The 144,179-nt window shown below is 36.3% G+C and overlaps 2 protein-coding genes and 1 pseudogene across 4 annotated transcripts; 2 read left to right on the top strand and 1 right to left on the bottom strand.

Annotated features, from left to right (window-relative positions):
* Nucleotides 1–7,525: 7,525 nt before the first annotated feature.
* MED23 (mediator complex subunit 23) lies at nucleotides 7,526–52,362 on the top strand. Of its 2 annotated transcripts, XM_079148162.1 has the most exons (30): nucleotides 7,526–7,705; nucleotides 12,091–12,122; nucleotides 12,274–12,361; nucleotides 14,456–14,580; nucleotides 15,390–15,501; nucleotides 17,742–17,840; nucleotides 18,787–18,888; nucleotides 19,263–19,332; nucleotides 20,555–20,667; nucleotides 22,351–22,446; nucleotides 23,001–23,018; nucleotides 28,138–28,338; nucleotides 30,130–30,273; nucleotides 31,914–32,059; nucleotides 33,656–33,901; nucleotides 34,867–35,009; nucleotides 36,308–36,482; nucleotides 37,150–37,313; nucleotides 39,880–40,004; nucleotides 42,061–42,266; nucleotides 42,356–42,536; nucleotides 43,330–43,500; nucleotides 43,921–44,137; nucleotides 44,940–45,176; nucleotides 46,229–46,394; nucleotides 47,070–47,142; nucleotides 48,066–48,280; nucleotides 49,068–49,188; nucleotides 49,892–50,023; nucleotides 51,503–52,362. In XM_079148162.1, the coding sequence occupies exons 1-30, from the start codon at nucleotides 7,658–7,660 to the stop codon at nucleotides 51,668–51,670; spliced, it is 4,134 nt and encodes a 1,377-aa protein (XP_079004288.1). In that variant the 5' UTR covers nucleotides 7,526–7,657; the 3' UTR covers nucleotides 51,671–52,362. The 2 variants fall into 2 exon arrangements, with proteins under 2 accessions (XP_079004288.1, XP_079004289.1); XM_079148163.1 differs by lacking the exon at nucleotides 23,001–23,018.
* A 1,930-nt stretch (nucleotides 52,363–54,292) lies between these two features.
* On the bottom strand, nucleotides 54,293–65,896 carry ARG1 (arginase 1). The gene is made up of 8 exons (XM_079148213.1): nucleotides 65,741–65,896; nucleotides 61,840–61,912; nucleotides 59,461–59,635; nucleotides 57,419–57,578; nucleotides 55,898–55,992; nucleotides 55,462–55,566; nucleotides 55,122–55,258; nucleotides 54,293–54,877 (listed from the first exon to the last, which is right to left on the bottom strand). Exons 1-8 carry the CDS (start codon nucleotides 65,795–65,797, stop codon nucleotides 54,708–54,710), a joined length of 972 nt encoding a protein of 323 aa, XP_079004339.1. The 5' UTR covers nucleotides 65,798–65,896; the 3' UTR covers nucleotides 54,293–54,707.
* Nucleotides 65,897–125,536: 59,640 nt separating this feature from the next.
* On the top strand, nucleotides 125,537–127,745 carry LOC306666503 (mesoderm-specific transcript homolog protein-like; annotated as a pseudogene). The gene has a single exon. The product of its transcript is annotated as a mesoderm-specific transcript homolog protein-like (transcript).
* Nucleotides 127,746–144,179: the final 16,434 nt, after the last annotated feature.

Genomic DNA, 144,179 nt, shown 5'->3' on the forward strand with positions numbered 1-144,179 from the left:
TGGAATTGCAACCTACTGAGTTGGGGATATCTTCTAGAAGAAGCAGGTTTGGGAGTGGAGGAGCCAGAGTTTGGATGATCAACCTCAGTTGAGGTAGAGATCATAAGGAGAACAGCCTCTGTGATGGATTTCTTTTTAAGAAAATTATCAATTTTAATGTTTAATTTCATTTTAAACCTGAAAAGTTAGATTTTGGTTAGCTTAATGCTCATCTACAACTTAAGTTTGCATTCATAATGAAGAAGATCAGGTTTTAAAGGTTGCAAAGTGATACTTAACATTTCATTCTCAATACCAGACTCACTTGTCATGGCTCCCATGATGCATCTCTCTGATTAACCAAACCACAAATAATGAGGAAGTCAGTAGATCTGCTATGTGTGTGCACGCATACACACATGTATTTTAATATAAGAAAGAAAGCCCACTGTTTAAAAAATGCATTAGATTTTTATAAATAAGTGAGAGAGGCCAAATAGAGCTATTTTTATTGTTTTGTTGTTGTTGTTGTTGTTGTTGTTTGTTTTTGTTTGTTATCCCAGTATTCTGTTCTCACTGAGGCAACTGCGATTCCCTTGCAGGAAAATATTGCAAAAGTAATTCTTACCTGGGAAAAACATAATTTCACTTATCAAAATGCATAAATATCAATTCATGTGTTGAGTGTAATCATGTCCCTGAAAAGTTTTAACAGAATCAGAATTCTAAGAGAAATCTTGTAATATGTGAGTCCCTGGGTTTGATCCCCAGAACCAAAACTAACAAAAACCTCAGGAGAAGTCATCTACATAACATCTTCTAAATACCAGGTATTAGAAAAATTCAGTAAATCTATGTGTCTTTGGATTTTGTTTTTACTAAGAAATTGATGCTTTCAGATATAAAATCACACAATCTGAAATATTGTCAACATTTTGTTAGTATACGATATTCTATTTGCCTAGAATTAAAGCATTTGTGGCAAAAGAAAAAAGAGAGACTTAGACTAAAGAAATTTAAATACGAACTTAAGGAAACAGAAAGTCAAAGGAGGACTTAGCGCTAGAGAATAACATGATAGATACCCTTGAAGATGTTTTCTTCTGGTTCCAGAGAATGGAATTAACTGGAATGAGAAGAGGTGAAGCTAAGAGACCAGGTTATCACAGTTCAGGTCAGAGGTGAACAATTAGATCAGGGTAGTGGAAACAAAATAAGTACTGAGCGCCGCTGAGCTCAGGAAGTGATTCTACACCCCCAGCAACTAGGACGAGTGTGGTGCCATTAGCCAAGATAGGGGCTGAGGATGTGAGCGTAGTATTCCAGAAAGGACTGGTTAGGGTTTGAGCCTAATCAGGTTGAACTGTTTTAGGGAACTTGCACTTGAAATCTTCAACATCAAAGTGAAATGAATATCTTCTAAGAAAGAAGTGAACTCAAAAAGTATTATCTTACAATAAACAGCATATAAATCAAATACTTTCTGCTATTCCGTTTAGGCAATCAAAATACTTTATACTGAGGTGTTACATTAGTCTTGGCATCATATTGGTTTTCTTAACTGATCTAGCAAATTATCACAAATTCAGTAACTTAAAACAACACAAATTTATTATTTTACAGCTCTGTTGATTACAAACACAATACAAATCTCACTGGGCTAAAATCAAGGTGTCAGCAAGACTGGACTCATTTTTGGAAGTTCCAGGACAGAATCTGTTTCATTGCCTTTTCTCACTATGGATGACACCCACATTTTTTAGTAATAGTTAACAAAATTGTTCACCCCATGGGTGAAGAAAAAGAGAGACAGGGAAGGGGCCAGGGTCTCTATGGCCTCTTCAAGGGCACATCCAATGACTTAACTTCCTTCCACTAGGTTCCACTTCCTAAAGGTTCCAACCGCCTCCATACAGTGCTTTATGGAGACCAGTACTTTTCAACACATGGGCCTTTAGGGGACACATTTAAACCATACTACTCCCTTATCCACTTTTCATGATTCCCTCACCCTCTAATATGACTAGGTCCATTATCAGGTGGTATAGAAGACTTACGATAAAAATTAAAAGGAGATAGAAAATCCTTATCATGGTTTTAATACTCATAAAAGAAATATAAATATTTTAGTGTATGGGAATGTCAAAGGGGAAATTATCCTGATAGTTGTGAAGCTGGGAAAGATCAATGGGGAGCCATTCTGAGTAACCCTATAAAGGAACATCATCTAACCAGTTCAGTGTTTGTGTATGTGGGAAAGAATGAAGATAAATGCAGGGGAGGTTGCAAAGTAATAAGCATTGTGTGAACTTGTAAAGAATTTAACTTTGACCAAAGAAGTACCCGATTTTTACCCTTGGTTTCTGGGAGGTAATCTCTAAACCTTAGGAACGTCATGCCTGATAGATGTGTTTTAGCTTGCCTGGAGCTTTGAGTCACCCCAGATAGTCCAACAGTGTGATTTGGTATATGTATTGATGGAGGTCATGAGTTATGAGATCAAACTATGGAGGGTGTGTAGACTGAGATCAGCTACACAGGCAGTAAATTATGCCTATGTGATGGATTCCCTGTAAAATCTTTGGGTACCAAATTTCAGGCATGCTTAACTGGTTGGCAATATTTCACAAGTGTGTGTGTGTAAAGTCACCAATATATTTCATAGGATATACCCATTACAAAAGGGGTATATCTATCCCTATTTCTATTTCTCTGAGGAACGCTGACTCATACCGTTGCCCTCCCTAAAACCACTAAACTCTTAGTCATTGGAAGTTTTATGATCTTAACCAATTGAGCTTTCATTTCATAACCCAACTTATTCTCTGTAGCTTCCTTTCAATCTCTGTATTGTTTCATTTCATTCATTCATTCGTTCATTCATTCCACATTTATTAAACTCCTACCACGTATGAGGCATTATACTAGAATTTTAAATAGAAAACATGGATACAGAAGATGACTAAGTTTCTCACATGTTGATGGGATATGCTAAATTATTCCCTACTCTCTACTCTCATCCCCCAATGGTCCCCTAGCTATTTCATCTTTATCCTCAGCATCCACAGGTTCCAGTTTCCTGTTAGCATTGCTTCATCCTATTCCTTTGAGAGACAGATCTATTCTCTCACCCTCAACTGTGATCCAGTGTATCTTCCAAATCAAGTGTTATTTTATTTTATTTATTTTTTCCTGTCATTCTTGGAGCTCACTCCATCCATTTACAAGCCCAAGCAATCATGTCATTAGCTGCTGACTCCAACTATTCATCCTGACTCTCAGGGCCCTCCCATTCTGAGTGGTGGGTACCCAGGCCTCAACCTCCAGGGTGAAACTGAACCAACTGCAACCAATATCTTAGTGTTATTGTTTAAACAGCTTTGATCATATTGAATCCTTAAAAGGATACTGGGAATCCCAGAGGACTGAAGACCACACTTTGAGAAATGTTATTTGAAAAAAGTTATCAAACTTAATAACCTCATACACATTTATGTAAGCTATATTGTCTTACATAAATAAGCATGTGTGTGTGTGAGTGTGTGTGTGTGTGTGTGTGTGTGTATGTGTTGCACTGGGGATTGAACCCAGGGGCACCCTACCACAGAACTACATCCCCAGATCTTTTTATTTTTTATTTTGAGACAGGGTTTCACTAAGCTGCCCAGTTGGACTTCAATTTGTGATCCTCCTGTCTCAGACTAAAGAGTCATTGGGATTACAGGTGTGTTCCCCACACCCAACTAAAAATAAACCTATTTGACTTAGAGATTTATACTTGTAGCATCTAATTGTTTCAATCACCAGAAAAGATATCTTTCTTAATTCTATTCTTTTAGCTCAAAGTACAGTTGGCCTTCCATATTCACAAGTTCCACATCCATTAACTCAACCAATTTTTGAAGAAAAAATCGCATCTGTAGTTGAATATGTACAGACTTTTTATTGTCATTGTTCTGTTAAAAAATACAGCAGAACAACTATTTACATACCATTTACAGTACACTAGGTATTGTAAGTAATTTCAGATGGTTTTAAATATAGGGGGAGTGTTCATGGGTTATATGTAAATATGAAGGCACATTATATAAGGAATGTGATTTATGGGTTTGGGTACCCCAGGGACACTGGGAGGCTAGTGTCTATATCATGGAGCAGCTCTAACGATGATTGGATAGAACAATCTTTCCACAGAAACATTGGGGTGCTCTCACTTTGTTCCACTCCTGCTAGTCACCTTTACCTCCTTTCTGCCTTTACCTTCTTTAACTTCTGACACAGTTTTTTGTTCCAGCACCACACCTCCACTTTGAACCCTCAATATTCCTCCAGCCTATGTGACATCTTTACTAGGTATATTCATTTATCAATCTCGTCACACTAGTTTCACTCACTGTTAGCACACTTCATTCTGCTTTTAGCTGCTCTGTGTAATTATTCCTCCAGATGAAGCCTTGGTTATTTTTTAAAACGCTAAGACAGTTGATTCATTCACTTATATCTCCAATAAGCCTTTTCTTTATGCTCTTTTTTCCTTTCTAGTGAAGACTGTAGTAGTTGAATAGTTTCTGCTAAGATATTATATGCCATTTTATAGAAATACCAGGGTAAAGATTTATAGGAATACTCAAATCAAGTGGCTATTAGTTATGGCATAAAAGAAGTAACAGAACCATCTCTTTCTTGTCACGAAGCATTGATTTAGAGGATCCATTTGGCAGATTTTTGAAGAGAACTGCTGTCTTCATTATTGTTGTTATTGCAAATGTGGTTTATTTCTTTATTCTTGTCCTTATTATTTTATTTTTAGTAATTTACATTTTTTAAAATAATTACAAACTGATAAGATGGAGTACTATGGAAAGAACGATTTTTCCCCTAAACTATTTTAGAATACTTTGCTAACCTGGTGTGCATCTTCTCTGAGTACTTCAATGTGTACATATTCTATCAATAAATGTCCCAGCTATTATAATAAAGTATGAAAAAGAACCAGCAAAAGACATATAAATTGCAAAAGAAGATGCAAAGCTTTTCCTTTTGCAGATGACCAGGATTGTATACATAGATGATTCTAAGGGATTTTCAAAAAACTACTAACACTAATAAATGTGAAATCATAAAGGCGTAGGATAAAGAGTCAATATAAAAAAATCAATTCTATTTCTAGATGCCAGCAAAAGACAATTGGAAAATAGAATTTTTAAATGCTCTTTGAAATAGCACAGAAATCCCATAAAATTTGTAGAAACAAATGTAACAAACTCGTACACTTTAGCAAGTCCAGTACACTGAAAACAAAATATTGCTAAAAAAAGATATAAATAAGTGGAAGGATCTATCATGTAATAGATTGAAAACACAACATGGCCAAGGTATCAATTATCCCCACAATTACTCTATTTAGTTCATTTATTCCAATAAAAATCTTAATTGTTTTTGACAAATTGATTCTGAAATTTATATGGAAATCCAAAGAACCTAGTATAGTCAAATAAGCATGAAAAAATAAAGTCCAAATAAAGTTGGACAATTTCCACTCTTTCAAGTCTTTCTAATCAGCTAGAGCATTGTATGACATTAGCATAAGAATTGAATAATAGAACAAAAGAAAATCAAGAATCCAAGGCCATTCAGTGGAGAAAAGGTTATTTCAACAAACATTGCAGGAATGAATGGATGAGAATTGAGGTATGATTCATCTTGTGGCAAATTCCTCTTTTCAAACCTGTGAAACCAGAAAACAAATTGTATGCCTCCAAAATGCAAGGGTGGGAATGATATAGGACAAGACATTACTATTCAGAAATGGAGTAATAGACAAGTAAAAAGGAGTCACACATGCTCCAAGCAAATCTGAAAGTTAGCATGGAAGACTGCTTGAGAATAATCCTCTTGATCTTGATATTCCTCTTCTGAGCCCATCAGGGCAGTGACCCTAGACTCTCAGTTCTGAACAGCTGTCACAATCCCCCTGGAGCACAGGAGTAGTTTTGCCTTCCTCTCACCATCCACAAAAATTAATTCAAATGGACGCTAAAACTATGAAGTTTCTTAAAAAAAAAAAAAAAAAAAAAAAAAAAAAAAAAAAAAAAAAACACTTAAGATAGACAAAGATTTTTCTTAGGCTGCTAAACCATAACCAGAAAACTCAAAAAACTAATGAACTCTACTCCATAAAAATTAATATTTTCTACTAAACACAGAAACCATTTTAAAAATGAGAAAGCAAGCTACGATAGGGAAAAATATTTACCATATATTTATCTTGTGAAAAACTTAGATATATAATGTATTAGAATTCTAATGAGTAAAAGTATTGGGAAACTGAATTATAATGGGCAAAAAATAAGTGGTCCAATCATGTAAATATTAAACCATGAAAAACTCATTAATGGTTATGTAAATTCAAAGTATGTATGGAATGGAATTTGCTGCAAAGGGGCATTAGGAACTTTCCAGGTGATATAAAATATTTTGTATCTTGACTGAGGTATTAGTTGAGCAAGTGTGAACTTTGTCAAAACGCATGGATCTATACATTGAAGTTTTATGCACTTCATTGCAAATAAAATATACATCAATAAAAAATAAGCATGGGGGAAGAAGATCTGAAAATAATCAATAGAGAAGTGAAACATAAGCAAGTATAATGTAAAATTAATTTCTATTTTGTTATGGAAATGATCACTTTACTGTTTTAATTATACAAGTCCTGTCCAATATTAAGATTTACTTGGAATTCATTGAAAATACACTAATTTGGACAACACAAAGAGGAAGCATGAAAATACACTAAGTAGTAATGACAACTGTTTTAGAACTAAAATCTGATAAAGGATAATCCACAGTAAGATTATCCGTTAAGCCTACAGAAAAGAACAATAGATTGTTAGGGTACTTGGATTTTAATAATTCTGGCTCTGTCAGTTTTCCAGCCCATCCCGACCACAACCAGTATTCAACAACTTGTAAATATGATTATTTTAGATGATTATAACTAAAAACAGTAGATATTATTATTCAATAATTCTAAACAAAAGTCAATAAAGATGCATTTATTCCTTTTTTTTTTTTTTTTTTTTTTTTTTTCAACATTCATTGAAAGCCGGCTAAGTGTCCATCACTGGGCTTAGGCACTGAGGTTACCGTAGTTGAGAAGACATGGTCTCCGTGGTCAAGAGAAGGGTGGTTTCAATTCCTCCAGAAGTTCGGCCACTCACAGACATCAGGTTGGTCCCAGCGGCAGCCCAGGTATTTTCGGTAGGCTGCAGCCCCGCGCCCGTTAAGGGTACTTCTTTCCTTCTACAAGTTAGCACCAAACAGAAAGCAACTCCCGCTGCAGCCGGGAGGTGGCGGCCCGCAGTTGACGAGACTCGGGATGACTTGGACTCGAGGCTCAGTCGAGGGGGCGCTCTAGTCCAGGTCGCGGGCCGCCCTTCTCCAAACGGAACCATCGGGTCTGGCCACTGATTTCTGGGGGTTTCGTAAAGGGCGCGCACCCGGACCTTCCCGGCTTCCGTGCCGGTTCCTGTTGCTGGGCTCTGGATAAAAGGAAGCGACGAGGGGGGAGAGCGGCGGCTTCCTCCCGGAGACTCCGCCCCCGTGCTGCTTCTTCCCGGAGTTCGGGCCTGCCCAGCACTTTGCCCGGCGTCCCGGGAAGACCGGGGCGGGGGCGATGGTACAGATGGAGGCACAACTGCAGAGCATTTTCGAGGAGGTGGTGGTGAGTGCAACTACCGGCAGTCCGGGACTATGGCTCAGGAGCGGGTGACACAGAAGCAGCCGATTAAGGAACTCGGCCTGGGCAACCTCCTCTCCCGCCTCCCCTTTGTTTTGACACCAAGTGTAATTGCCGGGAATTAGTGTGAGCACAAAAAAAGAGAGACCGGGACGAGTGCAAACTCCACGGGTCAGCTGTTGTACCTGGGGAGAGCAAAGTTGGGCTTAGACTGAGAAACCCGGTATCCCCAGGAGGCCAAAGAGTTAAGCAGGGTGCTAGTGTGACAGAGTAAGAGTTCATCCAGGTACTGTATGAGGTGGCTAGAGGATAAAATTAGGCTAGGTCACGTTGAAGGGTCTGGCCAAAATGGTGGGGGCTATCTGGAAAACCTTGGGGAAGAATAGTCCAAGTGAGCTATTGTGAGGAGTGTCTGGCTCTGTCCAGGTAAAAGCAAAAAAAGTGGGCGTGAGACTGGATGAAGGGGGATAGTAAAGACGGTGTCTTTTAGGTCTAATACTGAGAAATGTGTGGTGGAGGCTGGGATATGAGATAACAGAGTATAGGGATTGGGCACTACCGGGAATGTGGGCACAATTGGCTCATTGATCTTTCTGAGGTCCTGCACTAAGGAACACTGGCCGTTGGATTTCTTTACTCCAAAAAAGGGGGAATTGTGAGGCGTGTGGGTTGGTATGAGGAGTGTGGCCTCCAATAAACGGGAGATGATGGGTTTTAAACCTTGGAGGGTTGAGGGGGTCAGAGGATTGAGGAAGGGTCCATAGTGAGTGGGATCCCTTAAGTTGATGTGAACTGGGGAATGATGTCTTGCAATTTTAGGTTGTGAAGTGTCCCAGACTATGGGGTTAATCCTAGCAAGCAAAGGACTATCGGGGAGCTTAGGGACCATAGAGAACTGATCCAGACTAGAATGAACCAAAAAGAAGGTAGTGGACTTTAAAGGGGGGGGATAATAATAGAAGCTTTTAATTTGTGAAGAAGATCTCAACCCAATAAGGGGACTGGGCAGTTTGGTACTACTAAAAAGGAATGGGACAGTGAAACAGATCTAAATGTGCAAAAAAGGGGAGGTGTCTTCAGGGGATAGATAGGGACCCCTGAAACCCCCATAATGGCATGGTATTCTGTCGATAAGGAAAGAACTGCCCCACTGTCAACCATAAATGAAACCACATGGCTGTCCACCATCCCTGTAACCCTGGGCTCCTCAGATGTACCACTTGAGGTGGCAGGGACAATGGAATCTGGGCCCCTCATTCCAATAGCTCCTTGCAAGGGAGTTATGGATCAGGCAACTGTGCCTGGAGAGGGATGTTCTTCCCTGGGGACATTCCACTGTCCAGTGTCCCCATTGTCCATGCTTGGGACAAGGTTGGTTAGGGCAAAATTTTGCCCAGTGTCCAGTTTGCCCACAGGGCCTTGGGTGTATTTTGAAGGGTCCTGTGGGATCTTGAGCCATTGGAGTGTTTAAAGGTCAAGTCAGGGCATAAGCTGTAGGGGCTTTCTGGGGCTCTGAATTGTGGAGGCTAGGAGCTGATATTTAGCTTTAAGATGCCTCTTTTTCCTTTTTGGCTTCATCCTCCTTGTTGGTAAAAACCTTGAAAGCTGTATCTGGAAGTAACTGTTGAGGAAACTCAGGACCTCTCTAGCTGCCTGAGTTCCTTGTGGATGTCAGGTGCAGACACTGATAAAATTAAAATGTCAAAAGAGACTGTGACGGGGCTGTTGACATTCAAATTTGTGTATTTGGTGACTTCCTCCTTGAGTGAGGACTTGGGGCCAAAAACAAGGCAGAATTTTTTTCAGGTCCCTGGGCCATTTCCCTTACCTTTTCCCAGTTTACTTGAGTGTGGGAATTTTTTGACCATATGCTGTAATCTATAACTCCTGAGTCTTGAGGTTGGTATGTCCTATCAGGTTCAGTTGAGGGAACAGCAACATCTACTGCCTGGTAGATATCAGGGTTTTGGCCGTGTAAGAGATAGACATGATCTCTGGCAGCCTGCCAGATACAACCACACTCATCATTGGTCAGGGTGGCATTTAGTATATAATATACATCTGCCCAAGCGAGATGGTATACCTGAGTCAGACAGGTGATTTCCTTCTTAAAATTGGCAGGATTTTCAGAAAATGAGCCTAATTTGTCCTCTATTTGGGACATATCTGTCATAGAGAAGGGGATATGAACTCAGAGGGTCCCTTCAGCTCCTGCTACTTCCTGTAAGGGGAACATGTATTTTGCTGGGAGTGTCTTTGACCGAGTAAGGGGATGGGATGGCAGTGGGGAGGGAGAGTGTGAGGATTGTGAAGGAGAGCCTAATGGGGGAACCAGGGGACCTGATGTGGCCCCAATGAAGCTTTGGGGAGGAGAGCCCAAAGGGGAGAGGGAATCCTCAGGGGGGCTTTGGGAAAGAGAACCTGAAGGGAAGAGGGAGTCCTGCTGGTAGGGGGTGCTGTGGGGCCCTGGGGCCTGTAAGGAGGGGGATCATCAGCTATCTCTGGTGTTGTGAATGAGGAAAGAGATTGTAAATTTGTTGCTAGTAACTGTAACATAGTACAAGGCTAATATAGGGAGGGGTTTAAGTGGAGGAAGGTAAAAGTCTGTAGGTACGGGAGTTCCAACTACTTGCCATTTTAAATTAAATATTTTTCTAAAGCTTGTAGAACCTCTTTTTTGAGAGTTCCGTATTGGGACCATGTGTGTTGGCTATCCAGTTTGTATTGTGGCCAGATTTGAGTACTGAGCTTAATGAGGCATTTCATTTGAAGGTCAGTATTGGAAAAGAGGTGTTTAAGATTGGTGGAGAGAGGGCCCAAGGGGGTGTCTCTGGGAATTGATTGGGTAGTTCCCATCTTTGGAGAGGCTCGACAGAAATGACAACAAGAGAGCAAAGCGTCCTCTTTATGCCACCTGGTGTGCCAGTCCCCAACTGGACTTCCCCAAGAGGGACTGGGGAAACGTCTTTCCCTCAATCCCAGTTGTAAGGGACTTGGTCCCTGGTTTGCCTAACAGCAGAGTCTCTATCCAACAGAGAAGAAATGAGTGAGGCATAGGGTTTCTGGTTAATAAATGGGATCTTACCTCTCTGAAGGGATGAGAAGGTGGATGCAGAAGCAAAATGGCAAGTAGTCCCCTGATTTGTGGAGTTTGCTGGGTGTGGAAAGGAAGGAAAGATTGGGGAGGGAGCAGAAGTAGTAATGCCAACAAAGGGTGTGATATAAGTCCCTTTACTGTTCACACGGCATAAAGCCCCAAAAGTTTAGTAGGTGGTTGATGTCTGGTACCCCAGAGGGCTGTCAGAGTCAGGTCTCAGACTCAAAGCCTTCGTGCAATGCTAGGGAGTTGCCCCAGCCAGATGCCTTCAGTTGTGTTTGAGCCATCCTTCTGCCTCACACACCAAACTTCTCCCACACAGTGGTTGACATCTGGTACCCCTAAGGGCTGTTAGAGTTCAGTGTCAGACCCAAAACCTTTGCACAGCACCAGAGAGTTGCCCTGGCCAGCTGGACTCAGTTATCTTGGGCCCTCCATCTATCTCTTGCACTGCATGTCTCCCACATGAAGTGGACAGTGAGGGGCATGGGAGGCCTACGTCCAACAGGAAAGGGAATGCAGATTCAGCTGTATCTGAGCGGTGGCTGGGGGTCCTCCCAGCTTCAGAGAGCCTTAAAGGTGCTGGCAGGTTAGTCTCCAGGCCTCATCAACTGTTTAACTGATTGTGGGGGAAGGGAAGGGATTGCAGGGAAGTAGGGAATATTACCTGGCTCTCTCGATACCTGATCAGGGAACCAAAATGTTAGCACAAAACGAGAGCACAGGATGAGTGCAAACTCTGCAGATCAGCTCTTTTATTCAGGAACGAAGTCTGACACAGGAACAGGGGTGCAGGGATGAAATGGTGTTGTGGAACTCAGTTTGCTGGTGGACAGTGAGCCCCCTGAACAAAGAAAAGGACTGGATTTATACAGGTTGTTTTGAGGGTGATCTAGTGAACATATATCAGTTTTGCTCAGACAGTCAGGAATGTGGACCTTTTTGGTCAAGGTCTGTGGAAAACATTCATCTTGGGAGATGAAAGCTGTCAATGCATGGCCTTCGTTTTTATTCCCTTTTCTTGTCCCCAAGTTTCATTATTTTGGGAATTTTTATTCTCCATATCCATTAATTAGTGATTCTCAAATTTCTGTCAAATTGAAGTATTCTTTTGAATTCACAGCACCCTTTGGGACAGACCTAATTGGTATTGTTAATTTCAGTACATTGCTGATTTAGGTGACTTGCTTTTGCTGCGTTGTAATATTTTGCTAAGGGAAGCCCACCCCCTTTTATGCAGGTAGTTTACTTGTTTTATTTTGTTTTTTTACAGAAAACAGAAGTTATAGAAGAGGCTTTCCCCGGGTATGTGCATGGGCGATTTTTGTGGTTTTAAAGGGATCAGTTGTCGTAAGATTTTACTTGAATTGTTTTGGCAGCTTATAAGATCCACTGTTCTTGTTGTTTAATTATCTTTTTAAAACTAGTGGCAACTAATCTATTTTTGCTCTTATAGGATGTTTATGGATACCCCTGAAGATGAAAAAACAAAACTTATTAGCTGTTTGGGGGCCTTCAGACAGTTTTGGGGTGGTCTTTCTCAGGTGAGCACTGCATTTTTAATATGTTCAGCTAAGGATTGTTGGCCCCTTTCATTTTTACATTTACTTTGATGTTGCTGTTAAGATTTTTTTTAGTAAAGAGAGAACTAAAACTTTTATTCTGGTTTCCATTTTGTTTTTAAATTGTATACTTAAGGGGGTAACTGAGAATTCACATTGATAACAGCACTGTGAGACATGTTTTTAAAACTCTCTTGTTAGACTATATAAAAGTGTATTTGGTACACTTGAAAAATTTTCATGTAATAGATAAAAATTTCCTTTATTTACTCAGCAATAAAAAGTGCACAACAGTGATACAAAGGCACTACAGTAAAGATTTAAAGATGCTACAGTAAGGATACAAAGATTCTATAATAAACATACAAGACATTGCAGTAAAAATGGGAAAAGGAGCAGTAAATTTCGTAACAAAGAATAGCCACCAGTATCTTCTCATGGTTTGTCATAGGTGGGAAATGAGATCTGTATGCTGTGAGCCAAGGGTGGTAAGATTTGCAACTCAGATATGGATCATAGAGGCATTACATTCATATTTTAAAACTTTATTTTAATTATTTTGAAGTAGATGTTATATTCTTAGTGTTCAAAATACAAATAATAAAAAAAGGTGGATCCAGTGAATAGTCTCTTGCCTGTCTTCTTAGCTTAGCCACCTGTTCTTTTCCAAACGGTAGCCATTTATCTCAATTTGTTTCCTTCTAGAAATATTTTTTAGTAGAATCAATCTATGTCTCTCTGTCTGTCTCTCCCCACCCCCACCCCTTTTTTCCGTGTCAGGCATAGAACCTGGGGTTTCACACATGCTAAGTATGTGCTCTACTATTGTACTACATCCCCTTCTCAGAATCATTTTGATGTAATTGTCACATATTATTTGTACTTCTCATTGATTGTTAATAATAGTTTCTGGGGATAATTCCATTTCTGTCCATTAAGAGTTACTTCTTTACTTTCTTATAGCAGTATAATAGTCTATGTGTGTATGTACCCTCCTTTATTTAGCCAAGCTCTTACTAAATGACATTTAGATTACTTCTTAACTTTTCTACTTTAAACAGTGCTGTAATTAATAATATTATGCATAGAACATAGCATAAATTTCTGGAAGTACTATTTTTGAGTCAAAGGAGATATATATATATGTTTTTATATATATGTATATATATATAAATATATGTATATATATTTGTAATTTTTATAGAACTTGCCTAAATTGCTATAATAGTTAATTGTATTTTATAGCCTTACCATAGAGTTTTAGTAACTTTTTGGTTTTTGTCCTTCAAACATGAGAAATTTTATCTCTCTGTAGTTTATTTTCCATTTCTCTCAGTAGTATTGAACATCTTTCAAACATTTGAATATTTTAAATAATTCATTAAAAGTTTTATGATGTAAGGTAGGACCCTTGTCTTCAAGAAGTTTATATTCCAGTGGGGGATCCAGAAAGAAAATTGGGATTTCAAAATCATGGTTATATGTGTTGATAACAGAAACATATGTACGGAAAGAGAAGCAGGACATACAGTCTCTTCTTGAATAGAGACTTACTTGAGATATCCTAGAAGACAAACTTTGATATGAGCTGAACTTTTTTGGTATCAACTTAAAATTTTGCAAGTCCAGAAATTTGATGTCATTGAACTTTTAGTGGACTCTTGTGTGGGCTTCTAGGGATGAGATTCACACTAAATTTTCATGAGGCTGATGCACTCCAAGTGATAGGAATTTTTATATCTACTAGTAAAGTCTAATAGTACCTTTTGTAGTCTGTGTTTGACCATGAATGCTAATAAAATTTCACTACATTGGGAGGTCCCATATAGTGAAAGTGGTAGAAGTTTAATCTATATAATTGCAAGATGTTAAACTTAATATAACAAATACTAAGTCTGAATTTTTTTCTTCTTGCTTTTTCATCCATAAGTAGATCAAAATATTTTTCATAGTAGATGAAAATAATTTTACAATGAATATTTCATTCATAATCATGATATACTCCCAGGTGTAGTATTAGCTATTATTAGTTATAAAATGTAATTTTAGGCCTAAAATAATTTTCTAATTTTCCAGGAGTCTCATGAACAGTGCATCCAGTGGATTGTTAAATTTATTCATGGCCAGCATAGTCCTAAAAGAATTTCTTTTCTTTATGACTGCTTAGCAATGGCAGTTGAAACTGGTCTCCTTCCACCCAGGTATGTTAAATGGTGGGTGTGAGCAACCTAAAGAATTTTCTTCTTTATGCATTTTGGGAAATTGGTTAAGGTGTTGTTGTACAAAGATAAGTGAATGAAGAAGGAAATGAGTATCCTCAAGTGACTGGGATTAATAGGCAGCTTTTATTCACAGTTTCTTACATACTTACACTTTAGTGTGGCTAGGACTGAGATTATGACAAATGCTTCCACACACATACATCTGATAGTTAATTCATCTGACACTTCCACTGGAATTCTCAGCCAGAACCTGTACGTGCCCTCACCTTGTGGCCTGGACTTTCTCACATCTTGATGGGATCCAAGAGAAAGCTTGCAGAACAGGTCTAACAAGGGAAGTTATCCCTTATCCCTGTGGCCATAGTCTTAGGCCTCTCCAGATCTATAGAGAGAAAATATACACCCTCCCTCTACCTCTCCAAGGGAGGAGAATCAGTGTCACATTTCAGAAGAGCTTGTGGGTTGAAAATCTTTCTGCCTACCATCTTGGAAAAATACAGTCTACCACTAACTGGTAGGTGGTAAACATTTAGTCAGAAGTTTTTGACAATTTTCTTTCTCATAAAAATATAATGAATATTACTTATTTCTACTTGGTATTTGCTTTTTTATACAAGCAAAAAAACGTTAAAATGCTTTGTATTTAAAAGTATGCTTAAGTAGTAATGCACTTTTATGAAACATACTTGCTGTGACAAATATAATACCTATCGTACACAGATTATAGCTATTTAGGAATTTTCAAAATTACTTATTGTAACTGGAATGATTATTCCTTTTTTTTCTAGGATGGTTTGTGAATCTCTCATAAACTCTGACACTCTTGAATGGGAAAGAACACAGCTCTGGGCCTTAACATTTAAACTGGTTCGGAAAATCATTGGGGGAGTGGATTACAAGGTATTGTTTTTCTTTTAAATTATAAGTTGTTGTTTACAGACAAAATTAATATATATATATATATGCATACACAAATATATGTATACACACATATATACACACACAATTTTCAAGTGAGAGAAACAAAACTGGAGCATTTACATAATGAACTTATTTTCTGTTGTATTATTTCCTAAAAGGATTTAAGATTACTCAGTATTGCCCAGTACTTCTTCATTTCCTTCTAACACTCCATTTTTTAATTTTTTAATTTTTTTATTTTTAAAATTTTTATGTGTTCTAATTAGTTATACATGACAGCAGAATGCATTCTGATTTGTTGTACATGAATGGAACACAACTCTTCATTTCTCTGATTGTGCATGAGGTAGAGCCATACCATTTGCATGATCTTACAAGTACCTAGGGTAATGATGTCAATCTCATTCCATCATCTTTTCCACTCCCCTGCCCCCTTCCCTCCTCCCACTCACCTCTACCCAGTGCAAAATTCCTCCATTAATACATCCCTCCCCACCAATTATGGATCACCAGCCACATATCAGAGAAGCCATTTGGCCTTTGGTTTTTTTGGGATTTGCTTGTTTTGCTTACCAACTCCATCCATTTACCTGCATATGCCATAATTTTATTCTCCTTTAAGACTGGGTAATATTCCATTGTGTATATATAAAATAGTTTCTTGATCTATTCATCTATTGAAGGGCATCTAGGTTGTTCCATAGCTAAACTGTAGTGAATTGAACTGCTATAAACATTGATGTGGCTGCATCACTGTAGTATGCTGATTTTAAGTCTTTTGGATATAGACCAAGGACTGGGAGGGATAGCTGGGTAAAATGGTGGTTCCATTCCAGGTTTTCTAAGGAATTTCCATACTGTTTTCCAAAGTGTTTGTACTAATTTGCAGTCCTACCAGCAATGTATGAGTGTTCCTTTTTCTCCCACATCCTCACCAACACTTATTGTTGCTTATATTCTTAACATTGCCATTCTGACCAGAGTGAGATGATAATCTTAGATTTCCATTTCTCTAGTTACTAGAAATGTTGAACATTTTTTCATATATTTGTTGATCGATTGTATATTTTCTTCTGGAAGTGCTCAGTTCCTTAGCTCATTTATTGGCTAGATTATTTGTTTTCTGGTGTTAAGTTTTTTGAGTTCTTTATATATCCTGGAGATTAGTGCTCTATCTAATGTGTATGTGGTAAAGATTTTTTCCCACTCTGTAGTCTCTCTCTTCACGTTATTGTTTCCTTTGCTGAGAAGAAGCTTTTTAGTTTGAATCTATCCCATTTGTTGATTCTTGATTTTATTTCTTGTACTGTAGGAGTCTTGTTAAGGAAGTCAGGTCCTAAGCCAACATGATGAAGATTTGGTCCTACTTTTTCTTCTGTTAGGTGCAGGATCTCTGCTCTAATTCCTAGGTCCTTAATCCACTTTGAGTTAAGGTCTATGGAGAGTAAGAGATAGGGATTTAATTTCACTTTGCTGCATATGAATTTCCAGTTTTCTCAGCACCATTTGTTGAAGAGGCTTTTCTCTAATGCGTGTTCTTGGCACCTTTGTGTCGTGTGAAATAACTCTATTTATGTGGGTTTGTCTCTGCGTCTTCTGTACTGTTGGTCTACTTGTCTATTTTGGTGCCAATACCATGCCATTTTTGTTACTATAGCTTTGTAGTATAGTTTAAGTTCTGATATTGTGGTGCCTCCTGCTTCACTTTTCTTGCTAAGGATTGCTTTGGCTATTCTGGGCCTCTTATTTTTCCAATGAATTTCATAATTGCTTTCTCTATTTCTGTGAGGAAAGATTGTTGGAATTTTAACTAGAATTGCATTGAATCTGTATAACACTTTTGGTTATACACTTTTGGTAGTATGGCCTGTTTGACAATATTAATTCAGCCTATCCAAGAGCATATTCAAAGTTAGAGTCTTCCTGCCGCAGCCTGCAAAGCTTTTTGACCTTTGTAATAGTAAGAAACTCCTCTAATGTTTTGAAGGCCAAAAAAGGTTAGTAGAGTATTGAAAGTTTCATTTTTATTTATAAGTAACTTACTTTATATTGTAAAACATTTTAGATTTTTACTTTGAAGCATGACTCTTTTCTCAAATTAGCATTATGTACTTAAATGTTAACTCTGCATAAGAAAATTTAAAGGTATGACCTTGACAGGAATAGTCTTAGCAACCACATGGATATTACTTAGTCTGTACCTTTTTTCCTTTTATCAGGGTGTTCGAGATCTCTTAAAGGTGATTTTGGAGAAAATCTTGACAATTCCTAATACAGTGAGTTCTGCTGTTGTACAACAGCTGCTAGCAGCACGAGAGGTAATTTATACATGTTGAAATACATTGATCATAACCTCAAAAAAAGCCTAGTTTTGTTTGGATCTATGCTTTTAAATTTTAAGATAATTTAAGAATGTTTCATTTCCATCCCCACCAAAATTAATGATGGTATTTCAATTGTATTATATTTCAAAGGGAATTTTTAATTTAAGGTTTTTAATTGTGGAAACAATAATATAGATATTAAAGTACTTAAAAGCATTATAAAACATCATAAGCCTATGAACCACTTAAAAGATTTTCTTGCTTTGTAACTTATTTCGCAAGAATTGTCATTTTGGTCTATTGCTCTCCTAAATCTATAAATATTTAAAGCAGTTTTAAGGTATTTACTATTTGTCAACAGTTCATTTTGTTGTTTATGATTCTTCATGTTTAGACTTTCTTTAAGGGCTTTTCTTTATTCTACCACTAAACCCAATAAATCCAAGAAATAATATATCTTTATTTTTTAACTAATAAGTAAAACTTGTTTGTGCACATTGTAGAATGACTGAATCAGGCTATTTAACATAGATTACCCCATGTATTTATGTTTTTGTGGTGAGAATGCTTTAAAATCTATTTAGAGCAATTTTCAAGTATAATACATTGTTATTAATTATAGTCGCCATAATGTACAATAGATCTCCTGAATTTGTCCTTCCTAACTGAAGCTTTGTCCTTTGATCAACATCTCCCCCAAAAAATAATCTTTCTACTTTTTAAAAAAATTATTTGTATATGTATTTTTTTTTTGGTGGTGGTGCTAGGGATTAAAACCAGGGCTTTATATGCCTACTTGGCAAGTGCTCTGCCACTGAGCTACATCCCCGGCAAATCTTTTCACTTTTTAATATCCTTTTTTTTTTGTAGCCATTGTTGTATTTAAAGACCTTATATGTGTGACTAGTCAAAAATAAAGTTACCCTTTTATTTTTCTTAGGTTATAGCATATATCTTGGAAAGAAATGCCTGCTTATTACCAGCCTATTTTGCAGTCACAGAGATCAGGAAACTATATCCTGAGGGAAAACTTCCACACTGGGTATATTTTATATAGTTACTTGTTACTGTTTATATGCTTATTTTTAATATGGTTACTTTTATCCTTAGATAATATGTGTTTTTTTGTCATGATATATTTCTTTCATTTCTTTTGACATAGTTCTTATGCTATTTGTTAAAAAATATACAGCTACATCCAATGGCGAAGAATTTTTGGTGCAACTTTGTTTAATTCAGGGACAGATGAACTAGTAAATAATTGTTTGGAAGGGAAAAAAAGCGGGGGGAGGTAATCTTTTAGCTAATGATCATGTGCCTGGCATTGACTAACAGTTTACATGTGTTATTTCAATTTATATAAATGATCACTCTATTCAGGGTAATCTTAATCTTATTTGTTTTGTTTCTTTTTAGTTACTTGGAAACCTAGTATCAGACTTTGTAGATACCTTCAGGCCCACGGCAAGGATAAACTCCATATGTGGTAGGATTGTAATTTAAAATATACTAAATAGTACCTCATTTTTAGTGATCTTTTTATTGAAGAAAGCTGAAAGATAGTTTCTTATACTTGTGTTGGTGGCTTGTCATTTTAGTAACTTTCTAGGAGCTTAATAGCCTTATACTTGTTTTCAGGTTCTTTTTGTGTTGTCTGTGGAATGGGTTTAAGTTTCAAATTAAACCATTCTAGAAGATGTGTTTCCTGATAGTTAGAAAAAACTTTGAATCTCTAGACAACTGGAAATCTCAGCAGACCTGTCCTGTGGCACAGTCATGAGGGTATGACCCTTTGTCATCCCCACCTTTGTTCTTCTTTGCATATATTTAGTTTTCCATTTTCTCGTGTTTTATTTTGATTCACTGATCTTTTAAAAATAACCATGTGGTATGACAATCTTTATAGTGCCCAAATATACTCCTAATTATACTTTTACTAAAAATTATGGTAGCCTTAGAGCTCTCTGGAAATATAGATCGTATTCATTCTGTGATCAATTACAGAGCACTTCCTGTGAGTCGGATACTATTCTAGGTATTAGAAATGCAAAAATAAACAATCTAGGTAGATAATTCTGAGGCTTCTAGGTTTTGTAACTGAGTATACACTGATGTCATTTAATGAAGTAAAACAGGTTTCAAAAAGGATGAAGATGAGTTACACTTCAGACATGTTGAGCCTGAGGCAGGCTTATAAGACATTCAGGTGACAGTATTCATTAGTTAGATATATGAACTGATGGTCAAATGCTACATCTAAAGCTTCTAGGGACATCTTGCATAAAGTTAATCATGTTGACTCTTGACCAGAAGTCCCAAACTTTATATAGGGCCATGTTGTAAATATTTTAAGCTTTTGGGCTACACAGTCTTGCTACTATTCAATTCCACCATTGTACTATAAAAGCTGCTTTGTTCTAGTAAAACTTTACAAAAGAGAGATGGTGGGCTGACTTCTAACGTAGGCACTTGGACAAAATGCAACATTTCGAGTTTAGGAGCCCTGTACAGAGTGATCTTCGGCCATCTGGACAAAATATAGGGAAAAAAATATTTCTACACTTCAGTCTTTTTAAGACATTTTAAAAACCATTTTTAGACTAGTACCTGGTTCAGCATATATAGTCATTAAATATTCATGGAGTGAATGAAGGACCTGGCACTGCTGTGTTCACATTTACTTTGAGACATTTTTGTGCTACATACAGGCCGCTGCAGTCTTCTACCAGTTGTAAATAACTCAGGTGCCATTTGTAATTCATGGAAATTGGATCCTGCAACTCTTCGTTTTCCTTTGAAAGGCCTTTTGCCATATGATAAGGTATGTTGCTAAGTATAATGAAACTTCTGGTTCATCTAAAAGTCTTCATCTAGATTGTAAGATACGTGATACCATATTGTCTCTTTGTGGTCTGAACAAGTAAATATTTTAGGAAGATGGTTTATGGTTTCTCATGTTACTCTACTATCCAAATATATTCTACCATTTGTGCTGTTTTATTTGTGCTTCAGTGGTCTACAAATACTTGGAGATAGAACACACAAATTTTAAAGTGATTCCTAGACTAAGGCTCCACATTTAAAAAGTGGTAGAACTAGGATTCGATCATTCCTAAGCTGTTACTTTAATGAGCAGTCTTGTTGATTGGACTGATAACTTTTGGGGGGGGGGGGTCAGTGTAATTGCTCTTACAACTGTATCCACAGTAAACCAACTCTTGCTATAAAATCTTTGGCAAAAAATAGTCACTTTCTAAAGTGACCCAAGGAGTTCTTTAAAACTAGTACTTGAAGTGAATACTCTTTTTGCAGTTATTTTACTATTAAAATGAAAAAAAGTATAGTAAACAGAGACTGTGGTAGCTGGGTTGAAATGACAGACTATAGCCTTAAGGAGTGAATTTAAAAGAAAAGTAAAGTTCAAGAAATTCATCATAGTAACTATTGCTAAGGTTTTTTTTTTTTTTTTTTAACCTCACAATTATAATGGCACAGTTTTTAAAAGATTGTCTTAAAAATTAGTACATGAAGTACTTCTTTCTAGCCAAGAGTCCTATGAAAAATAAAACCAAGCTAACAATATGCAAGTAATACTTGAAATAAACTTTCCATTGACTGTATTAAAACATTGTCTCCAAAATAGTATAAAGAAGTAAAAAATGATGTACTCTAGAAAACTTACATAATGCAAAAAACAGTCTGGCATGCATGGAAGAGTTAGAATAAATTTAGAATGAAATCTTCCTAAATTATATTTAATAAACGTTAATATTTTTAAATTAATATATTTTAGGTTAGGCCAGTTAAATTAACAAATATGAATAGACTTTTATCTCTGTCTCTTAAAATTTGTATATTTAAGAACCAAAAAGTGATTTTGGCAATCTTATTAGGGAAATAGGAGATTATCATTTTACATTCAAGGCATCTTGGATAAATTAATCATTTTGGGGAAATGGCTGTAAACTCTGAAAAAGATTTTATTCTTAAAATGTACCTTTTTGGTTTTAGTTCATTGTAAACTAGGTTATCAGAAATTTTCTTTACATGCTTAGAAACTTTAGAAAATTGTCAGATTTTCACAGAAAGGAAGCAAAGATCTTAAGGATGTTTATGTCTAAGAAACATTATCATATAAGACAAAAAATTTATATAAATTGACTTTGTGAAACTCTAAAATTGAAAACTGTGCATCTTTTATCTTTTCAGGAAAGTAGAGGGGGAAGTACACTAGGGAAGGGAATTAGAGGACCTGGTATCTGTTTTTTTAACCCTCTGTATGACCTTGAGCAAGTCTTTTCCCTTGGTTTGTTTTCAAATGAGAAATGGGAACAGATCGACTATAAGCACTAAAATCCTATAATTTTTTTCCACTAGATTCTGCCTACTGTGTGAAGGTAACAAGTGCCATTAGAGGATTTTTTAAAGTCTCATTTTCAGATCATTTGAATTGACATTTATGTTGACCTTGAAGCAATAATAATTTTTTTTATTTTCTTTAAAGGATCTGTTTGAACCCCAGACTGCTTTGTTGAGATATGTATTGGAGCAGCCTTATTCCAGGGATATGGTCTGCAATATGCTAGGTTTAAATAAGCAGGTACTGTACTATGCTGGAAACTTAGTAAAATCTGCATAGAATCTGCACTATTCTTTTCCCTTTTCTTCGCTATAGCTAACTGAGCAAAACAGTTAAGAACTCTTTGGTGACTTTTTTTAGTAGTTTGTTAAATAGTATATTGTTTATTATTTATATATTGCTTTAAGAATGTTTAAATTAAAAAGGAGATATTTTTAAAGTTGGTTTATTTTGCATTGCTTTTTTTTCTATAAGGCCAGTTTCAAGTATACCTTTTGCCAGAGAAACCTACACATGACTTAACCAAAATTTTTTATGTTTTTCTTTGTTTGGGTCTCTATTTTTGTGACCCTGGTAGCTTCAGCATGGTGGCCTCCTTGCTGATTTTTTTTTTTTTTTTTTTTTTTTTTTTTGATGTGTGTTTGGTGGTTTTTGGTGGTTTAACATGTGGGAGGGTTTGTGCTGACTCTGGGTTCCTTGAGGCTGGCCTCATAGTCACTGTTTTGTCTTTTCTTTTTTTCTTCCTTTATTTTTGTTCTGTCCTGTCTTGTCCTGCCCATCCTCCAATGCTCTAGACCTTGAACATTGCTCAGGTATGTTCACAACCTTACTGTTGTATTGTGACTAACGATACGCTGGCCGCTTTGTAGCCACTGATTCCATTTAGAGAATACGTGTATGGTCGGGGCTTGAAATTGGCAGGACCATGCTGAGACCAAGGCCACTTAAAAAAAAAAAAAAAAAAATTCTTGGGATATGAGAGTTATTTTTGGTGGATGGTTTTTGTTTTTGTTTTTGGTTTTTTTGGTGTTTGTTTTTTTTTTTTTTTTTTTATCTTATTTTTTTAAGAGACAACACCTGGCACTCAATAAAGCCTGTCACTTTTTGATGGGTTGTTTTTCCTTCCCACTCCATTTTAATATTTTCATACTTTAGAGCAAAACCTAACCTAATGGAATTTTCAGAGATGGAAAGATTTGTGGTAGCCTCTATCTTTCCAACTGTTAAACAAACAAACAAACAAAAACTTATGTTGCTTTGATGTTGCTTTGTCTTAAAAACAAATTTAAATCAAAACAAGAAGAAATAAAAGCACTTTAATAGAGCTATGCTGCTTTTAAAAGTTGGAGTGGTAAGCTTTATACAGGGAAGTCTTTTTTGGAAACATGGGGATTGACGAAGAAATGTCACACTCTTAGGTGACCCCACACCTCTTGACAAACACCCTTCTTTATCAGTCTTTGCCAGATGTGTTCTTCCCCTAGAGTGGGCTCCTCTCAGGTGCAGCTCACTTATGGTGGGAGAATAAACACTATGGCCATACTTTACAAGCCAAACTCTTATGCAGTCCCAAGTCTGTTTCAGGACTTTTCACCTTTGAGATTTTAATCAAAATAGTGGTTCCAATTATTTTTGTTAAAAATTTTTGAGCCCAGCATATTAAAATAGACCAGCTTTTTTATTTTAAAAAGACATTCTTGTTCTAGGTTATATAAAATAGCGTTACTGTTTGCAATACTATAGTGAAGGTTGTGCCAGTGCTTCCATTTATAAAGCCCTATTTTTAAGGACATATAGCTTGGCCATAAAACTTGCTCAGTGTTGAAACTTTGCATGCCAAACCTCACCCTAGTAGCAGTATCTCTCTTATTTTAAGTTTTTTCTTCTGAAAAATTCACCAAGTTTCCTTGTTTGAACAAGCCTTTGTACATGTGAAATTGAAAATGCTTCACCACTAGAGTTTCAGACAGTTACCTCAATATAATCTGTCAATTTAACATCTTAAATATCAAGTCATTAGTTCTGGTCAACTTTCACTTGAGTTAGAGGTAAGTATTCAGCTAACTTTGGAAGAATGCTTCATGCTATGTCATAAAATAATTTTTGCAATGAACTAGAAGTCATACTCTACTCGATTTTTTTACAGATTGGTGGATAAATGTACCCATGGTCATTTGAGCTGCAAGTACCTTACCCCAGATATCTTTAGCTATCCATAACTTTTTTTCTTTTGGGGGCAGCTCAAAGTGTAAATTGACAAAACAATTCAGAAAAAAAGTATTTCTGATCTGATCATTTCAGTAACAAGTTTCAACCTAAAGTTTATGACTAAGACATAAATCCATAAAAAATAAAGTTTATAATGGAAATGCTGACAGAACATTATTAGTATTGGTCCCACTGTAGTGTAAACATTGTCAAAAATTCACAGTTCATCAGTAATTGTTTTCATAGGAAACTATAGTGAGGGGACTGGTAGATGGTAGATAATATGCTGAATTGACTTGATATATTATTTTTACCTACTGGAAAGAAGAGTACAAAATGAGAACATACAGTATAAGAAGCATATGATTAAAAATACAAGTCTTCTTATAATCTTTTATCATTACTGAACTATATCCTGTACTATACTTTCTTATCCTTTCTCTGGTAACACAATAATTTACCTAAAGCTTGAAACTTTTTAAAGATCTGTTCATATTGCATTTTCCAGTAGGAATTGGGCTATACTTTATCTGAAAATTGATAATATTCACAAGTTCATAAATAGCCCAGTTCTATAACCTGCAAGGTAGTGTTGGACTTAAACTCACAGTAGAACAATCTTGTTCTATATGTTCAAATGAGAGAATTTGTAGGTTTTTTTCTATTGAATAAAAGCATCATAAATCACAATTCCTAAAGCTTTTACATAGTGGGTATGAACTTTGACTATCATATGACAGTTTTTCTTAAACTAATCACTCAGTCTCTCTTTGACATAACCTTAGAAGTTACTAACTGGTGTAAGGCTCTGATTCCGATTGGTAACTTCCTTGGTTAAAGCAGAGAATTGATAAGTGACATTGAAAAGAGATTTTTTTTTTTTTCCCTCCCAACTTTGTCCTGAACAGATACTGCTTTAAAATTGATAGAAAGCACTAAAATAATGATGTAGAATTAAGCCCTCCTAAGTACTGTACATCATATTTGCATTGCAAAAGCAGTACCAGAATTGCTATGTGAAAAATATCAAGTGCCACTCAGTACAGGATATAAGATACTAAGACTGAAAAGAATTATTCACCAGCTTAAATAGGGGTGGAAAGGACTGGGGCATACATAGGTGAGGCTTATTAATGCTTTTGCCTGGTTTTAGCTGTTATCAAAGCTGAAAATTTTATATAAATTTCCAGTATAATTTGGGCTATTATGAAGAAATAAAATTGTTAAAATAATGGATTTAGATATTCTTATTGTTAAAATAGATTTTAACTAAATATGCCTATAAATACGATGTAAACTAAAATACTAAACTTTATATGTCAGTATTTTGAAGACTTAAATTTACCAACACTTTCAGGAAGCAAGATGTACATAACCATAGATAGGAATAGCATCATTGACTTGCAGAATTATCTTACTCTAGTGATTGATAATTAATCTTTATTCATAGATCATTAAACTGTTGGCAAATGTTCATTTGTTCCATTGTGTAAAAATGATGTGTGGTAAAGTCTTAATTTTTAATGTACCTATTTTTAATAATTATTTTAATTTACTTATTTTTTTAATAATTTAATGTACCTGTTTTTTAATAATCAAAAACTAAAACAAAACTTATTTGAGAATGGCAACATAGATCATTTTATAGTTCAGACCTTTCTTTTTGGATATTATCAAAATTGTCAGAGAAACAAAGCAACATGTTTGAGGCTATCTTTAAACTTGTTTTGAGAAATATCCTTGGCTTTAACCAAAAACATCTGGGAAATTTATAGTTAATCCTATTGGATCTTCTACTACTATCAGATAACAAGACATTAGGCACCACAAAGAATCCTAGTGGATTTAATTCTTAATAGAAAAGTTAAGGATAATTTTGAGTATTGGCATATATTGAAAGATCTTCAGCTTTAACTGTAACTTTCCTAGTTGTTTTTACATTGTCAAAATTTTAATAGTTTTGGTTTTTCTTTTTAAGTCATTAAATAAATGACTATCATGACATGCCTAAAAACATGCAGGTGAAAATCTAGTTTTTATAAAAATAAATAGCTAATACTAAAAAGGGAAACTCCAAAATGACTCAGGTATTAACTACCAATTTTATTTAGTTTGTTCTTTTTTCCTCAAGTAGATTGATGGAAGATCAACATGAATGGAGAAATAGATGACAAATTGTTTAGTTTCCAAATGAGAAGCAAATTCCCATCACTAGTGAAAAATTCCTACTGGAAATCCTGGCTTTATTTCTTTTCACAAATTTTTCTGACTCTTGTATACTTTGAATGATCTCACTCTAAATTTGTGTTGTCTGACACATTTCTTAGGTTGTTGGTGGTTGGCAGAACTAGTGAATTTCAAGCCCTGTACACAGTAGTTTTGCATGCTGGTTTAAGAACTAGTCTGTAGTGTTGTCTGTTGCACTTTGCTCTGCTTCATAATGACAATTACATTTGGAGGAAAAGTACTGTAGTCTCAACTGGTGGTGTTAATATTGCTATTTGTAAACCTGTAATGTGGTTGAACTGTGATCATGGCATTGTGTTTTTGGAAAAAATATGAAACGACCATTGATGCTTACTGTTTTGGATAGATGTTTGTTTTATTTGCATGCTTTCAGAAAGTGCAGCTATATTGGAGCTTTACAATTTGGAGCTGGCAAAGAGCATGCAAAAGAGGGGATGCAATTCATTATGTTTTGTTTATTTCCAAATTTGTCCCCATTTTGCATTTTTTCTCTAAATTTGAAGAACTCATATCCCTTTTTCATGGCAAAAAACTGATCATTTTATCTAAAGTCTAGAGGAAAGCAATATTAGTAATTGTATTTTTTAGAAAGGCTTTGAACGGCCTGCTGATAAGTCATATAGTGTATTTGTAAAGGAAAAATGAAGTGACTTTTAAAATATGACTTAACTAAGATGCTTCTTTGGTAAAAATATATTTTTAAAATCACTTTCAAAATAAAACACAAATCTTTTTGCCTCTAGAAAGGGAAGTTGCATTTTCATTGTTAGTGTTTAAACTCAATTCTTTTTCTTATTTTAGACTTTTAAATGGTCTACTCTAAAATTAAAGCTGCATTATGTTTGGCTTTCAAGGGGGAAGGGCAGAAATGAACTTGGAGATCTTTTTTTTTTTCAATTGTGGAAAAACTTTCCATTTCAGTATCAGGATTATTACCACTCGCTGAAAAACACAACATTGTGTAATCTAACAACTATTTAGGTTTACCTCAGTAGTCAAAGATAGTGTAAACTTGTGGTTATTTTAAAATTATAGATTCACGTACTGGTTTATTTGTTCTTTGTCATAATTTCATCCCTGAAAATTCAGGGTGTTCATCCTTTGAGTTAGATTACAAAATTAACGCTGGTTCCATTTCATATGTCTTTTAAAATGTTCTTTTTTCAAAGGATAAATAGTGAGATTTTTGTACTGCACAATGCTTTTTGTCAAATTGAAACAATGACAGTAGTGGAAGTCAAAAGTTAGTAGGAAGTCTCTTTCGAAGGAGAACATGAAAAGGATTTTTTCAGAAACTCATCCTCTATGATAATGTGACATGATGCAGCTTTAATAGACTAAATCTAACCTTAACTTCTTAAGTTCAATTTCATTCCATGCTTCTCGGCCTCTTGTACAATTAATGCCCATTAACTGGTTACTTCTGAAACTAACCGGGAGGCTTTTGGAATACTGTATTTAATCTCTGCCCTACAGCACAAGCAGCGCTGCCCTGTGCTGGAGGACCAGTTGGTGGATCTGGTGGTGTATGCCATGGAGCGGTCCGAGACCGAGGAGAAGTTTGATGATGGGGGAACAAGCCAACTGTTGTGGCAGCATCTCTCAAGTCAGCTCATTTTCTTTGTGCTTTTCCAGTTTGCCAGTTTTCCACATATGGTCCTTTCTCTTCATCAGAAGGTATGTACCAAGTCTTTTAGTCAGAGCCATCACACCTGTTAATTAGTCTATTTTAAACTAGCATGGGCACTGCCTACTGATTTCAGCCATAGCAGAAGTTAGATCCCTAATTTTTGTCCTGTTCAGTACTTTTATGTTTGTTTAACTTTTCACTTTCTTGTCATTTTGAAAACTGAATTCATTCATTCATTCTACATATTCACAATGCAAGGACTGGGGAATACAGATGAAAAGCCACTATAGTACCCTCAAGAAACACCTCACTACAGGAGGAGACACATGTGAACAACTTGAGTATTATCTAATAGTTGTCATCATGGAAGCATGTTTCCCTGCAGTAGGAATGAGTCATCCCTAATAAAGTCATCTCTCAAAGAGAGCTTTAAGCTAACACTTAAAGGACGAGTAGACATTTCCTAAGAGGAAAGATTGTAAAGTGTTTTCCTAATAATAAGGTGATCATTTGGGAAGATATGAAGGTATGTGAGAACTAAAAAGAAGACTGTAAAGAAGGAAGTGTTGATGTGAGGAAGGTGGGGACAGATATAGAGAACTTTATGCAGCCCTGGGAGCTTAGATTTTCTTTTGGTAGCAATTAGGTGGGAAAAGGCATCATCATATTTAAGTTGGAAAAATTATTGCTAATGGCCCCATGAAGGAAGATGGTGAAATGGACATTGTTGTGCTCAAAATTGGAAGCAAGGAAATTAGTAAAGGAGATATTGCAGTGGGCTAGATGAAAGATGCTGAAGACCTACACCAGGATAGAGAGGATGAACCAGTGATCACGTGTGCTGAGGTGTGCACAGGACTAGGAGATTGACAGTAGGGAGTGAGGTGAGGTGGCCAATTTGGTTACAGAGAGAAGGCAAGGACGGTAGATCCAAGAAAGGGAAAACGAGTAGAAGAGTAAATTTGTGGGAAGAGCTGGTTTAAGATATAAAGTTTTAGACAACTCGAATGGTAATAAAGTAAACATTAACATCTGTAACATTTCTATAGCATGGATTATTTGGAAGCAAATTGTTCATAATTTCTTTCACCGTACCCCTTCCCCTACAACTGGTTTCTGTTAAACTCTATAGTAAGAAGGAGAAGTGTTTTTTGATAACCAGTCCTTGAAGATTTTAAATTTAAAACAATGCTCTTTTGGTATAGTAAATTATGTTTTGATAAAATATTTTTAATAAGAATTACCCTATATTGCACTTAATTCTCATGCATAGGGAATCAATTTAATTATGTTCTAAAACATTGAATTTTTAATGTGCATAATTATTTCAAACAGGAGACCTGTATATATAGTAGGAAAATAATTTAGCAGGCTTTTTGTGATATGTCCTGAATAGTTACTTAACATCAAGGTTGGATGTTGACTTTCTATTACAGAAACCAGGTGTGTTAGTCAACTTTATATTGCTATGCCAGAATGCCCGAGATAAATAGCTTATAAGGAGAAAAGATATATTTTGGCTTACAGTTTCAGTGGTTTCAGTACATGTTGCCTTTCGGCCTGCAGCAAGGCAAGTGTATCAGAGCAGAGAAAACCTGTTCACTCCATGGCAACTAGGAAGCAAAGAAAGAGGAACAGTTTGAGGACCTAGTATCCCCTTCAAAGATTCACCCCCATGACCTAATTTTTTCCACTAGGTTCACCTCCTAAAGGTTCCACCGTCTCCCACACAGTTCCATCAGCCTGGGACCAAGCCTTTAGCGAGGAAAAGCCCACAATTTTCTACATGTGACTCTTTAAGTACCTGTGTGTACATTTGTACTTAACATCTTTTACAGTTAGCAGGGCGAGGACTAATCAAAGGCAGAGATCATTTGATGTGGGTTCTCCTACAATTCATTTCTGGAAGTATTCAGAAAAATGCGCTAGCTGATTTTCTCCCTGTCATGAAGCTCTTTGATCTGCTCTACCCAGAAAAAGAAGTAAGTTTTACTGAGTAGTTAACAGTGTGATAAATGAATAATTACATCTAATTTATGTTTAAGAATTTTACTGTAATTTTGTGAAAAGAGCCCTGAATTTGGGGGAGGTTTTTCCCTCTATTTCAATGGCTAATTGTGATAATGGATTGGGCATTCAGTCTCTTTTGATGCTAGTTTCCTTATTTAAAATAAGACTGGTAGTCCAGATACCTGGGAAGGAAAGGTAGATCATTTGCTCCCAAGAATTTGCAACCAGGTTGGGCAACATAGCAAAACCCTGCCTCAAAAATAATAAATACAAATAAAAGGCACTAACACTGTTAATCTATGCACATCATTGAATGACCAGTAATGAAAGTATTAAGATCTATTTTTTCTTTGTCAGTTGAGCCTCAGTATGTCTCCACCCCCTGTTGTATAAAATTTGTAAAATATTGTGTGTTTTGGTGGTTGCCATATTTTAGAAACACTTTTTATGGGAAATTTTAAATACAAAAAGGTAGAATGAATAGAATAGTAAACCCCCGTGTACCCATCACCTAGAAATATTTTTATTTCAACTTTCCTTCTTTTTAGTTAACGCCAGACAATTTTAAAGCAAATTCTGGACTTCCTGTCATTTTACCCATTTAATATTCAATATACTTAGTGATAGTCATTTAGATTTCATATGTTTTTGAAAAGCACATATGCTTTCAGGAGGCCCAGGGAAAGGTTGAGCAATGGGTACTAAATTGCATTTAGATGGGAGTAAGAAGTCCTAGTGTTTTCTTGCTCAGTAGGATGTTTGCATAACCTCTGTTATCTCTTCTGATCATATGAATCTTTTACTTTTTTCATAGTAGTGTTTTTATAGATGGTGTTTATATACTGTATATCTCAGAAAGCTAGAATGAATTTGAATGTTTTCACCATGAAGAAGTGATCAATGTGTGAGGAGATAATGTTTCACCTGATTATACAATGCATAAATATATCAAAATATGACATAGTACCCTATGCACACATTAGTGTATGATTTTTGTTTTTATTTATCAATTTAAAAACAAACTTAATTTAGAAGAGCATTTATGAGACTTCTAGAAATTATATTTTCATTATATTTATCACATTTAATAAGATTTCATAATGTTTCATTTTTTAAAAAAGTAAGATTTTTCAAAGGTGTTTGTTTGAGAATCCTTTGTGATAGGAGGAGGAAAAGCTTGACTGAGAACCTATGAACTTTTGTTACTTTGTTGGCATGTTAAAAGCATGGAAATAATATAACTTGTAATAGTTCTAAAGCTTTGTGACAGACTATTTTTTTTATTGAATTGTCAAAGAACCATTGAGAATAAAAAAGAATATTTTTTTTCTTTGTACATTTTTATGGTGCATTGTAATTATACAAAGGTGGGATTTGTCATTACATATTAGTACATGAATACAGTTTAGCAATATAATTTGGCCAATATCCCTCCCTAGCTCTTCCCAGCTCCCTTCTCTCTTTCCCATCTCCTGGTTCCTTTTCTCTATTCTGTTGATCTCCTTTGCTTTTAAGACAGGATGTTTAAAAAGAGTAATGCCAGAAAAGGATTATTAAAATACAGTTATTTAACTCTTCTCTTTTTAATAATATGTTAATTGCTATTTTTCAGTGTATCCCAGTTCCTGATATTAATAAACCCCAGTCAACTCATGCCTTTGCAATGACTTGTATTTGGATTCATCTCAATAGAAAAGCCCAAAATGGCAACTCCAATCTACAAATTCCAATACCTCATTCCCTAAAGCTTCACCATGAGTAAGTTATTTGTTGTTTGATGGTTAATTTTCAGTTTAATAGATAGTGGATTATAGGCTAACATTGGTTTCAGTATTTGTGTGAAGTTTGGAAAACTCCCCACACTCACTGGAGGTGAGAGTAAATATTTAATATGATGTGAGAGCAAGAGAAATTGACCAGTCACCGCATCAGAAAACAACTATAAGATGAATCAATCCTGCTGAATGTTTTAGCAGAATTTTTAAAATTTTAAAGACTGATCTTTATTTTAAAGTTTTTAATTTAATTGAATTATCTTAGCTCTTATTAATGTGAAAATATTTCAAAATTTCTCAAATGTTTTGGATTTGAGCGTGATCTGACAGAGACATCTCTTACTCCCTGGGCTGCCAAGACTGATGGTGCTGATTGGACTGGCATGGCTGGCATGTTTTCCAAAGCTGAAATGACTAAAGGAAAGTGCTTTTTTCCCAATAGGACAGTGCTTCAGTGCAGGGTGTTAAGAATAGCTAAACTTCCCCCTAGAAATTCTTCTGAAAGGACTGACAAATCTCTTCATAGGAGTCTTAGGGTAGTCAGACTCAATGCTTCATGTGGCTTTCATTTTACAAAATACTCATAATCACCATTTTTTTTTTTTATTATTTTTTTTATTATTTTTTACAGACTGTATTTTGATTCATTGTACACAAATGGGGTACATCTTTTCATTTCTATGGTTGTGCACAATGTAGATTCATACCATTTGTGTAATCATACATGTATGTAGGGTAATGATGTCTGTCTCATTCCACCATTTTTCATACTCCCACCCTCTCCTCCCTCTCATTTCCCTCTATGTAATCTAAAGTTCCTCATTCTTCTCTCATTCCCCACTCCCTCACCCCCATTAAATATCACCATCCACTTATCAGGGAAAACATTCAGCCTTTGGTTTTTTCAGATTGGCTTATTTCACTTAACATGATATTCTCCAATTTCGCCCATTTATCTGCAATGCCATAAGATTATTATTCTTTATGACTGAATAATATTCCATTGTGTATATATACCACAATTTCTTTATCCATTCATCTTGAAGGGCATCTACATTGGTTTCACGATCTAGCTATTGTGAATTGAGCTACTCTAAATATTGTTGTGGCTGTGAGTTGCAAATCGGTGCAGCCACTCTGAAAAGTACGTGGAGATTCCTCAGAAAACTTGGAATGACCCAATTATCCCACTCCTCGGTTTATAACCAAAGGACTTAAAATCACTGTTTCTTATTGACACCAGTGATGAAGGCATATATTGTGTTTAGGTAGATGGATAAGAAATAGAAGCCTAGTTAATGCACTCGTGGATTATTTCTCTGGAACAGCCTAATCCACTGTTGTATATGTAATATATACTTAACAAATATTCATTAATTGTTAACTTTTAATTATTCAAATTTCTTCTGAAATGTTACCAAAATTTTGTGTGTATTTCCATTATATATTTGAAAGAAATTATACTCTCTATGGTTATAAAGATAACAAATAGATGCATAAAATTGAACATTTTAAAAATTCAGTTTAATTTCATGGAAATTGTTTGTATTTTTCCTGTTTAATAAATGTGAATTTTTAGGTTCTTACAGCAGAGTCTGAGAAATAAAAGTTTACAGATGAATGACTATAAGATTGCCCTGTTGTGTAATGCATACTCTACAAATTCAGAATGTTTTACGTTACCCATGGGAGCCCTGGTAGAAACTATTTATGGAAATGGAATTATGAGGATACCTCTCCCAGGAACAAGCTGTTTGGCTTCTGCATCTATAACTCCCTTACCAATGAACCTCCTGGATTCGTTGACAGTTCATGCCAAAATGAGGTACGTTCCTTTTGTTTTTTTGCCCCATGTCTGAGAATTGATACCAGTATAGGACAAGCATTGGTTTTATGATTGTATGTATTGGTTTATGGTCAGGTCCATTTAAAAAATAATTAGATATATTTTATTACAAAAATGAATGTTGTTAATTGTAGGAATTCTAGCATATACAAGTAAATACAAAGAAAATAATTGCTCATAATCCTTCCATAAGAGATAAGTGTTGTAGAATTATTTTGTGTATATTGTTAGTCTTTTTTCCCCTTTTGGATAAATATTTGAATTTGTTTTGCTATTTGATAATCATGTGTTTCCAATAAAAATCAGTCAGACACCTTTCAGCTCCAGAGTTTTTCAAAGGCGTTTTTTGAATTGTTACAAAGAAGGTTTTTATGAGACTGTAAATGATGATTTAACCATTTCCACATTGTTGGGTTGTAACTTTTTTTTGCAATGTCTCATAGTTTAAAGAGGATGGTGGTGATTATTTTCATTGCAGTCTTTCACCATCCATAATTGCATTTTCTTTTTAATTGTTTGTTAATTACATTTTTATTAAATAATTTTTATAGGTAGAATTGCTGAGTTCAGAAATGTGAAATTTTTAAGGCTTTTATTTTATTGATTATAATAGGGACATTTTTTGAATTGTCACGTCTTCTGAAAGATAAAAGGTTCTAGAAATTCAAGTGCCTGAAGAAGTTTATTTTTCCATGAGCAGGGGGATCTTGATGCATGTGGAAAGCACATACACCCCTGACCAGAAAGCACCATAAAAACGGGAGTTGTTTCCATTTGTGCAGTGCATGATTACCAAGTGTTCTACACAACTTAAATGTGTCAAATGAGTCAAGTCCATTCAAATCATGTCAGTTCAGATATATGTTGAGTTACCCATGAATAGTAAATAAATAAATGTATTTATGTAAAAAGTGTGGATTTTTCTTTTCTTTTTTTATCCTCAGCCTTATTCACAGCATTGCAACCAGGGTGATTAAACTTGCTCATGCAAAGACCAGTGTGGCATTGGCTCCAGCCCTAGTGGAAACTTACAGTCGTTTATTGGTCTATATGGAAATAGAGTCATTGGGCATCAAAGGATTTATCAGTAAGACAGGACTTTTTGTGTTTATAACCATTAACTCATTCATTAATTCAATGGATATTCTTCTGTGCTATTGAGGGGGATAGACAATAAATCTAATAAGTAAAATATGCAATGTATCAGGTGTTGCATGTTATAGAGAAAAACAAAGCCAAATAAAAGGGACAGGAAATGTGAAATCAGGGGAATGAGTTATATTTTTAAGTTACGTGATAAGAAAAGGGTAGTAACTTTCCTATGTACATATACAAATACATCACAAAAAAATCCACCATCATGTACATCCACAAGACTGGGACCCTAATTAGAATAAGATATATTTACTGTGATAATTTTTATCAAAATGTACTATACTGTCATGTATAACTAAAAAGAAAAATAAAAAGAAAAGGGTAATGAGTTGCAGTGAGCAGAACAGATAAGATCTATGTCCTCCTGCAGGTGGTTTCTGGTTAAAGGCAACAGTACAGTCCTAAGGTGGGTACTGAGTCTAACTGGTAATGAGGAAGGAGTTAGCCTTCATTGCAGAAGACATGATGTAATGTATGTTAGTTGTTAGCAGTTCTAAGTAATACTTTCTTATATGGAAGTATTTTTTCTGATTAATGGTAATTCTTTTCACCAATACAATTTAATCTTTATGTATAATAATTCTTATTTCCTCATAACTTAGAGTCAAATATAACTTTCTTGGGAGGGAGGAGAAAGCAAAGAAGGATGTGATACAATTTGTTTGTATTAAAAAATAAACCTAGGGATGGGACACAACTCAGTGGTAGTTGCTCATTGCAAGCATGAGGCCCTGGGTTCTGTCATCAGCACTGCAAAAAGGAGAAGTGAGGGCTGGGGAGATAGCTCAGCTGGTAGAGTGCTTGCCTTGCAAGCATAAGGCCCTGAGTTCCATCCCCAGTACCACAAAAAAAAAAAAAGAAAGAAAGAAAGAAAAGGAAAAGTGAACCACATATTTTAAAAGGTTGGGAACATTAAAACTTTTTGAAAATAATTTTAAAAATGACTAAGAAGTGAGGAAGGTTAAAATAATTATTTTTCATATCTGGTCTCATTTTCCCAGATTAATTTGAATCTCATTTACCCAGTTCCAGAAAGAAAAACAAACTTGGTAGTATAACTAGGATTTAGATATTTTTCCATACAATAAAGTGGAAAATAAGGAGAACAAGTGAAAAATATATGTGTATTTCTTTGTGATCCATACATACATTTTATTCAATTTGACTTTCTTCAGACATTTAGTGCATAGCTTTTAATATTTGGTTGCTTAAATTATCATGTTCCTCCAGGTCAGCTCTTACCAACTGTTTTCAAGTCTCATGCTTGGGGGATCTTGCACACACTCCTTGAGATGTTCAGCTACCGGATGCACCACATTCAGCCTCACTACAGAGTTCAGCTCCTGAGTCATCTTCATACTTTGGCTGCAGTTGCACAAACAGACCAGAACCAGCTCCATCTTTGGTGAGCCAGTGAAGCCCTCCATTCCTTAAGATTTATAAGAAACTTTGTTGGAGGTAGAGAACTTGATACTTCACCGTATCATTTTTTATTTTTTATTTTTGTCATGAAATTCTGTTTCTAAAGTATTATATTTCTAATGTGGGAGTGAAGATCAATTTATGAATAGAAATTGATAAAGATAGTTGAACCCTTTAGGACCTTTGGGCTGAAAATGAGTACTTTGAAGGCCTTTATTATTATGTTCTAACCTATCACCTTAGAATGCTGGATTTAAACATACTTCAGATTGTGGTTAAAGTAACATTTTGATTTTGTTTTAACTGAAAGTTTATTTCAAATAGAAAAATGTAATTTTGAAATGCTGTATATCTGCATGAAAGTTTTTAGTCCTACTTACTGTAAACTGTCTTTTTCCTAATGTGTGGAAATGTCAGATGATTGTCACTGTAAAATCCGGTACCTCAGGTCTTTTTTAACAAATTAAGCAATACTCATTCTCACATAAAAAAGAGTGCTTTCTTTTAATTGAAGAAGGAAAATTTATCATTTTCATGCTTTTACAGTTTAATTGACCTAGAATTAGATTTAGTTTCCTAATTTTGAACTTTTATACGTACTTTTCTCATGTTTCTTTTTTTCTTTTTTCTTTTTTTGGCCCTCCTTTCAGCGTTGAGAGCACTGCACTCAGGCTTATAACAGCATTAGGTAGCTCAGAGGTACAGCCGCAGTTTACACGTTTCCTTAGTGATCCCAAAACAGTGCTATCTGCGGAATCTGAAGAACTGAACCGAGCCTTGATACTGACCTTAGCCAGAGCAACTCATGTAACAGGTATGACTATGGTACTGACTACAATGATCAACAACAGATAAAAGTGTGCTGTCATTCTACTGATTACTGTGGGGAGAACATACTAAAAAGATACTTTTAATTTGTTTAAAAAAAAAAGTAAAGATATCAAAATAACAACTATTTCTGTTATTAATGGAAGCTCTTGTATACCATCCTTTTAACCAGCTTGAGCATCACTTTTCAGCCATTTTATCATAATTTTTAAGTAGTGGTTCTTGAGTTTTTTCAATTTTATGACTGCTTTATACTTTTAGAAAAGATTTTTTACTTCCCAAAGAGTTTCTGTTTATGGATTATATGAATATTTGCTATCTAAGAGATTAAGAAGGAGAAGTTTTAATTCATTTAAGAATAAACTGCTCACATATTAACATAAATAATATCTAACAAAAACAAAAGGCTATTTTATAGAATAAGATTTTAGTGAACGAGTGCCATTGTTTCGCCTGTTGCATCACTCTTTAATGTCTGGTAGAAAGGAAGGTAGCAGGATGCTCATATCTGCTTCTACATTTAATCTGTTACAATATGTCAATGTTATTTTAACTAAAGTAAGTGGAGAGAGAAGATTGGAGGAACTTTAGATTACATAGAGGAAAATGAAAGGGAGGAGGGGACGGGGGTATGAAAGATTGTGGAATGAGACACACATCATTACCCTGTGTACATGTATGATTACATGAGTGGTATGAATCTACATCATGCACAACCATAGAAACAAAAAAATGTACCCTGTTTGTGTGCAATGAATCAAAATGCAGTCTGTAAGAATAAATAAATAAATAAATAAAGTGGAGAAAGTATGGCCTCTTAACAGATACAGAGTTGGAAAAGGGAAAAGTCTTTTAAGACCCCTTTCAGATAATTGTGAGTATTCTTTGACATCACAGCAAAATTGGACACTTGTTAATTCTTAAAGATTAATTTCACTGTGAAATCCAAAACCTTCTCAGTTAACTTTTCCTTCATTGTTAGACTATAATCCATTGCCCTGTTTCACACATTAAAGGATAGTTTAATCCATGTGAAATTATATTTAAAAATTATAATTTTGCGAATTGGTCATTTGGAAAATATTGGTTCACTTAATTTTATATTTCTAGCACATGTTGACATAATTCATTATCTGATATCAAAATCACATTTGTTAATATCACTTCAAATTTCATAAGAAAATCTCCATGTTTTGGAAAATTTGTACAGTCATGGTGGTGAAAAATTTTCCCATATTCTAATTTTCGCTTGAAACATGAAATTTTATCATTGGTAATACACTGTCATTTGTTTGAAGTAACAGGCTTACTTTGATAATTTCCAAAATGATGTCTGCTAATGTCTAAGACTGAATAATTACAGTTATCTGTCCATGTTCTTTTAAATGAAATTGAAATTCCATGAAAAAAAATCAGCAATTTAACTCAGTACTTAATTACACAAATATTTTACTTCAAGACACCCTATAGTTTGGAATGCTTTGCTCATGTTTCCCATTTTGTCATATAGAATATTAAAAATGCATTGAGGTTAATAATTTTTTACAGCTTTATCAACATAGTCATTTTAAGTCACTTTTAATTGACAAATAAAATTGTATGTGTTTATGGGATACCAGGATGTTTTGGTATATGTGTACATTGTGTAACATTCAAATCAGGGTAGGCATATTTATCTCCTCAAACATTCCTCATTTCTTAGTGGTAAAAACATTTAAAATTCTTTCTGCTAGCTTTTTAAGAATATATTGTAATTTTAAAGAACATATTATAACTTATTGATGATACTCTTTAGTAAACTTGGCACTTTTTTTTAATCACTGAGAAGGTACTGTGATGAATACAATGGCTGTTGGTTTATAGTCTAATGATCTATTTTATTTGTACTGAGAACCAGCAGTTTTACCACAATTGTTTTTTGCTCCATTAGTATTACATTGACACAGTAAAAAGCCAATGATATCTTGGTATTATTTGAATAGGTTTTGACCTTACATAATCCTTGAAAGAACATTGGGGACTCCCAGCGATCAGCAGGCCACACATTAAGAATAGTTGTTTAAAAAAAAAAAAAGATATTAAGCAACCACAAATATATTCATGCAAACTATATTATTTCATATGAATAAACCTCTTTTTTAGAGAGATATACGCATGTAGTATGTAGGTTTTTCAATCACCAGAAAAGACATCTACTTTCTTATTTCTTTTTGCTCGATAAAAATCTTATAAATCATTGTCAAGGTGAACTAAATGAACAGTAGTGTGGCCTGTCCCACTGTTGTGTCACTGGTACTCTAATAATCTAAAAAGAAAAATGAAAGAGTGAGACGGAGATTCCTCTTCACTAATCTTGTTCATGGTTCCTAATTGATAATCCAAGTCACTCACTCATAAACTAAGAAAAATTAGACCTTAAGTGGAACATAATTAGGGAAGCCATGAATACACTGTGGTGAAATTCTTGAAGGTACGTAATTGTTATGTTCTGTATAATTGAGTTGTGGACATGATCACTTATATCTGGATTACATCTGTTTGTTTATGTTTAGATTTTTTTACAGGCTCTGATTCAATTCAAGGAACTTGGTGTAAAGACATACTTCAGACCATCATGAGTTTTACTCCTCATAATTGGGCTTCACATACCCTTAGCTGTTTTCCAGGCCCACTACAGGTAATTTGGTCTTGAATGACATATTGAGTACATATGAAATCTTTCTTCCCATTCACAATGTCATTTTGGAGAGAATCTTGGTGACATCCAGTGATAATTAGCTTGTATTTCTTTTGTAAAAACTTACTTTTATATCCAGAATCTCTTGAATTGTTCTTCATTCAGCTCTGTCATGGGACATGTTTCTGAAATTTAACTATTATAACTTCATCTTAATAATTAACATTTTTAGAATCTCACACAAATTAACACATTATGTGAAAAAATTTCTCAATTAAAATGGAAAAAATATAATTTAATGGAGCTTTATAGAGTGCATATATGCTATACTTAACTGAACTTTTTATTTTAAATCTCACATCTAAACTATATACCTGACTTATAATCAAAAGTCAAAACCTCAGGGGAGTAGGGAGGGGTGTAGTGGGTGGGGATGGGAAGGATGGTAGATTGAGACAGACATTATTACCCCTATATACATGCCTGAAAATTAAAAAAAAAAAAAAATACTCATCACTGTCAAAAAGTTATATACCACAGTTTCTTTATCCATTCATCTGTTGAAGGGCATCTAGGTTGGTAACCACAATCTAGCTATTGAGAATTGAGCTTCTATAAACATCGATGTGTCTGCATTACTGTACTATACTAATTTTAAGTCCTTTGGGTATAAACCAAGGAGTGGGATAACTGGGTCAAAAGGTGGGTCTATTCCAAGTATTCTGAGGATTCTCCACACAGCTTTCCAGAGTGGCTGCACCAATTTGCAACTCCACCAGCAATTTAAAAGTGTGCTTTTTCCCCACATCCACACCAACATCTATTATTGTTTGTGTTCTTGATAATAGCCATTCTAATTGGAGTAAGATGAAATCTTAGAGTTGTTTTAGTTTGAATTTCTCTAAACTATGGTATATATAATTATAATATTATACTATAATTAATATATAATTTTTATAATATAATTTTATATATAATTTGTGGTATATGTGGAATATTATTCAGCCATAAAGAAGAATAATATTGTGTCATTTGCAGATAAATGGATGGAATTGGAGAATATCATGCTAAGTGAAATAAGCCAATGCCAAAAAAACCAAAGGCCAAATGTTTTCCCTGATAAGTGGATGATAATATATAATGGGGGGGTGGATGAGAAAAGAATGGAGGAACTTTAGATTACTCACGGAAAATGGTGGAATGAGACAAACATCATTACCCTATGTACGTGTATGATTACACAAATGGTGTGAATCTACATTGTGCACAACTATAGAAATGAAAAGATTCATTGTACATCATTTGTGTACAATGAATCAAAATGCAGTCTGTAAAAATAAAAAAATAGTTAAAAAGTAAGTGGTATTGAAAATATATTTAAAAAGTTGGTGAAAAAATTAAAAATATTTTCAACCTGTAAAAGTAAAATAAAATAAAATAAAATGAGTGAAGTTAAAAAAAAATAATAAACTACATCTGTCTTCTAATTTTAAGAGAAAATTGTAAGGCACTGAACATTAATTTCCATAACGTCTAGTAGGGCTACAGCAATGGTTCTCAAACTTACCAGACTCACCTGGAGGGCTTGCTAAGCTACACATTACTTAGACTTACCCATGGAGTTTCTGATTCAGTAGATCTGGATAGGACCCAGAATTTCTTTTGCAAAATCCAGGTGACACTGTACTGATGATCTAGGGACCACACTCTGAGAAGTCTAGTGTAGTGTATCTTCCTTATAGAGACGCTAAAATATATAACCAAAGGGTAGATACATTTCTTTTTTTATTCCTCCATCCCTTGTAAGATTAGCAATAAATGATGGCAGAAAGTTCGAATTCACACTTGCTTGGAATTTCTGTTTAGGAAATCTCCAGAAAAGGAATCTTTTGAGTTAAAATAATTTCCAGATATAGAAATTCAGGCCTTAATTACTGACTTGCTTGAGGTAACTCAATTTATTAATGTGAAAAGCAAATCTAGAACTTGTGTCTTAACCCCCTATCTAATTTTCTTTTTACTATAATCAATGAAAAACTTTTGGTTTTCCTTTTAGGCATTCTTCAAACAAAATAATGTACCTCAGGAAAGTCGTTTTAATCTGAAAAAAAACGTTGAAGAGGAGTATAGGAAGTGGAAGTCTATGACCAATGAAAATGAAATCATTACCCACTTTTCCATACAAGGCTCTCCTCCTCTTTTCCTTTGTCTTCTCTGGAAAATGCTCTTGGACACAGATCATATTAATCAGATTGGCTACAGGTAAGCCAAGAACCTAGATTGGCATTCCATTTGACAAACCACTACATGCATATAGCAATAGAGTTTATTTTTTCCTCTCAACCTTCCAGAGTCTTAGAGAGAATTGGAGCCAGGGCCTTGGTAGCCCATGTGAGAACATTTGCAGATTTCCTGGTATATGAGTTCTCTACGTCAGCAGGAGGTCAGCAGCTTAATAAGTGCATTGAAATTCTTAATGACATGGTATGGAAATACAACATTGTTACATTGGACAGATTAATTCTCTGCCTGGTAAGAATAAGTTTTTAAATTCTCTTTTAGGTCAAAATGTGTGACTGATAATTCTTGTACTGATCTATTCTATGTTGCTTCAAAGGACTTAATAGATTTTTATTACAATCAAGCATTGCTTTCACTTCATTTCAAAAACAAAGATTTCCCAAATTTTTTATTTAATCATTCACTAAATGTGTTTTGAATAATTACTGTTCTATGCACAGAAAGTAAAGAAATAGAGTCGTGGTATTGTGATACTTTAAAATATGAACAGCTAAACTCTGAGTTGATTTTCAGTGGCTTCCACTAGGGGGTTGGAAATAGTAAAAAGTCACTGCATTTCTGTTCACTTTGGTTTCTACAATCTTAATTGAATGTTTCTCATAGTCACTGAACATTGTCCAAATATTTTTTTGTCTCCTGACTTTGATGTCTATTTTAAGCAAAATTTGAAGGGAAGACTGAATCAGGTTGGGAATAATGCATTTTAAAAATTGCTACAATGTCATATTTTGCTTGGCTTAGTTCTTTGACATTAGCTGTAGAACATAAATGTAAATATAGTTATAATATTTTAGGGGAAATGTCTATAAATCAGTAAAGTAAAAGAGGTATAAGAAAAATATTGCCAGGAAATGAGAGATCACACATCTACTTAGGTGATAGTTGGTTTGGGATAGACTGGACATCTAAGGAAATCCTAATGATAGATATTGCTGTCTTGGAAATTTAGATTACCAAGTGGCAGAGCAACACTTTTTGCCATAGATTGGACATTTTTCATTCAGTTTCTTCTTGTTCTCCAAAGGCCATGCGTAGTCATGAAGGAAATGAAGCCCAGGTTTGTTACTTCATAATTCAGTTGCTGTTACTCAAACCAAATGACTTTAGAAATCGAGTAAGTGACTTTGTGAAGGAAAATTCCCCAGAACACTGGCTGCAGAATGACTGGCATACCAAGCACATGAATTATCACAAGGTACTCATTGTACTTAGTGTTTCAAGTTGTCCTTTTAAAGCCATACTTAGATATTTGGCTAATTGATTTGGCTCTTTTCTCTGTGGTCTTCTGTTTTCTTTCTCATCTGTATGGAAGTAAATTGACCCTATAGTTACTCTAATGAACTAAGAGCATATCGAAACTGCAGTTTTAGTAGACATTTGAGTACTTATATAATGAAGAAGATATAAGGCAGTGTAAATTAAAATATTTCCTCTTTGGAGCTGAGGTCATAGCTAAGTGGAACAGAACGCTTAGCATGAGCCCAGCACCAAAAAAGAAAGTTACCTTATTTAAAGAAAAAAAAAAAATCTAAACAGTATTTTCAGTTTTATTTAGCACTTTTTAAGAGAACTTTAAAAGATGCCTCAGACATTTACCATCTCCTCACTTCCACAGAAATATCCAGAAAAGCTCTATTTTGAGGGCCTGGCGGAACAAGTCGATCCTCCTGTGCAGATTCAGTCCCCCTATCTGCCAATATATTTTGGAAATGTGTGTCTCCGATTCCTTCCAGTATTCGATATAGTAATTCACAGATTTTTAGAGTTATACCCAGTATCCAAATCACTGGAAACTCTACTGGATCACCTAGGAGGCTTATATAAATTTCATGGTGAGCTTTTTAAAATTATAATTCCATCTAATACTTGTATGAACAAAAGTAGACTGGGCACGACCATGTGGTAATAATGATTCTAAAGGTTTTATTTTAAATGTTTTATTTTGTGAAGTATTTTAGAGTAAGTGCTCTGGATGATGTTATAAAGTATAAAATATGGCATTAAAATACAAATAAAAGTATGAGAGCAGAGTGACATTACTATGAACTGAGCAAATCTTAACAGGCTTCTTAGATGGGGTGGAATTTGATTTTTGATGCATATGATTTGTATAAGCAAAAGGAAAAAGGGAAGCACACTAGGCAGGAGGGGTAATTTGGGAAAATCATGGAGAAAAAACAAGGCATATTTGAAGGAAAATTGCCTCATTCTTCTGAATTGAGAATTTTTACTTGAAATAAGACTGGAAAGAGAGATTGTACCTGACTGTAATGTCACCTTAAATGCCAGTTTTGATTTTGTAACCTGAAGATAATAGCCAGAAGCTATAGAGTAAGATGATGGCATTGAAAGCACTATTTTAGAAAGATACAACAGTGACAGTTTTGCTGTATGTCATTTTTGCAGAATGAATTTCCAGAAATAGAATTGTTAGTTCAGAGTATGAACAGCCTTAAATGTAAACTATGTGTATTATTAGGAGCCTTCTGCCTGTCTTATGATTCAAGTATTTATTGAATGCAGTTGCCTCACACTTGAAGTACTTTTTTATTTTCTGAGTTTTTCAGTAATCTTGTTTTTCATAGTTTTCAGTACCCCAGTAGACATTGCGGTGATCTGTTTTCTTTTTGGCAGATCGGCCAGTGACTTACCTGTATAATACTTTGCACTATTATGAAATGTACTTGAGAAACCGCGACCATCTCAAACGAAAACTTGTCCATGCAATCATTGGCTCACTTAAGGATAATCGACCACAGGGCTGGTGTCTAAGTGACACTTACCTGAAGTATGCTATGAATCCACGAGAGGACAACCCTTGGGTCCCAGATGATTCCTACTATTGCAAACTAATTGGCAGACTAGTAGATAATATCCTTTTTATTGTGACTTTTTTCCGACTCTTCAAAAATAACAGTATTTTTATTTGTGAGAACAAATTTTTTCTATCATAATATTTTTATATATTCCAAGTCTTCAGGTTTTTTTGTCTGTTTGAGACAGGGTCTTGCTGTGTTGCCCAGGATGGCCTCAAACTCCTGGACTCAAGCAGTACTCCTGCCTTATCCTCCTCAATAGCTGAGACTTCAGGCTCATGCCACTGTGCCCAGCTTCCATTTATCTAAAAATCAATTAAATTTTACCTCTGTAAGGGTTTTGAAGTCTATATTAGCACCATCCCGCCAGGTAGGTTGAAATTCTTTCCATTGATACTTACATTTAAAAACAGACCTTATGGAGATTGGTTTCAAAGAAAAAGATCCTATTTCTATGTAATCATACTATTCATTATAGTACATGTAACTGTTTAAAACTATAGAACATAGTCTTGTTTCTTTAAATAAATTTTTGAATACTTTTAAAAAAATTAATTAATACACAATAATAGAACTTACTTTTTAGTGAAAAAGCTATATTTGCTTTTTAATTCATTTTTATTTCATGTTTTCAGTTATCAACACACTGTGTGTAATATGCATACATACCATACCACTAGATAGAGAAATTTTACATGAATGAGCTGAGGTAAAATAGTTACTCATTATGAGTAATTTTTTTGTACATTTGTCCAGTAACTGTTAAGAGAAATAGGCTGATAAAACCCAGGGATACCTTAGTTACATCTGTAGCTATTACAGTGTCCCTGTTAAAATAACCCACCTGTAAGACCAGCAGTTTATGTGTTGTATTTGATGAGATAATGGCTATCAGTACATTTCAGTCATGTCAAACTTTGTGTATTTGGTTTCTATCATTTGCCTCTTAATCTAACTATAAATAAATCACTTCTTGGCAGCTTATAATCAAATAAGCTGATAATCAGATGAGGCATTTACATGTAAAACATTTTGAAATCTGTAAATCATTAGACAAATGTGTCAGTGTCAACATAACAAAGTTGTTATTGCTTTAATTGTCTGCACCGATGGCTGGCAAATCTCCTGGTCCCTTCCCAAACTGTGACTGGCGATTTAATGAGTTTCCCAACCCTGCCGCCCATGCTCTGCATGTTACTTGTGTGGAGCTCATGGCCTTGGCAGTTTCAGGCAAAGATGTTGGAAATGCCCTTCTAAATGTCGTGCTGAAAAGGTATGTATGCTGATTTATGCAGTAAGATTGTTTATTCGTAAAGTGAATGACATTTTATTGGAGCTGCTAGACAAACCCATTGCACACCCCACCTCACCCGACACTGATGCACTTTGGCTAATAGCTGTCTTCTGGTTCCTAATCTCATCTTCGTGATACAGGTCTAATGGAATGAGATCTGACCAGGTTTGTTTGTACTTTTACTCTTTATTTCATGTTTGACCTTTAGTTTAGGAATAATGTTAACTTGTCACTAAAAATTATCTTTCAGGATCCTCAGGGGATTGGAATGTAGCCTAGTTGTAGAGTGCTCCCGTAGCATGCTTGAGGCCCTGGGTTTGATTCCCAGCAAAAAGAAAAGGGGGGGAAAAATTCTTTGAAAGATCAGCATAAAGTAGGGGATAAAGATTAAAAAATATATAAATAAAATGAAATAGTATTTTCACCCAACAATTATTATTAAAGGATACAACCAAAATAAAAGCAAGAAAGAAAAGAAAAGCCATATGGCTTTTGTGTATATTAAATTTTTATTCATTAATAAAATCCATTGTTTATTTGGCATGAATCCGTTGCTAATCTCTGAATTATATTATATCTTCAAAATGAGATCTGTTTTCAACCATATAAAATGGCTTTGTAATTTCCCATTTGTATTTTTTCATCTACTTGCAGTCAGCCCTTGGTACCAAGAGAGAACATTACAGCTTGGATGAATGCAATTGGTTTGATCATCACTGCCCTACCAGTGAGTTAATAATAGTAATTTATATTTAGTAATGAAATATAGCTAGGATGAGTTTATGCAAGGACATGATGTAAATTATTGTTTTGTATTTTTTAGTCTTTATATTTAAAGTCTATAGTGACTTTATTATTTTTTCTTTCTTTTTGTGCATCAAATGAAAATGTGCCTTAACAAATTTCTGCATCTTCTGGTACCGCCTTATCTATCCAACCTTAGTTTTTACATTAGAATCTGATCTGCTTCGACCATTTAACATGTTAGGTATCTAGAGCCTTTCTTTCATGCAAATAATGCTGATAGAAACAGACATGTTTTAAATCTTCTGATAGTGAATAAGACATTACGCCAATACTCTCCCTTCCATAACCTTCTCTAACATCCATTTAGTCTTTGCTAGTTTAGGGCCTCCTCCTCTGACTTTTCCAGCTCCTATGAAGTCTCCCTTCTCTGACCTCCACTTGTATCCAGTCAGCATCATGTAATTTTCTGTTGGTTCTTTTGAATAATGTTGTCTAACATGGTGCTCCATAAACTTGTTTGATTATGCAGCTCTGTGAATCATTTTTTTCCTTATAACATCTTCAAAATGAATAAATTTATTTCTGAATTTTATACATGTACTGGTGTTATCTGTATAGTAACTATTGGTAAAGTCCTTGTACTATATGGTAAATGTCTGGTATTAAATAATCTGGGCAAACACATGTGGAGCCTTCTATCTGAAGACATTTCTTCCTCAGCTTACTATTAACTTAATTTGACCAGTTATAGAGCCACTCAGCTGCATTTCAAAATTTCTGTTGTATGAAAATAAGTGGGATAAGTAGAAAATCGTAAAGGATTAGAAAGGAAGAGTATTATAGGCTTTGGGATCAAATGCTGGGTAAGTGGTATTTTTCACCCACTTTCCTCTGATTTTAAAGGAACCATATTGGATTGTCCTTCATGATCGAATTGTGAGTGTTATCAGCAGTCGCAGCTTGACGTCAGAAACAGAGTGGGTTGGTTATCCATTCCGTCTGTTTGACTTCACTGCTTGTCATCAGTCCTACTCTGAGATGAGCTGTAGCTACACATTAGCTCTAGCACACGCTGTGTGGCACCATTCTAGCATTGGGCAGCTTTCTCTCATTCCAAAGTAAGTGTTACGATTTCTGAAACAAATTTGCCTTTTGTTTTTCTTTTCTTTAAATTCTCATTTACAGATGAGAATAATTTGCAAAGTTAGTGTTTTAACTAAGTAGAGTCCCTGGTTCATCAGAAAGCTTCCTTTATTTCAGAATTATTTTTTAAAATTGACTCGTTTGTGCAAAAGTAATAATCTGGTATCTAGTTTTCCACTATGATTTCAGGAGGCTTAGTCAAATGCATGTTGTTTCCAGACTGTATCCCAGGAATTGCCTTTTGAATTGAAAGACTGATATCAGCCTATTTTCTGGTTATTTTTCTTGACCTTAAAATTGATATTAATCAGATTCAAATTTCTTTTGTGTTTTTTTTTTTTTGTTTTCTTTGGTTTTTTTTTTGTTTGTTTGTTTGTTTTTTTGCAGTGCTGGGAATTGAACCCAAGGCCTATACTTGCAAGGCAAGCACTCTACCAACTGAGCTATATACCCAGCAGATTCAAATTTCTTGCGAACAGCATTTACATGAGATTAATCATTTTCTTTCAAATAATTTACCTTTGTCAGTCAATAGTTGTATTGATAAGAATAACTTTTAAATCTGAAGTAATTTATTTCAATAAACAATGAAAGTAAGAGCTAGTGAGAAATGTGAGATTAGTTAGAAATACAGTTATCAAATTTAGAAGGACCTTTTTTAAAAAATTATGTTTTGTAAATACCTTTACTACTTTTGTAAATACTGTATTAATAGAATTTAAAGATTTCAATTCATAAGAGAGATTCATCTTCAACTTATAGGTTTCTCACTGAAGTACTGCTTCCTATAGTGAAGACTGAATTCCAGTTACTTTATGTATACCATCTTGTAGGACCATTTTTACAAAGATTTCAGCAGGAGAGAACTCGATGTATGATAGAGGTAAAATATAATCTGTTGTAATTGTAAAAGGATCTATTTAAGTTTCTTTACTAGTGTTTTCAAACTGCCAGTCACAATCATTAGTGGTAAAGTCAGTTTAGTAGAATCTAAAAGGAGTTTTAGGAGAACTCAGTGTGTCTATAATGAGTTCGATGTGAGATATGTTCACTTAGAGATGCAAGAAGAAATACCTCATCATCAAGGTTGAGATGAAAGTTAAGGATGTGGAAGTACATTTGAGAATTTATAGTGCAGAGAAGTTAATTATAATCTTGGAAATGAATTAAGTCAGTCACTTCTAATATGTTGTAGAGAAAAGAAAATGAGCCAGGAATAGAATCTTAAAAGCATGAAATTCTAAATAAAACTAAGAAGATGTAATTCTAAGAATCCTGGAATGCAGTTACCCCAGAAATTAAAGAGATGGTACCTAGAAAGGGAATCATTTATCTCTTAATTTTAAGAGAAATGACTTAATTTGTGCAGAGAAATTTTAGTTAAGGAGTATACTACTGCACTGTGGATTTCATTGTAAATGCAGGCTGCATCGTATTTCCTGTGTGCATAGAGGTACATAACTGTGACGCTTCCTCAACAAACATGCCATCCCACTTGATGGCGTTGTAACAGAGTCCAGTTGTATCATGCTGGGTTATTTAACTATGTTGGCCATTTAAATAATTTCACATTATTTGTTGAATAGATTGGTGTGGCATTTTATGACATGCTGCTGAATGTAGACCAGTGTAGCACCCATTTAAATTACATGGATCCCATCTGTGACTTCCTGTATCATATGAAATACATGTTTACTGGTGACAGTGTGAAAGAACAAGTAAGTTAAATTTACGTGTTTTTTAATGATACTTGCCTTAGAAAACTTAAGCATATGATGAGTATTTTTGTTTGTGGTTTATTTTTTTAAGGTTGGAACCTTGATATAAAATGTTTCAAGGCTACAGGGGGTATTCTAGATATGGTAGTAAAGGAGTAAAGGCAATACATGTTATAATTTCTTACACTTTTACTCCTTGATATTTACAATAGAATATCTGAAAAGGGGATTAATAATAGTCTCACTAGGGAGAAACAGTGTAGTATGGCAAACAGACCAGAGAGGTATTGTGTTTGATTAAATTGCAAAATGAATAGAAGACTAAAGCCAGGATGGTCAAGAGACTAACTCATGAAATGTATTCAAAGAATGTGAGAATGCTTACCCTGAAGAAAAACATCCTAAGAAATTATACATGTCCTCACTATTTGGTGGATTTTCATATGGAATAAGTATTAGCTTTGCTGTGTGTGACAAAAAAGAGCATAAGAGTTCTGGTGAAGTCAAAAAGATGCACTTTCTGGCTCAGCATATGAAGAGGCACTTCTGATGTGGCTAAAAGCCTAAAAGACCTCCTTGGATCATAACCAACTCTCCTATGTGTGAGAAGTGGAATATGGGCTGTTTTAGAGGGGAAGAGGTGGGGCTGACAAGTAAAGTCCATCCACCTTCCCAATATTTGAATGTTACATCTTACTATAATGGACAAGAAGGAAAATTGCTGCATAATCATGTGAATCCAAAGTCTAAGGCTAGGAACTGAGGTTAGGAAAACATTGACTCCTTTATGTTTCAGCAAGAATGTCAAAAAGAATTCACATCTCCCATGGAAGAAAGAATATGTGTCTCTGTGCCTACTTTTGTTAAAACACAGAACATAGAAAGAACCAATAAAGAAATGCTCTTTTAAAAATGAATAAATAAAGTATTCTTTGTATTTGAACCTAAGAAACTTCGACACAAGGAATACAAAAAAGAAAAATTACCAGCAGACTGGTATTTCCTCCTTATAAAGTCAAGGACCGTTTGAGTAAAGCTAAGAAAACAGTAAAACTACTTAATATATATTTCTTAAATATTTTAAAGTAAGAGTAGACCTAATATTTTTTAGTTTGAGTTCTAAGTAAAAATCAAACAAAATTAGCTTTATAAAGTTGCAGATATGAATTATTCAAAGAACTTTAAAATATAATTATTCTTGATGCGTCTATGAAGATGGCACTTTAAAAGGATTATCAAGTTGTCACATGTATAAAATTTCCAGTATAAACTGCTAGCTTTTGTTAGTGGGATGACAGTGTAACTAGATAAGTGGAAAAATGTTTTCATAAATGTACATATGTGTTTTTGTTAAAACACACAGCATATACTGAAACTTCTGGTCCAAGTTTATTGTTTCAGAATGTATGTAAATCACTTCTTTAAATGTGGAAAGTTGAAGTCTGATTCAAGTTTTTTTTAATGGTTTTTATTTCTTAGGTAGAGAAGATTATCTGTAATTTAAAACCAGCTTTAAAACTTCGTCTTCGATTCATCACACACATTAGCAAGATGGAACCAGCTGCAGTGCCTCCACAAGCCATAAATAGTGGATCTCCGGCACCACAGTCTAATCAGGTGTCAGCATCCTTACCTGTAACTCAGTGAAGTTTGAGTTACTGTGTATAACTCTTGGAAAGTGATTCAAATCTGTTCAGTCTGAATGTGATCATGCTAAAGTGATATGGTAGAAGCAGCAGAGATGTTCATATTTTTTCTTTTGATTCAAATGGTGAATCTCTTGATACCTTATAATTCCCATCTCCTTGTCTATATTTTTGTCTCTAAGAGATCAAGTAAGCTACCTATTGTTCATATTTATAACAATTAATAAGAGCTCCCTAGGAACATAGATGTATCTGTGATCAAATGACTTTTGCTGGGCGTTCTCAGTCTTTCCTATTTTAGCCATTGTTTTTATTTTTATGTTTTATTATTGTATATTCAGTCTTGAAGTACTTTGCTTTAAAGACACAACACATGTAAAATAGTCATTACAAATCCTTTTATACATAAATACCCTTTGGTGATTCTTCAGGATAAGTGCTTTTATCAAATAAAAGACTCTGGGTTTCATTGCATTGCAGAAGCAAACAAAATTTCATATTCTTTTTTTTTTTTTAAGGCTTGAAATTTTTATTGTAAATTTCCAAGTAAATAAGTCTAATGTTTCTATCGAGGTAGATGGGCAATTTATGCCTTTGCTTTGAACTTAACCGAATGAAATGAGTTGGAAGCCATGTAAGAAAATAACATCTGAAAATGCATACATTTAAATAAAATTATGCTTAAATGGGTGATTCTCCAATGTCTGTTTGTAAAAATCAGTTGCTTTTGCATGTTGATACTCTAACCTGGCAGATGATATGGATCTTTGAATTTTTATAATTTCAAGTTTTTAAATATTTGTATTTTTAAATGTACATTTTGGGGTTTTTTAGATTTTTGAAAGACATTGTTAATTTTGGGGGGAATATGGATTGTGAAAAATTTGAAAACTAGTAAAGTCTATTGTATGAATATACTGTATGATTTCTTCAGTGACCTAAATTTGAATGAATGTCTGCCAGTCTTTTTGTGGTGTTCTATACTAGTTGGTGACCAACATTATCATAGGAATTAAGAGTTACTGACTGATTTAAAAAAAGAATTAGTTAATTGAACCAACTATAATTCAAGTTCTTATTTCCAAATACATTCCTCCTAGACCCTCATTTTTTTCAGTTAATATTATTGTAAACACTCAATCTTTATTTGCCATACAAGTTCAGCTTAAAATTTATATAATGGCATACTTAGTTTTTGTAGACTTAATATTAAAGTTCACCAGAAGTTTTATGCTATAGATGATTCCAAATATTAATTTTAATATAGTCTCAGTAAATTCTTGCTGACTTGGGGATTATATTGCTTTGCTTTGAAATCCTTGGTTAAGAATAATTGTGACCCTGGTATTATACAACAGAATAAAGGAAGTGAAAGTCAGTATTATCACTTTCTCAAAGACATGTCCATTCCAATTTGTTACTAAAAATTTATGTTTTCCTCACTGGCTTAAAAAAGTAGGAATATGATTTTACTTGAATAGACTTTTAGAGTTGCTAATCAGAGACATCAATAGAAAGTAGAAACTTTATTTGGGTTTAAAATATAGCTGAAGGAAAAAAATGCCTTTATTTTCATTATTTCCCTTTTTTTTAATTAGTAACTTTGTCCAATAGACCTTTCTGCAGTGAGGAAATGTTCATACCTATGCTATCCAGTATAGAATTTATTAATAGCTGTATTTGGCTGTTGAACATTTGAATGTGGAACCGTTTTAAATTCTATTAAGCTTTAATCAAATTAACCACCTGTGGCTACTGTATTGGACAATGTACACTAATGGCACATCATAATTACTCTTACCTAAAAATAATTCAATAAAATGTTTATATTACAAACACCATAGAGGCAATAACTAGGTTTCAAATCCTGAGTTTACATGTAAAAAAATCAGATGGTAGAGACTCTTAACATAACTGTTAGAATAACACAATAGAAGTTCTTCCATGGAAACTGCTTCATGAGTTTCCTTGGGTTCCTGTATGCTTTGGGGAAAGGAGGAAGAGATGTTTATTGTCATTTGCTTTTTCTTCTTTCCTATGTATGTGCCATTGCCAAGGTACATTTTCAGGATGTTTAAGGATTTTAGCTAGTGATATATACTATAATTGCAATGAGTAAAGGGTGGGACATTTTGTAGCCACAGATAATTTTACGTGAAATTCTAATTTGAATTAGGGGATATTGGAAATAAAAAAAGCAGTTTGATTTCTCTGGCTCCTGTAACCATTTAGGGGAGTATCTTCTCCTTTCCTTGCAACCTGAATAGCAACTAAGCTTACAGTATCAACCAATATCATATTTAAGGTTTAGTAAAAGTTAAATAGGGTCATCTAATGTTAATGAACTTAAGAGATTGCCAAGCCCATGATTATCTGTTTTACAGATGAAGAAACCAGAGCCAGAGTTTTAATAGCTTCACCAAGGTCTGACAATGTTTTGGAGATGTTGATTTCACTGACTTTTAAAAATACAGCAGTTTTAAATAGGATGTGTGTGTGTGTGTGTGTATGCATATATATACAGGTGTATACATATGTGTATATATGTATGTGTATATATATAGGTATATATATATATGCATAGGTGTGTGTGTGTGTGTATCTGGAAACATGTAGACAACAGTTTTATTATAAAGAGTTTATTACAAAAATTACATCTTTTGACCCATATGGACACATGGCTACCTTTCCAGGTTGGGTAGCTCTGTCTCCTGATATCAAAGAGTTTCACTCTGTGGAGAGCTTGTACTGGTGTATGTTTATTTTTGATGCCAGCATATTATTTGGAAATTAAAGTATGCCTCTGTCTAAAGTTGTCTTTTGCTAAAATGGAAAATACAAGCTTTTTAATTTTACAAAAGTTTGAATTTCCAAATCTTGTATTTAACACCAAGCAGGAATTTGTAGAATTCATACTAATTGGAAGATGTTTTCTCAAAGAATAGATTTTTGGAAGGATAACTGTAGGCTTAAGTGTATTATTAGATTTGCTAAATGTTATTTATTAGCTCTGTGATTTTTATATCTTGTTTTTACACCTACTTAGGTGGGTTAAGGTAGTTAATTGTTGGCTTATGATTACCCTCCCGAGCAACTCCAAAACAAGCTAAGGTTATTGCTACTGCTGTGTTCACTGTTCGAGTTACTTCTTCTGGTGTCTTCCCCAGAGATGGGTTTACTTCCATTATATCTAGTCCCGAGAGTAGCCCTACAATAACAAAACAAAACATGAATAATGTAATTTATAAAAATTGTTATTTTAAAATCAGCATTACCCAACTTCAAAATTTACCCAGTACAAAGAGGTAATGACCAACAATTCTTTAGTTATTGCATCATGTGATGGGCATTCTGGAAAGCGTCAAATAGGGCCTGGTTTTCAGATCAGGGAGCATGAACACATACTAGCCAAGTGTACACTTACTTCTTTATTGCCTCAGGTTTTTACCTACCTGTCTTGTAAATTTCTTCTGTGATGTACAGACCTTCTCTGTAGGACAGACCTCCCATGACAGGTGTGCCAGTAGCAGGTGTGAGAGCAGGGTCCAGTCCATCAACATCAAAACTCAGATGAATTGGCCTTTTCTTTCTTTTAAGAAGTAGGAAAGGATTTCATTTAAAGTTGCTGGTTTAATATTTATTAGAAAACTACAGTTCTTATTCTGCTCTACAAAAAGTAACAACCCAAAGGTTTTATGATTTTATTTAAAGACTTCATTGATAACTTATATCAGTTAGTATCATTAGCAGGTCTTTATGTCATGCATACACAGGCACACAAGTGCATCATACCTTCCCAGTAGATAGCTGAGTGTTTCTTCCATCACCTTGCCAATTCCCAGCTTATCCACTTCAGTCATTGAAAAGTATTTAATACCCAGAGTTTTCAAAATGTAGCTATCAAAGAAGAGATATTAAGATAATCTACAATTAATAAAGCTGACTCAATTCCCTCCTCTTTCATGGTTAAAAAAAATCACTGTGGTAAAGTGTGTATAAAATATTTAAGTTCTGTGACCTGCATGCATATAGTTTTATTTGATTTTTAACAGCAAGTCAAGATATAAATTGCCTGAATACATACATGTGTGTACAAATTTATATAGAAACATGTATATATGTGTATATACACATATAGTGGCTTGCTCTTTAAAACAATTTTCAGGGAATAAAACATCTAGCACACACACATAAAATAAAGACAAATCACATCAAGGAATAAACTTACTGTTCCCCTGGGTCCACATCTCTCAAGCCAATATACACAATATCCTTGGCAGATATGCAGGGAGTCACCCAGGAGAATCCTGGTACATCAGGGATCTAAAGTGGCAATGTTTCCATTTAGTTAAATGTGTTTCTCTCGAGTAGACCCTACAGGTAACGTTAAGGACAGTTGTTGGATTGCATGTATCTTAATGTTTAGCATATAAACTTAGAGGAAATTATTTTTAAGATAATTAAAGGGAATGCCAGCCTTGCCATGTGGCTCAGATGAACCCTGAACACAGCATTTCCCTGTTCTGTGCCCCAAGTCTGCTAGGTCCTGCTTTCTCAAGACTCTAAAGAAATGAGTGTCCTTTCTTTACTTTGGTAGCTTCCTTCTCTTTCTCAGTAAAGATTAAGTCCTCTGGATTAAATCTAGAGTGGCTGAGGGGAATGTTGGACAAACCCTTTGTTGCTCTTCATATCATAATATGATGACAGATACCCACTTAGTCCTGGATCCAAGCTTGGATGTTAACTTGACATTTTGCAAATTTATAAACACATGTATTGGTCCTCAGTTAAAAAAAAAATTGTTACTTCTGAGCATTTAACAGTAGGAGGTTTGAATCCTCTTGAATCATCATTTGGACAAGTATTATCAATAAAGATATTGATACACTACAACGTATCAATAAAAATTGTGAGCCACATGTTAAATCTCAATCTACAATTGTAAATCTTCTGGAAAAGAAGGTGCTTCTCACAGTCAGTGTGAAATCATAAATCATTGTAATCTGCATTAAAATCTTTTTCTGAAAAGGGTCTATGATGTACAGGGGAACACTTCATAAGCAGGAGCGCCTGTGTGACGTGTGGTGGGAAGAGGCAGGAAGCAGGAGACTGAGTTCTGGTCCTTGCCTCACCATATGCTGTCAATGTGTGACCTCTCCGAACCTCTTCTAACTTGTTTATAAAGGATTCTTCCCTGCCCCACCTATGAAAAGGGGTAGTTTAAGAATTCAGAGAGTGGGTGTATAGTTGGTTTTCTGCATCTGAATTCCACCAAACAGGAATTGAAAATGTAGGTAAGCCTATGATGGTTCGGATTGTACTGAACACGTACAGACTTTTCTTTCATTATCACCTAAACAAGACAGTATAACATCTACTTAATAACATTTATATTGTATTAGGTATGTTAAGTAATCTAGAGCTGATTTAAAATAGATGGGAGATGTGCATAGGTTATATGCAAACACTATGCCATTTTGTTTAAGGGACTTGAGCATTCAAAGGTTTTGGTATCTGCTAGGGGTCCTGGAACCAATGCCCCATAGATCAGAGAGACAATTGTCTATGGAGTCAGTTTGCAAACTATCAAGTAAGGTGAAAGTGGAGAGCCTTTTCCCTGTTATCGACCAATCTTTTGCTTGTTTGCTTAGAGAAAATGGTTTTGCAATTTTACCAAGTATAAGATGGTTTAAGATGCTTCCTACTTGCCAAGACTATTTGTTTGTAACAGTACCAACCAGTCTTTTACCTTTCCTTTCAGTTCCTTTAGGAGGAAAGACACAGGTTGTCCATGCAAGTTCCCAGATGTGGTTGTCAGTGGAGTGTTGATATCTGTGTGAGCATCCACCCAGATGACTCCGAGGTCAGGGTGGACCCTGGCATGGCCAGAGATGCTTCCAATTGCCAAACTTTGGAAGAAAAGAAAGTTTGTGTGAACATTAAGTTTTCAACGTAATTTCATACACACATCATTTCCTTAGCTCACTTAATCTGCCAGCTAGGTTTTAAGTGCAAGTAGCTATTTCTGACAGATTTTACATTAGAGATGCCAATTAAACAATTATAAAAATAGAGGAGAAGGTATAACTTAATACTTACAAACAAGTTAAACTGCTGTCATTACTAAAATGTTTTTAAATCGTCTTGTAATAAAATTGCATTATACAGCTTAACCAAAAAAAAATACATATAAATATTCATCAAAACAGTAACCACATGATTCCTTAGCATGAGGTGCTGTTCAATTCTTAGAGTTAAATCTGACTCCTTTTCTGAACTCTCCTCTCTTGGAAGATACTTAATTCTCTGAAGTGAATTATGACAAAGTCAGTTTTTCTTAAAACTCAGCTCCTTCATAATTGGAAACCATCACTCAATTCTTTCATCCACTAGTCTGGTTCTCTCACTCTATTTCATGCTCAGAGCCTCTGCTTGCTCCTGCTACACATTTGATGTCCCACTCTTGACCGAGTTCAGGACCATCAAAGTCCATCCCAAGTACTCCAAACTCCAAACATTTGTCAGAATGGAAGATCTAAGTGGCGTCTTGTACAAAAGTTAAAAGATTTTGATTCACTATACAATGCCTGGAATTCTCCCACTTGTGAGCATTTAAGTATCATTCAGAGAATCCAGAAGTTATCAGATTTTCAAAGCAAGAGCAATCGCGCCTGATGTCCAGGTTGAGGTTTATTTTTTTAGTTTCCTGACTCTGGGCTACTTGTTGCTCTTAAAATTTCCATTTACAAATTTTTCCACTTAAAAAAAAAAAAAGTAAGCCCCATTCTCTCAATTATGTCTTTGTTAGAGAAGCCCTGGTTAACAATTGGGCTTTACAACAGGAAGTTGAGGGTTGTGAATTCATTGACTTTCTCATCAAAAGTCCAAGAATATGTCTACTTTTTGAAGTCATCAGACCTATTCTGGTAATAACATCCTTGAGAGCAAACATTTAAAAAGCTCCATGCACAAAAATAATTTTCATACATTATAACAGTGAAAATTTGAAATCAACCTTCCAACACTATGGATATATATGGATATAATTGCTTGCTGAAAAATTATACATCAATAAAGAATGATACTTGTGATATTTCTGTGCATACTATGAAGAAACAAGGAAATTTGTACAGTAGATTAAGAACAGAAGATAAACGATTTTATTGCTAAATGAAATCATCATGTATAAGGGAAAAAGATATCATGAAGGAAGCATATTGGATTTTCAATTCTGATCGAATTGGCTGTTAAGGAAGTATTATTACCACTGTGTGAAGAAATATTATTACCACTGTGTGTACGTGTGTGTGTATGCATGTACATGTGCACTTTCAAAAATAATCTATACTTTTATAAGTAAAAGTATACATATTTATATACTTTTATGAAAGTACATGTGCACTTTCAAAAATAATCTATACTTTTATAAGTAAAAGTATACATATTTATATACTTTTATGAAAGTATAAAAAATATATTACTTTTACAATGAAAAGCTCATTCTTTTAAAAATTTTTAACCTAAATGAATTATATGTATTATAAGTAATCAAGAAAAATTAGCTGACCACAAGTGTTCCCTTATTTAGAAATAGAAGCCTGTGCTATTTGGCTAAAATCCACTCATATCTATTTCCTGTGAGACTTTGCAAGTTTGGCTAAGTCTATGTTTCTATAATAAAGTAGTAACCTATACAAAATTGTTTTTAAGGCAGAAAATAGAGTATCAAATATCGGTCAGTGCTTTTGCCGCCTGTGCCCGACACCCAGGGGGACAGCCACTGCACAAGACCTGTGGTCTCCACCCAGCACCAGGCTGATTCTGGCGTTCTTCTGCACCTCTGCCACCACACCTGCCAGTTGCTCGTTGGCTTTTCCCACAGACTTTGGATTCTTCACAATTTGAAAGGGAATGTCGCTAGGGACATCGGCAAAGGGCAGGTCCCCATAGTCTTTCACATCACACTCTGCAATTAAAAGTTTCCAGTTACTAAATAAAAACAGATTGCAAATCAGTTTTGTAAGTTTACAAATGTATGAAATAAGTCATTTTTTGAATGTGTAAGCAAAGTCCTAAAAGATAGTGAATGTGGTGAAGGTGGAAATCATGTACACTTTTGCCTGACATTGTCCTGTTAGCATCACCACCTCACCCTGGCACCAGCTGTATGCCCAGCCGTCAATGAGCACTTCTTCAAGCAATCCAGTTAGAGCAGACACTAAAAGAACAGTAAGAGCTTTCTGGTTTGGACCTAGCAGGAGGCATCACTGTCTTTACCACTGTCCCTGTTGCTCTCTGCTTCTGTACTTTCTACCTTACTGTAATAAGCATACTTTGTTTTTGTAATCAAGAAGCAGTTAAAGCACCCCAAAGAGAATACATTTTCTAAATTTTCTAAATTTTCTGACTCTGTGTTAATGATTATTCAGATTGAGGTTTGTTTTTTCTTTCAGGAATCTTGTCTTTTGATCATTTGCCATTCTGAAAATTCACACTCAACAATTTTTTCCACTTAATAAAAAGTTGAGCCCCAGTCTCTCAGTGGTAGCTCTGTTACAGAGGTCCTGGTAACAGTGGCTTTAAAAGAGGAAACTGAGGTTTCCAATCCAAACTGTCACCTACTGAAGCCGCTCAGCTTTATCCTCAGTCCTCTGTACCTGGCTCCTGATGGTGCTGTCAGAATCAAATATGAATCTCAAGCTTCAGCAACTTCAGTCACTGTTTTTAGTGGGAAAAAAAAAAAAATTGTAGGTAACCCAAAGTCCTTGAGGATCTGAATGTGCCTCCTAAAACTAGAAAGCTTCCTGTAAAACTGTGAGCCGGGATCAGTTCATCCATTTTCATTGTATTTATTACATCTGGGTGTTAGTGATTCAGTAACACTTCAAGAGGTACCGTTTGAGAGAAGATGTGACCAAATTATGCTTGTTAACCAAGATCATTTACCCACGCTTTCTATTCTCACCTCCTTCCTTCCTTCCTTCCTTCCTTCCTTCCTTCCTTCCTTCCTTCCTTCCTTCCTTCCTTCCTTCCTTCCTTCCTTCATAGCTTTATGTGCTATAATTCTTACTCACTAAAATTCACTTATTTTTAATTGTACAGGTTGATGAGTTTTGGATCTATCTATGATCTATAACCACCACCACAATTAATATATAGAACATTTCCATTCCTTTATTCCTGCCCCCACCCCCAGGAATTGCTGATTTACTTTCTTTTGCTCTACTTTTGTCTTTCTAGAATTTCACCTCAATATAATCATACAGTATCTGGTCTTTTGTGTCTGGTCTCTTTCACATGACATGCTGTTTTCTGAGATGTACCAACGTTGCTGTCTGTCATTGGCCTGATACTTCATATAGATAAGGATCATCTCACTGGGTGGATGTACCACTTTTATCCATCTGCCAGGCAATGGCCTTTTGTCATTTCCATTTTGGGATTGTTATAAACATTCCTGCTACACATTGAAGTACAAGTGTTTGTGAGGAAGTACATTTTCGCTTCTCTTGGGCAAATATGTAGAACTGCTGGGTCAAAAGGTAAATGAATGTTTATTTAAGAAACTGTCCAACTGCTTTCCAAAGTGGCTGTATCATTTTGCATTCCTAGCAGAAATAAATGAAGCTTCCAGTTGTTCCATGACATCACTAACATTTCATCAGGGTTTTAAAAATGTAAAGATAGCGTATACTTAAGCCTATACTTGAGAAAACATATAATTTTGCATTTGTATACTTACACATACAAATGTGTGTGTGCACACATACCCACTATGTGAAAACTTGGTGCTACTATTACTATTATTACTGTTTCATTTTATTTCCTTTCACAAACAGGGATCCTCATCTCGTAGAGTCTCTTGGTTTTCATTTAATTTCCCCAGCTCCCATAGCATCCTCCCCAAACCCTGTTCTTGCCACTAAGGTTCTTTTGTACAGCACTTTGACTGGGAAGGCAAAATATCTGAGTGAGAAGTTCCACCAACAATGCTGACTGAGCACTCTTCCCAAGCCCTGCTTCTCTGGTACTATGTGGCTGTAAAGGTGTGTGGTTCCTGCTGCTGTTGTGTGATATAAACATCTTTCCAAACACATTCTGTTTTCTCAGGAGTCTGTTATTTTCACTGGGGAGGAGATGGGGAAGATCATCTTTCAACTTAAAAGTTACCTTGTTCTTTAAGTTTCTCCAGCAGACCAGCATTTCTCAATACTGTAGGGCCTTTTTCCACCCCACCTCGTGGCTGAACAATTAAAAAATAAAGCACTTCAGTCATGATCATGAGCACCCAATGCCCACATCACTTTTAATTATTTGAATCCTATCTATTTTTGAGCTCCTATAGAGACAGGAACTTGAATTCTCTCATTTAATCTTCACATCAAGGTAGTCTGAATTACCCCAAAGCCAGATAGGAGGACCCAGAATCACATCACGAAGATTATGAGGTTTTCCTGCTGAATCACAGATAATGAGTGGCAGAGCCTCCATTCATATCCTGGTTTCAAGATTCCAATGCCTGCAACCCCTCTTCCCATCACACCATGTTGTCCACACAGCACAAATCACCCTGATAGATGGAGACAGACTAACAAAAAGGAAAGCCTCCTGTTTTTGAGTCACTCATAAACCAATAGAAAATGTGGATGCTTAATCCCAGTTACACAGGTGGTTGCTTCAACACAGATACTGGATGTCATAGTAACAAAAACACAATACTCCTTTCTCTGCCAGAGGCAGGATGGGTCAGTAAAGGCTCCATGACCAGGTAATCTTTGAACCAAGTCTTGCAACGTAAGTAGGTGGTCAGGAAAACATGACAGGGCAATAGTTTGGGCAAAGGCATCAGAAGAGAAAGAACATGGACCTGCCTGCATGCAGGTCCCCATAGCAGTACCTAGGGACTTTGGGGGTAGTAAACGCAGGCAAGGGAGAAATCTCCAGCTGGGAGCTGAAATCACAAAGACCAGCCCAGAAATTTCAAGTTCTGACCTGTCTAAACAGTCACAAGGAAAACACCCATGCCACACCTGGAAGTTTGACAGTCCCCTCCTTTCCAGCAAGTCCGTCTCAGGTCTCTACCGAGAGAGGTCCAAAGAAATCATTCTTTTCTGTATCCTTCTGGTTTTAATTTCCAATAGGACTTTTAGATATATCAAGTTATTTCTTTTTGTCAGATGAGAAGATGTACCAAAAGAGACATGTGTTTATTCCTAGGATTGGGGTTGTGGCCCCAATGTAAGCAAATATTTCTTCCTCAAATGACAGAGGCCTGTCCTGGGTGCCAGGCAAATATTCAGTGTCAAATTCCTGTCCCTGGCACACACTCTTCCTGACACATTTTGTTCCTTTATTTCAATCCTTTTTTAATTTAATTTTTTTGTATTTTATTTTTGACTGACATATAGTATTTGCATATATTTACAAGGTACAGGGTGATGATGTCTTGATTCCTGTGTACATTGGGTAGTGATCAACTCCAGGTAATTAGCATATCCATCACCTTCAACTTTTATTATTTCACTAGAAAGAGCACATTTAAAATCTCTTCTGAGATACGTAGTGCATTACTGTTTTCTTCACTTACCCTGCTGTGCCTTAGAGTACAGTAAGTTTTTCCTCCTGATTAATGCAACATGGAACCACCTGCAACCTGTACCCCCTGACAAATTCCTCCCCATCTATCCATCAAGGAGATGGAATTTCTCCCTCTCTAACTCCCAGTAAGGTACTCCTTGGTTGGTGTTCTGTCTTTAGTTTCATGTTTCTGTCTCTCCTCCCTTGCTCAATTTCAGTTTAAACTTCTTTTACATTTGTAGCCCTACATGTTGTCGTGTAGGTTTGACAAACAGTAGATGGTCAAAACAAACAAAACTTTTTCCCCCTTTCCCTTTCCAACATTAGAACAAATTTCATCTACCTTAGTTGATGCTGTATTTTTTGTAAGACTGTCATTAAACTTCTCGGAGTGACATCTTCTAGCCTTTGTTCTTATGTGTTTGCTCCAAGCTGCTTCTCATGATTAGTCTCTGCCTCTTGCTTGGTTTGTCTGTCCACTTTGGAAACTGCTTTTTCAGTTCTGCTGCCTTTTTAAATGGAACCTAGTCCTTAACTGACCACAAGTATCAGATCTGCTATGGAGTTCAGCTCTCTCAAGAGACATCAGTGCAGGTCAGGGGCACAGGATTTGAAGAAATCAAGCAGTCCTGTCTGGAATCACATAGTCAAGGCTGTGTGACCTTGAACACATTACCACATGCCTCTGAATCTTAGGTAACTGCAAGATAAAAATATTACCTACCTCATTGCTTCCTCACTGCCTTGCAAGGGGTGAGGCAGGGAAAGGACATCGTTCTCACACGTCACCCTCTATCATCTGCCCTCTAGTCTTCCTGTCTGTCAACTTTTATCCCTTTTAACTAGGGACAAATGCCTATATGTTGGTCACCCACCCTCCCCACCTCTCTGTTGAATGGCTTAGTTAGAAAAATCTCTCTCCATCCTTACAACCATGAGACAGTAAGTTTCATATTTTAATGGGAGGAGAGCTGTGGGGGAAGAAGAATTACTGAGAATGGAAAATGCATCCAGTGGCCCTTTGATACTCTGTCCCTCAGAGGGGACATCGTTGTCCCCAGAGGGGCTCTCATTGCCAGGGTTAGGCTTCTGCAGAGTCTCCAGGGCCAGAACATGTTTGGTCCCCTTCCCTCCCTCCTTTCCTTCCTTCCTTCCATTTACTTCCCTTCTCTCCCTTCCTTTTTTTTTTTTTTAAATGTGTTTTTGCTCTTTTTAGTCATACATGACCGTAGAATGTATTTTGACATATCATACATCCATGGAGTACGGCTTCCCATTCTTGTGGTTGTACATCGGGTGGAATTTCTCCCCCCTCCTTTTTTTTTTTTTTTTTTTCTTTTTTTTTCCAGTTCTTGCTGTTACAAACTGTTTGAAGAATAGTTGAGCATAGTGTGGATTTTAAAAGACACCATGCCAGCAGGATGTCCCTGCACTCTGGGAGGCCTCTTTGGAGGGTTTCCAGGGCAAAGGAGCAGTATTTACAGATAGTCCAAATGCAGTTTGGGCCTCCAACCTCTGACCTTTCCCAGTTTGTTTTGCAGTAAAAAGTCAGAGTGCACATCAAGACTTCAAAATTAGAAGGGGTGACATTCTTCCTAAATTTTTAGAAACTGGGAGAAAGAGTCCATTAAAAAAACAAAAAAAAACCAACCTTTGGAATTTCAAATCACATATTGTCCTATTTGGTTTGATTTTTTAAGTTTTCTCTTTAAGCCCAGACCACGTTGAAGTCTAGGAAGGCATCTTGTCATCTCATTATAATTACCAAGATGAATGTGTCCAGACAGGGAAAAAGGACCGTCAATTTAAATATGGCTGATGTGTGTTGGTTCACACTTAGACGGCTGTCAAGACAATCTGGAAGTTTCATAAACCCTTAGTCCTGACGGTGTTGCCAACTTGCAGTATTTTTTTTTCCACTCAGAGAGATACATGAGAGAGTCTACCAGCCCATGGACTAACAGTTTTGAAGAATCATTAAACAATAAGATAATAGGAATTATTGACAAAGTCGCATAAAACAGTAACATTTAGTTTATCCAAATTAAAACAAATCTGAAGATCACCACCGATTAAGTTTTTCTAGGCATGAATTGCATAATCAAACAAATGAGTCTTCTTAAATTCCCCTTCCCTTCTGTATACTCAAGAGACATCACAAACACCAAAAGCAACAAAAGCTAAAGGAGACTCTGCACTGCAGAAATAGTCCATTTCATTACAACTAAAATATTTTTTGGTTCAACACCAGTAAATATGTAAACATTCAGTTTCAAGCAACATTGACTCTGACCGAGATTGGGAGCCACGAGAGTAAGTGAGTTTGAGACCGTAATTATGCAATGTCTCGAAATGGTGAGAGGATTTTAAAAGGTGCTGTCCTTGCCCAGATTGTGCAGGAAAATGTAACTAACTGGAAAGTGACACCTTACATTTTTTAAAGTCCCAAATTTCCAGTAAAGTGCAGTTATTCAAAGCCAGGCCTTGTACTCACCTGTCCCTTTGAGAAAGGGGCTCCGATCACCCCTATGGATTTTGACTTGGAGCTCATGGTACTTGAAATGTCACCTTGCAGCGCCAGTATTCTCCAGTCAGTTGCCACCCTCTGCAACCCTTGAAGACAAAGGGCACATCTTTTTTGCCACTTATAATTGGGTTGAATGTGTTTACCTTTATTCTAATGAGGACACCTGGCTCCACCTACTGAGCAGAAAGACAGAGTCAACAGAAAGTCTCATACATTGTTCAAACCAGGAATAACCCTAATTGTTCTGAGGTCAGGTCTCTAATTAAGTGAGCATTATTCAAGTTCCTTGTTCTTGCCTTTGTTAAAAAGCCAGCCGGATGACATTAATCTTTCTTTAGGCAATTGACAAATCCGTGTGGTTTCATAATTGTGTAAGTAACTATGTCTATGACTGGACAAACCTGTAATGGTACCCCCTCCTCCACCAAAGAATCTTAATTAAGCTTCTCCAGAGACCCTCACCATAATTGTTCTTATTAAGAAAATATCAGCAAAAATGTCTGCAAAGAACCCAATGTGGTAAGGACTTTCTATTTTCTGTTGCTGTTTTGCAAAAGCTAAGTTTGGTCGAGGTCTTGATGATGTTATGTCTGCTTTTGTGGTAAAATTTGTAAAAACCTCTGACTAATCTTAAAAAATGGGACAAAAAGCACTTTCTGTGAACTCAAAAAATATAATACTGTTATATAGACTCCTACAAAAATGTAAACCTCCAGTCCCTCTTCCCACTGGGTATAAAGTCCAAAGAATTTTACAGACAAAACCAAAACAAATATCAAAATCAGCACCAAATGCAGAACCAGAAGAAGGTCTGGATGGAAGGATTACACCACCTGGGGACTAAGTTGAGACTAAACCAATGTGCCTACCACCATCTAGAGGGCCACTGGAAAAATGAATGCCCCAGCTGAAGGAAGACAACTGGGCTGTTGCTATTCCTTACCACGATAAAAGAGGCCAAGTCATTCAAGATTGATACCAGCCCTACAAATGTGTCCCCAGTGAGGCTCAGTGTTGCAGACACCCCTGTGATGCCCCTGAGAAATATTCTGTGGGACTGGCGGCCATGGACAATTATGATAAGGACTACTGGGTTCCATCTTTTGGGTCCCCAGGAGCCTATGGTCCAATTGTTTATAGAGGGCCAACCTATGGACCTTATGGTGGACACTGGGGCCCACATTCTGTGGTGACCCAACCTGTGGGCCCACTTTGAAAGAAATAGACCACAACTGTGGGAGCCACTGGCTACAGAGGTCTTCACCATTTCCTGTTGCCCCGCTGTTATAATTTAGCAGGCATGAAGTGGTCCATGAGTTCCTGTACATGCCAGATGGCCTAGTGCCATTGATGGGAAAGCTTTGAGTCCAGATAATATGTGATGCAAAAGGCCAGGCAGTCCTATCATCGGGAAAACATAAAGCAAGGATTTTAACCTTTATAATTCCCCCAGAAAGAGGAGTGGTGCCTCTTCAACCTAGTAGAGACCCCACAACAGGGACCAGAGCTCCCTTTTCAAGTACCAAGAGTATGGGCAGAGGACAATCCACCTGGACTAGCCCAGAACATTCCACCAGTGGCGGTGTAATTAAAACTGGGAGCCATACCGGTATGCCTGAAACAATACCATATTCTTCATAAGACAGAACTTGGAATTCAGAAACATTTGGACAGACTCTTACAATATGGAATTCTCAGGCCTTGCCAAGCACCATGGAATACACCTCTTTTACCTGTCCAGAAATTGGAGACTGATGATTACCAGCCAGTTCAAGATTTATGTGTAGTAAATCAAGCCACGATCACCTCACATCCTGTGGTCCCCTATCCATACACTCTCCTAAGTCTGCTTCCAACTGAGGCAGCCTATTTCATGCCTGGACCTTAAAGATGCCTTATTCAGCATTGGACTGGCTTTAGAATCAGCCACTTTTTGTCTTCCAATGGAAAGACTCCAACAGGAGCAAAGGCCAATTGACCTGGACTATGCTATCACAAGGTTTCAAAAAAACTCACCAACAGTCTTCAGTACCGTGCTGGCTTTCTATTTGACAGCCTTTCCTACATAACAATATGGATGCTGGCCTCCGATGTGGATATAAATTGCTCCAATATGTAGATATCTGTTGTTGGCTAGAGCAACCCAAAAAGACTACATGAAGGACAAGGGGACAATTGGTTCTCACTCTCCTATGTGAAACTGGCTACAAAAGGTTCAAAGAAGAAAGTCCAAATCTGTCAAGTACTTTGGTTTCTATGAACTGAGCGACAATGGCAACTTGGCCTCAAAAGGAAACAGTCTGCTAAATTCCAGTCACTTCTACCCACCACCAGATCTGAGAGTTCCTCAGTGCTGCTGAATTCTGCCAGATATGGATCCCTACCTTTTCAGTCATAGCCAAACCCCTCTATTAGTGGGATCCTCTAATGTAGAGGCCAATGCAAGGAAAAAAAAAAAAAAGGCATCTAGGACATTAAACAAGTACTCACTAGTCCACCTGGACTAGGACTACACGGCTCACAAAGCCTTTGTCCCTGTATGTCCATGCATGATCTGGAATAGCTGTAGGAGTGCTAACTCAAATGCTGGGGACATGACACTGTCTAGTGGCCTATCTTTCTAAACAGCTAGACTATCATTCTGGTCACCTTATCTTGTAGCCATGGACCTTCTGGTGGTGGAAGCTGATAAGTTGATTATGGAACAGGAACTGACACTGTACTAGCACTGTTAGGGTACAAAGGACAATGCTGGCTGACTAATGTGAGGATGATCAGATATAAGGGCATGTCATGTGAAAATCCACATGTCCACATTAAAGTCGTCCAAACTTTACACCAACAACTCTGCTGCCCTTCAGGACTGGACAGCTTGATCACACTACACTGAGGTCATAAATTGTTCTCTAGTAGATCAGACCTGACAGAATAGCCCCTCAAGGACCCTGATGCAGAGTACTTCACAGATGGAAGCAGTTTCATGAAGGATGGGCTACATCTTGCTGGATATGCTGTGATCACTCTGGACTCCACCACTGAGGCAAAACCTCTGCCTTGGGGAACTTCAGCACAAAAAGTTAGCAACAGAAATCTGTGTTAATACTTACACAGACTCGAATTGTGCCTTCCCCACTCTTTTTGTTCAAGGGGACTTAGATTAAAAAAAAAACAGGCTAATTAACTCAGGAGGAAAAGTCATAAAATATGGACAGGAAATTCTTAATCTTCTAGATGCAATATGGGCACTCAGAAAAGTTGTGGTTATACATTGCCGGGGCCACCAAAAAAGGGAACCCTGGTTGCTCAGGGCAACTGAAAGAGCAGATGGAGAAGCAAAATTTGCAGTTCACAAAGAAAAGAAAAGAAAAGAAAAGAAAAGAAAAGAAAAGAAAAGAAAAGAAAAGAAAAGAAAAGAAAAGAAAAGAAAAAAACATACAAAACAGGATGGTGGAGATTTTCTGATGGTCACCTAGCCATCCTTGAGACTCTAGCCCTGCTTTCGTCAGATAGTTCCACAGGGGAGCGCACCTTGGCCAAACAGCAATTGAGACTATTCTGATTATTTCTACGTTCCCTGGCTCACAAGCATTTCCCAGGTGATCTGTGAACAGTGCAAAGCTTGTGACAACAACCCATGTCAGGGGCCAAGGCTTCCACCAGTAATCCAAACTTTAGGAGAAGCACCTTTTGAGGACTTGGAAATAGACTTCACTGAACTACCACACTCATGGGGCCACAAATATCTTTTGTTTTTTGTGTTCTCCTTTTCTGGCTAGATGGAAGCCTTTCCAACCTCCACTGAAAAAGCCTGGAGAGGTGACCAGGATGCTCCTCCAGAAAATTATTCCCAGATTTGGTATAACAATAACCACTGGTTCAGACAATGGATTAGCTGTTGAGGCAGAGGTGATACAATTATTGGCTAAGAGTTTAATTATCAGATGGAAGTCACATATAGTCTATAGGCCACAGAGTTCTGGCACAGTAGAGGATGACTAGGACTCTAAAAGTTCAATTAGGTTAACTGTGTCAGGAAATTCATCTGCATTGGGATGAAATTCCCAGTTGCACTCTTAAGGATTAGATCCACACCCAATAGAGGACTGGATTATCTTCCTGTGAGCCAGTGTATAGGAGACCTCCCCCACTAATTAGGGGATTACAGGGAGACTTAAGAGAAATAGGAAAATTAACACTGAGACAACAGCTTCATGCTTTAGGAAAAAACTTACAGACTCTCAACCAATGGGTTAGGAAAAATTGCCAGTAAATTTGACACTAATGCACACTCCTTCAAGCCTGGAGATTCAGTCTGTGCAAAGAAGGGAATATTCAACACTTGAAATCTCTCTGGAAGGATGCTTTCACTGTTACTTTATCCACCCCAACTGTAGTAAAGGTTGCAGAGATAGGTCCCTAGATTCATTACACCAGGCTCAAGCCCACAGCTGTGTACTGGGAGTGCATTCCCAACCCTGCTGCACCCCTTAAGCTGACCACCAGAGGAAGAAAACACTGGAGAATCCAGAGGGTCAGAAGGACAACAGCCCTGCTCTAGTCACTTCAGAAGCTGACTAGCTTGCACATGGCCGAAGCTTGAGGAAAAATAGCCCTGCTTCAGCTTCTTGGGGGCTGGCTTACAACACATGGCAGAAGATAAACTTATCACCAAGGACAGAGTGACTCATCCTCTAAGACAGTTCTTATACTTTAATGCATTGCCACCCCTTACTTCTAGCCATATATGTAATTCTCTGCTTGGTTTTCGCCACAGGCTTGATAACAGTAATTCCTACCGACTATACTTTTGGTGACAAAATTTAACTTATACTTTTCTACCTTATATAGGTTTTCTAGGGCTTGTTTGGTGTTTTTATTTGGCTTTGTTAACTTACATTGTTTAACCTATGCTAACGAAATGTTGGTCTATCACTGAGTTTTGTTTCCTTTGATCATCTTAGGGGACTCTACCCTACTCCTGCTCCAAGGATGGAAATCCTGTGAACCATGTGTCAAGTCAGTCTATTATAATCAAGGGATGATAAATATATATATTTAGTACCAGCCCCACCAGAGAGATGCTATAATTGGATGACTGTCCGTCTCTGGAAAAGACCTAGGGATCCCCTTGTATGAGAATCTAGGGCCAAGGGAAAAAAGAACCACTGGAAAAGGACTTGATCTAGGGATCAACAAACCTGGCGTGAAGATGAGTGGCCACCTCAGAGGATTATTGCCACTTATGATCCTGCTACCTGGGCACAGGGCAGCAGTTAGGGCTATAAAACTCTAGTTTATATGCTAAAGTGAATTATTCACTTACAAACTGTACTGGAAATTATCACTAATTAAACTACCACAGTCTTTGACCTCCTAGCCACACAGTAGACCCAGATTCCAGCGACCATCTATTAAAATTGTCTGGCATTAAATGATCTGCTGGCTAGAGAGAAAGAACTAAGACTTAGTCCAAGGCACTGTGGCCCTCTTAACACTGAGTTGATGATAGACTAAACACTGGCAAAGTGTCAGCTGTTAAATCCCAGGTGTCCCTGAGTAGTTGTTTGTCATTGTGCAAAAGTATGGATTGAAAAGAAATGCCCCCTAAGGATTCCCCCAACTTTAAAATTGAAATCCACTGAGAAGAAACTTCTTCTTTTTTTCCTTTTGAGGGAGAAAACACTGTGGAGTATTTAAATATCTTACAGCAGAGATTTTGTCTATGGCATCCCCAGTACCTAGAACAGTATATAGGATAGGCACTGAATAGGTAGTTATTAAACAAATAAATGAGGAAACCCAGGTCTCACAGACCACTTTGGATAGGACTATTTGCCATATAGGTTTCTTGCCTGTGGTTTTGCTTCTATAGTCTAAATATTTACTTGTGGTATTCTTTGTATAGCCTAAATATTAACCTCTTGGTGTTGACATTGTAAATGACTTTTCTTAATCTGTCAGGAATCTGATGACTTTGTATGTGTTATCAAAGTCCTTAATTTTAGAATAGATAGTTGAATAATTTCTCCCTAATACCTTGGAACTTTGAGAGTTTTAAGTCCTACTCATTTACTTGTACATTTTTTTCTATTTGCTTTAAAGTTTATCTTTCACACTTACTAATTTAATCCATCTACATCACCTTGATATATTGTGCAAATTCTTCAACTGTATTTTTCCCTTTCTCATCTATCAGCATCCTCAACACACCCACTGGACAGTCCACCTGTGTTGCCACTGATCTGAGTGCTGTCTCCATTGCATCCCTACTTCCCTCTCATAAATGGGTCAGTTGCTGAGCAGTTTTCTTCTGTACCATTGATTTATTTATTTGTGGATGCACCAGGTTACAACGTTTTATTGTATGATTTTCGTTGTTTCTTTTCTTTGCTCCTTTTTCAAAATTGATCTCTATCTCCAGTCTATGTTTAGAATAAATTGTTGGATTCCTCTCAAGCAACCTGCTAGAATTTTTACTAACTTTATAGAGTCATCCATAAAAATTTGCTTTCGACTTTCATTTCCAGAATTTTCTTTTTAAAAAACTCATTCCTACACCAAACTGAGATTGTCTTCCTACCATTAGGAAGGCAATTCCTAGGAAGGCATTTGACCCATTAGTCACACTTTGATCCAAGTAAAACACACTATTTCTTGACTGTTCTGTCTTTCTTGGGTCTCCATTGTTTCAGATAAATATCCACACATGCCTCACCAGTTTCTTGAATTGCATAATTGCTATTCTCTTTAGGTCACCAACCTGAACACTCCCATTAAATCATCTTCTAGCTTCCCTGTGGGGCATTCAGAGCCCAGGATGTACATCCCAGTTCAAATGGAGTCATCTGGCCCATCTAACACACATTTGGTAATGCCCACCTTTTCCAAACAGCTGATAAAAGTGTTGAACAGAGAAGTTTTTATGCAAGAGTGCTGTGTCATTCTGCTGGAAGTCCCTGCCCAAGTGGCACAACTCCATCCATTAGTCATCAGCATGTAGGTTTAGCTGTTCATGAATATCCAACTCAACCACTCCATCTTGTCCACAAGGATGGCATAAGGACACCTGTCAAGCATCTCTATAAAATTTCACTAGGCTTTGTCTACCATATTTTTTATCATCTACCAGTCTGACTTCCCTGTGAAAGGAACTGAGCTGACTCTGACAGTCCTGTTCTTGGTGACCTTATGCTGACTCCTACTGATCACTGCTTCCTTAACCTTTGTAATCTCCAAAACTGCCATCCCAGGACTTCTGAAGGGAGAAGTCAGAAGCAACAAACAAATTTCTAGAAATCACCCATTAGATATTTAGTCCTGTGGATTTTGTGTATTTCCTGGCTTTCTATTAGAGTTCTAAGAATCCTGGGCTTCATCTGAAAAGGGTCTTGTCTGCTAGTAGGCTGAAGAAAACACAGGCTGCAAAAATAGGCCTGTGTGGGGCATCAGAAAGAGAAAAGTCACTCTCGTCATGAACTTGTTAGTTCATCTTTTATTATTTCAAGAGCTGGGCATCCTACCTATGTCACACTATCACAGCTCCACTTTTCCCAGCTCAGTTCTTCATTTATTTTAGAGTATTGGTATTGGGTTTTAAAAGCTCTTCCCTTAATAATGCAGATCTGTTAATATTTTTACCCTATCTGGCCTTTCCTATCTGGCCTTTTCCTGTAGATTAGATCACATTTTATTTGACATCAATCCAAAGCTACTAGAATGAAATTTGGTACATAGTAGGTAACTGTATTAGTTTCCAATGGCTGCTGTAATTGAGTAATACAAACTGAGTGACTTAAAACAGCAGAAAGTTATCATCTCATAGATTGGAGGCTAGTGGTCTGATACCAAGATGCCAGGAGAGTCACTCTCCTTCTGAAATCTGTAGCAGAATCCCTCTCTGCTTCTTCCTAGCTCTTGCAGGGTGGGGAGAATGGCAATCTCTGGTGCTCTTTGGTTTTCAGATCTTAACTAATGATATCTGCAATGACCCTATTTCCACAGCCACATTCGAAGATACTGAATCTTAGGATTTCAACAAACATATTTTTGGAGGGAGGGAGCAATTCAACTCCTAAGACACTTCAGTTAATGCTTTTGAAATAATAAACAATGAACTAACAAGTTGCATGAGGAGAATGACTTTTCTCTTTCTGATGCCCCCAACAGGCCTATTTTTGCAGCCTGTGTTTTCTTCAGCCAACTAGCAGACAAGACCCTTTTCAGACAAAGTCCAGGATTCTTAGCACTCTAATAAAGAGCCAGAAAATACACAAAATCCACAGGACTAAATATCTAATGGGTGATTTCTAGAAACATTTGTTTGGTGCTTAGACTCCCAAAACCAGACAGGCCTGCTCCTGCAACACTGGGAGTTTATGGCAATGTTTAGTCTGAATGATCCCTGGGTAAGTTACCCAGTCACGTCTATAAGAAGGAACTCTCCTAACCCTTGGAGTCACAGGAGCAGCGTGGGCAGAGGGAGTAGCCACCAAACAAGGTTCACTCTGAGTGTCTGGCTCATGTTGCTTCAGACCTGTTTGGGTAGATTCCTTCCACTTCTTTCCCTTCTGTCTTTACTCCAACAGAATTGAAGCAGCACTCTTTGCAGTGTGGAAATTGTAAGAAATGTGATGTCAAAAACAAGGTCACTGATCTCTCTTTAGCACACAGGGAGCTCCAGGCAGTACTGCTTGGGAGCCATGACAGAGGTATCCACCCGCCTTGGTACCTGGAAGTCTTCAGATCAATATCACCCAGTGCCCAAGAAGACCCTGAACTCTTTGGTGTCAGGGGAAAATTATTTGGCTCCTTTTGGTTTCATCTGTAGACCACCAAAAAGTCTACGAGTAGGAAAGAAGGAATAAGGTATATATCACAGGTAATTAAAATAACTAGGTTCATGAGCCCATGCAAGATACCTCTGAGCCTTCCTTGAATTAACGTGGGTACTAAATATCTTGCACTTGTGAATATGTTTTGGCGCCATAAAACTACTGTGCATAACCTTTCTTGGCATCTAGATTTATTCCAAAGTAAATGTGATCTGGCACATACAATTGTAGACATATGAAATAGCTCGGTTCACTAATGTGGAATGGTTTGTTCAAGTTATAGAGCTAATCGAGCTTAGATCTGAGAACTGAAGTCCACACTTCTTGGGTCCCTCTGATGCCATCTTACTTCCTCATGCCACTTTCTTCAAACCTATTATGACTTCCTCATTTTTGAAAAATAAGGATCAGTCTTCAGCTTTTAAATTTTTAAAGAGATTTTCAGATTCCTTCAGAAATGAAACTTGATGAGTTGATAAAAATTTGACAAAGAATCTCAGAAAATTAATGATTTTCTCTCCCCAAGCTCAGAGTCACACTAAATTTATATTCCATTGTTCAGTGCTTTCTTCCTTTTGACTTAAAGCCACATGAGCCACTCAGAGTGAAGCTTTGATTAATTTGCCGTCTGCATTTCTTTGTAAATTTCTCATCAGGTCCTTTGGTCACCTTCTGTTCCCCTTTGTTTTTCCTTAACAACTTCAAGACTCCTTTTATCTTAAAGCTGTAAGCCTTTTGTTGCTCAAACATTACTTATTTTTTCTTTACATTTTTGTATTTGCTTTACAGGAGTTAAAACTATTATCCCATTTTAAGGGTGATGAATATGCTTAGTACCTTAACTGAAGCAATGGTATCATAGGTCTATACACATGCACAAACTCATCAAAATGTATACATTAAACATGTGCAATTTTTGTATGATTTTCTTAATTTTTTATATTAATTATCATTTTTCTTAATTTTGATTGAGAAATCAAATTGATCAAATTCAAAAATAAGTATAAAATGGAGAAAAGAGAAGGTGTTGATGTGCATCTCGATATCTCTTGCAGGAAAGTAATTGAATTTAACTGGATTTCAATTTCCATGTGAGTATAGTCTCTCCCTTTGAAGGAGCAATTGTCATATAAGTGGAGAAAATCCATAAGCAGGACCAGCCCATCAATCCACACTAATTTGAAGGAAGACCAACCTGAGTGAAAAGTCTGACATGAGTTCATTCAATAAAATGTTGCTTTGTGACTTTCAAATAAATCAGTAACTAAGGTGCTGACATTTTTACAGTAACAGACATATACTGGCACATCACATATAAGCATAAAGTGTGCTGCTCAAGTACTGCTCCTGTTAAATTATCTTAACTAGTAGATGTTTATAAATGTGCTATTCACACTTCAATATATTTAACCAGTTTCCTTTCCTACCAATTGTTAAATTGTAAACAACCCAGAAAATAACTTCAAATGTTAAATAGGAAATACATTTTTTAAATATGTGTTTATCAGTTATATACATTTGTTAGTGAGTTATATATCTAGTTGAACAACTTTTCAAAGTAGCTTACTCACCATTTACTTTGCTTTTACTTACTTATCATTTATTTTTCTTGATATATATCTATTGATAAATACCTATCGGAAACATTGTGATAAATTTATATTAAAAATTGTTATAATTACCATCTAGTCTTTGCATATTAATTAAGGGTTTTGTTCCCTCAGTGTTGTTAAAGTGAAAGTTTGTTAGAGAAATGAGGATGTAAAGAAAAAGCTTTCTAAGTCAGGCTTTGATGCAAATCCTACTGTTATGGTTTGGATGTGAGCGGTCCCCCAAAAGCTCATGTGTGAAACAATAGAGGAGAAATGATTGAGTTGTGAGAGCCTTAAGCCAATCAGTGGATTAATCCCCTGAGGGTATTGAGTGATAACTAAAGGCAGGTAGGTGTGGCTGGAGGAGGTGGGTCGTTGGGTATGTGTCTTTGGGGTATATATTTTGTATCTGGTGAGTGGAATTTCTCTCTCTGCTTCCTGATGATATTGAGAGCTGTCTTTCTCTGCCACACTCTTCCACCACGATGATCAGCCTCACCTCAAGCCCCAAGGAATGGAGACCTCTGAAACTGTGAGCCCCCAAATAAACTTTTCCTCCTCTAAAGTTGTTCTTGTCTGGTCTTTTGGTCACCACAGCAAAAAAGCTGACTAAAACACTTAGCTAACTCATTCGAAGCTCCCAATTGCGGATGACTGTGAAATGCACAAATTAACATTAAGCAATTTAATTTGTAAACTAAGTTCAAGTAGCCCTGTGCATTAGCAAGATTGCAGAGGCCCATGTTCTGCTGGGGAGGCGAGGGGAAAACCAACTGATACCTAAAATATTCTATGCCATGCAGGGTCATTTAAGAAAACACTTGAAAAGATCATTCTCAAATAGCATGAGACATCTGAACTTGTGTTCACACCTTTCCAGCTTCATCATTAGAAAAAAGCAGAGTTTAAAAGCCTGGAGAAACACAATTACACAGAGGAAAAGGGAATAATAGTTTGAGGAAGTAACTCTACTTTTCTCTTTTCCTTGTAGTCACTCCTTACTTTACCCAAGGGAGAATCAAAGTGAGGTGACAAGGCAGAGAGCTCGACAAGGTTATAGAACTTCCTGTTGCTCACTTCCTATTGTCCTGCAGTACAGAGGATTTGCCAAGTAAGTAGTTGAAATTGAAAGAATGAACATTTTTTTATCTCAACTCCCTAAGGTCTCCCGCCCATTGTCTTAACTCTCTGAGGTCACCCTCCCAGTGATGGGAGCAAAAGCCCCTAAAAGCTGTTCCAGGAAATAGCCCCAAACAGAGGGTAAAAGAGTAAATTGGGCCAGATAACTAAATAGTGCTCAAACAGTAGGATTACCAGAAACTATTGACCAGAATCTACGCCCTGTTGTAAAACATTGTAAAACATGTTGTATGTTATCAGACAACTCAGACCCCCTTTGGAATTTCCCGGCAGCTTCGTTCCCCCATTTTTCTTTTCTTTTCCTTTTTCTCCCTTTCATGTGGGACCCCTCCCGATGTGTGGTTTTCTGCCTTTATAAGCTTGTAAGATTTTCTGCTAGGGACTCGACCCTTGCACTCCTGCGTGAGTCACGAGTCGGGTCCTAGCGCGCTGGAATAAACACCTCTTGCGGTTTGCATCAAGTGACGCCTCCTGTGGTTGATTGGGGTTGCCGTCGGTCCGAGGAATAGAGTCGGGGTCTCCTTTTTGGAGGTCCTTCAAAATGAGGGTTTAAGCCTAGACAAAGAGTTCTGGTGAGAAACATGAAAGAAAAAGCATTTCTTCCAGGATAAAGCTATGTCCTGAGATCCAGAGGCATGAGGACAGGGCTCCAGTCCCTTGAAGCAAGGGCTGTGAGGCAACAGGGTGAGAACTCTCTACTTGGGTAACCAGTCCTCCTCTTTTCCACTCCCTGTTCTGTCTTGCAACACCCTGGAGGGCATGACAGGAGGATGTACTTCTGCAAATAGGCTGGAAACAGCAGAAATATGTCTGCCCTAATCACAGCTTGGCAGCAACAGTGAACCACTGAGTCAACAAGAACTTTTACACTGATTCACAACCACCTGCGTGGGACACCATTTGCAATGAAACCTGGACAAGGTGGTGACCCAACTCAGGACAGGGGCAGTGAAGGGAAACTGCCAATGACTGAGGGTGCTTCTTGCCAGGTGGGTGAAGGGTTATTAAAGAATTTAAGGGGAGTTTTAGAAAATTAAGGAAATTGTATTCTTTAAGATTTGATACTAGCAAGCTATAATTGTAACACTGATTTTTAAAATAAAAACATTTAATGAATCACTTTTGTTTTTAAAGAAATGGAATTAGAAATATCCCAGAAAATCCAAAAATATAGTACTATTACTATTCTGGGGATTTCTGCTAAAATTTGTGTTGTATTGTTCAACCTCTAAAGTGTATCCCAAAGTCAAAGGTGTAGCTAAGGGCAGGGGATGGGGAAGCTCTTCCAGGAGAAATCAAGGAGGTAGGGATGAACTCTACAAACTAAAGGATGTCAAAATGTCCTGCAGGAGGGCCCTTTAGGAGTCTCTGGTGAACCCAGGTCTACAGCCTTGGGGTTTTATTGAGGATTCTGTCATTGCTTTTATAAGTAATTAACAGAATTCAAAGACAACATTCTTTTTTAAAAAAATTTATTTTTATTGTAAACAAATGGGATACATGTTGTTTCTGTTTGTACATGGAGTAACAGCATACCATTTGTGTAAACATACATTTACATAGGGTAATGATGTTTGATTCATTCTGTTATTTTTCCCTTCCCCCCACCCCTCCCACCCCTCTTTTCCCTCTATACAGTCCCTCCTTCCTCCATTCTTGCCCCCCTCCTATCCCCCATTATGTATCATCATCCACTTACCAGTGAGATCATTCATCTTCTGGATTTTTGAGATTGGCTTATCTCACTTAACATGATATTCTCCAATTTCATCCATTTGCCTGCAAATGCCATAATTTTATCATTCTTTGTGGCTGAGTAATATTCCATTGTGTGTGTGTATATATATATATATATCTATCTATCTATATAGATAGATAGATAGATAGATAGATAGATAGATAGATAGATAGATATATCACAGTTTCTTTATCCATTCATCAACTGAAGGGCATCTAGGTTGGTTCCACAGTCTGGCTATTGTGAATTGGGCAGCTATGAACATTGATGTGGCTGTATCTCTGTAGTATGCTGATTTTAAGTCCTTTGGGTATAGGCCAAGGAGTGGGATAGCTGGGTCAAATGGTGGGTCCATTCCAAGTTTTCTAAGGAATCTCCACACTGCTTTCCAGAGTGGCTGCACTAATTTGCAGTCCCACCAGCAAAGTATGAGTGTACCTTTTTCCCCACATCCTTTCCAACACCTATTGTTGCTTGTATTCTTGATAATCGCCATCGTAATTGGGGTGAGATGGAATCTTAGGGTAGTTTTGATTTGCATTTCTCTTATTACTAAAGATGTTGAACATTTTTTCATTTGTTTGTTGATTGTTTGTAGATCTTCTGTGAAGCATCTGTTCATATCTTTAGCCCATTTGTTCATTGGGTTATTTGTATTCTTCGTGTAGAGTTTTTGAGTTCTTTATAGATTCTTGAAATTAGTGCTCTATCTGAAGTATGAGTGGCAAAGATATTCTCCCACTCTGTAGGCTCTCTCTTCACATTGCTGATAGTTTGCTTTGCTGAGAGAAAGCTTTTTAGTTTGAATCTATCCCAGTTGTTGATTCTTGCTTTTATTTCTTGAGCTATGGGAGTCCTGTTAAGGAAGTCTGATCCTAAGCCAACAAGGTGAAGATTTGGACCTAGTTTTTCTTCTATAAGATGCAGGGTCTCTGGTCTGATTTCAAGGTCCTTGATCCATTGTGAGTTGAGTTTTGTGCAGGGTGAGAGACAGGGGTTTAGTTTCATTCTGTTGCATATGGATTTCCAGTTTTCCCAGCACCATTTGTTGAAGAGGCTATCTTTTCTCCATTGCATATTTTTGGCCCCTTTGTCTAGTATGAGAAAATTGTATTTATTTGGGTTTGTGTTCGTGTCCTCTATTCTGTACCATTGATCTACCTGTCTATTTTGGTGCCAATACCATGCTGTTTTTGTTACTATTGCTTTGTAGTATAGTTGAAGTTGTGGTATTGCACTACCCCCTGTTTCATTCTTCCTGCTAAGGATTGCTTTAACTATTCTGGGTTTCTTATTCTTCCAGATGAATTTCATGATTGCTTGCTCTATTTCTGTAAGGTACATCATTGGGATTTTAATTGGAATTGCATTGAATCTGTATAGCACTTTTGGTAGTATGGCCATTTTGACAATATTAATTCTGCCTATCCAAGAACATGGGCAATCTTTCCATCTTCTAAGGTCTTCCTGAATTTCTTTCTTTAATATTTTGTAGTTTTCATCATAGAGATCTTTTACCTCTTTGGTTAGATTGATTCCCAAGTATTTTATTTTATTTTTTTTTAGGCTATTGCAAATGAGTTGTTTTCCTCATTTCTCTTTCAGCTGTTTCATCGCTTGCATATAAAATGCTTTAGATTTATGCATGTTGGTTTTATAGCCTTCTATTTTGCCGAATTCATTGATGAGGTCTAGAAGTTTTCTGGAGGAGGTTTTTGGATCCTCTAAATATAGAATCATGTCATCAGCAAATAGTGACAGCTAAAGTTCCTCTTTTCCTATTCATATCTCTTTACTTTCTTTGGTCTGCCTAACTGCTCTGGCTAGAGTTTCGAGGACAATGTTGAATAGAAGTGGTGAAAGAGGACATCCCTGTCTTATTCCTGTTTTCAAAGGGAATGGTTTCAGTTTTTCTCCATTAAGAATGATGTTGGCCATGGGCTTAGCATAAATATTTTTATGCTAGCATGAAGGGGTGTTGTATTTTGTCGAATGCTTTTTCTGCGTCAATGGAAATAACCATATGATTCTTATCCTTAAGTCTATTGACAAAGACAACATTCTTGACATGAGATTTGAGTCTAAAAATAAAAATAAAATTCCTACCATAGTCTATGACTGTCATTTTAGCATTAGCAGATAGAATTTTCTAATTAAATTGGATGATATCTATTGGTTTGAGCAATTAGCAGATTCATTTTTTCTTGAATGTATCTGCTTATTTTAGTATCTCTTAGACCATCTCACCTTCTATATGAATATAAAAAGCTAATTTTGGTTATACTTCATATGTATCCTAATTTCAGAAGTAAACTAAGTATAGATTCCCAAGTTTAAAAGAAGTGGAATATTTTTCCAATTACTTACATATAGTAAATTTAGCACCTTGATCTATCTTCACATCTAACCATGATACAGAATATTCCCCATATCAATAAGGAAAACTGTCTCTCTTGCCTATGTTATGTAAAAATGGAACAAATTTTATTATATTTTTAAGATATAAGCTAGGTAGCAAAATTTAATCTCACATGGAAACTATAATACAGCTCTCAATCGTGGAACGATTTTTAAAAATTCTTCTTCAGTATTTACTTATAGAAACTATTTGACAAAATCACAGAAATCCTGATTAAAAGAAGAAACCTTCAATAGCATCTCACTGCTTCAAGTCGCCTGGTCAGTCCACCCAAGAGGTTCTCCTCTCTAGCTGTTCTCAACTTGGCACAGCTGCTATTGCCAGGGACACTCACTGAATCAGCTAATACCAGGTTGTTCTGGAGGTTGCATTCCAACCCTTCTGTATTAAGGCACCATATTTTCATTTCTTTTGACCTCCTGAGACCATTTGGTTGGTGCACCAATTAAAAACTTGTTGAGCTGAATGGTGTATTCAGGTGCTCCAGAGAAACAGAATTGGATATATATATATCCTTTCTCTCTCTCATATACATATATATATATATATATATATATATATATAAAACAGAATATATAAAGAGAAACAGAATTGGATATATATATATATCCTTTCTCTCTCTCTCTCTCTCTCTCTCTATATATATATATATATATAAAGAAAGAGATTTATTATGAAGGATTGGATCATAAGATTATAGAGGGTCGGAAGACCCATAAGCTGGAACTCAGAAAGGCTGGTAGTATAGGGTATAGTTCCAATTCAAGCTCAAAGACTTAAGAACTAAGGGAGCCAATAATTTAAGGCCCAGACCAAGTCTGAAAGCCTGATAAGAAAGAGCACCTAAGTTCAGGAGTGGGAGAAGATTGATGTTCCAGCTCAAGTTGGGGAGAAAATTTGCCCTCCCTCCACCTCTTTGGGTTCCATTCGTGTCCACGATGCACTGGATGATGCCCACATACACGAAGAGTGATCTTCTTTACTTGGTCTATTGATTCAAATGCTAAACTCTTCCTGAAACACCCTCACAGACACATCAGAAATAGTGTCTTACCAGCCACATGGACACCCTTATTCTAGTCAAGTTGACACATAGCATTAACTACTACAATGGGTAAAAAAAAATCTTAGGAGGAAATCACTAAGGTCTTAATCAGAACCTTCAGTCTAAACAAAGTTCTGAGGACCATTTTTAAAACTTTAATAATTGTGCTAACAATTGGGCATTTGCTTGGTGTTTTTGGAGTATAAAATACACTTTGAAGTTATCTATGTCATTTGACCCTCAATCATATATCTTCTTTTTTTCAAGTGGAAATGAGTGCAAAGGGACTGATGAACTAACTCTCCCAGGTCTGACTTCAACTGGTAAAACTCAGTTTGAGTGGAGTTATTTCTAGCCAAATGTTATTTTACTGGATAATTTCAATTTTTTATTCCATTTAATTGTAGGTTTATCCCATACAAACATCAAATGTTACAAGCTGACATGTTAAAAAATACATTAATAAAAAGCAATTCAAAAGAAAAAAAAAAAAAAAAAAAACAATTCAGTCTAACTGTAGTACCAAGATTGTTGTTAGGGCAGATCCTAACTGTGCAGGTGCTTTTGTTTGCTACCATAGAATGGCTCCTGGGATGGACTGGTTTACTAAAGAATTTTAGCTCTATCTTTTGGTTGATCTTAAGGTATTGGGCTGCACCCTCCTTTAACCATTGATGCTTCATATTTACATCAGTTAGATGAATAATCAAAGATGAAGCAAACCACCCTTCTACTCTTTAGGAAGGTTTTATTCAGGATTCATGCAAAACTCTAAGAAGCAAATCCCTGAATTCTTTTTTGAGTCATTGTAGACTGATCTCCCTATTTTTTTCTTTTTTCAGGTTCTACTTATTTTATTGTTATTATTTTTTTAATTTATTTTTATTGTAAACAAATGGGATACATCTTGTTTCTCTGTTTGTACATGAAGGATACGCATACCATTTGTGTAATCATACGTTTACCTAGGGTAATAGTTTTTGATTCATTCTATTATTTTTTTTCCTTCCCCTCACCCCTCCCACCCCTCTTGATCTCCCTATTTTTAAATTTTTTTTTCAATATCATGAAATCAACCTGTTTGAAAGGGCACAACAAGAAGCAGCTTTATACAATCTGTGTCTATGTATCCTGTGAGATATCATTGAGGTTATGTGTATCATATCATTAAATGTTACCAATCTGAGTCCACTGAATGATTTCATTCACAAGTGAGGGTTATAAAATCTTTGCTTGGACTGAGGAACTCTTCTTTTGAACAACAAATATGATGTAACTGACTTTTTTTCTTTTGGACTGTTTTTCCAGAAAACTCCAAGTCAATTTTATTTTTTACCCATGGCCAATTATATCAGTATTTCTTGAGTGTTTGTGGATGTGGCTCTGTGTGTGTGTATGTATGCTTCACTTTAATTTTTATCTGGTCCAGATTTTAATTTTTGACTATTTTATGTGTTACCCAAAAGCACCCTCAAATTCTTCATAGTTTCAAAGCATGGGTAAAAGCAAATAATAATAGTTAATTTAAAATGTATCAAAAATACTTCACCTTACAAAGCTAATGTAAGCAAATACAAGAAGATAGAGACACTACCTTGTATTCTATCAGATCATAATGGATTGAAGTTAGAAATAAATGAAAGAGTAAAAAACAGAAGCTACTCCAACACCTGGAGATTAAACAATATGCTATTACATGATGAATGGATAACAGAAGATATTAGGAAGGAAATTAAAAAATTCTTAGAGGTAAATGAGAACAAAGAAACATCATATCAAAATCTTTGGGACACTATGAAAGCAGTACTTAGAGGAAAATTTATTTCATGGAGCGCATTCAATAAAAGAAGTAAAAATCAACAAATAAGCAACCTAACACTACAGCTCAAAGCCCTAGAAAAAGAAGAACAGACCAACACCAAAAGTAGTAGAAGACAGGAAATAGTTAAACTCAGAGCTGAAATCAATGAAATTGAAACAAAAGAAACAATACAAAAAATTGACAAAATAAATAGTTGATTCTTTGAAAAAATAAACAAAATTGATAAACCCTTAGCCACTCTAACAAAGAGAAGATGAGAGAAAACCCAAATCACTAAAATTCGGAATGAACAAGGAAATATCACAACAGACACGACTGAAATACAAAACATAATTAGAAGCTATTTTGAAAATCTATATTCCAACAAAATAGAAAATTTCGAAGACATCAACAGGTTTCTAGAGACATATGAATTGCCTAAATTGAACGAGGAGGACATACACAATTTAAATAGACCAATTTCAAGTAATGAAGTAGAAGAGGTCATTAAAAGCCTACCAACAAAGAAAAGTCCAGGACCAGATGGGTTCTCAGACAAGTTCTACAAAACCTTAAAAGAAGAGCTCATTCCAATACTTCTCAAAGTATTCCATGAAATAGAAGAGGAGGGTACCCTCCCAAACGCATTCTATGAAACCAATATTACCCTGATACCCAAGCCAGACAGAGACACATCGAGGAAAGAAAATTTCAGACCGATATCATTAATGAACATTGACGCAAAAATTCTCAATAAAATTTTAGCAAATCGCATTCAAAAATATATTAAAAAGATAGTGCACCACGATCAAGTGGGTTTTATCCCAGGGATGCAAGGTTGATTCAACATCCGGAAATCAATAAATGTAATTCACCATATCAATAGACTTAAAGTCAAGAATCACATGATTATTTCAATAGATGCAGAAAAAGCATTTGATAAAATACAGCACCCCTTCATGCTCAAAACACTAGAAAAAATAGGGATAGTGGGAACATTCCTTAACATTGTAAAGGCCATCTATGCTAAGCCCATGGCTAATATCATTCTAAACGGTGAAAAACTGAAAGCATTCCCCCTAAAAACTGGAACAAGACAGGGATGCCCTCTTTCACCACTCCTACTCAATATCGTTCTTGAGACTCTAGCCAGAACAATTAGACAGACCAAGGAAATTAAAGGAATACGAATAGGAAAAGAAGAACTCAAACTATCCCTATTTGCGGATGATATGATTATATACTTAGAGGAACCAGGAAATTCCACCAGAAAACTGTTAGAACTCATAAGTGAATTCAGTAAAGTGGCAGGTTACAAGATCAATGCTCATAAATCCAATGCATTTTTATACATAAGTGATGAATCCTCAGAAAGAGAAAATATAGCATCGAAAAAAATAAAATACTTGGGAATCAATCTCACAAAAGAGGTGAAAGACCTCTACAATGAGAACTACAGAACACTAAAGAAAGATATTAAAGAAAACCTTAGAAGATGGAAAGATCTCCCATGTTTTTGGATAGGCCGAATTAATATTGTCAAAATGGCCATACTACCAAAAGTGCTATACAGATTCAATGCAATCCCAATTAAAATCCCAATGACGTACCTTACAGAAATAGAGCAAGCAATCATGAAATTCATCTGGAAGAATAAGAAACCCAGAATAGCTAAAGCAATCCTTCGCAGGAAAAATGAAGCAGGGGGTATCGCAATACCCGAACTTCAACTTTATTACAAAGCAATAGTAACAAAGACGGCATGGTACTGGTACCAAAATAGACAGGTAGATCAATGGTACAGAATAGAGGACACGGACACAAACCCAAATAAATACAACTTTCTAATACTAGACAAAGGCGCCAAAAATATGCAATGGAGAAAAGATAGCCTCTTCAACAAATGATGCTGGGAGAATTGGAAATCCATATGCAACAGAATGAAACTAAACCCATATCTCTCACCCTGCACAAAACTCAACTCAAAATGGATTAAGGACCTTGGAATCAGACCAGAGACTCTGCAGATTATAGAAGAAAAAGTAGGTCCCGATCTTCAACATGTCGGCCTAGGACCAGACTTCCTCAACAGGACTCCCATAGCACAAGAAATAAAAGCAAGAATCAATAACTGGGATAGATTCAAACTAAAAAGCTTTCTCTCAGCAAAGGAAACTATCAGTAATGTGAAGAAAGAGCCTACAGAGTGGGAGAATATCTTTGCCAATCATACTTCAGATAGAGCACTAATCTCCAGAATCTATAAAGAACTCAAAAAACTCTACACCAACAATACAAATAATCCAATCAACAAATGGGCTAAGGAAATGAACAGACACTTCACAGAAGAAGATGTACAAGCAATCAACAGATATATGAAAAAATGTTCAACATCTTTAGTAATAAGAGAAATGCAAATCAAAACTACCCTAAGATTTCATCTCACCCCAATTAGAATGGCGATTATCAAGAATACAAGCAACAACAGGTGTTGGTGAGGATGTGGGGAGAAAGGTACACTCATACATTGTTGGTGGGGTTGCAAATTAGTGCAGCCACTCTGGAAAGCAGTGTGGAGATTCCTTAGAAAACTTGGAATGACCCACCATTTGACCCGGCTATCCCACTCCTTGGCCTATACCCAAAGGACTTAAAATCAGCATACTACAGAGATACAGCCACATCAATGTTCATAGCTGCCCAATTCACAATAGCCAGACTGTGGAACCAACCTAGATGTCCTTCAATTGATGAATGGATAAAGAAACTGTGGTATATATATATATACAATGGAATATTACTCAGCCATAAAGAATGATAAAATTATGGCATTTGCAGGCAAATGGATGAAATTGGAGAATATCATGCTAAGTGAGATAAGCCAATCTCAAAAAGCCAAAGGACGAATGATATCGCTAATAAGTGGAGGATGACACATAATGGGGGGGAGGGAAGGGTTAATATTAGGGTTAGAGTTAGGGTAAGGGAGGGGGGCAAGTATGGAGGAAGGAAGAACTGTATAGAGGGTAAAGAGGGGTGGGAGGGGTGGGGGGAAGGGAAAAAATAACAGAATGAATCAAACAACATTACTGTACGTAAATTTATGATTACACAAATGGTATGCCTTTACGCCATGTACAAACAGAGAAACAACATGTATCCCATTTGTTTACAATAAAAAAATAAATAAAATAAAAAAAAATACTTCACCTTAAAATGCTATAAGCTGACTTACTAGTAGTATCTGTTGAAAAAGAGACCCTGAAATGTTTGTGACAGTCAGTGGTGGGGGGGAAGGATTTAGGGAATAGCCACAAAGCCTCAGGAGTATAAAAATATAACTACTGTTAAAGATAAGTGGTTTTCCAAGTGGATAGGCTTAGACACTGCTCTTTTCTGGGATTTAGGGGAATCCATTGTTTACTGTTTCCACTGAGGTGAAGCTTCTTAGCATGCTATTTCCAGAGTTTCAAAATTTTTGCCAAGAAGACAGTTGGAAGCTGGTCTATGAGCAGGCTGTACTATGTGATGCCCGTGGACTTCACCACCAAACTCTACCACAGGTGACCACCAGGGATGCTAGCACTTTGAGGAGACTATTCTGTTTCTTTTGCTTTCAGACCATTATACACACTTTCAAAATCTGATGCCTTCTTTCCTATTGACTAAAAATAAGTCACTAAGTCACTGTGGGTTTGGCATTAGTTGGATTCATATTGCTATTATAAGCATATCAAAGCTAATTTTCCTAGAGAAGACTTATGGTCAAAAGACTTATGGAACAACTGCCTGTAAACATACCTGCAGGATGATTAAACGCAAAGGAATCAAGATTACAAGGATAAAAGGAAGTGGTTAAGTGGTGACCTCTCTGCTCATTACGACCTAAGAAATCATTTTGTACTCATTCATCCAATAAATATTTATCAGGTGTGGCTCAGTGGTAGAGCGCTTCCTTAGCATCTAAGCAAAGACCTGAATGCAGGTAAGACTGAGCAAAGATTATTCAAGGAACTAAAGAAATTTCATTTCAGTTGAGATGAGCCACAGGAGTTCTTTGTACATCATCTTGAGTTGGAAGTTAATGGTACAGAAACCCATCATCCATTTTAGTCCTATTTTTGAAAGATCACTTTGTTTAAAAAAAAAAAAAAAACTGTCATCTCATATACATCCTTGCCATACAAAGTGAGGCCCACAGATCAATAACATCTATAGGACAGAGACATAGTTCATAGCAGCATCGTTCATGGTGTTCAAAAAGTGGAAACAACCCAAATGTTCATCAACTGATGAAAGGATGAATAAAGTATGGTAGGTCCACATATTTTAATACATTCTTTGGTAATAAAAAATGAAGTACTGATATATACTATAATGTGGTTGAATCTTGACAATATTATGCTAAATGAAAGAAGTTGGTCATAAAAGACCACAGGTTATATAATTCTGTTTATCTCAACTGCCCAGAATAGGCAAAGCTACAGAGACAGAAAGTAGATTAGTGGTTGCTTAGGATGGAGAGGGGAAATGTGGAATGATGCCTAATAGATATGAGTTTTCTTTGAGAAGAAAAGAGAAAGAATTGGAAATTAGGGTGTTGTGATCACTGCACAGTCATGTGAATAAATTCAAAAAGACTGAATTATTCACATTAAAATGGAGAATTACAGACATGCAAATTACATCTCAATAAGTCTGTTTTAAAAATTTTTGCAAAAAATTATTTATTGGGAACACACTTGACATCAGGTCCCTCTATTCCATTTTCAGCATGAGATCAATGAACATATAAGAACCAATATCTTATAAGACCAAAATTCCAAAGAACACAAAGGACATACTTTCTTAAAGTTTTACATCCAAATTTGAACATTCCTAATGATTTAGTAGGTCTTTATCATTTCAGTAGTCAATTCTTAGCTGTTCATTGGACGATTTGTCAAGTTCCTCTTAACTTTTATTTTTGTTTCTGCTAATAGACCACACTGTGGGAGTCTCTCAGCCACATCTCACATGGATAAGAAAAGGGTTAACTGCCAGAGGATGATGTTGGCTATAAATCAGTCAATTACCCATAAACTTATCTAATCAATAAACACACAGAGCCAATACTCTTTTTAAATGAGAGAGGGCATGATGGGTCTGGTCATACCAGCTCTGTCCTCTAACAACATGGAATAGCCCAACTCTCTTTTATTTATAGACACACAGGTAAAGGGAGCCAAGACCAGAAGGAGCTTCTTCTGTGATGGACAGGATAGGGTGGAGTTAGGAGAGCCATTCTCTTAGGGAACCATGTGATTCTGATAGGTGAGAATAACTTCCCACACCACACTATTATTTTCTTAGTATAAAAAAGTAGATATGCACCCTTGCCAAATACTGAAAATATTGAAAAAAATAAAAATGAAAATGCATACTACCCACAACCCTACCTCCCATATACAAATACTGCTGATATTTTGCTGTATTATTTTCTAATATTTAATGTATTTGTTTTGTTTATTGAACATAATTTTATATTTTGCTTTTTTCTCTTACAATTATTTTCTAAGAATTTCACATATTAAAATTCTTTGAAAATGCTTCTGAAAAGATACCAGTGTTGTATTCTATGAAATGATTATATCATAAGTTATTTGAATAATACATATAGATTATTTCATTCTTCACTACATTAAAAATACTGTGTTAGACCTTAAAAGTTATTTCAACATCTGATTTCCCAGAAAAGCACAAATAGGATGCAAATGAAGGACAACAGCATTTGTATGCACAACTTTAGATGATGTATAAAATTTTAGGCAATCCTTTTTTTACCTGTATCAAAAACTTTGAATACTGACTCAACCAATATTGTGTGGATTAAAAACTCAAATTTTCTGAAAAGATGTCTTGATGTAACAAATAAAGATTTATTTGTAAATGGAGAAAGCAATATTCCAAAGAAGCATGATATCATCTTTTTCTTAAATATTTGACATTTTTGGGTCAACACACGATATAAACATTTAGAGGCCAAGAAACCTGGTTCAGAATTATGTTATCATTTTTGCATTACTTTCCTTATCTTACTTTATTTAAATTTTAATTTTATTTGCTCTAATTATTTGTACATGACATTTATACATTTTGATAGATCATAGATAAATGGAGTGTACTCTTTCATTTTTCTGATTATACATATTGCAGGATTACATCGATCATAGTCATACATGTACATGAGGTAATAATGTCTTTTTCTCTACTATCAGTCCTTCCTCCATACCCCTTTCCTTATCTTCTTAATGTTCACTTTATTATTTTTTATTTTTTATGTTAAAAAAGATCCATGTAATCCAATATTATAAACTTGAAAGTTTATAAATCACCATTAATGAATCAAATTTATAATATAAAGAGGCGAAACAGGTTTATGAATATAATGCAGGACTATATAATTGTGTCTTACACATGGGAACCTGAACAAGTCCATCTGTAGGGCCAAAGGACTTCCAATGTTTTCATCTGGAATTTATAAAGCAGTCCTTCAGGTTTCTAAGGGCATAAATGGATAGATACAAAAAACTTTTAGAAGAAAAACTTGGCATCTAATGCTTATTTTTAGGGAACAGAGTATGACAAATTTTTATAAGTCATTATAATTTTCAATACTTGATAAATCATGGTGCTATTAAGTAGCAAATAGTTTCCAGAATTCTGTTCTGTCTAAAACTCTCTCTTCCAATAGGCCTTGGTGAGGTTAACATCATACCACTGAACACAGTGAAGATTTGACAAATCTCTCTTTACTCTCCTTTTAACAGAGACATATCACATTAATACGGCCCTAAGAGGGTAGTTTCTTGCTTATAAACCAACTGCCAAGATGAATCCAATATCAAATGACAGTTACCTTACCAGCTGAAGACAGAGGCAGTTCTCACAGGAACCAGAAACAGGGAGAAGAGGAGATTTGCAGCTAGTTTCTTAAACATTTTAGAAGTTCAATTGCAAGAACTTTTGCAGTTCTGTCATATAAATCATTGCCTATGGTAAATCATGGAAATGATATAAATATGTGTTGTAATTGGATGGAAGATTGTATAATATGATGAAAAGTTCAGAGGTGATAAAATCAGAAAGGTCTGGGTTGAATCCCAGGTATGTAACCTGGGACAATCATCTATAAAGTGAAAATAATAATAACTTTGGTTCTTGTGAAGAAAAACATGTTGATTAACATAGGTAATATGTCCAATCCAGTGCCTATGATATTGGAGAGATATATGTACATACACATATGTATACAAATATATATACACACACACAAACACACACACACACACACACACACACACACACACACACACACACACACATATATAGAGAGAGAGAGAGAGAGAAAATTGAGAATTTAATAGAGGTCACTCTATTGGAAGCTGAGCTCTGTGGCACATGCCTGTAATCCCAGCAACTTGAGAGGCTGAAACAGGAGGTCTTGAGTTTGAGGCCAGTCTGGGGAACATAGTGTGTGATCCTGCCACCTTAAAAAAAAAAAAAAAAAAATGAACTCTATTAAACAAAGAAGTGTTTCTAATCTGACTTTAGTAGCCGCATGCAGATAGCTATTCCAGAGGGCAGTGACTTGCAAAAATTGCTTCTCATGTGAATCAAGGCCTAGAAACTGTTAAAAACAAAGAGTTCTCCATTAGTTGTGAAATAGATGTGTCTCAGAGAAACTGTTAGCACAGCGGCTGATTAGTAACAGAAATTGATCTATCTGTCACTAAGGATAGCAATTGGAAGTTAAAAGCCTCCACCCCAAGAATGGATTTCCTATCTTCCAGTTTTGCAGAGTACTCAGGGATTGTACCTAGTCTTCTCCATCAAAAATAACTCTAAAGAAAAATTAATTAACTAGAAAGCAAAATGTGAGGCTCCTGCTCCAAACAGTAAATCAGTTGGTGATGGGGGTTGGAATACAACACCCAGGTATTCATGTGACTTAAACAGGGCTGCCTCTCATACCAGATGTCTTTAAAGCTCCCAGCTTAGTGGACCATGCATGCTGGAACCACAAATTCCTAGGTGTGGACAATAGCATTTCTACCTTTTAAGGCTATAAATGTTTATCCAGAAAAGAAAGCACATCTCTAGGGTTTAAAATAATGGGTCTCAACTATGCCTGCACATAGGAAATTCCTTGAGAGGTTTTAAAAATAACATCAACTGGACTTCCACACCAGATCAAATGAATCAGAATCTCTGTGGATAGACAGAGTATGGCATATTTTGGTTTAAGGCAGTGAATCTTAAAACTTAACATGCATCCAAATTACTGGCCGGTTTGTTGAAACACAGATTGCTAATTCACATCTAACACAGAACTTTTGCACAGTGTAGGTGCTCTGAAAATATTTGCTGAGTAAATATTGCAACATTGAAAAGAACAAATTTCCAGAACAAAATTGATTGACTGGTGTCCGTGGATGTGTGGTGGTCCTTGGGCTCCTGGAATTTGTGCAGTCAGAAGACAGGTCTCACTTTCATCAGATTCTTAGGAGGGACCTATGACCTAGCAATATTACAAACTACTCATGTGGGAACTAAATGTTATTTCCCTCTTTGTTTTTATCTTATTAGTAGACAAAATCTAAAGCCAAAACTTTAAAAATATCAGTATAGATAGGCACAGAAAGCATTTCAGTTTGCTAATCACCAGAGCCTCTTTGTCTAAGAGTCTTTTCACAAATGAAGCTCCTTCATTTGAGGAATGCATCTATGTTTGTTTTACTTTGAATAGAAGTTGTCGCAATTTGAAAAATAAAAGATATAATTGTTAGCTTCTCCGTGGTGGTAACTTGTCAACTGTGTAGCCCTGGTACATACCCAAGAGAGGCACACAATGATTGGTCAAAAATTGAATGATACTGTCAATATCCATTACTAAATTATGAAAAATACTGGAAAGACTGTGTCATCTTTATTTTTTATTTGTTCTTTTTTAGATATACATGACAGTAGAATGTATTTTGACATATTATACACACATGGAGTGTGATGTATGCTAATTAAGATCCTATTCTTGTGGTTGAACATGATGTGGAGTATAATGTCATCTTTATGGTGTTCTGTAGTTATGATTTGAAAAAGTTTTCTGGATCAAATTTTGAAGAAATACGTGTTTTTATTTTTTTCCTTCTTCCCAGCCAAATCCTGTCCTTCATGACTCAAAGATACACCTTCTACAAGATGGAATCTTTTAGCTAAATCTCTGATAAATGTAGAACAATTATTAGTTTTATATTTTTCCAACAATGTTTGTCTCTTATAAACAAATACCTTCATTTTCCTATTGTAGGATATATACGCTAATGTGACACTGTTATGCCTCATGAAATGGAAAAGTAAGTTTTATAATTACAGTTAAGAAGAAGTTGTGATGCTTAGGAGAAGAATCCCCAGTTGATGGTCATCATCCACAATGAAGGGTTGTTGTTTTTTTCTTTTTCTATACCACACACTTCTCAGATTCACACATGAATTAAGTAGCAAAATTATTTCTTGAGAACTCTGTTCTGTTTAAGGTCCAATTCAAGACGGCATTGATTAATGTTGGTTCAAGGGTGTCTGTTCAACCAGGGTAGTAGAACTGCCTCCAGTCTTCGGTCTCTCTCTTTCTCTTTGTTTATATCTCTTTTTTTCCTCTAGATATGTACAAGGAAATGACTTTTAATTTCAGAGCTTTTAATTTATACATAACTTTTTCCACAAGAAGGACTTTTCTTTACATGAGATTCTGTGAATTTTTAAAAATTTTACAATGTGTCATAAACATTTCCTGTATGAATGAAGATTTGCCTTATCCTTTGGAAAGACTGCAGACTATTGATTGTATGGATGTGTAATTTTTTTTTTTTAAATCAGGCCCCTATGAATAAACATTTAGAGTATCCCCTATTTTCCCCTGTGATAAAGATAGCAGTGAACATTCACCTAAGATGAGTTTTACATCCTTGTCTTTCAGGGGATTAATGTACCCATATTACAGTTTTCCTCCCTCTAGCCCTAGCAGTCCAAAAAGTCCTGGATATGATCCACATTTATCATCTGGTAGGCATGGAATTTGGGGGAAATTACTTAAACTCTCTTTTTTCATGAAATAGAAATACCAATCACTTCCCTACCTCTCCCACATCATAGAAGAGGCAACAAATGTGAACTTACTTTAAAGACAGTTCAACTCCCACACAAATATAAGATGCTGTTATTCTGCTGATGATTATATTCTCTTTCTACTGTACTGCATTCGCTCATACTGATAGTGCCCACTTTCTACCCTGTGCACTCAGTAAGTGCACTTTGAATGAAAGACTGTGAACGAGCCATCAGTGCTTCTCAGATTTCCGTCTGTGGACCACCTGCAACAAGTCATGCTTAAAGGGCATATTCCTGGGACCCCCCACCCCCACTACCTAATAAATTAGACTTGTGTGTAGGATAAGGGTCAGGGTGGAGAGGCTTTGATTCCATCTTTTCTCAAATTTCCCCAGTGATTTTGATGCAGATGACAGTTGAGAACCACTGGACTGCATTGACCTCATCGTTGCTTACCTGCATTTGAAGCTCCCTGGTAGGGGAAGGTAACGTTGCATATTATGGTTTGGATCTGAACTCAAAGGCTCATGTGTTGAAAACTTGGTCTCCAAATGCAACAGTGTTCAGAGGTGAGTCCCTTGGGAAGTAATTGCATCATGAGGGCTCTGACTTCATCAGTGAATTAATCTACTAAGGGATTCATACTTTGAATGGACTATTGGACTATTGGGATGTGATAGAACAAGTAGGAGGTAGGACCTAGTAGAGGGAGTGGGTTCTTGGGGGCATGCCCCTGGGGACTATATCTTGTCCCTACCCCTCTCCACCTTGCTTCCATGAGCTGATTAGTTTTCCTCTGCTGTGCCCGTCCACCATGATGTTCTGCCTCACCTCAGGTCCAAAGCAAAGGAGCCAGCCAACCAGGATCCAAAATCTCTGAAACCATGAACCAAAATAAATTTTTCCTCCTTTGAGTTGTTTATGTTGGATATTTTAATAACAGTGAAGAAAAACTGACTAATACACTCTCTATTTGGCTAGAGGATATGCAAGTTTAACCAGGGAACTTCCCTGCACATTTTCCTGACTTGAATTCTTTCATAGGACCCTGGAGATCAACTCAGATTGGCAGACTATCCAAAGAGACAGTAAATTTCATGCAAATAATTTTTCCAAGAAGGGCTTCTCCTTTCTCATCAAGTTTTAGAGTTATATGATGTCTAGAATAGACTGAAAAATAATATGACCTACCATGGCTTCTGATAATCAAACTGAATGTGTGCTGTGATGAATGCCCCTGTGGAAATAAGAAACTAGGCCAGCACAGAAAATGCAGTTTCTTTTCATAATTTCTTACTGAATTAATATTTGCAATTACTTTAGAATGTAGAAAATGCAGGGAAAATGGGAAGGAGCTTACACAAATAGCAAATAGGGCATGTCCAAGAATTTTGACCTTACTTTCTTATGTAGTGTAGTGTATGATTACATTAGAGAATGATGCATAGGATGACTTTTCCAAAGATCAGGTGGTAAGAATAACTCACACTGAGGCAACTTGGTTGGTATCAAAGCTGTGTTCATTGTTTTTCATATATTATCAGATTAAACCTCATTACTTTGCCAATCAATATAGTCTTTTCACAAAATTAAATGTTGGACAAAGTCAAGGAAACATAAACAAGCCCTCCAGATACTTTGATCCAACAGGTGAAGCCAGAAATCTTGGTTTGTCCTAAAGGTTATTAGCTTCAGTTCTATGACATCATGTGCCAGGCAACTTTATTGGATAGGCTGTGGTTTTGGTGAGGCACCTGGTAAATCTGCCTAGGAAAGTACAAGGCAATCCTCTTGGGAAAGAAAAACAAACAAGTTTGGAACATCTAGTGCTGTCTAACTTCTGCACCTGTGACACTGCGGACAGAGCCTCCAGCATTCCTATCAAAATTGAGAAGCAAAAACGTCAGACCATTAATATGTAAAATCCCCCACTGTTTGCACAGTCCACATATGACGCCATGGGTGGGAGGTGGATTGCCTGTCTCATAAGAGATTACAATCTCTCGTGGGAAGGAATACATCGTGTTTGTACAAACGTATGTTAACTCTAGGGATTCAGCTATGTCTGAACATCCAAGTCTTCTCTCCTGAATCCAGGCCTCATAAGACCCCCTTCTTCCTGCTCCCTTTCCCTGAATCTGTCTATTCAAGTTAACGGCAGTCCCTTCAGCAACACAAACTACTGGAGGCACAAGTGGGGTGGGATATTCCAAGACTCCCAAATCCAACTTCCAGCTTCATTCCAAGCTCTGACATTCCCAGGGGATCTGAATGTCCCCAAGGCCCTGCTCTGCACTGATAGCTCTCTAGGGAGTCAGTGGCTGCTTTTTCTAGAAGTCTACACAGCTGAGCAAGTGCTGCATTGCAGTGGTGCCTGAGGAGTTCTTCTGCCTTCGTTTAATGGTGATAATGACAAGAAGGAAGAGCGTTATCACAGAGACCCAGTTCTCCAGACAAGGGGTTGAGTGATCCTGACGAGGAACATGGCCCCAGGGGCAGACAAGTGTTGGTCATCTGGCCACTTCTCTGCTGACCCTTGCTGCTGATCTTAATTGTTCTTTTAGTCCCTTGTTGGTTGCTTGGACTCTATCCCTCTGCCTTTGGGCATCCAGATGAGCAAAGCTCTCTCCTCTCCTTTCCCACCTCCCAGGGATCTGCAACCCACTAGTATACTCAGTTACATCTCCTTCAGAAGTGGAAGAAAATCCAAACTGTTCTTACAACATCCTGCATTCTTCTCACCTCTGTGGTTATACACAAACTAGTCTGCAGTTTCTGCCAGGTTGTTTTTTGATATTTGAAAGTAAGAGTTTTGAACTTTTAAAGCCCTATTATAAAATTAAGTAACCAAACAAATTTCTTGGTACCCTCAAATATCTAGCTCTTGGAATTAAAAATCCTGTTTTGAAGATTAACATGTGCCTTACTGAGACAGACTTACAAGAATCTCCTTGGGAACTCAAAAGTCAAGAACCTGACTTTTCTCTGTACCATGCCTATTTTGAGGGCAGTCTATTCCCAGGGTCATCTTTGTTGCCAGATTAAGGAAGAAAAAGAATTGGAAACTGGGAAATGTTGGTGGGTAGAGGGCCAAACTTTAGCACTTATCTCCAATTGCCATACTGGTACATAAGGAAGAAGCACTGGAGGGTTTTGTTTTTGTTTTTGTGTTTTTAAAACAGAATAATGTAGATAAAGGAAGTGTCGAGGGCAGGTCGAGAGATAGTAGTTCAAAGTTAATTTATTACTGAGAAAATAAGGAGTACTCCTTTTGCTCTATTTTTAGCATTACTGAATCATTATGTTTTCATAAAAAGTATTTAGGTCAGAGTTCTAACTTGTAAGCAAGAAAAGCTTACTCTGGGCAATTGAGCAGGAAAAACAATTTATTGAAAAGATCCGAGGCGGCTCAGAGAAATGTTGGGTGGTCTGGAAGATCAGGCTCAGAGTTAAGTTTCTGGGATTAAGAGCCCAGAGAATATCTGATGACTGCCACCCACAAAGTGCCAGATGCTATCTTTCACTCTGTTTTCAGGAAATGGACTTGAATCTGCAAAAGCCACTGTCACTCATGCCACTTCTGTACCAGGAACTGATGCCAGAACGGTTCAAAAGTCTAAAAACCCTCCTGCCACACCACCACTCAAAGGAATATTAGGTGGAACCTCCTCTTGAGTGTTCATATCCAGTTCAACCTAGTTGTAGAAATCCAGGAAATTACATGTTTAGTAGCTTTCCATATCCATAGGTTCTATACCTCCATATTCAACCAACCATGGATAGAAAATATTCAGAAAAAAAAGCATTTGTTATTCAACGTGTTCAGACTTTTTTTTTTTTTTTTGGATGGGGTTCCTTATTCCCTAAACAATATAGTATAACAAATATTGGCACAGCATTTCATTGTATTAGAGATTGTAAGTAATCTAGAGATGATTTACAATATATGGAGGATTGTGCAGGTTATATTCAAATGCTCTGCCATTTTAAATAAAGATTTTGGCATAAAAATAAAGAACCAACACCCGTGGATACTGAAGGACAATTGTACGCCACTGTTGCAAGGAGGACGTGAGAATCTTTTTTTTTTTTTTTTTTCTGGACTTTCTCTACCTGTATGAACAATATACTCCCTAAACATATTGAGAATATTCAAAAGGTATCCCTGTATTAGACAATTCAACAGAGTACTCCTGTGGTTAAAAAAAAGAAAAAAGTAGAGATACACTGTTGTGGAAAGGTCACCAGAATATGTTATAGTGTACAAAAGCAAGGGAATGTAGCAATAAATAATGTATTACGCCTTGTGTAGGAAAAATGGAAAATAAGAGAAAATATGAGTTTGCAAAAAAAATTAGAATAAAAATGTTAAAATATGATTACCTATATTAGGGAGAAATTAGGAAGTGGAGTGAAGGGTAGAGGAAAGCCTACGTCTGATTACTGACTCATTACTTACTAAATAAATGATTTAATTAAAACCCTGATTACTAAAATGAAAGCCAAACAAAAGTGGTATTCATACACAATGGAATATACTCAGCCACAAAGAAGAACGGAGTTATAGCATTTGCCAGCAAATGGATGAAAATGGAGACTATCTTGCTAAGTGAAGTAAGCCAATCCCAAAAAAATCAAAGGCTGAATATTCTGATACATGGATGCTAACTCACAATGCAGGGACCACGGGTAGGGAAGATGAGAAGCACTTTGCATTAGGCAAAAGGGAATGAAGGGAAGGGAGGGGGAATGGGAATAGGAAAGATAATAGAATGAATCAGACATTACTATCCAATGTGCATATATGATTACATAACCAGTGTAATTCTACATTGTGTACAACCAGAAGAATGGGAAGTTATACTGCATGTATGTATATGTCAAAATACATTCTACTATCATGAATGACTAATAAGAACAAATAAAAATATATAATAAAATAAATAAATAAAGAAAATGAATCTGGTTCTAATATGAAATTATTAGGGGAACTCCAGAGGAAAGATGTATTTCAAGTAATATTAAAACCAAGTACTTTAAACCAAGTTCATTGTTAAAAGTATGCATTCTAAAGAGAAAAAAAATAAACTTTTTTCAATAGTAATATTGATGCTGTTTTTTAAAAGTATTTTTTTATTGTAGGATAAAATAGGTAAAAGATATAAATGTATACAATTAAAAACACTGTAAAGTCAAAACTGAATTGGAAGTATCAATATGAACTCATGTTTTAAAATATATATATTTATATGTATTATTTTTCTAACTGCATCCACTGAAATATTCAAGACATAATGGTATCATACTAACAATGAGCTCTCTCAGAACTTAGTTTTGGTCTTTTAATTTATTCTGCATGAAAAGGATCCAGATTGTGTTCAACAAAAGCTAACAAGAAAACTTCCATAGATTAACCAACTCATGTCAAAAGGACTCAAGAGCTGGCTTAAAGAGTCTTCCCCTACTTACATTTGTGACAATTTGAATAATCACCCCCACTACACGATTGCATTTATTAAAATTTATTGAATTTACTTATAAAAAAATTCATGTGTCCATGGTAATACTAACAAAAGGGGAAGTCAGGGGGAAAGAAGATCCTCTTGTCAGTATTTGAGGTCATTCTTAAACTAACTCTCTACTTTGAAAATTTGTAATAGGAGAGAATAACCATTAATTCTTTCTTACCATGAGCCCTCCTAAACTATCAGTCCTTCTGCTTTCCAGGACTATATATCTCAGGGTGACAAAAGGCTCCAGTTGATGAGGAACACCCTGCCCCCAATCAGCATATGAGGAATGAAAGAACTGGGAAATAATCATTTTGCAATAGTTAGCTATTGATCATCAACAAACTTGTGATGACACTATAAGAAGAATGATATGGAAGTAGACACCTGTGTGGGACCACGATAAACCCATAGAGATTTTTCTGGTTGCAATGAAGGGATCAAAGTGTTGCCCATCCCATCCGTGTGGCCTCTCTCATTGTCTTCTGGTAGACAACCAGATGTCATGAGTCCACAGATGAGATGCAATAGGAAGTCAAACACATCATCTAGAATGTGTTCTAGACAAAAAAAAAATCTTAATTTCAAATTTGTGGAAATAAGATGAATGATCCACGATGAAATAACCAGATAAATCCAGAATTTGGAGTAATTCCTTCATTGTAAGTCATTCTCTTTGGCAAGATAATGCCTTTTAAAAGTGACAGGACAGATAAAAGGGCATTTAAAGAAATAGCAAAGAATGCAGGGATTTTTCTAACTGTGCCTCTAATCCTAGCAACTCAGGAGGCTGAGGCAGAAGGATCTCAAATTTGAGGTTAGCTTGGACGACTCAGTGAGATCCTCTCTCAAAACAAAAGCAATAAAGACTTGGGGAGGGTGTAGCTCAGGGGTAGAGCACTTGCATAGCATGCACAAGGCCTTGGGATCAATCCACAGAAACGTGAGAAGAAAAGAAAGGAAAGGAAAATAAATAGCAATCAGATGTAATTAGTAGTCTCAAAGTATATCCAATTTTGGATAAGCCAGGTTTATATGATTTGGGGGACATTTAGAGAAATATAAATGTGGGATAACTATTAGATAAAACTAATGGTTTTAAAATAATGTTTTAAATGTGAGAAATATTATTGTGAATATATAGGAAAATGCCCTTATTTTTTAAAGATGCAAACTGATGTGTTGGAAGGTGAAGTGTCTTGATGTCTAAAAGTTCCTTTAAAATAATTTCTCATAAAAATAAACATTAGAAATCTGCTAGGCAATTAGAAAAGATAGTTTTCATTCAATTACTATTTTCATACTATAATATTGTATAACAAAGTTGTCATATCTTTGGGCATTTTTAATTGCTCCATCAAAACCTTAAGTCTGAGTTGGCTGTGCTGTTTCCACTGGTGGTAACAAACCACCACACCATCAACAGCACACTAAAAGTGGTATATTGGTTTCCTAGGACTGGCATAACAGACAGGCTTAAAATAACAAAAATGTATTTTCTCACAGATTGTATTCTGGAACCTAAAATTTCAAGATGAAGGTGTTGACAGAATTGGTTCCTTCTGAGAGCTGGAAGAGAAAAGCTGTTCCTTGCCTCTCCCTAGTTTCTGGTGGTTTTCTAGTGATCTTGAGGTTCCTTGACTTGTAGAAATATCATCACAATTTGCTTTTACCTTCATAAATCACCCTTTTTACAAGGATACTAGTTCCATTTGATTAGAGCCTACCAGATGACCTCATTTTAGCTTGATTACTGCCATAAAGATCCTTCTGCAAATAAGGTCACATTCTAAGGTACAGGTTAGGTCTTCAACATAGAAATTTTGAGACATAACAATATAAAAGAGAAAATGTCTGAATTTGTGATGTCAACCCACAGTCCTGCAAAGCCTGTGGATTCACAAACCACAGAAGCCTCCAACTTCCCTGCATTTTCTTTTTGCCCCCCAATTCCAATATTGCACCAGAACTAACTGGGCTGTTTCACAAAATTGTTTCCTTTTCTCCTGAGAGTAAATTTAATTTTAAGAAATGTCCTGATTCAAGAGTGGTTTTAGTTCTTTGAAAGTCATGGCATGGTATGAGACTTGCAAACTGCAAAATTGTTCATTTCTGTATTTTTTATTATGTACACTTTGGAAATAAAAAGAAGATAAAAGAAAATTATTTAATGACTATGTTCTTTAGAAATTACAAACCAAAACATACTATATACTCTCAAACTTTGTTATTAAAGCCTATTACACAAGAGGGCGCTAGGTTAATGTATAATAGGATGACCCACAAAAGGACCAACATGGAAATTCGCTTTAATATATAATTTAACCTAAAATAAATTTTAGTCATTGTTTTTTCAGAGCTGAAAATTGTCAGTATATAGTAACATTCTGCATGCAACTTAATCTCATTTTATATTTGAGAATCCAAAAGTTTCTTTGAATAAATCCCTCAACACAAATACACACACACACACATGCACACACACCATAAATGCCTGGTGAAGACATGCACATACCCTTCACTTGATCTAAAATAGCAATGAGGTCTCATGTTGTGAAACCTTTCTATTACCTATGTAATGTGTTATATTAAGTGTTTAGAAGCAGTTGTCAAAATAAAGTAAAATCTACTGGGGATGACAGCATATCCTTAAAAATTTACTCATTTACAAGGCTGCTTAGTTGCAATCTGTAAGGGGATTGTGTGCTGTTATTAATGCACAATTCACTCTTGCAGGCCTGCTCCTCCTGACTCTACACTTTCCCCAACACACAGAGGTATTTATAGGCACTATCAGGCCAAATCAGCAGAATTTTCAGGAATAGAAAGAAATGTCTGGAAACATCCATGTCCTCATTTCAAATTTGCCTAGTTTAAACATCTAAAGTATGAAGACTTGAATTTATGTAAAGGGAAAAAAATCAAAAGCTGTAAAGTCTAAGAAAAAAAAAGTGTTCAGAATTCTAAATCTCATTCTACCAAGCAAGCCTTTTGGTAGGCATTCAACTAAGAAAGCTGCAAAGATAACCAGAAATTTTACTAAGTCTCTCCCTACAACCATCACACAGTTGAATTAAAAACAGCCTGGGTTCTGGGCTAGATGAACTTTACTCATCTCTGTAATGGGGTCAGTGTTTCTGACTATTTGGGATATTGGGATGACATTTTAAATGAGCCAATATTTGTACATTATATAGATCAAATATTTATAAAATGTTAAAAAATCTTCCATTTTCCTTTTTAAACATTTTTCCTATTTACCCTTTCTACTTTCTTCTGTCTTCTCTAATTGATTTCAAAAGGTGTCAGGCTTCCAAGACCGCCAAGCTGTATATGCCGCAGTTGAAACCGTGTTTAATATTTGTTTCATCTGTCAGTTTTTTATCCCTCTCCCCTGCCCACCTCACCTCTCACACGCATACTTTACCAATCCATGGGGCACTTGTAGATGACTGTACTCAGGGAGCATTTAGGGTGTTTCCTGCAAAGGAAGTGCACCAACCATTCCTAACTGTGTATTTCGAAGGGCATAATCTTTTTCTGTTATTGTTCCTTTTACTGTTCATTTCAGCCCTGCTAAGAACGCAATGTTACTTTATAACACACTGTAAAAGGCAGGGTTTTTAGTGGCAGGCTACAGGGTCCCCTCCACTAGTGTATAGCAGAGACTGTTGGAGGATTATGGGCAGCTCACAAAATTCTTGGGACCCAGAAACAGACTGAGCTTCCAGGGGATGTTGCCTCTTTCACAACTGGAAGCTGTGGGACCAGAAGGCCTTTGTCACAGCTGCCAGAACAAACACAGCATCCGCACCATGGTCTCTACTGGAAAAATGGCAGCCCCACATCCTCTCTTCCTCTGTACCTGACAGCTATGAATCCAAATCTCGCGAGAGAGCCTCTGCCAGGTAGAGCAAAGCTCTGTAAAACTGGAATTCGCCTTTAACAGAGCCTAGGAAACATTCATTTTGGAGACAGAGGCAGAGTAGAAGGTGCTGGAGGGATGCAATACCAACCAGTCCAGAAAATTCCTGCATTCCTTTTTTTTTTTTTTTTTTAAATCTTATTCGCCTGTTTTTGAAACTGCAACATGAAGATTTCTGCAAATAAGCAAAGCCATCCATACCTATTGATTATTTCTCAAAATAGGACTCTGTATTGTACCTCACCTAGATTAAATACTAAATTTTAAACACTGAGGAAGAGATTGGCTTCTTAGTGATTGTTTTCAATTATCGTTTTCCCAGAACTACGTGATTCCTGGAAGAACTGGGAAACTGTCTTCTGGTACCTCGGACTTTAAAACTCATTTGAAATTTCTCTTCATCCTAGAATAATTATAAATATACCAGAAGTAGAAACAGCAAATGAATGACTGCTGCCATTTACTTTTTCACGGGGTAGGTTATTTAGCAATTCCCCGTTTCCTACTTAACCTTTCCTGGGCTCATTATGTCAGTCCCTGACCTACCATGCCTTTGGAAGACATTCCAAAATGAGAAAAATTGTTGGCATAACCAAGAGGAAAATTAGAGTGGATGCAAGTTCCTTTTGATATGTTAAATAATTTCCCATATCTTTGCTTTCCAGGACTGACTGCTGCTCTGTAATTTCCATTATAATATCACAGATTGGAAGTAATATTGGGTTTGCAGAGCACAGTGAGCTTGAAATTATTGCAATGACGAAAATTTCTACTCCTGAAATCCTTTCTAACACTTTCATTCTTATTATAAAGCAAAACAAACGTTAGGAACCTTTTTTAATGTTTACAGCATTGTGATAGCCTCTCTTTAAAAAATACATTGCTCAGGTAACTCTTGATTTGAAAAACCGCAACCGGTCCACATCAATAACAACAGAAAAAAACAGTTTTGACACCATCACAGAAAATTATTAATCCAATTGCTTAAGTCACTCAGGACAATTACTAGATGTTCCACTAAGCAGAAATACTTGCTTTTAAAACTACCCTTATCCACAGTCAGGTTATAGTTGTACGGAATGGACTGTTTACCTCTGTACTAGGTTCCTAGCATTCACAAAATGAATGATTTGAGGGTGACAGTAAAAGAATGGTTTACAAAGGTGAAGACAGAGACTAAGGAACAAATATGAAATACAGTATTTCTCATAGGCTGGTAATCGTGGATGGGAGAGGACAACTGTTACTTTGGCAAAGTGGCAGGCAGGAAGGTGGCTTAGCAGAATCTGGATCAGGTGGCTATATGTGTAGGACTGTGTAATAGAACAAGGGTCTTTAGTAGAAGGACACAGACCATCAACTGTGACCTGGCAGTGATGTTTAGAGGAATAAATAGCCTAACTTCTATCTCCTTTAATGTGTCAATAGCTTGCTGCTGCTTCCCATTGGCTAAACTGAACTAGAGACAGAAGCAAGGGAGCCCATTGACCTTTAAGGGAGCCCACTGACCTTTAAGGGAGCCCACTGACCACTAATGCAGTCGCAGAGCACAGAGTCCCAGTGGAGAGTGTGTCTAAAGAGGACTGAGGGAGAGAGTGGGCATGATGGCTTTTATTAGTGCCTACCTTCATAGATACTCTCTAATTTAATCCTCTCAGAATCCTACAAAGATTATTTTCTGCAATTTGCATCCGAGGAAACTGATGCTCAAATCTATTATTGGAACTCACCACATCCTTAATGTAAGTCTATGCAATAATAGATTGAACAACAACAACAAAAGCCTAAATGCATGCAGGAAAAAAAGCACTAGAAAATTTCATTTACAAGGACTATAAAATGTTTTAGCAATCTTTTCATATAAAGGAACTTTATTAAATTGATAAGAACTATATATTTTAAAAATCCACAGTAAATGTATCTGATGGTGAAAGTGTTAGATAGTAGCTATTACATGGTTTTTAATATCAAGAGCAAATTCAAAATATCATTTGACAATTTTTTTAAAAATATTAATGTGACTTTCCACACATACATACAGAATGCACTGATCAAATTCAACCACAATTTTCCCACCCACTCTCCCATGCCCTTCCCAATCTCTAGCACTATTTTACTTCAGGTTGACATTTTTAAACTTCCAGATATCAGAGTGAATATGTAGCATTTGTCTTTCTGTGCCTGGCTTGTTTCACTTAACATGATATCCTCCAGTTTCATCCATTTTCCTGCAAATAACAGGATTTCATTCTTCATGGCTGAATAATAATCCATTGTGTATATATGCCACATTTTCTTTATCTGTTCATCTGTTGATGGGCACTTTGGCTGATTCCATGCCTTAGCTATTGTGAATACCATTTCAGTAAACATGGGTGTGCTGTCTTTTTTGGAATGCTGATTCATTTCCTTGGGATATATACACAGAAGTGGGCTAGATGGGTCATTTACTTTTATTTTTAGTTTTTAAAGGAACCTCTACACTGTTCTCCATAAGAGCTACACTAATTTACATTTCCACCAACATTCTATAAAGGTTTCTTTTTCTCCACCATTTTCTCACCAGCATTTGTGTGTGTGTTAGTTCTTTATAAAAGTCATCCTAATGAGGAAAAGATGGTATCTCATTGTAGTTTTGTGCTGGAAGTTTTAGCTACTCTAGGAAAAGAATATATAAAATACATAAGGAGTGTTATGATTTTAATGTGCCCACTCATATTCAAGTATTGGAAACTTAATACCCAGTGCAATAGTGTTGGGAAATAGGGTCTACAGGCAAGTGTTTAGTTCATGCGGGCACCGCCCTCATATAAAAAGGGCTTGTGGGAGTAGATCCTCTCTCTTTCCTCTCTGCCATGTGACACGCAGTGTTCTCCTCTGCTGCCCTTTCCCTTTCCACCATGTGAGGATGCAGTAAGAAGACTTCCACCAGAAGCCACTGACTTGTTCTTGGGCTTTACAGTCTCCAAAACTATAAGAAATGAATTTCTCTTCTTTATAAATTATCCAGCCTGTAGAATTTTGTTTTAGTGGTACAACATGGACTAGGATAAGGATTTTTTAAAACATCAATAGACATTATAATCCTCTATTTAGAAAACCCAAGAAAATCTATAGGCAAGTTATGAGATCTAAGCAAAAGTTCAACAAAATTGCTGGATTGAGTAGCAATATAAAAAACTCAAATGCATTTTTATATGCTAGCAACAGTTAGAAAATGTAGTTTTAAAATATACAAACCTAGAAGTAAACCTAGTAAAACATGTTGTGATTTCTGTAGAGAATTAAACTTTGTTGAAAAATAATAAAGAAGACAAATAGGGATATGTATATGTTCTTGTTTGGGTTAACAATATATATATCAATATATAGTGCTTCTCTCAGATCAATTTCTAAATTCAATATAATTTCAATAAGAATGCCAACAGGGTTTGATAGAAATTTGAAGTCTACCTTAAAATCTATATTAGAGAAATGAAGACACAAGAATACCAAGAACAGTCAGTATAGGATAAACTCAATACATACCCAACCACATGGCAAGATTTTCTACAAAGTTGGAATAAGAAATTGTAATAAGAAGTAAAACAAATGGAAGAAAAGAGACAGCCCAGATTCAGATCCATACATATCTGGTTATTAATTGTATAACATAAGTAACAATGATAGTCAGTGGGGTTTGGATGGGGGCAAAAGGACAATTGGTTATGCATCAGGAAAAATATGAAGCTGTACCCCCACCTCACACCATAAATATCATCATTTATATAGTATATAAACATCATCTCTATGTATATTGAAGACCTAAAATTAAAAGTAGAACTTCACAGTGGAATAGTCAAAGGGAAATAAAGGGAAAGGGTGGGGATGAGAATAGGAAAGACAGTAGAATGAATGGGATATAACTTTCCTATGTTCATATATGAATACATGACCAGCGTAACTCCACATCACATACAACTGCAAGAATGGGATCCTAATTAGAATAAGTTATACTCCATATAGGTGTAATATGTCAAACTACACTCTACTGTCATGTATATCTAAGAAGAACAAATTTTTAAAAAGTAGAACTTTAAAAAATTTAGAAGAAAATATCCTTTTAATTTTGGGGTAAGAAAAGTTTTGTTAAATGAGATGCAAAATGCACTGATAAAGGAAAAGATAATAAATTTGCTTCAAAATTAGTAACATTTGCTTAACAAAAGACAACATAATCAAAGTAAGAAGAAGCTATTACCTAGAAAAGATATTTACAATACAAATAACTGACAAATCAATAAAAGAACCAAATAACAAATGACATGAGGAAAATTTAAATAATACCAGTATGTATAACTAACAAAGCATTAATAGTCAAAATATGTAAAGAGCTTCTAAAAATCATTAATTTCTATGGTTCCATCACACTGGAGGAAAAAACCACAATCCACAAATAGAAAGATTGATAGATTTCATTATGTTCAAATTAAGTTTGCTTAACAGCAAGTACATAAATAAAGTGAAATGACAGGAGACAGACTGGGAGATACATAATACATGATTATCACATATTAAGTTTAGAGGTGGGTGGAACAAGAAGACCTCTCACATACTTGAATAGGGTTTCTGAATTGATATCATTTTGAAGATCAATTTGGCAATGTCTGGTTAAGTTGAAGATATGTGTATGCTTCAACCTAGCAATTTCTAGGTATAGTCTTCAGAAAAAAAACCCTGACATTCGTGCACAAGAGAATATAGAGAAGAATATCATCACAGCATTGTATGTAATAGTAAAATTCATGAAAATAATTTTGTTTAGCAGTTAGAAAAATTAATAAATAAGTTGGAATTTTTATACATTGAATACTATAGATAAATGATAATGAATGAACTACTGCTTCATGTGTCGGCATGGATAAACTGCAAAAGAAAATATGTAAAGCAAATCACAGGATATTTACGCTCTGATATAATTTTAAGAAATTGTACAATGCTCTATATTTTTAAGCCTATAAATGTATGTGGTAAAAGTTTAAAGGTATACATGGGAAGGTACATACCAGATTCAAGATAGTAGTTAACTTCTGAAGAATCTAGTATGGAAGAGGACTCTGGGATCAGAAATTATACCAGGGGCTCCAAGTATATTGGTAACATTTGATTTCTCAAGCTAAGTGATGGATAGGTAGGTGTTTATTATGTGTTACATCTTTGTACATACCTGAAATGTTTCAGTCTTAAAAATCAATCAACAAACTAAAAGATGGAGAAATGAAGGAGTAAGTGAAAGAATGGACATTTTTTAAGCTGTTTTATCTCAACTCCCTAAGGTCTCCCTCCCAGTGACGGGAACAAAGCCCTTAAAGCTGTTCCAGGAATCAGCCCCAAACAGGCAGTAAAAGGGTAAATTGAGCCAGATAGCCAGATAGTGCTCAAACAGTAGGATTACCAGAAACTATTGACCAGAATCTACGCCCTGTTGTAAAACATTGTGAAACATGTTGTATGTTATCAGCAAACCCAGACCCCCTTTGAAATTTCCCGGCAGCTTTGTTCCCCTTTTCCCTTTCATGTGCGACCCCTCCTGATGTGTGGTTTCTGCCTTTATAAACCTACAAGATTTTCTGCTAGGGACTCGACTCCTGGACTCCTGCGTGAGTCATGAGTTGGGTCCCAGCGCGCCGGAATAAACACCTCTTGCGGTTTGCATCAAGTGACGCCTCCTGCGGTTGATTGGGGTGGCCGTCAATCCATGGGACAGAGTTGGGGTTTCCTTTTGGGGGGCCTTATATAAGTACCTGAGTAAATAAAGAACACAAGCTCTAGAGTGCACCTGACTTGGTCTTGAATTCCAGTGTTTATACTCTCAATTCTAGTGACCTTGGCTGTGTGACAGTATCACAGAACATCACATGCTAAGTAGTAATTGTAAGGAAATCCCACGAAACCACGACAGACACGGGAAATCACATAAGGGAATTTATTAAGCAAACAGTGTCTCCCTGCAGGGTAAGAGAGAAAATGAGAGGAAAATAGAAAGGAAAAGAAAGGGCACTCGCTAGAGAGAGTGGAAAGCCAGGAGGATAGAGAAAAGTGAGGACAGACAGAAGAATGGAAAAGATGGCGGGGAGGCTACAGTAAAACAGTTGAATTCCACCGGGCTAACAGGGGACCAATATCGGAGGATACTTGCAAGCTGACTGATGAACCAATAGCTAGCTAGGATGTTCACAGATTGACAAGTGGTTGGGAGGCGGGCAAAATGGCTGTACCTGATGGGCGGGGGAGCAGCTTTATTCATTACAGTAATGTTGACAGTCTCTATGTCATGCCACATGCACCCACTCCTTGCTATTGAAAGTCAAGTGCTTAGCTGAGTGTTCAGAACACAGTAGCTTGCTCTCTGTCAACCATGCTGATGTTTTAGAATGCTTGCCAATACTTTATACTTCATAGTACTTGTCTGACTGTGTAATTATGCACTTAGGTGGGCAATTGTTTCTACTAATATCTATCTCATTGCTAGGCTGTAAGTTCCAGGAAATTGGAGCCATTGGTATTAACTTTTGCTCAGTACTGTATACCCAGAACCTAATAGATATCCTGTCTCCTTTGGTGCATTTTGGTTGAATAAGTGAATGAATAAGTATTCAATAAATAATAACTACATTATTATTTTCTAATTTGATTAAGACTACACTGCTAGTAAGCAAAAGAGTTGGGATGCAAAATTAACAGAGGGAGTATAAAGAAACCTTCCCATAGGGCTATCACTGGGTAGGAAGGTTGCCAGTGGTTTTCCACTGGAGGTGCTTTTGCCCCACGAGGGACATTTGTCAATGTCTGGAGATGCTTTCAACAGTCATGACTGTGGAAAGGGGCATACTTCTGGCATGTAGTGGACAGAGGCTAGAGAAGCTGCTAAGCATCAGACCCACAATAAAGAATTATTTAGCCCAGGGCTGGGGCTGTAGCTCAGTGGTGGAGCACGTGCCTCACACATGTGAGGTACTGGGTTCAATGCTCAGCACCACATAAAAATAAATTAAATAAAGGTAGTGTGTCCACCTGCAACTAAAAAAAAAAAAAAAAAAAAAAAAAAAAAGAATCATCTAGCCCAAATGTCAGTGGTGCCAAGGAAGAGAAACCCTCGGGCAGGCCATGCAATCTTGTGTACTGGCATTAGCACCATATTTAAATCACCCTGGAAGGCTCTTCTAGAGCAGCCTCCTTCCCCTCGTTTCCCACTGTCATTGAAGAGTTGATAATTGAGGTGCTCTCCAGCAAAGTGTCAGACTTCTAGATGTCCATTCAAGTCACTTCAAGTGGTCAGGACATTCAGGTTTACCCATGAACTTGGAAATCCAGAAGAATGCTACCATTTTTTTTTTTAAACTCTGACTTCTCTTCTTGCCTTATTTACAGGATTCCAAGTGAAACTTAACTCCTCCCATTCATTCTCAGGTTTTAGTCTTAGAGTTGTTGTCTTCTGTTTTTAACATTAAGTATTTCCCAGTCACACAAAGCCGAGGAGAAAATATTTTTAATGAGCTTTCTTCAGTATGGAGTCTCTAAGGGAATAATGATGTCTTTCAAAGTTATACTTCCAGTTCTTTCCACTGCTTTCATGGACAGTGTCCGCTTTGATTTCATCCCAAACTGAAAGTTGTTTTCCCTTCCACCCACAGTGGTGCTGTCTGCTGATGGACTTGTTAACCGAAGCCCACTGCAGCGTTGCCACCTGGAGCATGCGCAATGGTGCAAGCAGGGCTCTGAAGAAGAAAGGCACATGTCTGAAGGGAAACGACACAAGGCCCGCGGGGGGTAGTTTTTTGGTTCTAGAACCCCAGGGGAGATATTTTGGCACTATAAAGTGACAGAAAGTAAAATTTACTCATAGCAAGAGAAAAGTTAATAACCCAAGATATCTGACAAAGGATTAGAAATGTTTTTGCTTAATAAAATATTCACTTGTAAAAATTCTTCTGTAAACGGTCTATGTATCGGTTACCTTGAGATCAAATAAGACCAGACCTTTTACTAAGAAGAATGAGAGCCAAGAAGATTCAGAATTTCCTCCACTTTGCCTCCATCATTCAGAAATCGGACACGTTACTCAATCCTTTCAAACCTCAGGATTCTCATCTTTAAAATGGGGCTGATGGTGATGCATAACCTCATTAGATTATTGTAAGGATTCATGAATAATGAATTTAAATAGGCAGATCACCATGCCTAATACATTATATTATAATGGCTCAATAATAGTTACTATTATCATTATTATTGTTCTTACCAATCCTAACCAACTTTGTACACCTTCCCCAGCCCTAGAAAAATCTGAAGGATGATAATTAAGAAGACTCAATATAAAATATAATTAAACACTGAAGACATTTATATTTTCTATGAACTTTCCTAGAGCACATTTTATTGCACAAAGGGACGATACTACTTTACCACTATACTTTGAAATATGACAGAAGGCAGCCCACTGACTGGAGTAAATGCACTGCTTGTGTTTTATTTCCTAATTGACTGACTTGTCATTTGACAAGTGATAAACTGTACACTGTCATAAGATGGGACACTCAGAATGAAATCTGAAACAAACTACAAACGTAAAGAGACATTGATAATTGGTTGTGTATGCATTAGAGAAAACAAGGATAACACTATCTGACCACATTATTTCTAATTTTAAGTTTACAGATTTATAGGTCATAATATATGAATAGCGTCTCTTGTGTTGTCTGTGGGTAAGGAAGAGCATTTTTGCTTATCTTTGTATTTCTGGCACATAATTTTACACTTACCAAACAGTAGATTCTCTGTTTTTTGTTAAGGAAACAAAACAATTTCTAAATAGGGAATAATCACACATGCTTCATGTGACTCTGTGAACTATTAACTAAGAACTTCATGGAACTCCTGAGTTTTAAAGCAAAAACTTATGTTGTTTATTATTTCTAGGTTCATTATGAAAGGTTAAAGCAGAATTGAATGGAATGAAACTAAATATCCTGTGCATAAGATCTGTCTAAAGATCTGAGTAGGACTAAGGGCAATGTGTTGTTATGGTGACAATATGTAGGTTTATTATGCACAATGTCAGTGGCAGTGTATACAAAGAGATTACCGTGAGAAATATTCAGGTCCTCTGTTTTTCTATTCAAAGGTGCTCACAACTTTCATCATAGAATGATGATAACGTAGTGAACTGGCCTGGGATTTAAATTTGAGGTTATGCACTGTGACTAATGTAACAACTAAAGAGGACTGTCATTCGCTCAGTAAATATTTAATGAGTGTCTATGTGCAAGCACTGTTTAAGTTTGGGACTAAGTAGCCAGAATTTGCTACTAAACATTAACCTGCTTACTGGTTGGCAAGGGGGTAACACTGGAAACTTACTTTGCTCCTTTGACCCACACTTTCCTCATTCGTTCTAGTATTATACGTAGAATAGAGGATGTGATCAGAATGAACCAAGATACACATTACAGTTAATTGGCATGGCACATGTAGTTTAAGGATTATGAGGCTAATTATTAAAACATACAAGGCCACAGTTAACACAACCAAATGAATGGCATAGGTGCTGAGCAGTCAGAGTTCAGGTGCAATGGAAACCTTGCAGGGCACTGATTGTAACAAATCATTTTCCTTAATTTTTTTCCTACTTCCAGCCTTTACTATCAATTTTATTTGGAAATATTGTCCTTTACTTCTAATGACACCAGTCTTATTATATAGTCTGGTGTTAAAACAGAAAAATTGTATGGAGTTTCCCCCTTAAAAGCAGCCTAATTTTATGATTTATGAACTGTGCTCTGAAGCCAAACAAAAGACAACTATCTTGTGATTAGGACTCTTATCATAACCCTTTATGAACAATACAATTAATCTAAACTTAACTGTAAACATAGGGTCTTAACAAGACTGGAACTGATTCATTTTGTACTCTACACATGATACTTTCATTAGGATACCTTCCCATGCAAGTAGCAGGAAAAGCAACTAAAACTGGCAGAAGAAATAAAGCTATTTATTCAGCTCACACAATAGTAGGGTAGATCTCTGTGTTAGATAATTTCATAGCTCTGTGATGTTAAGAGGGACCCAGGTCTCTCTTGGGCCATATACAATATCAGCTTCATCCAAAGGATGGTCACGCTCATCTTTATAAGATGTGGACCTGCAGTAGTATGAACTTTCTGGTCTGTATCAGTGAGAAATAAACTTAGCTTCCTTCCCCATAGTTTTCTCTAAGAGTCTAAAAGCTTCATTTTCAAGTGACCTTGGCAACCCTTTCCTTGTTCTTCATTGATCAGATTGTCCTGCACCTGATCACTGTTCAACCTTTATTGACCAGGGGAGGAAACTATTATGGTCAGTTTAGATCACTTAGTTGGCATGTAAATGGAGGAACAGGGAGTAAATAATGTGAAGTGCAAACAAGTGAACTGGAAATTTATTTTAATCTTTAAAGTTATTCTTCATTTGTTCTAGTCTGTTTTGTTTCTTTATATAAATTGGCCCAGATCTTCAACCCTTTTCAGTGCTGAAAGATCTTTACCAACCATACCTGTGACACAATAAGAGAGTACAAAACACTCTAATATCATACTGTCAACATTTCCTCAGAGACACATCTAAATAACAGGGATTGAACAATACAAGAGTTTGTGGGATCTCTTTTCTATCTTCTTTTGGTGCTCTCATCCAGTCTCATGATTTTAAGTATCAAGTGTTTATTTATAACCCTTGAATTTTTTTTTCAAGTTAGTAAAAATATTTTATTTATTTTTTATTCTTAGTTTTTTTACTTGTTCTAATTAGTTGCACATGATAGCAGAATGCATTTATACATTTTGATAGATCATACATAAGTGGAATGTAATTTCTCATTTTTCTCAGGAATAGGATAACAGTCAAATGGTGGTTCCATTCCAAGTTTTCTGAAGAATCTCCATACTGCTTTCCATGATGTTTGCACCATTTTGCATTCCCATCAGCAATGTAGGAGTGGACCTTTTTTCCCACTCCTTGACAACATTTATTGTTGCTTGTATTCTTGATAATTGTCATTCTGATTGAATGAATTTTTATCTTTATCTTATATCTTCCCTGACACCAGATTCGTTTTAAAATTTTAATTGACACAATAAATATATATATATATATATTTATGGGGTATAGTGTGATATTTCAATACATGTACATAATGTGTTGTTGCATATGATCAAATCAACATTATATGCATTTCCAAATCCTCACACATTTATCGTTTCTTTGTATTGAAAAACTTTGAACTCTTCTCTTCATTATTTAAAAATATATAAAAATTTGTTGTAAATTCTAATCACCCTACTGTGCTATACAACACCAGAACTTATTCCTTATCCAACTGTATTTTGATATTCATTATCCAATATCTCTATTCCCTCTCCTCTACCCTTCCAAGTTTCTATTGACCAGTATTCTACTTTCTAATTCTGTGAGATCATATTCATTTAGCTTCCACATATGAAGACTTGCATTATTGCTCTTGATGGACCTGGCCTATTTTACTTAACAGTATTTAGGTTCATTCATGTTGATTCGAGTGACAAGATTTCATTCTTTTTATTGCTGAATAATATTCCACTATGTGTATGTACTGGTTTCTTTATCCATTTTCCACTAATGGACATCTGAGTTGATTATTTGTCTTAACTATTGCGAGTAGTGCTCCAATAAATATGAAAACACAGATATCTCTTTGACATATGGATTTTATTTCCTTTGGATGTATGCCTATTTGACAAGAAAGACTGATCTAAATTCATTTATATGCATATAAAAAGTCCTGCAAGGGCTTTTCTTCCTTGTAACCCAATCCCCATCCATCTACTTTCTGACCCTGCTATGAGCTGAGCCTCTTTCCTCTACTGGGCCTTTCCCCATGATGTGCTTCTTCACCTTGGGCCCAATGGAGTCAGCCATCTATGAACTGAAACCTCTAATACAATGAGCCGAAATAACCTTTTCCTAATCTAAGTATCTCTTGTTGGTTATTTATGTCACAGCAATGAAAAGTTAACTGAAACAGAAATTGTGTCAGAAGTGGGATCATTGCTGTGACTAACCTGATTATGTAGTTCAAAAGACTTCGGAACAAAACTATTTAAGCAGGAAATTTGAGAAGTTTAGAGATGCAAGTGGGAAAAGTTTTAGGATGTTGTAAGCAGAACTTAAGGGCCATTCTCATGGGAGCTCAGAAGACAAGAAGCTGATAGGAATGGGGACTGTGTTCATGAAGTTTCAGAGGAAAAAGAAGAATCTTTTGGGATTTGGACTAGAGGCCACTTGTGTTACATTCTGACAAAGAAGTTGTCTGCATTTTGCCCACATTCTGAGACTCTGTGAAGCTGAATAGAAAAGTGATGAACTAATCAATCTGGTGAAGGGAATTTCAAGGCCCCACAGTGGGCATGGATATCACTGGCAGCTTCGTGCCAGGTTTACTATGAAAATTGAGAGTAGAAACAGAGCGAAAGGATTTTAAAATTATGCAGTTTGGCCAGGGAAGTGCACATAAATCTGGGGTCAAGGAAGTTGTGCTTCCTGAAGAGATTATAATCAAAGAGATGCTAAGTAATTTGCAAAGAGACAATAGGAAAGATTCCTTGAGGGCGTCTCGGGAACTTGAAAAAGCACACCCATTACAGGCTCAAGGGTCTAGAAGGGAAAAATCCCTTTGAGAAGAGATCATGGAAGCAAACTGCTCACACAGGGGTCCTAGGAAGTTGATTTTCCTGCTGAGCCACAGGGGCACTCGGAGGCTCAACAGCCCTGATTCCAGGGGCCCCAGGTACTGTTCAAGCTGGCTTCAGACCTTGACATCATCTATGTGGTGCTGGTTCTGCAGAAACAAAGGATGCTAAAATTCAGGGGTCATGGATGTTCCATCTTTCTTGAAAGGAAGGCCTGGGAGTGTAGCAGGGTTGGAGTCCCTGTAGGTTGCCCCTGAGCAGGTGATGTGTGAGGCTTTAAAGGTGAAGCTGAAGCTGGAATGGAAACACCAGGAAATAAGAGATGCCAATAACATGGATTGTCTGCCAAGAAAAGCTGCTGCCTACAGAGAGAGCCAGGCTAAAAGAGAACCCATTTGTATTGCAACCGCTCAAACCCTTTAGAAAACACATCTCACAGCCATGTGACCTAGATGCTATATGTGGAGTTAAGGTACCTGCTTGCCACAATGGGTTTTGGTCTCCCTTTGGCTCCATCTCTTCTTTCTATGCCCCTATTCCTCCCTTTTGGAATGGGAACGTTTACTCTGTGCCGTGGTGTTGGATATATGCAAATTGCTTTTGATTTCTACAGGGGCTCGTGCTAAAGAGTGTACCCTGAATATCAGATGAGACTTTGAACTTGGACTCTTGGATGACAATAAAATTGTTTAGACTATGGGGCTCTGGGAGATAGATTAAATGCATTTTGTATTGTGAGACGAATTTGAGCTTTTGGGAACCAGGAGCTGAATGTTGTGGCTTAATTCTGTTAATACAGAAATATTCAGAAATAAATTATTAGATGATGACTCTGAACCCTATTCATTTCATCCTAGTTTAAATAAACTGGGTGGTGTCCATAGGTAGTTGGTACATGATTGAACTAGGTGGGTTACTGGGAACATACCCTGGAAATATGCATCATCCATATTCTCCCTATTTCTCTCCTTCAGGCCTTCCATAAACTGAGGAGCTTTCCTCTACTGGACCTTCTCCCCATGATGTCCTGCCTTACCATGGTCCCAGAGCAATTGAGTTGGCTATCTATAGGCTGACCTCTGATACCATGAAATGAAATAAACTTTTCCTCTTCTAAGTCCTTCTCATTGGATATTTGGATCATGACAGCAAAAAAGCTAGCTAAATCAGACTGTAAGTATGTGAACGTGTTTCTGGGATCTCTATTCTTTTCTACTGGTCTATTTGTTGTTTTTTTATGCCAGTACCATACTGTTTTGTTTATTATAGCTTTATAGTATGTTTTAAAGTCAGTGTGGTATCTACAGCTTTGTTCTTTTTTCTTCAGGATTGTTTTGACAATTAAGAATCTTTTGTGGTCTCATATAAATTTTATGACTTTTCCATTTATGTGAAGAATAACATTGATGCTTCATGGAAATAGCACTCAATCTATTGAGTGCCTTGGATAGTATAGACATTCATATATTAATTCTTTCAATATATGAATGGGAAATGTCTTTACATTCTGTGTAAAGTTTTCTTTACACAATTTCTTCAATTTCTTTCACCAGTGTTTTTACATTTTCATTGTAGAGACATTTCAATTCCTTGTTTAAATTTATTCTTAGTTATTTATATCGCTATTCTGAGTGGAATCCCACTTTTGTATTTCTTTTTCAATAGCTTATGATTGGTGTATAGAAATGTTACATATATACCTATATCTCTCTATATATTTTGTATTCTGCAACCTTACTGAAATCATGTATCAATTCTAATAGGTTTTTGGTAGAGTCTTAAGATTTTTCTGCATATAAATCATGTCACTTTCAAAGAGGGAATAATTTGACTTTATGCATTCTAATTTGAATGCTTTTTATTTCTTGTTCTTTCCTAATTGGTCTAGCCAGGTTTTCCAGTACTATACTGATTGAGTGGTGAAAATGGACATCCTTGTCTTGGTCCAGTAATTGGAATAAACGTTTTAAACTTTCCCTCATTCATTATGATGTTGGCTCTGGGTTTGCATATATAGATTTTATGGTGTTAAGGTACATTCCTCCTATCTCTACTTTATGGAGAATTTTCACTATGAAGGGATGCTGGACTTTATAAAAATGCTTTTTCTTCATCTTTTGAGATGATCATGTGGTTTTTGTTTTCATTCTGCTGATGTAGCATATCATGTTTATCCTTTTTCACATGTTGAACCATTCTGTGTCTCTGGAATAAATCTCACTTGGACATGGTATATAATATTTTTGATGTGCAGTTGGATCTGTTTTCCTTTTTTTTATTAAAAATCATAAATTTACATAGGGCAATGTTGCTTGATTCATTCTGTTTTTTTCCCTTTCCCCCCACCCCTCCCACCCCTCCCACCCCTCTTTTCCCTCTATACAGTCCTTCCTTCCTCCATTCTTACTCCTTCTTACTCCTTCCTTCCTCCTTATCCCTAACCCTAAACCTAACCCTAACCCTAATGCTAACCCCTCCTACCCCCCATTATATGTCCTCATCTGCTTATCAGCGAGATCATTCGTCCTTTAGTTTTTTGAGATTGGCTTATCTTACTTAGCATGATATTCTCCAATTTCATCCATTTGCCTGCAAAAGCCATAATTTTATCATTCTTTATGGCTGAGTAATATTCCACTGTATATATATATACCACAGTTTCTTTATCCATTCATCAATTGAAGGACATCTAGGTTGGTTCCACAGTCTGGCTATTGTGAATTGAGCAGCTATGAACATTGATGTGGCTGTATCTCTGTAGTATGCTGATTTTAAGTCCTTTGGGTATAGGCCAAGGAGTGGGATAGCCGGGTCAAATGGTATGTCCATTCCAAGTTTTCTAAGGAATCTCCACACTGCTTTCCAGAGTGGCTGCACTAATTTGCAGCCCCACCAACAATGTATGAGTGTACCTTTCTCCCCACATCCTCACCAACACCTGTTGTTGCTTGTATTCTTGATAATCGCCATTCTAATTGGGGTGAGATGAAATCTTAGGGTAGTTTTGATTTGCATTTCTCTTATTACTAAAGATGTTGAACATTTTTTCATATATCTGTTGATTGCTTGTACATCTTCTTCTGTGAAGTGTCTGTTCATTTCCTTAGCCCATTTGTTGATTGGATTATTTGTATTCTTGGTGTAGAGTTCTTTGAGTTCTTTATAGATTCTGGAAATTAGCACTCTATCTGAAGTATGAGTGGCAAAGATATTCTCCCACTCTGTAGGCTCTCTCTTCACATTACTGATAGTTTCCTTTGCTGACAGAAAGCTTTTTAGTTTGAATCTATCCCAGTGGTTGATTCTTGCTTTTATTTCTTGTGCTATGGGAGTCCTGTTAAGGAAGTCTGATCCTAAGCCAACAAGGTGAAGGTTTGGACCTACTTTTTCTTCTATAAGATGCAGGGTCTCTGGTCTGATTCCAAGGTCCTTGATCCATTTTCAGTTGAGTTTTGTGCAGGGTGAGAGATAGGGGTTTAATTTCATTCTGTTGCATATGGATTTCCAGTTTTCCCAGCACTATTTGTTGAAGAGGCTATCTTTTCTCCATTGCATATTTTTGGCCCCTTTGTCTAGTATGAGAAAATTGTATTTATTTGGGTTTGTGTCCGTGTCCTCTATTCTGTACCATTGATCTACCTTTCTATTTTGGTACAATACCATGACGTTTTTGTTACTATTGCTTTGTAGTAGAGTTGAAGATCTGGTATTGCAATACCCCCTGCTTCGCTCTTTCTACTGAGGATTGCTTTAGCTATTCTGGGTTTCTTATTCTTCCAGATGAATTTCATAATTGCTTGCTCTATTTTTGTAAGGTACATCATTGGGATTTTAATTGGAATTGCATTGAATCTGTATAGCACTTTAGGTAGTATGGTCATTTTGACAATATTAATTCTGCCTATCCAAGAACATGGGAAATCTTTCCATCTTCTAAGGTTTTCTTTAATTTCTTTCTTTAGTGTTCTGTAGTTCTCATTGTAGAGGTCTTTCACCTCTTTTGTGAGATTGATTCCCAAGTATTTTATTTTTTTCGATGCTATTGTGAATGGGGTAGTTTTCCTAATTTCTCTTTCTGAAGATTCATCACTTATGTATAAAAATGCATTGGATTTATGAGCATTGATCTTGTAACCTGCTACTTTACTGAATTCACTTATGAATTCTAAGAGTTTTCTGGTGGAATTTCCAGGTTCCTCTAAATATATAATCATGTCATCAGCGAACAGGGATAGTTTAGCTCTTCTTTTCCAATTCGTATCCCTTTAATTTCTTTGGTTTGTCTAATTGCTCTGGCTAGAGTCTCAATAACAATGTTGAATAGAAGTGGTTTCTCAAGAAGCTGGAAATGAATGATATGAAAATAGAAATTGGTGGGGGTCACCTCTGATGGCAGGGGAAGAGAGGTACTATGAAGAAAGGAACAAACTGCAATTCCAGAGACAAAGCAGGATGTACGATTTCTGTGCCCATGTCTGTTGGACATCAAGAGAGAAGCCAAGTTTTAGTCACTTTGGAAGCCCTGGCCCCAGAGGACTGCTTGAAAATACTAAGAAAATTTTGTGGAATGTACCATCGGCAGGGCATCAGTTGAGGGGGAGATGGCAGGAACCGACGCGGGCATCACCAGCATCATGGGAAGGTGTAGGTTGGAGGCCATTGTTGAAAAGGGGGTTGTATGGTGTGTTGTTCCTTCAAAAATCAAGAGTTCAAATCCGTCATAGTGAGTGAGAGCATCAAAAGCATCAGCTAAATTAAAAGTCATTAGCTCTTTAATCTTCATCCTTTCCCCTAGTTTGATTCAGAAAAATCCTAAGTAGAAGATCAGGGGAAAAGGGGCAGAAGAATTTTCTAGGCTGAATGGTATCTTCACCTACATCCCCACCCACCAAAAAATCCATATGTCTAAATCCTAAAACCCTTTTACCTCAGAAGGTGATTGCATTAGGAGACAGGATCTGGTAAAGATATAGTTGAAATGAGATCATTAGGGTGGGCCCCATTCCTATGTGACTGGTGTTGTTATAAGATGAGATCAGGACATAGGAAGAGGAAATAACCAGCTCCATGCCAGGGGAAAAAGTTTCAGAAGAAATTAACTCTGCTGACCCTTGATCTTGACCTTCCAGACTCCAGAATTATAAGAAAGTACATTTCTTCTGCTTAAGCCCCTAGCCTGTGGTTGATTGTTAAGCAGCCCAAGAACACTTACTAGGATAAGCAAGATAGAGAAGGCAGTGAGCATCTGCCAGAATCTAACTCATTCTAGATGCTAAATGAATCCTAATTCTCTTGCCACAGGAAACAAGAGAGAATGCAAGAGGGTCTGAAGTAGAACAGAGCAGTAGCAATTTTTTAAAAAAGGCATTGATGATAGAGTTGTTAACTATGATTAAAGTTGTAAGGGGAGAGTGAGGGGTGGCATAGAGTCAAAGATGGTTATGGAAAAGAGCAGAAAAAACTGGGGCTACTGAGGTAGTTAGGGAACTCATGAAAAGACACAGAATGATGTGGAAGAGAATAATTGAACAAATTCAGAGGACTGTAAGGTATCATGTACTTGGGGCCAGGTAATGCCAGGTCATGGGGAAGATGCACCTAACAGTGTTAGATGTGACTGAGAGCAGTACATGTGAATGGATCATTGTCCAATCTATGTGGAATACCAGGAAGAGTTTTACTTCATCAAAATTAAGAAGCTATTATGATCCCAGAGGAATCTGAAGTAAAAAGATAACTTCTCTGTAAAGGAAATCTGTATCAGTAGTTGTTGAAGGTGGGACAGAACCCTAGACTCCCAATTCAACCCGTTATTCTTCCTAGATTGTAAAAATGGTCGCCTGCTAATTTGCTTCCACAGTGACTCAAACATCTCTTTCTGTTCATCAGTAGCCTGCCTTTGTTTCAAGAAGGGAGAGGTTCCGTCTCATAAATGGAGAAGAACATAGTGTTGGTTGGAAGAAAGAGTATAACTGAATAAGATACCTTATACATTTGATTTTTAAAATGGACCATTCTAAGTAATTCTTTCTAGAAGCAACAAAGCTCAAAATTGCTTTAAAACAATTTGACAGCAGTCAGGGCAAGTTATATCTGCCTAAGTACCATTAAAATATGCTCATTTTATTCCTTTTTGTCCTTTACACTTGACTTGCTCTAAACATCTTTAAATTATTCATTATGCTGAAGGAGAATTATTCAAAAGGACGGTCATTTGCCAGCTAATCTGAAAATCTAAATGAAACAGCTGAATTTTTAGGAATTACAAATTTTAAAAATTAAAGTCAAAAACATGAATAGATCACTATTCACAGAAAAATTTTAGATGACCAAAGATCTACTTCTAAAAAATATGTACTGCCCAGGTGGTTTTGTAAATGGGTCCCTATTGTCCTACCTTCAAATAATAGATGTCTTGTGTTTATTAAATTACTATTTAACATTGAACAATGGAGACATTTCCAATTCATTTTAGAGAAATAGAGTATTTCTTATTCCAAACCTGATATATAAATAGCATTAAAAAATAGATCAATTTTATTTATGCATATGTGCTTTCTTAAGAAATGAAACTTGGGTAGAATTTCCATGCCCAATAACCCCAAGCTTCATGCTCTTGCCTTATAAATTGTGTATTATCATTTGAGGTGTGAAGGAAAGTTAAAACACCAGAAAGTGAATTTGGAACTTCAGGAAAGGTCAAGGCAGAAGGCAAAATGTGGTTGTAAATACAAAGTTATTTATAACTTGAAAATTATCACAGCAAAGCTGTAAAAAAAATTGTGTTTGGTGATATATTAGCTCATTATATACATGTTGGTGATTAGCAGTTCATTTAGATTCTAGAAGGTACTGCAAAGAGTCCCAGGCTTTTTTGAGCAAAACACTCTCTGCTTTAGCTCATTTAGTTTACACTCTGCGAACAATTTTGTCTCAGGGTTAGCATGACACAGTAGTTAAGTCACTGACTGCTTCTTAGTCTTATCTAGGACAACCTGAATCATGGTCAGAAAATGTGATTCAAGGGAGAGTGGGTGGCAATATGAACAAGGCTGATTCAAAAGTAAGAGAAAGATTATCAAACAAAGAAAGGAAAGCATTTGTGATCAAACAGATACAAGCACCCCACCAAAAAAAAATATGTCATGGTTATGATGTGTCCCATCCCACATACTCTTTCAATATAACCTGGTCATCTCCCCACCAAAAGGTGCAATCTGTTTTCATTACCCTTAAATTTGGACTGATCCTGTGACCTGTTTTTTTTTTTTTTTAACTTGAAAATAATTTTGACTTGCAGAAGAGTTGCCAACACAATGTTGTGAAATACTGTGTAACTTTCACCCAGTTTCCCATAATGTTAACATATTATAAAACTAGAGTGTATTTCTGTGTTATGTTCTGATCAACAGGACTCAATGTTGGTTTGTAACTTCTAGGACTAATTTGTAATGCTTCATCTTAAAGCTCAAAGAAGTCCAGAAGGCTACAAGCAGAGGTCCTCCTTGAAGAGAATCAAGCCTCCCGACCAAAGACCTCAACTGAACTCCCAGTCAGTAGCTACCACTAATTGCCAGCGAAAAAATAAGATACTGTGGCTCTTCCAACCATCCCAGAACCCCATCTCGTAATGCAGAACCACCTGAACAATCCATAGAGATAACAATTGTTATTGCTTTAAGCCAAGTAGTTTGTTACACACCCATAATTAGCTGAAACGCTAACTCTAATTTAACATTTATACTGTGTGCTAACAAAGCAAAAAACAAACAAACAAACAGAACAAAACAAAACATGATCTAAAACTAATCCATGCAAGCTGGTCTACCAGAAACAAGAGGAAAGGATACAAAAAGCTTCAATAAGCAATATTTTATCCTTCTGATTTAATCACCCTAGTCTCTTATTATCAGACTAAATATAAAGCAAAGGTGTTTTTATGTGATAAACTCTCAGCTGTAGTAACAGAAGCTTCTAGGATGAAACTGACTTATGGAGAAAAGCTGATAAGGAGGCTTCAAAGTCCTTACATAAATAATGTACGTTTACCCAAAGTTATATTTTAAAAAAAGACTCTCTATGCACCTGAATTAATTTGGTTAGTCACACATTTCTTCTAAGAGGAGCTGTGAAATTAGCAGTTACAAAAATCACAGATAAGCAGGACCTTTGTGAACTTTCCCTCTGTTACCTAGATCAGAGAAAACGCACGTTTCCAGGCAATAGCCAGATGGCTTAAGTTTCATAGGCCAAAAAGTGAAATCAAGGATATATGTACGTATTTATATAATGAGAGATAATTTTTACTTATAAAATTCAAATATATATAGTAATAATTGAGTACAGGTTTTTGTAATATGGGTCTAATAAACAAAGATTAATGATCACTTTTAGTGGGGGGATAACTGTAATTGGAGTTCAAATGCCAAAACTATTCTTAGCTTATGGATCATACAAAAACAGACGCACAAGACAATGAAAAAACAACCTAACATAAAAATAATTGAAGGTCCAGATGTAGAGAAGAATTTGTCAACAGAAGTATTTTAATATACAATGGATGATAATTTTCAAAGATTGATGAAAGACATACACCTACACGTTCAAGAGGTTTAGCTAATCCCAAACAGTGTAAGTACCAAGAATCATGTTTAGGTACATCATGGTGAAACAGCTGAAAACCAAAGACAACAAAAGCTAAGAGAATTTGAGGTCAGCAGAACTAGACATCATCAGATAGTAATGGCAGTTCTTTGGGCTAAAGAGAAATAATCTCAGAAGCATGGGTCTTTAAGAAGGAATAAAAAAAGGAGCGCATGCGCGCCCGGTTCCCCCCAGACATGGAGTCCTGTAGCCCAGGTCTTACCTGAGTCAGGATGAGGGAATGGTGGGTCTAGGTGGGGCTACTGGCTGTGCCCCTGCTTGCTGCGTACCTGCACATCCCACCCCCTCAGCTGTCCCCTGCTCTGCACTCATGGAAGACTTCTGGCAAGTTTTTCACCTACAAGGGACTGCGCATCTTCTACCAGGACTCTGTGGGTGTAGTTGGCAGTCCTGAGATAGTTGTGCTTTTACATGGCTTTCCAACTTCCTGCTATGACTGGTACAAGATTTGGGAAGGTCTGACCCTGAGATTTCATCGAGTAATTGCCCTTGACTTCTTAGGCTTTGGCTTCAGTGACAAACCGAGACCACACCACTATTCCATATTTGAGCAGGCCAGCATCGTGGAGGCGCTTTTGCGCCATCTAGGACTCCAGAACCGCAGGATCAACCTGTTGTCTCATGACTATGGGGACATTGTTGCTCAGGAGCTGCTGTATAGGTACAAGCAAAATCGATCCGGCCGGCTTACCATAAAGAGTCTCTGTCTGTCAAATGGAGGTATCTTTCCTGAGACTCATCGTCCTCTCCTTCTCCAAAAGCTACTTAAAGATGGAGGCGTGCTGTCACCCATCCTCACGAGGTTGATGAACTTCTTTGTATTTTCTCGAGGTCTTACCCCCGTCTTTGGACCATATACTCGACCCTCTGAGAGGGAGCTGTGGGATATGTGGGCAGGGATCCGAAACAATGACGGGAACTTGGTCATTGACAGTCTCTTACAGTACATCAATCAGAGGAAGAAGATTAGAAGACGCTGGGTGGCAGCTCTCGCCTCTGTAACTATTCCCATTCATTTTATCTATGGGCCCTTGGATCCTATAAATCCCTATCCAGAGTTTTTGGAGTTGTACAGGAAAACGCTGCCGCGGTCCACAGTGTCGATTCTGGATGACCACATTAGCCACTACCCACAGCTAAAGGATCCCATGGGCTTCTTGAATGCATATATGGGCTTCATCAACTCCTTCTGAGCTGGAAAGAGTAGCTTCCCTGTATTATCTACCCCACTCCCATAACTGTTGTGTATTCCACTTAGGAAGAAATGCCCAAAAGAGGTCCTGGCAATCAAACACTAATTCTCTCACAAAAGTCCACTTTACTCACATTGTTGGTACAGAATATAGAAAAAAGGCAGCAGAAACCATGACAAATAGTCCACCTCATTCCTTTGTCATCTGATTAAGTATATGGACTTGTCTTTGTGTTATTAGGAAATTCTGCTGAGCATGACTTCTCATGGATGCATAACGATAGGCATTAGACATTCTTTTGCTTAAAAGACTTTTCAACACTTCTGTGGACTTTCCTGAAACATCTGAAAGTGCTAATTTCTGGCCCAACCCCAGTTGGAATTCCACAGTAAAGAATGAGGAGTGGGGCCTGTTACCTCTCCTTGAATGGCTGGAAGGCTACATGGTTTTTAAAGTTCTCTAAGCAACATAGCTTAAGTGAGAGTGAATCTCCCTTGTCATACTTTGGATTAGTTTCATCAGCTGCTTCAAATTATAGACATTTTTAAAAATATTTGTTTAAGTAACGCAGTATTTTAAAGTATGGCATAAGAATATGATTTGCCTACACACTGTGTATAGTTTATAAGGACACTAAACTGGCAGACCCTTACCCTGCCATAGTAGTGAACCTTATTAAAGGTGTATTTTTTGAGTAAACTAAACTAAATCCAAATTATTTACAGAATTTCCTAAAATCACAGACATTAAGAACCAATTGCATCTGTGCCAGAGATTTACTGTTATTAGCTGGAAAGATCAATTCTAACAGCAAATAATAGTCTGTCTACTCATACCTCAGCGCTTAGAAGCATGTCCCTCCTGGGTTGAAGTATAGGGAGGGGACCATTGTATACTCTGAGTTACCTTGCTGAAGTACACTGACTCCTCTTGTGATGGTTGCTTAGCTTCCCATTGGCTGTCCCAGAGAGGCTTTCTCATACAGCTCAGCAGTTCCTGTACTTAGCAGACAGGATAGTTCCCAGATATTTTAAGAACAAATTCTCAAAGACCTATGAGCAAATGGTGCTGAATAGTTTTTTTTAAGCCACAGTTTCATCGTCTTAGTCAAAGTAGAATTAAGTGATTAATTTTAAATTCATTTTTTAAAAATTAGGAACTTCAAGTATAACAACTTTGAAACTGGAATAAGTGTTTATTTTCTATTAATAAAAATGAATTGTGACAAAAAAAAAGAAGGAATAAAAAGCATTGATAGGAGAAAGCACTGGTGAATAAATATAAAAATATTATTGCTATAACAATTTAAAGGAGATATTTACCATTTAAAGAAAAATCAAACCATTTATGGAATTTATGACAATGTACAAGTAAAATACAATCATGCATCACATAATGATGTTTGGGTCAATGACAGACCACAAATATGATTATGGTCCCATAAGATCAAGCTGCCTGGTGATGCTGTAGCTTTTTAGTTTGTGTAAGTAAACTCTATAGTGTTCCACATGATGAAGTCACCTAATGATGCATTTCTCAGAAGCCATCCCCATTGTTAATGACACATGACTGTATATGGCAGTCATACAAAGGGCTAAAGACTAAAAGGAAATATATTGTATTATTACATTAAATAGGTAGAATGTGAAATTAAGGGACATGGTAGTAAGTTAGGGATGCATATTTTAATCTGTAGGGCAATGTGGTCCCAATAGAAATTTCTGCTATAATAGGAAGAATCTATAACCTATACTATCATATATAGTAGTCACTAACCACGTGAGGCTATTGTGTACTTGAAATGTACTTCCTAGTACAACTGAGGAATTGAATTTTCATTCTATTTAATTTATAATTAAATTGAAACATCTAGCTACTTACTAAAATACTGAATATAACAACTCTAGAAAATGCAAAAAGTATATTTGGAAAGCCAGTAGAGGATAAAAAAAAGAATAATAAAAAGCAATTGGCTGATCAAAGGAAGAGAAGAATAGATGGAATAAATAGAAAGCAAATGGCAAGATGAAGGCTTACACCCAATATATTAGTAACTACATTAAATATAAATGCACCAAAATCTTTTTCATTTAAAAGCATGCTATTGGTTGTTGAATGAGATTTTTAGAAAACAAAACCAACTCTATTCCATTTATGAGACATGCTTTTTAGTTTTAAATAATTTCAAGTTTACCAGAAAATTTCAAAAGTGTGCAAAGAACCTTTGGGAGTAAGCTCTATGTATCATTTCCTTTTACTCTTGATACTTTGGTGTATATATTCCAAGGAATACTCTTTAATATCACCTCAGTACAGTACCATTATCATTTATATAACATTCATATCTAACCTAAGTGTTCATATTCCATTTTTTTTTATTGTCTTCATAATAGTCTTTTGGAAATTTCCCTCAGTTCAGAAGCGTGAATCCCACATGATTGCTAGGGAGATTTTTTAGATAGTGTCAATATCATTTTTCTCATCTAATTGTCCACCTACTATGCAAAATATTATCATGGATGGTTTAATTACTAATACTGATGATTCCTGCCTGAATCCATTTCAAATATGATATCCTAACTGATCATTTTTAAAACTTCACTTTTTGCTCATTATTAGTTGCCATTCTGCTATAAGAAAATATCCCCTCACCTAGTTTGTTTCTTACTTTGTTTTCTTTCTTTCTTTCTCATTATGGACTCATGGATTTTTTTATTTACCGAATTACAACCTAATATTTGTTCTTGCTTATTCTGATGTTCAAACTGACCCCAAATTTGGCTAGAAGGAGACCTGTAAAGCTGGCTACTTTATCCTTTTGATATGCCGCCAATGTTTTTTAAAGCACTCCCTTAGTTTATTGGCACAACAAAATATTCCAGGCTTGATTTCTTGTCTTCTCTGCTGACATGGAGTCAACAACTCTCTAGGGATATCTTTTTCATTTTAGGGATAAAAATATTTAGAAACTAATATCTAAATAAAGAAACACATGTTACATATAGGACATGGATAAGATAAAAGAAAAAGATTGAAAAAGGTATACCATTCTAATACTAACCATTAGAAAACAGATATTATTGTATATGTACCAGATAAAATAGAATTTCAGATAAAGAATATGACCAGTAATAAAGTGAGATACTTATAACAATAATGGATCCATTCACTTGCAACACATAACAATCCTAATTGTTTGTCTAATTATATTGCTTTAAAATAAATGAAGCAAATGGGGGAGAATAAAAATGGAAGGGATAGAGTCAGAGTCAAAATCAGAGATTTTTAACATACATCTCTTTTTTAATTTTTTTTTTTTTTGGTTGTTAATGGACCTTTATTTTTTAAAAAAATTATTTATATGCAATGCTGAGAATGGAACCCAGTGCCTCACACATGCAAGGCAAATGCTCTGCCACTGAGCTACAATCCCAGACCACTTTTAACACACATCTCTTGGTAATTCAGAGGACAAGTAGATAAAAATGAGTGAGAATACAGAAGTTTAGAATAATGTTAAACAAGTAACTTAATTGACATTATAAAACACTACAACCAATAACCACAGAAAGCACTTTGCTTTCAAATTTCAATATAGGTGATGTGTGGGGTCATAAAGAGAGATGAAAATGTTAAATTCTGATTCCCAAGCACAATAAAATAACCTAAAAGTCAATAAGGAAAACACAAAGAAAATCCCTGAATGTTTGGATGGTAAACACCACACTTTTTTAAATAACCCAAAAGTCAAAAATAAAACAATGGGTTGAGGATATAGCTCAGTTGGTAGAGTGCTTGCCTCACAAGCACAAGGACTTGGGTTCAATCCCCAGCACTGCAAAATAAATAAATAAATAAATAAATAAAATAATAGTGAAATTTATAAAATATTTTTAACTTAATGATAATGAAAATACACCATATAAAAATTAAGAGGTACTGTAAAAAGGGAGGTTAGTAGTTATAAATATGTGTATTGATAAAATAGAAGAGTTGTTTGTGTAGATGTTAATCTTTGGAATCTAGAAAAGGAAGAGAAAATGAAACACAGTGAAAGTAAAAATTATGAAATAGTGAATAAAATGAAATAAAAGAAATCTGTAAAGTGAAAAACAATAGAGAAAAGGTCTTTGGTATTTTGAAAAAGACAGATCAAGAAATAGGAGGCAAATCACAAATTGCCAAAAAAACACGTTAAAAGCAAGATGCTATTACATGACCTACAGACACGAACAGGGTTAAAATGGAGTATTTTATGAGCATATTTATGGCAATATAGTCAACATTCTGATGAAATGTAAACTGTTTTAGTCAGCTTTTTCACTGCTGTAACCAAAAGACCTGAAAAGAACAATTTTAGACGAAGGAAAGTTTATTTGGTGCTCACGGTTTCAGAGGTCTCAGTCTATACATGACCAACTCCATGACTTTGGTCCCAAGGTGTAATGGTGCCACAGAGGAAGGCAGCCCAGGACATGGCAATCAGAAAGCAGAGAGTTCTGCTCACCAGGGACAAAATATATACCCCCAAAGTCATGCCCCCAGTGACCTACCTCCTCCAGCTACACCCTACCTGCCTGCTGTTACCACCCAGTTAATCCCTATCAGTGAATTAGGTTAAGACTCTCCTAACCTCACCTCTAAACTTTCTAGCATTATCTCTTGCATGAGCTTTTGGGGGACACCTCATATCTAGACCATAACAGAAACATTTCCTGGAGAACACAATTTGCCAAAACTGACAGAGTTTTGAAATCTGAAGAGTTGTATATTTTGTAAAGAAAGCAAATGTGTGATTACAAAGCTCCCCACAATGAGAAGCATAAGCCCAGCTGCTCCTTTGGAGAATTTTAACAAACAGTGAAGAAGGAAATAATCTCAATTCTATACAATTTCTTACAGAGAATAGAGAAAATGAGAATATTTAACAAGACATTGATTTATGAGGCCAGCATAACATAATTATTGAAAACCTGAAGAAGATGTTATTGGAAGAGAACATTAGACCCTTATCACTCATAAGCATAGATTTTTAAAATCCAGTGAAATATCAAAGGAATATTATGTCATGACCTAGTCACATTTACTTCGGGAATTTACTTTGAAGATGGGTTTAACTTTAGAAAATCAATCACTGCAATTCACCACATTAATAAAATTAAGGGGAGAGATGTATGGCCATCTCAGTAGAAGTAAAAAAAAAAAAAAAAAAAAAAAAAAAACTTGATAAAATTATGCACTTGTTCATGGTGAAAACAACACTTAGCAATTAGGTCAAGAATAAGGCTTTCTCAAGCTGATAAAACATATCTACTGAAGAGATCTCTTCAACTAAGGGTACTGTAAAATAATGAATTATTTTCCCTTAAGATCAAGAAGAGCATAAAAATAGCTACTCTCATTACTTCTTTCCAATACTGTATCAGAAGTCCTAGCTCATGTGAAAATATACTGAAAATAAGTGAGTTACAAAAACCAGAAAGGTATAAGTCAAATTATCATTATTTGCAGATAACATGATTATATAAATAGGAAGTTCAGAATAATCTATAATTATTAGAACTAAGGAGTAAATTTAACAAAGGCAACAAATACAAGGTGAGTATAAAAAAGGTCAATAGATTTTCTATATATAATCAACAAACCATTTCCATATACATGCAACAAACCATTTCTTAAAAAGAGCAAGTGCCTAGAAGTAAATTTACCAAAAAAAAAGAAAAAATAAAAAGAAAGAAAAGAAAAATAAAAAAAAAAAATCAAGTCTTATATACTGAGAACTACAAGAGAAAACCAGAAGAAATCTACTGCTGGGCAAAAATTAAAGAACTAAATAGATATAAAGATTAACCATGCTCACAGATCAAAAGTTCAGTATTACTGAATATAATCCCAAAGAAAATGCCAGCAGTCATTTTTTACAGTATTGATGAACTGATTTTAGCATGTGGATGAGATAAAAGAACTTGAAATAATCAAGATTTTCTGGAGGAATAAAGACAAAACTGAGGAGCCACTCTAAAAGATTTCAAGGCTTATCAAAAAGCTCTACCAATTAAAGCAGCAAATTTCCTATTTGGCATAAAATAAACACACAGATTAATAGATTAGAATAGAAAGCACAATTACTTGATGTTCAACAAAGATACTAGCAAAATTCAATATGAGAAAGAAAATCTTAGATGATGATGAAGCAATTGGATATTTATAAAGAAAAAAAATTGAATTTATCTCTTTTCTCATACCATAGACAAAAATTAATTTGAGAGGGGTCATTGACCTAAATGTGAACACTATAATTTCTAGAAGAAAATAAAAGGATATCTTTTTTATTCTGATATAAGCATAAGAATTCTTAGATAAAGCACTAGAACTAACCATTAAGTAATCCAGTCATACGTAGGATTACAGCAAAATTTACCTTTCCATGAGGATTTTCTAAAACTACTTTAATAGGTCCCAACTTTGGTTTAGCTTTTATCCTGTCTTCATGACCATAGTTATAATTCAATGAGAAAAAGTTCCATTATCCAGTCCTGCAATTAAATGTCTGGATTCGATTTTCTTTCAACTCTCCTTGCAAATTGGCTTGTCCTTTTCTGAGCTTATTTCGTTCTTGTAACAACTTGCTCATTACTATTCTGCCTTGAAATCTAATTCCACATCTTCTTTGGGAACATTTTCTGCCTTCTAGGGTATAGCTGATGATAATTTAACCCAACGTTTTGCCAGTACATGACCCAGATTGTAAGTTTTCTGGCTTCCCATACGAGAATTCACATCACTTGCCTTCCATTTGCAATACTGCATAATTTAGTTGTTTTAGATCACATCCTACTTCTAGTACCAATGTCTGATGAGTCCATTTTTGCTACAAAATAATACTCAAAATAATAGACTCTCAGTGACTTAAACATTTATTTTCGTCTTCACAGGTCTGTACATTGCTGGGGTTTGGCTGATCTGCACTGGGTTTTGTTGTTCCAAGCTGAAATCCACTCGTGGTCCACTTTATTTTTTTGTTACAAATATTTTCATTCTCAGATTTTTACAAAGGGGTACCAGATACCTGGAGTGTGTTCGTTTCATGTAGTTAAAAGGAACACATTTAAAGGCTTTTCTTGTGTCATACACATTGATATTCTAATGGCCAAATAAAGTCATGTGACTCACCCACTGTCAAAAGGGTAGGGACATATGCTCCACTTACCATGACAAAGTGGAGGGGTGTAATCGCATAAGGGAGGGAAGAGCTGGGGGCAGTTATCTAATCCACTCTCCAAAAACAAACAATTGAAATTGAAACATACTACATCCACTTTCAATAGAATCAGAAATAAAACCAGAGATGGCTGTTGTTAGCAGTGAGAATCAGTACAGAATAATAAAATAACAATATTAACCAACGCAGCATATTAAAGTAACTTTGCCACATTACCTGAATAAAAACCAGGTGGCAAAATTAGCTGACTCAAACAAAATCATGTTCACTGGAAAAGAAGGCCAAATCAGCATTAAAATAGTTATACTTAAAGTCTTATGTTCTACTTCTTTTTTTTTTTTTTCATTTTAGGCATAAAAATGATCCTCCCTTTACAGATTTAATTTATAAATTAAGGTTGTTTTCCTAAAAGCTACTTACTCAATTCCCATGGACTAGTTTGCAAAACAGTAAAAAGAAAAGCATACCTGTGGATTTGGAAGCCCCCTAGTAGCTGCACCTCCTGCAAATTCCAAAGCAATCTTCAGTACAATAAGGTGCTGAGAGGGCTCTATTCAGACTGAAGTTTGGATAAATGAAGTCTGTACAAAAACAGGGAGGAGCAAACGGAACTTGGTGTGTGTGTGTGCATGTGTGTTTTCATTACAATATTACAATATTAAAAAAAATAAAAACAAAGGATTTTTTAGCAGATTATAAAAAACCAGGCCAACTGTCTTTTGGAACTGATATTCATGACTAGGTATTTGAACCATACAGTGATGAAATTCTAGAAAATAGAAAATATCAGAGACTCGATGTTTCTGGCATGGCCACACCTAGATTATCTTCAAGCTGGAAACGATGCCACTTACAGGAATGAGTCATCCTTGTAGAGCTTCCGCTCTCCTCTGCCCCTTGCCATTTCTTCTTGTTAATTTCTAGTCTCTGAAAATTAGGTAATACATTTTGGAAAGCTGCCCTAACAGCAACACTCCTTTGAAAAAGTAACGAAATGCTGACACTCTGGTCACTCAGCTGCAAGGGCACAAGGCCACAATATTCCAAATCCACAGCCCTGCTGCTCCCCCTGATTGGCTCCGCAGCCAGGCACTACTCAGCTTGCCAGAATGCAGGACTTGGAAACTCATTTCACATGTCATTTCTCCCTCTGTTCAGCACTCCCTTTGGATTCTTGAAAGTTAGAAACCTGCCACATTTTTTTTTTCTTCAAGCAAGTAGGCTCTATATTTAAAGGGCATTCGAGAATTGAAATCATCACCTTAAATCATGGGTATAGCTTTTCCTCTGGGGCCCCTTCACTACAGTAGGTTATTTTTAAGCTGCACAAGGCAGTGAGACAAAGCAAAGAGAACACATATGTGGAGGGAAGGTGGAGAATAATGTGGAGCTGGAGTCAACAATGAAATATAAAAGGTAGATCCCTTAACTTAATAAGAATCAGTGGCTCATCCAGCAAATCTCTCTCCAGATCCACATTATAGGACCCAGCGGTGTGAGACTGAAACCCGCTGAAATTTGGGATGTTGCAATTTTGTAATAGCATCTTGCTTTTACCTAACATCAAACATTGTACTCTCCTCAGTGTATTTCACCAAGACCCAACAAGACTGTATTACTGAGCCTATTTTATTACTGTAGCCATTGCCAAGCTTACTCTGAGTTCTTACAGTCCTGGGTTTCTGTCATCTTGTTTAGACAGAGAACAGTTGAGAGAAATATGTAGGTACCTCTTTATATGGAATCAAAACACCAAGACAAGCAAAATGGGTTGACTGGGAAAATAATAACTGATTTCTGTGATGATGACCACAAGGCACTTCTAGGAGACTTAATGCCTTCTGATCCTGAATAAAGTAAATCAGCAGCAGCAAAAGTTTAGTGCTAATTTATCACATCCAAATTCTTTGAAAACTGGGCATTCATTTATTCGGTCAACAGATATTTATTTAAATATTTCATCCAACATTTGTTCCCATGGAGGTGGGGGCAGAGGAGATCACCCAAGATGTAGAGACAAGATTAAAATTTTTGTAGGAGCTAATCAGATAGAACAAGACACAAAGGCCCCTGGAGGCTAGGTCTACTGGAGCAGGATGCAGATCTACTTGCACCTTAGCATATTCATTTTCAGTCAGAGTCAAGTGCTATCTTACCTTCAAGGTTCATCTTGTCCCTTGGGTCTTGAATGACTTTTTGACCACCAACACTTGATAAAATCCAGACGATTCTGTAGTATTCACTTCACTTATAGAAGCTCTTCCCCGAATATATGGAATTGACTACATGAAAATGAAACATACTTCTCGGAGCACATTCATCACGAAGACAAATCCAAGAAATCATTAATGTAAAACCAGTACTTAACACACTCTAAGTACATTTCAAGAGATCACATCAGTGGTTTATTACCAAATAAACTAAAAAGATTTTTTTTATAAATGATCAAGTTCATGACCAGATCATCATAAAATGCCATGCAATGCCCCTAGAATGTAAGTATATGTTGTTTTTAACATTTTAAAGTGCGGTGAATTGAAAAGAATGCACATCAAATTCAAAGGCCTTTTGAGTTGACTGGAAAAGATCTTTAAATATCTTAAGACCCTTGTGACAGTTTTAAAACATGGTCACATATTCACTGCTTCTTCTGCCATAGGAAGAAGGGGTGTGTATATTCTCTCCTTGAATATTGATGGGCTTGTAATGCCTTGACCAATCAAGCCTAGGGGAAGTGACTTGTGAGTTTAGAACATACTAGGCTACATAGCACTCTGGTTTACAGGAACACTTCTCCTTACTGTGCTGAGCCACAAGTTAAGAAGTCTGACCGCCCTGGGCTCATAGTGCCACAGAGGCCTCATGTAGGCGATCCAACTGACATTTGAGATAAGCCCAGCCTCCTGGCTAAGCTCCCAAACTACAAGATGTGGGCATAAGGCTCACCTGGGACCCTCAAACCATCTTATTAGATTTCATAGTTTTATGGATCAGGAATGCCACAGATTTGTCCTGCTGATCCTTCTATTCCATGGGGCATTGAGGTCACTGATGGAAAAAAAGAATAAACCAGCTGATTCCTGCCCAAATCCTGACCTGCAAAATTGTGAGATATAATCAAGTGATTTATTTTTTCAGGCAATGTTTTGAAATAGTTTGTTATGTAGCTGGAATAAGGCCCCTCTGTTCCTGAAAGAACAAAATGAACACAAGAGACTAATGATGATGTTGAGTAGGGGAAGGTACCATACTCTCTGGGTAGATAAAAGAATTGGAAAACTGTTTTAGTCAGTTTTTTTCTCTGCTGTGACTAAAAGGACCCAACCAGAACTACTGTAGAGGAGGAAATGTTTATTTAGGGCTCGCAGTTTTAGAGGTCTTAGTCCATAGAAGGCTGGCTCCATTCCTCCTGGTTTGATGTGAGGCCGAACATGGTGGAAGAGTGTGGCAGAGGGAAGCAGCTCACATGATCAGGAAGCAGAAAGAGACTCCGTTGTACAGATACAAAATATATACCCCATAGCCAGGCCCCCAGTGAACCACTTCCTCCAGCCACACCCCTCCTGCCTCCAGTTACCACTTGGTTAATCCCATCAGGGATTAGTTCGCTGATTAGGTTAAGGATATAGCCGATCATTTCTCCTCCATACCTTCTTGCGTTGTTTCACAAGTGAGCTTTGGGGGACACCACATTCAAACCATAATAGTAATACACAACTTAAACACAGGAATATGGACCATGAGGGTCATCAGACCACACTAGTTGAAGGGTCATAAAATAGGACAAAATATGTCCCATCTTGTCTTCAGTGAGAACTGAATCTGTCCCAAAGTTCCCCCATTTGTATGGAATATCAGCTGGCTAAAACTGTACCTTGCAAAATGGCTTGTGATGGCAAAGTTATTTCCTAGATGTTCAGGCATTTTTCAACACTCTAAGAATTTTAAATTCAATAAAGAATGGTATAAGTGAATCAAAACAACAGTAATAATATTTATGCTAATATTGTGCTCTTTTAATATATATGTACTTTTTAAATTTCTAAAAATTTAGCCAGAGTAGCAGGTCAACCTTATAATTCTAGCTTAAAAGGTATAATTGTATAATTAACATGTGTGATTTCAAAACAAAGTCTTACTAAGTTTACAAGTTGAATAAATTTAAGATAATTCAGTCTTCCAATATTATAGTTGTAAGTTTTTTATATTTTAAAGTACTCTGAGTTTTTTAATTAAGTCACCCAGTTTCTCTATTAAAAATAAATTATATATATACATATATATAATTAATAAATTAATTTAAAATATTTGAAGATAATTCACTAACGTTCCAAAATGGGACCAAACATTATTTAAAGCCATTATATTTTCTAATTTAAACTCCTTACAAAAGATTTTCCTCTTATGATAATTTACTAAGAACTATTCTTATTCTTTGTCTCCTGGGAATTTAACTGAGTTGTCTTTAAAAAGTATGACTGGTCACTGCCAGGGGCAAGCAAAAAAAAAAGAAAAAGAAAAGAAATTCTCCCTGAACAGGGGTAAAGAAAGTCTGCTAATTACCAGCAGCAGCTATGAGTTCAGCAGTTTCTGAATAAAAGAAAATTCTACCTGGAAAACCACCCAGCACCTGTCTGTGCTGAGCTGCTCAGGGTGCTTTCCCACAAAGCAGCCACACACCCTCTGCCCCTCCAGGTAAATGAAGGAGCAACTCTAACGGATGCTCAGAGGGCTGACCCGAAGGGAGAAAGGGCCCTGTTACCCATTACCATGTCTTCCCCTTCAAGTGACAATAAAAACATACACCTTCCTTCCTAGAATGCAGAGGACTTTTCCACTCCAGAGACAAAGGAGGAGTGAAATGAAATGCATAGGAAAGAATAAAGAAATAAAGAGATGGTTGTTAAAATCATCAGAGAATGGGAAAGCAAGACATGGGTGTGAGGAAAAAGGTATTTTTTACTAATTCTTGCTCTCTACACCTACTGGGCTCGCTTTTGCTATCTCCCAGTTGGACTTCCTCGATATGACTAACCTGAGGAGTGCCTATGGTCTCCAGAGCATCGTGCAAGTCCTGAGGAGTTGAAAGAAAATAGAAGACCCTCTCCCAAGGGACTTGAAATGTGAAAATACGATACATATGCAGAACAGAACAACCATTTAGAAGTAGGCAGATTAATACATGTTTAGGTTAAAGAGTCAGTGAATAGGCATACCCATACCTGATTTGCATTTTAAAGGTGAAGTTTTGAATTGAAATGTGAAGATTCTAAGAGAGGAAGTTTTAGTTAGAAGTGAATTTGTTTCTAATTTCACGCATGTCCCACAATTAAATGAGACTTTAAATTATACGATAAAATTAGATGTGGGGTTATATACAAATTCTTAGGACATGTGTAGTAGATGAATGCAGAATGGAAATTAATCAATGATAGAATATGAGATGGATATAGATAATTTTATGTAAACGTATCCAAACATAGCCCTCATTCAGAAAGACTAATAAATACCAGCAACTCTTATGACTCTCAAAATTCATTCTTGGCTTATAGGGCAGAAGGATTTCTTCAACATTATGTTGTCCCTTCAGATCATCAGCAAAATCTGCAGTCTACTGGGGACTTTGAATGAGCATTTATGCAACATTCCCAGTTATATTTGGAACACTAAGGGTCTTTAATAGAAAATGATGATAAAACAATAATAACCATGGATTATTTATATTTAGAGGTCCTCATTTTGCTCCGGGCACCATGTTAGTCACATTTCACAATTATTATTTCCTTCAGTCCTCACAGCAGCCATGGGAAGTAAGCCTTGTCTTTCTCCTCTTTTAGGAGATGAGGAAACTCAAACAGAAAAGTTAAGCAACATGCCTAAGGCTGTACAGTTAGGAAGTGGTAGACTTTGGAGTCCAGGAGCCCAGGAGCCCAGGTAGCCTGACTCAGAGGCCAAATGCTTGGCATTTCTCTCCTCAAAATCAGCCCCTTCAGTCACCCTGTGTTCTCCACACACTCATTCCCATTCTGTCCTGGGTGGAGCGCCCCCTGCCTCACTCTCTGCCAATTTTCCTTTCTCCTGTCCCTAATTTATTATTCTCTCTCTTCCAAGTCTCAACTCTATCCTGACTTGCTCTCCTTTTATTTTCTTTTCGAACTACTTTAGTCTAGTTCTGCACTCTTTATTTCTCCTCCTACCCTCCCTCCACTTATTTCAAAGTGCTAACAGCAACCTCCACTCAAGTGTGTATTTTGGTCTTTCTTTTAACTTTGGTACCATGTTCTACTCAGACTCCTGGCTCCCTGGACTTTCAGGATGACACTTTTTCCAGCTTCCTTTCCAATGTTCCTGTCTGTTCCAGATCTTTTTATTGAGTTTTCTCATATGCTTCTAGAAATGTGCACACATACCCTTGGGGGCAGCATCCCAGTCTCTGGTATTTGTCAAAGCTATATTCCTTTTCATCTTTTCCCGAAGTTCTTCAACCCATTTTTCTCTGTACTTCGGCTCTGAATGTCTACCTCAGACCACATTTCTAATGACATATTTTAATAGACTTCTATTCTTTTTGACTAAGAAAGCCAAAGACACTCACTCTCAGGTTCACTGGCAGAAGATAACAAAGCAATAGATGGCTCCTTCTCTTGTGTCACCAATCACTCCTTAGCCTTCTCCTCTTTTCTCCAGGTGTAACTTATTCATTTCCTCAGGATTTTTTGGAATTTATATAAAACATTGTCAGTGTGATAGATCTATGATATCATCTCACAAGATCCCTTTCCTGCTTTGGGAGATTGCCCAGACCCCATTGTGTTCAGACAGCAAGATTTACCATCATCTTCTCTGCCCACATTTGACTGACCCAGGGACAGCACCTGATCTCCAGTTGGGTCATGACACTCATTCTCCAGTTTACTTCCTAACAAGAGTTGAGGAAAAAACTATAGTAATTCTTCATACGATTTAATGGTGTTATTTGAGAGTGTATTCTTCAATTTCCTCGAAATTGTGAATGTTCCAGTTTTCCTCTGTTATTGATTCCTAGTGGTGATTGCAAACTTGTAAAATTTATTGAGACTTGTTTTGTGTTCCAACATATGGTCTATCCCATATGGCTCGTACCCCATGAGTACTTCCCATGTGCACTCAAGAAAAATATGTATTCTGCTGGTTTGGGCTGCTTTATTTTGTATGTCTTTTAGGTTTAGATTGTAATATTATTCAAGTCTTCAATTTTCTTAGCATTTTGTCTAGTTGAGCTGTCCATTATAGAAAGTAGGGTATGGGAGTATCCAACTATTACTGTAGAACTGTCTGTATCTCCCTTTAATTCTATCAAATCTTGCACCACATATTTTGGGGACTCTTTTTTTAGGTGGGTATATTTTATTTTATCTGCTAAACAATGAGGATTCTCTATAGCTATTCAGAAATTTAAAGGGACCATACCTTTCTTCCAATATGCCCAGGAATTCAAATAATAGAATGGGTAGACCCACATTTTACAGTTTACTATATAACAAAATATTTGGGATGTATACAGTAGTTACCATAGTATAGGGTCTAGAAGCTTGGTATGGTTATTTAATTCACTTAAAGGGATATAAAAAATATAAAACAGGAAAAAAAAGAATGATTAAGACAATGAAACCTAGATTTCTAACCAAAGTTGAAATGAAAATATTTACAGGAACCCCTGCTGAACTTCCTACTTTGTGAAAATGTTACAATATGCAATTTGTGCGTGTGTGTGTGTGTGTGTGTGTGTGTACACAAAGCATTCTTTGAAAGAAGCGCCCACCACTTATAGTAATTTTTACTTTTAAACATGCCTACCATGATACTTTTAATAATTTTATAATTCAAAAAGTGAATCTTGCATAAAATATGAAAAAAGTACAATTTTATAGTGAGCTCTTATTAAATAATATTTTTCTGTAGTTCTAGGCAGCAAAGAAAAAATAGCAGTGCTCTCTGCCTTTACATCTTCTTTGTAGTGTCCTCCTGTGTAGCTGATCCCCGTGCCAAGGTGTGAGAGTTGCTGTTTCTTTAAAGCATATGGAAGATTAATTCCCTGTGCTTTTGATGCTTGTCAGAAAATTTCAATATGGTGCATTAAGCAGCCTGAATGAGTCAGTGATTCTTTAAATAATAAGACAACTAAAGCTAAAAGGTATAAAGCATCTTTAAGAAAAAGGAAACGTAGGAATAAAAGGTCTGATTTGATGCTTAAGTGTGGACCATATTCTGATGCTGCAAATAGGTGGAAATAATCCTTGGGTTCACAAAGGGAATATGTGATCTATAAATTATGCACTGAGTTGACTTATTTCTACCTACTACATCTGCTCAGTTCATAATTCCATTGGAAAATGCACTCTCGCTTTCCTGGAACATCAAGGGAATATGAGAGGACCAGAAGTAGGGCATGACCTCATCCTTCCCTACCACCACTTACACACACACACACACACACACACACACACACACACACACACGCACGCACACACACACACATCATTTCTAGTTAGCTTTCAAGAGAATCAGAAAATGCTCCAAAAATAGGACAAGAGTTGGAGTCAGGGCTCCCCCACCAATTAAGAGACTGGGTAGGAAGGGGGAGTTGGCTACCATGGCAAAGGAACAAGTGTGTCGATTTGAGAAGGGCACGAGTGGCCTGAATCCTCCAGAGATCTGCTGAGCTGCAACTGACTTGCACTGCCAATGAGCAGATAGATGTGAAGGGCAAGAACAAAGAGAGCACCAGCTGAGACAGTGAAATGGGGAAAGGAGAGAAACAGGGAAGGTGAGAGGCAGGGACTCGCCAAGCCCACTCAGGCTCAATGGACGTTTCTACAGCACTTTTGGGTTCCCTTTGTTCTCTACTAAGCCTTTGTTTTTAAGCAACTAAATTATGTAAGAGGCAGGCAGTGTGTCTATACCCAGATAATGTAATTATCCCCATTTATTGTCACAAATGAAGAAACTTGAGGCTTGCTTCTGATCAAGTTTCCTAGGACAGAGCTGTAACTCAAACCTACATCACTTTATGACTCTTAAAATTGTATTATTTCTATGTTGTCTTTGCACAGAACTATTTAGCTGCAGATCAAAACACAACTCTACGTGCCAATCTTCCAGTATGGCTGGAGTGGAGTGTTGATACAGGGAGATGGTGGAGTCCATAAGCTGTTTCCAAAAATTGGTAATTTATCCTAAAAACAATGGGAAGAACATGGTCAAATTTACAAGTTAGAACAGGGATGAGCAAACTATGGCCCTTGGGCCAAATCTGATCTACAACCTGCTTTATTGACTCATATCTGTGCCCATTTGTTTACTTGTTGTCTATGGCTGGTGTTGTGCTACAACACTAGATTTGAGTAGTTGCAACAGAGATCATAGGTCTGTAAAATCTAAAATAGTTACCGATCATATTTTTAAAAGTTCGCTGACCTCTGTTATAGAATGATCAGTGTGGCTCCAATGTTGATTAGAAGGAGCCACTATCAGAAGCAGGGAGCCCTCTAGAAAGCTAGTTCAAGTCTTAGTAGGAGATGACAGGATTCCAAAGTTAACATGGAACATTGGCAATGGGGAAAAGTGCATTATTAACAGATGCTAAGGTGAAGGCTGAGAAGACTTGGAGACTGAATATACAAGTTGAGAAAATGGAAATATGCTATAATTTTTAAGATGGTAATGGAAGGCATAGGATTAGATACCTCACCTCGGAAGAGAATGAAGGGTAGGAGGAGAGGACCCTAGTATACCCTCAAAGAACAGTAATGTATGAGGGCTGAGCAAGTAGAGGGGCTCTTAGAGGAGACTTAGACAGACCTCCCAGATAGGTGGGAGTTCAGCCCAGGGCAAGCAGGGTCGAAGCAGAGGTGAGGACTCACTGTTTGCCTTTGAACTATCACAAAGGAACCATTTCCCTGGAAAGACCAGAAGGACACACCAGCCTCTGGTGGGTTGAGGGATAACTGAGAGATGAGGGAGTGTGGAGAGAAGTAGACATAACACTTATAAAATGAGAAAGAAACTGAGATAGTAATGTGGCCACAGCAAGACCGGGGATTGACTAGATTTCACTTTTCAGTCCTGGGTTTTTTAATCAAGGAGCTCAGTAAGCAAATTTAAATAATGAGGAGGAGGAGCCAGTAAAGGGAGAAGTTGAAGACACAGGGGGCAGATAGAAGAATCTAGAGCAAGTAGAAAGTAAGATCATCTTTGATCTTGTGGTCATCTATCTTATTGATTATATGAGGGATCACACCATCATAGCACTGGTGGTGTGAATAGTCATTACTAATAATGAAGAAGAGAAAGATAACTGGGGAAACCCCAAATTTTCAGGCATTGCTAAAGAATCAGTTGAAGATCTGTGAGTTGCATGATTTTTCTCCACTAGGGAAAAGAATATAAGTAGAAAACTAA

The sequence above is a fragment of the Sciurus vulgaris genome (genome assembly GCF_902686455.1).
Source record: "Sciurus vulgaris genome assembly, chromosome: 7".
Lineage (NCBI taxonomy): Eukaryota > Metazoa > Chordata > Mammalia > Rodentia > Sciuridae > Sciurus > Sciurus vulgaris.

Coding starts and splice junctions, on each gene's coding strand:
- ARG1 (XM_079148213.1), bottom strand. CDS start 65,797: ATGAGCTCCAAGTCAAAATCCATAGGGGTGATCGGAGCCCCTTTCTCA. Junction 59,636..61,839: donor GGAGAAACTTAAAGAACAAG/GTAACTTTTAAG, acceptor TTTTAATTGCAG/AGTGTGATGTGAAAGACTAT. Junction 55,993..57,418: donor TAAAGGAACTGAAAGGAAAG/GTAAAAGACTGG, acceptor TTGCCACTTTAG/ATCCCTGATGTACCAGGATT.
- MED23 (XM_079148162.1), top strand. CDS start 7,658: ATGGTACAGATGGAGGCACAACTGCAGAGCATTTTCGAGGAGGTGGTG. Junction 33,902..34,866: donor ACAGTTCATGCCAAAATGAG/GTACGTTCCTTT, acceptor TTTTATCCTCAG/CCTTATTCACAGCATTGCAA. Junction 47,143..48,065: donor TGATCATCACTGCCCTACCA/GTGAGTTAATAA, acceptor CTGATTTTAAAG/GAACCATATTGGATTGTCCT.